The 144,179-nt window shown below is 44.1% G+C and overlaps 6 protein-coding genes and 2 long non-coding RNA genes across 10 annotated transcripts in view; 3 read left to right on the plus strand and 5 right to left on the minus strand.

Moving 5' to 3' along the window:
* The window catches only part of ttn.1 (titin, tandem duplicate 1), a 253,662-nt gene extending 226,134 nt beyond the window's left edge, over positions 1-27,528 (plus strand). The window contains exons 193-219 of the mRNA XM_056612257.1: positions 19-321; positions 413-718; positions 920-2,686; positions 2,783-3,076; positions 3,229-3,513; positions 3,624-3,923; positions 4,105-6,171; positions 9,859-10,161; positions 10,471-10,776; positions 12,435-12,725; positions 12,831-13,130; positions 13,245-13,550; positions 13,651-13,953; positions 14,230-14,511; positions 14,618-15,211; positions 15,435-15,722; positions 15,822-16,121; positions 16,329-16,631; positions 16,747-17,049; positions 17,324-17,908; positions 18,029-18,331; positions 18,495-18,794; positions 18,899-19,474; positions 19,613-19,918; positions 20,387-20,977; positions 21,084-26,029; positions 26,294-27,528. Of these exons, the coding sequence (XP_056468232.1) occupies positions 19-321; positions 413-718; positions 920-2,686; positions 2,783-3,076; positions 3,229-3,513; positions 3,624-3,923; positions 4,105-6,171; positions 9,859-10,161; positions 10,471-10,776; positions 12,435-12,725; positions 12,831-13,130; positions 13,245-13,550; positions 13,651-13,953; positions 14,230-14,511; positions 14,618-15,211; positions 15,435-15,722; positions 15,822-16,121; positions 16,329-16,631; positions 16,747-17,049; positions 17,324-17,908; positions 18,029-18,331; positions 18,495-18,794; positions 18,899-19,474; positions 19,613-19,918; positions 20,387-20,977; positions 21,084-26,011 (16,790 nt within the window). The 3' untranslated portion in view covers positions 26,012-26,029; positions 26,294-27,528. The remainder of the gene's footprint in view (positions 1-18; positions 322-412; positions 719-919; positions 2,687-2,782; positions 3,077-3,228; positions 3,514-3,623; positions 3,924-4,104; positions 6,172-9,858; positions 10,162-10,470; positions 10,777-12,434; positions 12,726-12,830; positions 13,131-13,244; positions 13,551-13,650; positions 13,954-14,229; positions 14,512-14,617; positions 15,212-15,434; positions 15,723-15,821; positions 16,122-16,328; positions 16,632-16,746; positions 17,050-17,323; positions 17,909-18,028; positions 18,332-18,494; positions 18,795-18,898; positions 19,475-19,612; positions 19,919-20,386; positions 20,978-21,083; positions 26,030-26,293) is intronic.
* Positions 27,529-37,532: 10,004 nt separating this feature from the next.
* Positions 37,533-41,466, plus strand: LOC130406582 (uncharacterized). Its single transcript, XM_056612251.1, has 3 exons — positions 37,533-37,884; positions 38,778-38,853; positions 38,996-41,466. Exons 2-3 carry the CDS (start codon positions 38,779-38,781, stop codon positions 40,883-40,885), a joined length of 1,965 nt encoding a protein of 654 aa, XP_056468226.1. The 5' UTR covers positions 37,533-37,884; position 38,778; the 3' UTR covers positions 40,886-41,466.
* Positions 41,139-43,249, minus strand: LOC130406583 (uncharacterized). The gene is made up of 2 exons (XM_056612252.1): positions 42,278-43,249; positions 41,139-42,070 (listed from the first exon to the last, which is right to left on the minus strand). The coding sequence occupies exons 1-2, from the start codon at positions 43,100-43,102 to the stop codon at positions 41,738-41,740; spliced, it is 1,158 nt and encodes a 385-aa protein (XP_056468227.1). The 5' UTR covers positions 43,103-43,249; the 3' UTR covers positions 41,139-41,737.
* A 4,963-nt stretch (positions 43,250-48,212) lies between these two features.
* LOC130406589 (uncharacterized) lies at positions 48,213-51,502 on the minus strand. Its single transcript, XR_008904476.1, has 3 exons — positions 50,761-51,502; positions 50,369-50,480; positions 48,213-49,148 (listed from the first exon to the last, which is right to left on the minus strand). It is a non-coding gene; the product is annotated as an uncharacterized LOC130406589 (long non-coding RNA).
* A 25-nt stretch (positions 51,503-51,527) lies between these two features.
* On the plus strand, positions 51,528-89,009 carry cwc22 (CWC22 spliceosome associated protein homolog). 3 transcript variants are annotated; one of them, XM_056612246.1, is made up of 20 exons: positions 51,528-51,644; positions 52,013-52,067; positions 52,657-53,012; positions 53,096-53,235; positions 58,128-58,385; positions 60,396-60,524; positions 61,267-61,435; positions 66,466-66,519; positions 66,841-66,976; positions 73,225-73,431; positions 74,015-74,077; positions 75,521-75,604; positions 75,687-75,771; positions 75,850-75,910; positions 82,219-82,296; positions 85,265-85,417; positions 85,603-85,730; positions 86,011-86,112; positions 86,208-86,377; positions 87,328-89,009. In XM_056612246.1, exons 2-20 carry the CDS (start codon positions 52,013-52,015, stop codon positions 87,945-87,947), a joined length of 3,048 nt encoding a protein of 1,015 aa, XP_056468221.1. In that variant the 5' UTR covers positions 51,528-51,644; the 3' UTR covers positions 87,948-89,009. The 3 variants fall into 3 exon arrangements, with proteins under 3 accessions (XP_056468221.1, XP_056468223.1, XP_056468222.1); XM_056612248.1 differs by having other exon boundaries at positions 51,528-51,638; XM_056612247.1 differs by having other exon boundaries at positions 51,622-51,745.
* Positions 89,010-98,116: 9,107 nt separating this feature from the next.
* LOC130406218 (uncharacterized) lies at positions 98,117-101,314 on the minus strand. Its single transcript, XR_008904426.1, has 4 exons — positions 100,854-101,314; positions 100,545-100,646; positions 100,272-100,364; positions 98,117-99,780 (listed from the first exon to the last, which is right to left on the minus strand). It is a non-coding gene; the product is annotated as an uncharacterized LOC130406218 (long non-coding RNA).
* A 2,497-nt stretch (positions 101,315-103,811) lies between these two features.
* Positions 103,812-106,734, minus strand: LOC130405689 (sterile alpha motif domain-containing protein 3-like). Its single transcript, XM_056610860.1, has 4 exons — positions 106,019-106,734; positions 105,558-105,735; positions 105,057-105,197; positions 103,812-104,340 (listed from the first exon to the last, which is right to left on the minus strand). The coding sequence occupies exons 1-4, from the start codon at positions 106,732-106,734 to the stop codon at positions 104,164-104,166; spliced, it is 1,212 nt and encodes a 403-aa protein (XP_056466835.1). The 3' UTR covers positions 103,812-104,163.
* Positions 106,530-108,965, minus strand: LOC130405690 (uncharacterized). Its single transcript, XM_056610861.1, has 3 exons — positions 108,952-108,965; positions 107,758-108,716; positions 106,530-107,266 (listed from the first exon to the last, which is right to left on the minus strand). Exons 1-3 carry the CDS (start codon positions 108,963-108,965, stop codon positions 107,202-107,204), a joined length of 1,038 nt encoding a protein of 345 aa, XP_056466836.1. The 3' UTR covers positions 106,530-107,201.
* Positions 108,966-144,179: the final 35,214 nt, after the last annotated feature.

Below are 144,179 nucleotides of genomic sequence, written 5' to 3' on the forward strand. Positions count from 1 at the left end.
CACTGTGTGTTTCTGTAGTGACTCCTGGGCAGCCACGCACCCCTGAGGTGAACACCATCACCAAGACCAATATGTTGGTGGAATGGGGCAAACCAGGCTTGGATGGAGGCATTGCCGTCACTGGCTACTACCTGGAGAGACGTGACAAGAAGAGCTTGCGCTGGATCCGGGTTAACAAAGACCTTATCACTGACACCAAGCAGACCATCTTCCATCTGACAGAGGGCAATGAGTACCAGTACCGCGTATGTGCCATCAACAAGGCGGGATTAGGGCCCCTCTCTGAGGTATCGGACTACTACAGGGCCGCTGATCCAGTTGGTAGGTCCAGAGTAATACTTGAGACCATGATGATGTGTGTTCTGTAGCTCATCTACAAATCTAACTCTTACACCCCCTACTACTACATCAGAATATCCAGATGAGCCCTGTAAGCTGAGGGTGGTGGACTCCACCAAGACATCCATCACCTTGGGCTGGTCCAAGCCTGAATGGGATGGAGGCAGCGAGGTCATCAGCTACATGGTGGAGAAGCTTGTGGAGGGAGAGGAAGAATGGGCCCTTATTACCTCCAAGGGAGAGGTCAAAACAACAGAGTACACTGCCCATGATCTGAAGCCAGACGTCAATTACTTCTTCAGAGTGTCTGCCATCAACTGTGCTGGTCGTGGAGAGCCTCTGGAGATGACTGATGCTGTGCAGGCCAAGGACATCCTGGGTATGAACTCACAATCAGAACAATACTGCTTTATTCAGGATGTCTATACTCTAACTATACTCTGTCCGTATAAGAGTATAGAAAAGTAATACTTCCATCAATTACAACAATACTGGTTTATTAATGATGCCTACACTATATTCTATATTACAGTATTAATTGCTTCTGTGTATGTGAACTCATATGCTATACTTTCTGCAGAGGAGGCCAAGGTGGATCCAGATGTAGCCATGAGAACTCATTACATCGTCAAGGCAGGAAAGGATGTAGAGCTGTCTGTTCCCCTGAAGGGAAGACCTGCACCCACAGCCTCCTGGAGCAAGGGAGACGAGTGCATCAACAACGACCCCAAATATGAGTTCCACCACTCAGACACCACCTCAGTCCTTGTCATGCGTGAGATTACCAGGCTTGATACTGGAAAGTACAATGTCAAGATTGCGAATGGGGTGGGAGAACCCCAGACCGTGACCCTCTCTGTAAAGGTCCAGGACACCCCTGCTCCCTGTAGGAATCTGGTTCTGAAGGACGTGACTCGTGGGAAAGTGACACTCTGCTGGGAGACCCCACTTCTGGATGGTGGAGCTGAAATCAACAACTACATCATTGAGAAGAGAGATTCTTCAAAGAGGGCATATTCTGCTGTCACCAATAAATGCACTGACACAACATACACCATTGAAGACCTCTCTGAGAAAACGTCTTTCTTCTTCCGCGTGTCTGCGGAGAATGAGAATGGCATTGGTGACCCATGTGACACTGCTGAGCCAGTGAAGGCTACCGAGGTACCAGGACCAGTCAAGGAAGTGACCATGAAGGATTCATCCAAGACCTCCGTCACTCTCCAGTGGCTGAAACCGGATTATGATGGTGGCAGCATCATCTCTGATTATATGATTGAGAAGAGGCTGCAGAGTGAGGAGGAATGGTCCCTGGGAGGAACGAGCAAGCAGTGTGAGTGTGAGGTGAAGAAACTAAAAGAACATACAGGTATGTTCTTCAGAGTTGCTGCAAGGAATGATAAGGGTCAAGGTGACTTTGTGGAGGTTGGGCCAATCAAGGTGATCGACTACATTATTACACCTGAGGCCTGTCTTGCAGACTACCCAGGAGGAACCTTTAGTGTTCGTCTGGGACACAATGTCCACATTGAGCTGCCCTACAAGGGCAAGCCGAGACCAAATACCCTGTGGTTCAAGGACAGCATGCCTCTGAAAGAGAGCGACCAGATCCGCTTCAAGAAAACTGAGAGCAAAGCCACAATAATGATCAAGAATGTTACAAAGGAGAATGAGGGAAAATACACGTTAACCCTTGACAACAACGTCAACAGGAAATCCTTCCACATCCATGTGATCACATTGGGACCAACTTCCAAGCCGGTCGGACCGATCCTCTTGGATGAGGTGAGAGCCGAGAGCATCACAATCTCATGGGAGGAACCCAATGACGACGGAGGTGGAGAAATCACGTGCTACACTATAGAAAAGCGGGACGCCACTCAGTCTGACTGGAAGATGGCCTGCTCTAGTGCGCAAGGCACACAGTTCAAGATCCCCAACCTGATCAAGGGTTCGCAGTACCAGTTCAGAGTGTGTGCTGAGAATAGATACGGTCTGAGTGAGCCGCTTCTGTCCCAGATGGTTATTGCTAAGCACCAGTTCAGGCCTCCAGGCCCACCAGGCATTCCCTTTGTGTACAACGTCACCAACGACGGCATGTCCATCCAATGGGAGGAGCCCATCTATGACGGCGGTGCGCCCATCCAAGGTTACCATGTGGAGAAGAGAGAGATGAACAGCATCATGTGGCAGAAGGTGAACAACATGCTGGTGACCAAGAGGGAGTACCGCATCCTGGGCCTGATCGAAGGCCTGCAGTACTCCTTCAGGGTCTACGCCAAGAACGACTCTGGATTTAGCAGGATGAGTGACGTCAGCAAGCCAACCATGGCTGTCTCTCCTGTTGGTGAGGACTTGCATACTCACGAGTGATGTCTGTAGTAAATGTCATGTAACGTATCTTTCTCTGACAGGATAATATAATAATAAACTTTATTTTCAGATCCTCCTGGCCAGCCGGACTACACCGATGTGACTGGTGACTCTGTGAGCTTGAAGTGGGATGCTCCCAAACGAGACGGTGGCAGTAAAATCACTTCCTATAGCATTGAGAAACGGCAGGGCAAGGGTCGCTGGTTCAGGGCTAACCTGACAGAAGTCCATGACTGCGAGCACACAGTTACTGGCCTGGCTGTGAACGAGCGCTATGAGTTCAGAGTCATCGCCAGGAATGCAATTGGCGTTATCAGCCCACCTTCTAACTCCTCTGGCTTCATCGTGGTCAGAAGTGAAAATGGTGAGGGATTACCTCATAAAATGTTTGAACCCACAGAAAAGCTCAGTGATCAAAACTATATTACTTGAATAAATAAAAACACAAAATTTGTCAGGCCAAAAATGTCTTGAATATTGATTACAAACTACCCTCTATTATTTTCCTCTTGTTAGCTGCACCAAACATTGAGTTTGGCCCCGAGTACTTTGAAGGATTAACAGTCAAGGCAGGAGACAACATCCGACTGAAGGTGACCATCACCGGCCGTCCTGTTCCCAAAGTGGTGTGGCACCGAGATGGAGTGGAGATAACCAAGAAGATCATGGACGTTATTAACATGGCTGGATCCAGCACCCTGTTTGTCAGGGATGCTGATCGTACCCATAAGGGTGTCTATTCTGTTGAGGCCACCAATGGCTCTGGAACCAAGAAGGAGACTATTAATGTCCAAGTCCAAGGTGCAGTTTTAGTGTTTTAGCTCCAGCTAAATTGATTCAATGAGAAATCTTATATACATGTAAATGCATACACAATGTGAAGAATTAAATTAGCTTGTTTCTTTGTGTAGACACACCTGGGGAGCCGGTGGGACCCATCACCTTCAGCCGTATCTCCGAGGGCAAGTGCACGCTGTCCTGGAGCCCGCCAGAGAACGATGGCTGCTCCGAGGTTTCTCACTACCTTATCGAGAAGCGTGAGACAGCCAAGATATCTTGGGCAATGGTTACTGATGAGTGCAAGGAATGCACCTTTGATGCCACAAAGCTGATAAAAACTAACGAATACCAGTTCAGGATTTCTGCTGTCAACAAGTTTGGAGTGGGAAGACCTTTGGACTCCACCCCTGTCATCGCTCAGTTGCAATACAGTAAGTTTGATCTTACTAACTAGGGTGGCTGCGCTCGCTGGGATTTAAGCATTTGTTTAAGCTGAACAAACTTGACCTTCACATTGTATGATAATAGTAATAATAATAATAATAATATTAGTATAAAGACTAAAAAGACATAATAATAAGGATAAAGAATAAAAAGTGAATATTTCCCCAGCAACTCCGGATGCCCCAGGCACTCCTGATGTCACCGAGGCGAGCGGAGACAGCATCACACTAGCCTGGACAGCGCCAACCTCTGACGGAGGAGACCCCATTCAGTCCTACATCCTGGAGAAGCGGGAGAAGAAGACCACCCGCTTCTACAAAGTGATCACGAAGAAAGCCATCACTGAGGTTGCTCACAAGGTGCTCCACCTCACTGAGGGAACCGAGTACGAGTTCCGTGTCATGGCCGTGAACAATGCCGGTGTGGGCACTCCAAGCAATGTCTCGATGCCCATCATGGCCGCAGAGCCCAAGGACATCCCCTGTGCCCCGTCGGTGGTCTGTGTGTCTGACTCCAGCAATACCAGCATAAGCCTTGAATGGTCCCGGCCCGCAGATGATGGAGGCACGGAGGTCCTGGGCTACATCATCGAGATGGTTAAGGGAGAAGAAGAGGAATGGACGAGAGTGAACGAGGAATTGGTGGCACAAACCACCTACGAGGTGATTGGCCTGGAGACAGGATCTGAATACCTGTTCCGTGTTGCGGCGGTCAACCATGTGGGCCGGGGTGAGGACCAGAAGACCCCCGAGGCTGCTCTGGCCGTAGACAGACTCACGCCCCCACAGGTTGACATCGATGCAAGCTTTAAGCAGACGCACATCGTCAAGGCTGGAGGCTCGGTATGTCTGGGAATCCACTTCAGAGGGAAGCCCATTCCCACAGCAAGCTGGACAAAGGAAGACGGGGAACTAGGTGTCTTGTCTGAGGTCTCTACTACAGAGGGCTACAGCTCACTAAGCATGGAAAACTGCAGTAGAAATGAATCAGGCAAATACAGCATTACACTGGAGAACCCCAGTGGTAGCAAGACTATTACCTATACTGTGAAAGTGATGGATACCCCTGGAGCTCCACAGGCCCTGGCCGTCCAGGAGGTGGGCAGAGGATCGGTCACTCTGACCTGGGAGCCTCCCATTAACGATGGTGGAGCCCGTATCCATCACTACATCGTAGAAAGACGTGAAGCCAGCCGCCGCACCTGGCAGCAGTCTGGTGGAAAATGCACCAAGCAGATCCTGAAGATTCAGAACCTGCTGGAAGGGGTTCCATACTTCTTCAGAGTCTCCGCTGAGAACCAACATGGCCTGGGAGAAGCCCTGGAGCTGACTGATCCTACCATTGCTACAGCAGAGCCTTCGTCTCCAAAGAGAATGGACATCCTGGACACCACAGACACCTCTGTGGCTCTGGGATGGCTGAAGCCAGAGCACGACGGCGGTAGCCGTATCCAGTGCTACGTTGTTGAGGTGAGAGCTAAGGGTACAGATAAATGGATGGTAGTTGGAAACACAAAGAACCTCACATTCTCTGTTGAGAAGCTGAACAAAGGTGATGAGTATGACTTCCGTGTCAAGGCAAAGAACGAATCTGGCTTAAGCCAGCCGAAGGAGACTTTGGCCTCTGTTCTAGTCAAGGAGCCTCATATCGAACCTGCGGCTGACCTCAGTGAGATCATCAACCAGCTCATCACATGCAGGTCTGGAAAGACCTTCACCATCGATGTTCCTTTCAGTGGAAGACCTGCTCCTAAGGTGAGCTGGAGGCTGGAGGAGATGAGGCTGAAGAACACAGACAGAGTCTCCATCACGGTTGCCAAGGATAGGACCAGCATCACTGTTAAGGAGGCCATGAGAGGAGATGGAGGTAAATACTACCTGACCCTGGAGAACGCGGCAGGAAACAAGACCTTCACTATTAATGTCAACGTTATTGGAAGACCAAGTCCTCCTGCCGGAACCATTGAGGTCTCCTCCATCACTTCGGAGTCCTGTACGATTGAATGGGGAGCACCAGAGGATGATGGTGGAACTGACATCACCAACTACATTGTGGAGAAGCGCGAGTCTGGCTCCACCGCCTGGCAGCTCATCAACTCCAGCGTGAAGCGCACCACCCTCCACGTTAGTCACCTGACCAAGTACATGCAGTACACCTTCAGGGTCTGTGCTGAAAACCAATTCGGAGTCAGCAAGTCCACGGAATCTGAGACCATCGTTGCTGAGCATCCATTCAGTGAGTAATGCTTTTTATCTGGCCAGTGCCATCATAGCTAGTTTGTTGCTCCATTACCCCCTGAATGATTTGTTGATCATATTTCATAATTGTTATTTATTGTGGAAAACAATCTGGATAAACGTTAGATGTCAAACTTTTCTAGCATAAATATATATATATATATATACTAGTGCTGTCGGTGTAACGCGTTATTAACGGCGTTAACGCAATACCAAACAGCTTTAATGTTTTTAGCGCGATTAACGCTCTTTTGGCTTGGCAAACGTTGAGTTTTTTCACCTGCTGTTTAGCAACAACTAGTCACGTTAGAAAAACCACAACACCATACCGGATCTAGCTACACCGGAAACAAAACAACAAGTATGCTGCACAAACTTGTTGGGCCAAGCAAGGATACGGAGCGGGAGACAAACTCTTTAAAAGTGTGTGTGTGTGTGTTTGTGTGTCACTCTGTTCGAGACTGCTGCACGAGAATGCAATGTTGTCTTTAGCTGTTACGTCTTTCTGACCAATTGCTTTTCAAGGCCCACCTGGGCTGTACCACTTTGGGAGGGACCGCTCAGTTACTCCCCTCTAGACAAAATCGACTTGGTTGCGACGTTGACAGTTTGTTGAGTGAGCGAGAGGTTGCGGGCGCTGTCACACCAAAATGTACCGGGGGCGAAAATTGTACCGCCTACGTTCGAAACATAACGTCATCGTTCGACGCGATTGTCCGTTGCCAGGCAGGTTTCAAAAAACATTTGCGCTCATGTTGCCAAAGACGAAATAACATAATACAGATAACACTTGTTTTTACTTTATATTTGTATTGTATTGAATTTAGCTAGTTAACTGGGTGTTTAAAGTGGATCATAGTCTAGCTAGCTTATTTTAATACACTTTAGTTTACTTGCTAAATGCGATTAAACAATTAAATACAATACAAATATAAAGTGTCATCTGATCTGAGGCCGCATGTTTTGGACACTCGGGTTAAGAGAGGGGCGGAACTGTCAACCGACCCCATTCTCTGATCCGTGGTGAGTTGGATCAGAGAATGGGGGAAATTTCCGGATAGACCTGGTAAGCCCAAACGAGTAGTGCGGGTGAATTGGGAACGTCTGGAGGAGGCCCCCGTCCTAGGTATCTTCAACTCACACCTCCGGCAGAGTTTTTCTGGCATTCCTGTGGAGGTTGGGGGCATTGAGCTGGAGTGGGGGGTGTTCAAAGCCTCCATTGCTGAAGCTGCGGCGGCTAGCTGTGGCCTCAGGGTCTTAGGCTCCTCAAGGGGCGGTAACCCTCGGACACCGTGGTGGACACCGGTGGTCAGGGAAGCTGTCCGATTGAAGAAGGAGGCCTTCCGGGATATGATATCCTGGAGGACTCCTGACTCTGTTGCAGGGTACCGACAGGCTCGAAGGGCTGCAGCTGCTGCCGTGTCGGAGGCTAAGCAGTGGGTGTGGGAGAAGTTCGGAGAGGCCATGGAGAAGGACTTTCGGTCGGCACCAAAGTGTTTCTGGAAGACTATCCGGCACCTCAGGAGGGGGAAACAGGGAACCATCCAAGCTGTGTACAGTAAGGATGGGACTCTGTTGACCTCAACTGAGGAGGTCGTCGGACATTGGAAGGAACACTTTGAGGAACTCCTGAATCCGGATAACACGCCCTCTATGTTGGAGGTGTCATGCCAAATTTGTACCGGCTGCCAAATTTGTACCGGGCACGTCAACAGTAAGGGTTGTCCGTTGCCGGGCAGGTTTAAAAAAACATTCGCGCTCATGTTGCCAAAGACAAAACAACATAATACAGATAACGGATCTTTATATTTGTATTGCATTTAATTGTTTAATCAAATTTAGCTAGTAAACTGAGTGTTTAAAGTGGGTTTCAAAAAACATTCGCGCTCATGTTGCCAAAACGTAACACAGAAAACGGATCGCTAGATAACACTTGTTTTTACTTTATATTTGTATTGTATTTAATTGTTTGATCAAATTTAGCAAGTAAACTGAGTGTTTAAAGCGAATGAAGCGAATTGAAGGTTCGCGAATGTTCGTGAACCTTTCACGTCATTCGACGCGATCGTCCGTTGCCAGGCAACGGACGACGCGATCATCTGTTGCCAGGCAGGTTTGGAATGGATTACGTATGGATGACGCGCCCGGTACAAATTTGGCAGCCGGTACAAATTTGGCATGACAGAGGCAGAGGTCGAGGTTGATGGTGTTTCGTCGTAAATTTCCCTGGTGGAGGTCACTGAGGTAGTCAAACATCTCCGCAGTGGCAAAGCCCCAGGGATTGATGAGATCCAGCCAGAAATGCTAAAGGCTCTGGGTGTTGAGGGGCTGTCATGGTTGACACGCCTATTCAACATTGCGTGGGAGTCGGGTACAGTGCCAAAGGAGTGGCAAACCGGGGTGGTGGTTCCCCTGTTCAAAAAGGGGGACCAGAGAGTGTGTGCCAATTACCGGGGTATCACACTTCTCAGCCTCCCTGGTAAAGTCTACTCCAAGGTGCTGGAAAGGAGGGTTCGGCCGATCGTCGAACCTCAGATTGAAGAGGATCAATGCGGTTTTCGTCCCGGACGTGGAACTACGGACCAGCTCCTCTCCCTCGCAAGGATCCTGGAGGGGACCTGGGAGTATGCCCATCCGGTCTACAAGTGTTTTGTGGATCTGGAGAAGGCGTATGACCGGGTCCCCCGGGAGAAACTGTGGGAGGTGCTGCGGGAGTATGGGGTAAAGGGGTCTCTCCTCAGGGCCATCCAATCTCTGTACTCCCAAAGCGAGAGCTGTGTTTGCGTCCTCGGCAGCCAGTCAGTTTCGTTCTCAGTGGGTGTTGGTCTCTGCCAGGGCTGGAGGCCCGCTGCTTGAGCTGCTCCCCCCGCGACCCGACCCCGGATAAGCGGATGAAGATTAGATGAGATGAGGCAAATATAAAGTTAGCAACGCTAATAAATGTCATTTGTGACGCACAATGAATGAGCGTGAATGTTCGCGGATTTTCTTGAGCCTTCCTACGTCATTGTACGACGCGGTCGTCTGTTGCCAGGCAGGTTTGGAATTTTCGAACACAGATTACGTAGACGGTACAATTTTCTCCCCCGGTACAATTTTGGTGTCACAGCGCACAGCTCAGGCTGCCGGACGGCGCTGCAAGGAACTTTTATAAACCCAATATTGTTATCCCGCAGTAATCAGCCCGACAGCTCCGAAACGTTAACGGCCCAACAGGAATTCTCCCGACTCTCCCGATTACCACTCCGCCACCCTATGTGTGTGTGTATGTGTGTCTGTGTGTGTGTGTGTGTGTGTTTGTGTGTGTGTGTGTGTGTGTGTGTGTGTGTGTGTGTGTGTGTGTGTGTGTGTGTGTGTGTGTGTGTGTGTGTGTGTGTGTGTGTGTGTGTGTGTGTGTGAGTGTGTGTAGGCGTTATTCAATAGCCTGGTAATGTGTATAGGCTTATGTATGATAGGAATATTCATACTGGTTTAAATAATAAATGTTATAGTATTTCCCATCTTTGCTGAGCAAGAGTTTTGTTCGAAAGTTCAAGGGATTTTTGGAATAGAAAAAAATTGCGATTAATCACGAGTTAACTATGACATTATGTGATTAATCGCGATTAACTATTTTAATCGCTTGACAGCACTAATATATACGAATAGAACCTTATATAAACATGATTAAAAAATCTTCCTCCAGCACCCCCAGGCCCGCCAACCAGGCCAAGCGTGTCTGGAGTCACAGCCAACAGCATGCACATCAAATGGGAAGAACCCTACAATGATGGAGGCAGCAAGGTGACTGGCTACTGGATCGAGAAGAAGGAGAAGAACATCATCCTCTGGGTTAGAGAAAACAAGGTCCCCTGCTTTGAGTGTAACTACAAGGTGGAAGGACTGGTTGAAGGCCTGGAGTACCAGTTCAGAATCTCTGCCATGAACAGCGCTGGTCTCAGCAAGGCCAGCGAGGCATCCAAGAGGACTGTTGCTCAGAACCCCGTTGGTGAGCACCACCTCCACTGTAGAGCACCACCTCCACTGTAGAGCACCACCTTCACTGTAGAGCACCACCTCCACTGTAGAGCACCACTTCCACTGTAGAGCCGTGGTTATCATCTTTCATCACGTCCAACACGTCCAAGTAATAATGCCATGGTTCATGGTCCATGTCAGCAGCACTTATTAGAATACAAGGATATTAAACTCCATAATATAAAGTACATGATACATAGTGTTGTTTTCTATACCCTTCTAGCAAGCCAGAAGTATCTCTCTAGTGACTGTATGATAAGATTATTGTGTTTGGTTCTAGGCCCACCAAGCAAACCTGAAGTCACAAACGTCACCAGATCCACTGTGTCTCTTAAGTGGTCTTCTCCACTGAACGACGGCGGCTGTCCCATAGTGGGCTATATCATCGAGCGTAAGAACTACACCCTAACCGGGGAAGGTCGCTGGCTCAAGTGTAACTACACAAACGTGACTGATACCTTCTTCACGGTCACCGCCCTGGGAGAGGGAGAGCCTTACGAGTTCAGAGTCGTCGCCAAGAACACCAACCAGGTGTTCAGCATGCCTTCAGACTCTACTGGCTCCGTGCAGTGCAAGACCGACTTCGGTACGTTGTCAGATATTATTATTGTTGTTTATTAGGGGTCCAAGCAGCAAAGCTTCTTGGCCCCTATTGTTTCTGTAACGTTGTTTTTTTCCCTCAAATTCTGTAAAAGTCAAACAGCAGCCTATACCGTATGTCGAAAACTCTTGACATTTTCAGGTATGGTTACCAATAACCCCCTCTACCCATAAACCCACATTTGTGGTACTGAACCCAAAGGTGGCGCTATTATAAAAAATCATGAATTAGGCTTATTTCTCCTCACCAGATTGACCTGGACTCAAAACTCTTTCAGAATATTAATCTCTAGAATCAGACGCATTTATAAAATCCTTTCCCCACAATTTCATATTAAAGCTTAACACGATAAACAGATTCACAGGCTACAAAAATAATCAAAAATTCGCCAAAATCGCCACATAAAATCTTTAGAACAAGCCTCACAAAAATCATCGGACAGAATTTATTTTACTTAGTTCCTTTGGAGAAATATTGGCCAACAAAGTTGGAGCAGTTAGCCCATTTTTCTTATATGACCATTTTGTTATTGTATAAAATAACATACGACTATTATTAGGTGGATACCAATACCCCCCACTACTAATAAACCCAAATTGTGGTCATGCACCAAAAGGTGGTGCTATTTAAAAAAAAATAGGAACAATCGGTAGACTTATTTCTCCTTACAAGATTGACCGGGACTTAAAATTCTGTCATCATATTAATCTCTAAAATCAGATGCATCTTTTTCACCCTGGTCTTCTGCTATATATTTTTTTGCTTTTCCCACAATTTCATAGAAAAGCCAAGCATCCAAAGTCTCAACCTAGTTTGCCTATTTGACCATTGTGTTAGTGTATAGCTACCATACGGCTATCATTAGGTGGATACCATTAACAGTGCATATTTTCAGATCTGTACTATTTTAAAAAAGCCCTTAATTCTCTTTTGAAATGTGTGCTTGAAGTTTTCTTGATGTTGTGTGCTTATCAATCGACATGGTCACGATGTGAATGAGACTTCATGCAGTTCAGGAATGTCAGTGGCTCAACGGGTTAATGCTGTGTACTGGTGATCCATAGGTTGAGAGTTCGAATCCTGTTTAGAGCATTATGAACAAGCTGAACATGACATTCTGTCATTGCCACTCATTTAAGAAACACAACATTGAACAGCACCTGAAATTCATCAGGCAATCAACATTCCGGCTCATTAATTCCAAGAATTGGACTGCCAAGACACTATGGCATTAAGGAGAACTTCTTCGTGAACCGTTTTTCCTTCATAATTAACTCGTCATATTTATATTTCTTCCGTTAGTGTTCTTGACTACAAATGTTTAATTTCCCTGAATTTGAAAGATTTTTCAGGTATATGCTTTGAAGAAAGCCCTTCATTCACTTGAGAAATAGGTGCTTTGACCATGTGAATGAGGCTGCAGTTCAGGTTTATAAGTTGAACATCTTTCCTTAAATATGACAATTATATGTTATATTTATCTATCTTTCATTAGTGTGTTTTTTGACTTTTAATTTTGCTCGGACCCCGTTAATCACGTTGTATTTATTATTATTATTATTATTATTATTATTATTATTGTGTATATATTATTGAGTAGGTAAACTCATTTCTTAACCTACCGTTTCTATTGTGGACTGCAGAACCTCCAAAGGCAAAGCTGGACAGCAAGTTGCTGTTGGACACGGTGACGGTCCGAGCCGGTTCTGACCTGGTCCTGGATGCTGCTGTGGGCGGACGGCCAGACCCCAAGGCCTGCTGGTCAAAGGGAACCAGAGACCTGGAGCTGTGTGAGAAGTACCACCTGCAATACACCCCCACCAAAGCCATGGCCATCATCAAGTTTTGTGACAGGGACGACACCGGCCAGTACATCCTGACCGTCAGGAACGTCAGTGGAACCAGGACGGCTGAGGTCAACGTCAAGGTCCTCGGTGAGTGGAAACACTGGTCTTCAAGAGAATTACTCACAGTTCATGTCCTCTCTCTTGTAGATCCTCCCGGTGTCTGCAGCATGTAACATGTCCTCTCTCTTGTAGATACTCCTGGTGTCTGCAAAGGCAGCATTAGGATCAGCAGGATCACAGAAGAGTCATGCACTTTGAGCTGGAACCCTCCTCTGGAGGATGGTGGCGACGATGTGTCTCACTACATCGTGGAGCGCCGCGACACCAACCGCCTCAACTGGGTGGTGATGGATGATGAGTGCAAGGAGCTGAAGTGCAACATCACCAGACTGTTCAAGAACACAGAGTACTTGTTCAGAGTCCGAGGAGTCAACAAGTATGGCTCTGGAGTCCTCCTGCAGTCTGAACCCATGATAGCTAGGAACACATTCAGTAAGTCACTTTGAAACCTTACCTCATACAATGGGTTTTGGCCACACTTTTAAAAAAAATGTATAGAGCCAGAGCTCCGGCTAACTTCTGCTGACAAACCACCCTCTTCCCTAGCTGTGCCATCTCCTCCGGGAGCCCCAGAAATCCTGGCGTCCGGAAAGGACTTTGCCACCATCGAGTGGCTGAAGCCAGAGAGTGACGGGGGCAGCCCGATCCTCCACTTCCTGGTGGAGAGGCGTGAGAAGAAGAGTGCCCGTTGGGTCAAAGTGAACCGGGATGGGACCCTGGTAGACAGCATGCTGAAGGTGTCGGACCTCACCGAGGGAAACATCTACCAGTTCAGAGTTACTGCAATTAACAAGGCGGGAGAGGGTGAAGCAAGTGAGGTGTCGCTATATGTGATCTGCAGAGTGCCCACATGTAAGTCTCTGCAGAAAAAACACCTCATACACTTTTGGAGATACATATGTTCTACGTGTCGTATGAATAATATTAACTATGAACTCCCATCACCCTTAAGGCACTCCTGCTCCTCCTTCTATTCCACGTATCGTGGACACACATGCCGATAGCATCAGCCTGGCCTGGTCGCGGCCGGTGGACGACGGAGGAGCCGACGTGATTGGCTACATCCTGGAGATGCAGGAGTCAGGAGCCGAGGAATGGACAAAGACCCATGAGAAGACCCTAAGGACCAGCGAGCATGTGGTACCAGCTCTGTCCTCAGGCAAGAAGTACTGCTTCAAAGTAGCCGGTATCAACATCAACGGCACCGGAGACTTCAGTGAAGCCTGCATAGAGACGGAGCCGGTTGAGAGGATAGGTAGGTCGCCTCTCCAACAACACCAGGGTTATAGATAATACCATGATCACTTGTGGATATTATTATAACAGTGATACCAGGATCCATTGTGGATATCATATTATATATATATATCAAGATCACTATAGTATTACATTATTATTAGTTATTGCATAATTTTTTTCATTTATATCAGCTTCACTTTAGTTATTGCATTCACAATAGCTATAGCCTAAAGTTATTGTTGAATAATGCTTTAAGAAGATGAAACTAAGAGGTGTTCTCCCTGTGCTGCAGAAACTCCTGACTTTGAGATGCATGACGACCTGAGGAAGACCATCTGCCTGCGTGCCGGCGGTTCCCTGCGCATGCCTGTCACGGTGACTGGCCGCCCCACTCCCGCCCTCACTTGGAGCAAGGCTGGCGTGGACCTGCATAACCGTGGCTTCATCGATGTCACCAGCACCTCCACCACGCTCATCATCGACAAGGTGCATCGCTACGACGCTGGCAAATACACCCTGGTAGCAGAGAACTCTGCCGGAAAACAGGAGGTCCATATCCTCGTGAAGATCTACGGTAAGATGGTGTCAGACTCATCTGGGAATCTATAAAAAGACAGATTACACTTGACTTTCTCTGAATAGAGTCAAGAGGAATCGTGACGATTGTATTTGTTTTTCAGACACACCTGGGCCAACTGGACCAATCAAGATCAAGGAACTGAAAAAGGAGTCTGCTACCATTTCGTGGGAGGCTTCCACAGTGGACGGCGGCGCACCAGTCAACAACTACATCATCGAGAGACGGGAAGCCTCCATGAGGGCCTACAAGACCGTCACCTCCAAGTGCAGCAAGACTTCTTACAAGATCGACGGTCTGATGGAGGGCATGCTGTACTACTTCAGGGTGCTGCCTGAGAACATCTACGGCATTGGTGAGGCCTGTGAAACACCGGACGTGATATTGGTGTGTGAAGTACCTGAGCCTCCTCAGAAGCTGGAGATGATCGATGTCACCAAGACCTCGGTGACTCTGGGCTGGGAGAAGCCAGAGCATGACGGGGGCAGCAGGCTGACCGCCTACACCATCGAAGCCTGCAAGTTCGGTACTGACAAATGGATGAAGGTGGCTACCATGAAGACCACCGACTTTGAGCACACCATCGAGAAGCTGAACGAGAACGAGCAATACCTGTTCAGAATCCTGGCCATCAACAGCAGAGGAGCCAGCGAGCCCAAGGAGATGATCACCGCTGTCACGGTTCAGGAACAAAGAGGTGAGAACATCCTCACTAGTTCTAATTATATCATATGTAGTAATGAATACATGAGGTAAGATACTAACATGTTCTGAATATATCATATGTAATAAACAGTACACAAGGTAATTACATCATGTGTAATATAGAGGTAAGATCCTCACATGTTTAGAAACAGGCAGTAGTAGAAATATACAACAAACAATTCCTGACTCCATTATTATCTGTGTTCTTTCTCCAGTGGTGCCCATCGTGGATCTGTCCAGCATTCCTCAGAAGGTGGTGAACGTCCTGGCTGGGAAGGCTCTGGACCTGGACCTGCCCATCGTGGGCAGACCTCCCCCAGTCTGCTCCTGGTACTTTGCTGGTACCAAGATGAAGGGGTCGGAGCGCGTCAAGGTGAAGAGCACCGGGAAGTTCTCCAAGCTCACCGTTTCCGACACCAACATCGACGACTCCGGCGACTACACCCTGGAGGTCAAGAACATCACCGGGGTCACGACCGAGGTCATCAAGGTCGTCGTGCTCTGTAAGAACAACTTTGAATCTCCTTCGGTTTGGATTGAATTCCATGGACCTCATCGACGATAGAAACTGAAATGTAACATGTTTCTTTTTGTTTCTCCAGCCAAACCGGACGAGCCCAAAGGCCCAATCAGGTTTGATGAGGTGGACGCCACCTCAGTGACCTGTAGCTGGGATCCCCCAGAGAGGGACGGAGGCTCCCCGGTCAGTGGCTACATGGTGGAGCAGCGGGACGCCCACCGCCCCGGCTGGGTGCCCGTCTGTGACTCTGTCAGTAGACCCACCTTCAAATTTGACAAGCTGATCGAGGGCAATGAGTATGTGTTCCGCGCGGCAGCGGTGAACCGTTATGGCATGGGAGAGTTCCTGCAGTCTGACGTCGTCATGTGCAAGAGCCTGAACAGTAAGGAGGATCCACATAATACCCTAATAACCACAGCACTGACAGTTTGATCTGTTGGTTCAATCACATTTCAGAATAACTTTTAGCATTTAGCATCATTAGCGTTCAGCACCACAAGCTGATCATATCAGCATTGCCAATATCGTTATTATGAATGAAATTAAATAGGGAATATAGATATTGATGAGACTGCTTCCTGATCTCCAGATGTGCCCGGACCTCCTGGTCGTCCGACCGTCTTTGACGTGTCTCGTGATGGCATGACGGTGGCATGGAACCCACCAGAGGAGGACGGAGGTCTGGAGGTCTCTGGCTACATCATTGAGCGCAAAGAGGTCAGGGCAGAACGATGGGTGCGTGCCAACAAGAACCTGGTCACCATGCAGAGGTACAGATCCACCGGGCTGATCGAGGGGCTGGAGTACGAACACAGAATCACCGCCATCAACGCCCGAGGGTTGAGCAAGCCCAGCCTGCTGTCCAAGCCCGCCGTTGCCACAGACCCCATCGGTGAGAGGGCACTAACCCCTGACTCCCCTGTTTGGAGAGCACATCCTATCTTCTTTGTATGAAGTGATATATATATATATATATAACAAATGGTTCCCTCTGTTTTACCCCCAAGACCCTCCTGGGTGCCCTCAGAACCCCAGGATCACAGATACCACCAAGACATCGGTGTCCCTGGCCTGGAGCGCTCCTGACGACGAGGGAGACGCCAGGGTGGACGGATACCTCATTGAGATGCAGAAAGTGGGAACTCAGGCTTGGACCAAGTGCAACACCACACCGTCCCTGATCTGTGAATACACCCTGACTCAGATGCCCCAAGGGGAGGAGTTTAAATTCCGCGTCATGGCGTGCAACGCTGGCGGCTCTGGAGAACCGGCCGAGGTCCCTGGAACCATCATAGTGACGGAGATGCTCGGTAAGATCACGCTCCTTAACTCAACATAATCATTTCCTACATTGTTAAAATAATATTACTAAATTCATTGAATGGAACTTCAAACTCCAAAGTTAACATGTATAAGTATACTTACATAATATGATCAATCTGATCATATTCATTTAAGTAGTCCCATTTACCCCGTGATGCCCAGTTGGGCACAACATTGGGCATTACAACAATTGAGTTGTACAGCTTTAACCTTAAACAACAATATTCTGGATGTTCTGACTAACCCTTTTCGGTCCCACAGAATCTCCGGATTATGACCTTGAACTCAAGTACAAGGACGTGTATGTGGTAAGGCAAGGAGGTGTGGTGAGGCTGTCTCTGCCCGTCAAGGGTAAACCCCATCCCACCTGCAACTGGTCCAAGGTTGGCAGCAGCATCTCAGAGAGTGCCATGATCGCCAGCACCGAGGACGCCAGCGAACTGGTGATCAAGGGAGCGCAGAGGAGCGACTCTGGAGTCTACGACCTCCTGCTAGAAAACAAGGTCGGTAAGAAGAAGGCTACGATCAAAGTCAAGGTCATCGGACGACCAAGCGCACCAGAGGGACCCCTGAGCTTCGATGAGGTCCAGGCCAACTCCGTTAAGGTGTCTTGGAAGGCTCCCAGTGACGACGGTGGTTCAGAGGTCCTGGGCTACATTGTGGAGAGACGAGAGGCCACGAGGAATGCCTGGTACACTGTGGACTCCCGAGTCACCGACACGCATCTGGCTGTGAAGTGCCTGAGAGAAGGAACAGAGTACCACTTCAAGGTCACTGCTGAGAACTCTTTCGGTGTCAGCGCTTCACTCAAATCTTCAGAACCCCTCGTTCCAAAGACCCCTGTGTGTGAGTACTGGCTTATCTTCACTGTACACGTTTCAGCATTGTTGATGACATACTTAAGCAATGACCTGAGTACGGAAGTATCGTTAATGTTATTAATATGAGGTGCATTGCTGTCTCCAGGTGTTCCCGAACCCTCCAGCATTCCACCAGAGATCATGGATGTGACAAAGAGCTCTGTGGCTCTGGCCTGGACCAAGCCCAAGGACGACGGTGGCTCCCCTGTCACCGGCTACTTCCTGGAGTACCAGGTTGTGTCGGCTGAGACATGGTCTCGCCACCAGACGAAGATCACCTCCACCATGTTCACTCTGCCAGGACTAACGCCCGACGCAGAGTACCTGTTCCGCGTCGTTGCCGTTAACGACATTGGTGAGGGCGAGGCTGGAAGTGTTTCTGAAGCCGTCACCTGCAAAGATCCATTCGGTAAGCCAACAAATTATCTACATAAACAGCAGTAAAGCTTCAGTAATCCTCAGGTCGTGGAGTTCCACTGTCAGATTTAATATTAACATTTAATCAGCGATGTTTTTCACAAAGAATAGGAAATAGATTTGGTCTGAAAGCGAATTGGTGATCTGTTTTCCAGACAAGCCGAGCCAGCCTGGGGAGATTGACACGGTGAATGTAGCGAAGAACTTCATCGCTATTCGCTGGAAGGCTCCTGCGTGCGACGGAGGAAAGGTGGTGCTGGGATACTGGGTGGAGCACAGGAAGTCTACCGAAAGCAGCTGGAAGAAGTGCAACAAACTGAGGCTGAAGGACCCAGAATTCACCGTGCCCGGCCTGGCCGAGGCCACAGAGTATGAGTTCAGAGTGTTTGCTGAGAACGAGACGGGCATCAGCAGACCTCGCAGGACGGCCACATGCATCAAAACTAAACTCAGTGGTCAGTCAAGCTTCCATAAGCACATATATGCATATTGTTTACTTGCTATGCTCGCAGAATACCTATGACTTATTAATTAATAATGGTTTGCTGTGTGTTTTCAGTGGAAACCAAACCAAGCCTGAGGAAGGAGATGGATGAGGTGACTGCGAAGCTGGGCCAGCCGGCAGTTATGAAGTGCCAGATCATTGGCCGCCCCGTGCCCGACATCAAATGGTACCACGCCGGCAAAGAGTTGGTGGAGTCTCGCAAGAACGAGATGAGCTCTGATGGTCGCAACCACACACTGTCCATCATGACCGACCAGCAGGAAGACGAGGGAGAGTACACCTGCAAGGCCATCAACGACGCTGGGGACGCAGAGACCACCGGAGCGCTGGTCATAGAGGCGGCTCCCAGCTTCCATCCCGACTACCCCCTGAAGAACACCTACTACGCCGGGCTGGGCACCACCCTGCGCATCCACGTGGTGTACATCGGACGGCCCGAGCCCAAAATCATGTGGCTCCACGGTGCCAAGACCCTGGAGAACACGGACGACATCAGCATCGAGACCACCGAGCACTACACACACCTGGTCATAAAAAACGTCCAGCGCAGGGTCAACGGAGGCAAATACAGAATCCGCCTGCACAACCACTTTGGACGCGCCGACACTGCATTCAATGTGGAAATCTATGGTATGTCAATCTAAATATATCGCAAACAACAAGATATATGTTATATTTATAAATAGAATGTACTGGACGAGGGGCTGGAGGGGCTGGTCGTACTGGTATCGAAGTTGTATTTACTGGCGTTTGTTCCTGTAATTGCAGACAAGCCTGACATCCCAGAGGGACCCATCGTCCTGGAGGCTCTGCTGAAGAACTCTGTGGTCATCAGCTGGAAGGCTCCCCAGGATTCTGGCGGCTCCATTATCACCAACTACATCGTGGAGAAGCGCGAGGACAACGAGGAGTCCACCTGGGAGCTGGTGTCCTCCTCCATCAACGGCCTGTCCTGCCGGGTTCCCAACCTGGTCGACAGTGAAGGATACTTCTTCCGTGTGTTTGCTCAGAATCGCTATGGCAACAGTGAGCCACTGGAGCTGGCTGCACCTATCCTCATCAAAAGTCAACTGGGTGAGCAACACATTATATATGATTATTATATTTTACACATGATGTATTTAATAATAATAATAATAATAATACATTTAATTTAGAGGCGCCTTTCAAGACACCCAAGGTCACCTTACAGAGCATATAGTCATCATACATTTTTTTAAAAAAACAAGACATTGTGGAAAAAATAAATAAATAAATAAACATAAGCAATAAGAAATAAATAAAACAAAAACAAGATAAAAACAAAACAAAAAAAAAACAATCAAAACAGTGATAAGTTAGACGATTTTTATTATATATAACCTCATCAGTCCACTGAGGGTAAATAACTACTGAATAATAACTTCAAATAACACAGTTGTATATTATATTATTTATGATATATTACTAGTATTTTTTATTTTGAGACATCTATCTAAAAGTCTTTGCTTGCTAACCATGAAGATTAAGAAGCTCATGAATATCCCTTAAACCCTTCTACAGCCAAACCATCCCCGCCACTGTCGCCTGTGGTCTCTGGAATCACCAGAGACTCGTGTGTCCTCTCATGGAAGCCTCCTAGCAGCGATGGAGGATCCAAGATCAAGAGCTACTGCCTGGAAAAGAAGGATAAGAAGGGTGACTGGACACTGGTGACCACAGACGAGATCAAACAGACCGTGTTCTCTGTCAAGCACCTCACTGAGGGCACTGAGTACGTCTTCCGTGTGAAGTGTGAGAACTTGGGTGGACAGAGCGACTACAGCGAGGAGACCGCTCCAATGGTTCCCGCCACAGCCGTGGACGTCCGGGCACCCGCCTTCAAGGAGGAGCTGAGGAACCTGAGCGTCAAACACAAGAGTAATGCCACGCTGGTCTGCAAGATCACTGGTCAGCCCAAACCTGTGATTAAATGGTTCAGACGAGGGAAGGAGATCCACTCTGACGGAAAGAAGATCAAGATACAGGAGTTCAAGGGGGGCTACCACCAGCTGGTAATCTCTGAAGCTGATGAGGAAGACTCCACCGTCTACCAGATCAGAGCCACCAACCAGGGAGGGTCCATCTGTGCTACAGTGTCCCTGGATGTAGAGGGTAAGCTACAAGGGACTACTCTCACATTGCATCACATATTAAAACATACACAATTTTATGCTTGTACACTATCCTGTGATTAACTTATTTATCATCTTATTTGTAGTTCCTGCCAAAATCCATTTGCCAAAGAACCTTAAGGATAAAGAAGCCATTCCTGCCCTGCGTGGAGAGATGGTTAACATCAAGATTCCTTTCGGAGGGAAGCCAGACCCTGTTATTACCTGGCAGAAAGGACAGGACCTGATTGACAGCAACGGATACTACCAGGTCATTGTCACAAGGTCATTCACCTCCCTGGTCTTCCCAAATGGAGTGGAGAAGAAGGATGCTGGTTTTTACATTGTCTGTGCCAAGAATCGCTTTGGCATTGATCAGCAGACAGTTGAGCTGGATGTGGCTGATGTCCCTGATCCTCCTCGTGACATCAAAGCCACTGATGTCTCTCGGGACTCTGTGTCCCTCAACTGGGTGGCCCCAGCGAACGATGGCGGCAGCAAGGTCATCAGCTACATCATTGAGAAGTGTCCCACCACGGCTGAGAGGTGGGAACGTGTGGCCCAGGCTCGGGACACCCACTACACCGTCACCGACCTCTTCGGAGGAACAGGCTACCAGTTCAGGACCATCGCCATCAATAAGTTTGGACAAAGCACTCCTTCCGACACCACCGGCTCAGTCATGACCAAGGAGGACAAATCCAGAGTTCTCCTGTATGACAGGGAGGTTGATGAATCAGGCCGCATGCCTAGGGGCAAAGCTCCCCATTCCGGGGCCAGCAATTTGCACAACAAGTTTGCGATAGCTGAGGAGCTCGGCAGAGGTCAGTTTGGTATCGTCCACCGCTGTGTCGAAAAGAGCTCTGAGAGGACCTACATGGCAAAGTTCGTAAAAGTGAGGGGTGCAGATCAGGCCATTGTTAAGAAAGAAATTGCAACTCTGAATTTGGCCAAACACATTAACTTCCTCATTCTCCACGAGTCCTTCGACAGTCCTGAAGAGCTGGTGCTGATCTTCGACTTCATCTCTGGTGTGGACATCTTTGAGCGCCTCAATATGGCAGACTTTGAGCTTAATGAGCGTGAGATTGTCAACTATATCAGACAGGTCTGCTCAGCTCTGGAGTTCCTGCATGATGAATGCTATGGGTGCTTTGACATCAAGCCTGAGAACATTGTGTACACAACAAGAACCAGCTCTAATGTGAAGATCATTGAGTTGGGCCAGTGCAGACACCTGACTCCTGGAGACATTACCAAGATTCAGTATACCACATATGAGTACGCAGCCCCCGAGATTCACCAATGCGACATGGTGAGCTCTGTGACGGACATGTGGTCTGTTGGTGTCCTGGCCTATGTCCTCCTCAGTGGCTTGAATCCATTCACTGCTGAAACCACCCAGCAGATGGTCGACAACATCTCCAATGCAGCCTACAGCTACGATGATGAATCCTTTAAGCAGGTCAGCATTGAGTCTTTAGATTTCACCGACCGCCTGATGACCAAGGACCGCAAGCACCGTATGCGAGCTGTGGAGGCCCTGGAGCATCCCTGGTTGAAGAGACCAGAGGAGGAGCTGAGCACCAGGCTGATGCAGACCAGCAGGCATAAGAGATACTACCAGGCCATGGTGAGGAAAGAGTGGAACACGGTGGTCTCTGCTGCTCGCGTGGCCAGTGGCGGCTCCATCCGATCCCAGAGAGGAGTCTTTGTTGCCAAGGTGAAAATCGCTCCATTCGAGCATGGCCCTGTAGCAGGGCAGATCAGCCATTCTGTTGTCAACGAAGGAGACAACGTCAAGTTCACGTGCAACATTGAAAACTATGACAGCACCACTGAGGTGACCTGGTACTGTGGTGTCAGGCAGCTTGAGGCTGGGGAGAAGTTTGAGATCGACTATGAGGATGGCCTTGCTGTTATCGCCATTAACAAGGTCACAAGGTCTGATGACGGTACTTACAGATGCAAGATAGTTAACGAGTATGGAGAGGACAGTGCCTATGCTGAGCTCTTCATCAATGGTGTCAGATCTTACCGTGACTTCTTCACCACCCGTGTAGTGAAGAGGGTGAAGAGGAGAGTTGACACTGCCAGGATGCTGCAGAAGCCCCCAGAGTTCACCCTGCCTCTGGTCAATCGCACCGCCTACATCGGAGAGGACCTGCGCTTCGGTGTAACCATCACCGTGCACCCTGAGCCTCGCGTTATCTGGCATAAATCTGGACAGAAGCTTAACCCTGGAAGTGATGATAAGAAATACACCTTCATCAATGACAAGGGTCTTTACCAGCTCATCATTCACAAACTGGATATGGATGACGATGCAGAGTACAGTGTTGTGGCTCGTAACACGTATGGGGATGACAGCTGCAAGGCTCGTGTAACTGTTATTCCTCGACCCAAGCAAGCAGACCTCACCCTGCGGCCCATGTTCAAGCGCCTGCTTGCTAATGTAGACTGCAGGGAGGGCCAGAATGCACGCTTTGAGATCCGAGTTTCTGGCCGGCCTGAGCTTATGTGGGAGAAGGACGGCACACCACTAGCTTTTGGCCCGTCTATTGAGGTTGTCCATGAGGGCCTGGATTACTTCATCCTGCACGTAAAAGACACTCTCCCTGAAGACTCTGGTGTGTACAGAGTCACTGCAACCAATTCCGCTGGATCTGCTAGCTGTCAAGCCACCCTAAAGGTGGAACATGTCACTCATGTAAAGAAGGAGTTTGAGATGAGTGAGAAGGACAAGAAGAAGTTGGCTGTGAAGGTGGCCTTGGATAAGAAGGTGAGGCTGTCTCAGATTCTATCTGGCACTGAAGTGATGCCTCTGCCACCTGTGGCCATGCAGGCAGTCAGAGAAGCTGCTATCATGTTCAAACCTGCCGTGACAACAAAGAAGGGTGATAAGACAGAGGCTGAGATACAAAAGGAGAAAGCGGAAAAGAAAAAGAGGGTAAATGAGAAGAGGATGCGCATGCCATACGATGTGCCGGCCCCTCGCGTCATCAACCCAGCTGCCCTGGAAGAGGATGTAGAGATCAAACACTTCAAGCCTTTCTCCGACATGAAGTGGTACAAGAAGCTGCGTGATCAGTACGAGTTCCCTGAGCCCATGGACAAGATCTCGCAGAAGAGGCTGAAGCCGATCCGTCTCTCCAGGTGGGATCAGTTCTACGAAGTGCCGTTGCCAAGGATTAAAGACCAGTACAAGCCTAAGTGGCGCATCCCGTCCGTCAGCCAGGACGACCTGGAGACGGTGAGGCCTGCCAGGCACCGCACTCCATCCCCTGAGATGGAGGCGTACAACAGGATCAGGAGAAGATCTCTGGGAGACTTCTCTGATGAGGAGCTTCTGCTGCCAGTAAATGAGTATCTGTCAATGAAGAGAACTGAGGAGGAAAGGCTTCTTCTCGAGGATGAACTTGACTGCTCTTGCCTTATCCCCAGCTTCCCCCCGATAGAGTTTGAGCTGTCATCCTTGCGCCCCTCCTCTCCTAGAAGAGTCTACACCGATGACGAAGACAAGGAAGAGGTAAAGAGGTATGACTCTTATCGCATCCCATCTAAATATGAAGCAGGCCCAAGCTATGTGGACCTGCGCCAGAGACACGACACAGCAACTTTCAGACCTCCCAGACAAAAGCAACGGGTCCATGAGGAGAAGGAGGACCAGGAACTGCTGCGGCCACACAAAACCAACCAGAGAATCACTTCCTACAAAAGCCAGCTCAAGCACATGGAATTTGAGGATAAGACACGAGTCTCCAGAAAAGAGACAACTGTTACCACCTCCAAAGTTTCTGAAGCAGTGGAATCGGAGTACATCTCCTCAGTAGCCTCTGCATTTATAACTAAACCAATCAAGAAGCTTCCTCCACCTGAGCCTGAGAGGAGATCCCATTCCCCTGATAGGGCTTCCAAATCAGATGTTACCTTTCCTAAAGTCGACTTCCTGTCGCGGTACGAGGAGAGGAAGCAGGCTCTAAGGTCAGAGAGGAGGTCAGTGGAACGTAAGGTAGATGTGGTGAGTCAGACCCCTTTCAGTCTGGACCACTCCCCACGTGTCACCATCAGGATGCGCTCACACCGCATCCCCTACGGCTCTAACACCAAGTTTACCCTCAACATCCAAGCAAAACCTGCGGCTGAAATCATGTGGTTCCATGATGGACACCTGATTCACCAGAGTAAGAAATACCACATGAGCAACAACAGTGGTATGCTGACTCTCCAGATCATTGAGTGTCTTACAGAGGATGCTGGTACCTACCGTGTTGTATGCAAGAATGCCAAAGGAGAGACATCAGACTACGCCACACTGGATGTATCCGGAACAGAATACGATGCCTTCTCTTCATTCCGCAAGGAGGAGGAGCCACCATCCGTTCATCTCCCCAAGATGACCACGACGGAGGTGTACCATGTCTCCTCTTCAAAGACCACCGTTCAGGAAACTGCCCAGGAAACTATACATGAAACTGTCCAGGAAACCATCACAGTTGTTGAGAAGAAAAGGGAGGAGCCTAGACTTCCAGCCAAGATTTTGAAGAAACCAAAATCTGTCATTGTGGAAGAGGGAGACGTTGCCGTCTTTGAGTGTGATGTTGAAGGTGATCCAACACCTTCTATAACCTGGCTTCGTGAAGGGGTTGCTATAGCATCTTCTGCCCAACACCACATTGCCTCTACTCAGCAAAGCTCTACCTTTGAGATTTCTTCTGTTCAAATGTCTGATGAAGGCAGCTACACTCTGCTGGTAGAGAATCCTGCAGGGAAACAGGAAGCCTCTTTCACCTTGACCATCCGCAAGGTTGTATCTAAGGAGAAAGTAATAGCTTCGCCTAGGGTTGTTTCACCAGAGGCCAAATCTCCACTAGCAAAGTCCCCTGAGCCAATCAAGTCACCCCAAAGACTCAAGTCCCCTGAACCGATCAAGTCCCCCACACAAGTCAAGTCCCCGCAAAGCGCCAAATCCCCTACTCCCTCTGAATACATTAAAGTCAGCTGTGAGATGACAGGACAGCCCACACCCCAGTAGCTGCACAACAACAAGACGGTTAGTACGCTCCTTATTACCCTCTTCATATATTATTCGTTGGCTGAATTTACATAACCTGATTGGCAAATTACCATTATTTACATTTGTTCATTTAAGTAATTTTTGTAATTGATGTCATCTTGAAGCCAGGTTAACGGTAAAAATTGTTTGATCACCTGACTGGTATTGTCCTCTAAATTGTGGTTTCAGTTGCAGCTTCTTATTTAGATTACGTCTATTCCCTACCGTAGCATTAAACTGATGTTCAACCTCCATGTGCAGGTGTCTCTGGTCTCAACCAGGAGACTTACATGGAACAGAGAAACACATGTGGAGAGCTGCGACCTGCACACCTCCCTGAAGATCTGTGCTCTGAAGGAGACGGAGGCCGAAGCCCACACCCTCAGGCTCTCCAACGAGTTTGGCTTCGACTCTGCAGCTGTTAACGTCCACATCTGGTCCATGTAACACCTTAACACTGTCTCCCTCCCCTCCTTCACAGCCTTTTTATTTATTGAATAAGCACAAATATTCTTACTTGATAAAGAACTGAATTTCTGTTCTTGTAAATATGAACTATTTTTATACCAAACTTGACATTAATTTATGCCAAACTAGACAAAAGTCTAAAGTTGTTATAAACTGTGCCATATTGGATAATTATGACTTAGGATTTTTTAACCACTTTTCTGGGACGTGTACATAATGTATATAGCCGAATATAACGGTTATGAAAAATGAATGAATTGTTATTTATGACAATATTAACTGAAACAAAAGCAACAAAATCTTTTCAAAGGGGAAAGTTTCAAATGAAACGAATACCCATGGAAACAAAGAAACTAAAACACTGTGCCTCAACAATAAGTTGAAGTCTTAAGATTGCCTCAACAGGTAGTGAGGCTCCCTGTTGACGTTATGAACAAGATTCAGAGACAAAACTCTAAATATGCACATGCCTCTGCGTGTGATATTACAGTATCTATGAACTGTAACATGAGCATAAGACCCTGAGTGCTGTTTGCATATTACCCTCATGTAAGCAGCATGAACTGGTCTTGTGCTCATACTGACCGTGTCATACCACCATTTGAATGACATGCCCAGAGTGTGAGCGGCCTGCACTTTGGACGTTAGATCATTTTATTGTGCGTTTCTGGCAAAGGAGGACTGGGTTTTGGCCGAAAGGAAGATAAAAACAAACCCAGCACTTGTGTGCAGAAGCAGCGCTCTCTCTAGGAGGATTGCTCAGTAACGTGTGTGTGTGTGTGTGTGTGTGTGTGTGTGTGTGTGTGTGTTTCTAGCTTTTAGCCTTTCACCTGTCGCTAGTCAGGGTTTTCTTTAATGCAAATGTACCACAGCGATGACACCTGCTGTGTAAACAAAAGCAAATGTAATAGTGTGGAGCCCTGCACTTCGATTTAATTATCATGTTGATGTAGAATTGTGATTATATAAGTCCTCCTTGAGTTGTATGCATAACTGATTTATTAAAGCATGATTTCAGCACTATCAAACGACTCTGTCTGTTTACCCTTGGTTGTTTAGCAGGACAAAATCACCCCACACCTCACCTGGAATATTTTTTTGGGGGTCTTTCAGTCTTTTTTGGAGGGGGGGGGGGGGGTTTGAAACCCTGAAGGGGCCTAGTATACACATTTGGATTTTCCCACGTGTTCCGTAGCAACTTGCTGCACTCAGGGCTGAAGCACCACATTCTGGGCCCTGTATACAAGAGGTGCTGATGACCCCCCCCCTCTCCGAATTCCCCCTACCAGCCCCCTGCACAGAATTGTTGACGGGGGGGACAATTGTTGACCGGGGGAGGTGGAGAATTGTTGCCTTGGGCCCCCCCACAGCTGTGTACCTTATACCCGCAGTCTGGCTGCCCTGGCTGCACTCACGGAATAGCATTCTTCTTCAATTACCCTTTCTTTGGGTTCTTTGGGGTTAGCAGCTCTTTTAAGCCCAGTTCAGACCAAAGATTTGCCTCTCAACGACTTGCAACTAGCAACTCCTTGTGACTCCTTGCGACGAGACGGGCTGCGACGTTCTAAAAACTGGGCAGTTCACACTGCCGCACCGGGCGCGGACGTCAGGTGGTTTCCCTAGCAACTGTGAACGCTCTGGCACAGCTGAGAGTCGCAACAGCATCAGCATCACGCTAAGAAGTAGCCTAACTTAGGTTTGCGATTAGGTTGCTTGAGCTAGCACCCCAATTTACCCTCCCGGACCCTACACACATTGCCGGTTTATTGGGTTTCATTCTGATGTAAATGCGACGCAGTTCTAACTGGAGAGAAAGTGAAACCACGAGCTGCTGATCATGTAAACCCATTAAACAAAGACGTTGAAAGATGGTGCAATCTACGAGAGAGATGCAGAGGAACCCTCCTTAGGATGCTTTTGTCGGGATTGAAAAAACAAGTGGTCAGCCAAATAAAGAATATGTTGGCGTTTTTGCACTAAATAGTTAATGCGGGTGTCTTCATTCATAAAAAATTAAAAACATTCTGGAATATGCAAATTATTCTAAAGCTGCCTTCTCCAGTGAACCAAGAAAGCCTGCGTCGTGACGAACGGGGGATTTTAGCCCCTCAGTTTTATTTAATTTTTTTCCAAAATTTGGAATCAATCAAATAAATTACAGATAAATAATATTGAAATGGCTACTTTTTGGTTCAACATATGTGAACGAAATATTAATGATCCCCCAATGGTAGGCCTACTAAAAGGTGTCTGAATGGGGGAATTTTGGAATGGCCGCATGTAGGGCTGAACGATTTATCGTTTTCTGATCGAAATCATTTCAGACAACGCGATCTCAGGATCGCCAAAGACAAGTTTTTTTCGGTTTTACTGTGCGTTCATCACGCGTCAACGTAGAGACGCGAATCGGGCGAATTAATATAATATAATTTTATATATAATATCATGGCCAAAAGCTGAGTGAGCCTCCGGATGGCCGTAGGGCTGGGAGCTCTCTTCGAGGGGTTTGTTTACCGGCGTTTGTTTACCGGCGTTGCAATGGTTAACATACGTTCAACAGCGTGGCCACTGAGTCACATGTGTAACGTAACAGCCAATCAGCGTTCAACCGTCAAACTCAGTGCAGTTCAGTCCGGGGTGAACTGCAGCATGGAGGAGAAAGTGAATGTTGCCGTTTGCGACTCCCGGAGCTCTATATAATAGTATCGTGATATAATATTTGTATATATAATATCACGGCCAAAAGCTCTGTGCACCGCCGGACGGCCGTAGCGCGGGGAGCTCTCATAGGGATTGGGCTTCTCGGGGTTTGCTTACCGGAGTTGCTATGTTTCCGGTCTTGTGTGTTCCAACGGTTTATTAGGTAGGCCTATCTAATGAATCTCTGTCTATTCAATACTTCATTCACTGCCTCTTCCGTGGTCATTACAATATTATGCATAGACTGCGTTGGGTTCTCCGACGTCTCTCCCTTTGTTGTTATACTCTAATGCACAAATTAACTAAAAGAGCCATCTTTGACTGTCTTAAAAAGTAGTAGTACTTTTCTAAGTTAAGACAGTCAAAGATGGCTCTTTTAGTTCATTTGTAACAACTGCAATTGGTCAAGGACTTTAGTTTACATTTATGTTTCTTAATAAATACATTTAAAATAAATTCTTAACTTTAGTTTTCATTCTTACATTAGAGTAATGGCATGTAATGTTTTAATGGTATGATGTCATGTTTGTAAATATTACTGTACATAATGAATATTGCACTGAAGCTTGATTTGAAGAAAATCGTGAAGAAAATCGAAATCGCAATATCTGCCAGAAAAATCGCAATGCAATCTTTTCCTGAAATCGTTCAGCCCTAGCTGCATGTAACCATAATAACGGTTATAGATAACGTGTTCTGTGGACAGGACGGGACCGGGACGGAGTAAGTCTGTGACGTACAAGTTGTTCTGTGCTGTGTCCTGTTTGGCTGTAGAGAAATAGCTACGTCGTTGTTTTCTAATGGTGCCTTCAAAACAGTCAGAGTTTCCAGGAATTTCGGAGGTTGGGACCTTAAGATCAGAGGAAATCGCCTTGAACACTGTTAAGTCTGAGATTTCCCTCGGAACTTCGTGCGGAAGTAGAGCAACCCGAGCCTCCGAGTTGACGTCACAACAATGGCTGCCCATTTCATTGATAGACTAAAGTGAACTTGCATCAAGCACTAAGAGGCGAACTTAACACCCAGTCTAACATTTGCATTACGATACATTATACCTTAAAATTAAAAACGTTAACTGATAAATTCTCCCTCATGTTCAACCATCGCAAGCAGTTCTAATAACTTGTTCATCTGATTCAGTAAACTAGCGCAAAGAGGTCCATGCGGGCATCCATACTTGTTATGAAGTCTAGTCTCACGAACAATCTGTTTTTCCAGTTTTATGTCATAGTCTACGAACGTTTCCTGAACACTCTTATTTCAGAAGAAGGGAAGGTTTACGTAAAGACACGTAACAGCTTCCGAACCTCCAAGCTGCTTTGAAGGCGGCATAAAACTGGACCTGGCGATTTGACATGTTCAATCTCTGGCGACTCCTTGCAACGGCATCAGCCACACTGCAATGACCAGTTCACACTGCTGCAACTTTTCCCCTGCGACGTTCCAAAACAGTCTTGTTGCAAGTCGTTGCGAGGCAAATCTTTGGTCGGAAGTGGGCTTAAGGAATGACAAAGTCGTCCTTATCAAAATGAGCACTGCAGACATGGTGATCCTTCTGCATCAGCATCTTGATTGGCGTCTCAATATCCATATTCAAAATGTTACTGGGGTGTCTAGCTGCAACTAACGATGTCGACAACGCCAGCTTGAAAATGTTATATTCAAGGACTATCTAACTGTCTTTTTAGTGTAAAATTAAACCCGGGTTCCAAAAATACGCAGTTTCGTCAATGAGACGGAGATGTGAGTTTCCCGCAAACAATTATATTAATTTACAATTCATAACAAACAGGTGTCATCCAAGGAGATGGCTGGCATCAGTGGCTGGCACCCACGACAACCGTGGTCAGGGGGGGAGCTTGCTCGCTAGGCTACTAACCCTTTGCACGCCCAGGCCTGTAAAACACACACACACATAAACAAATAAACAAATAAAAGGACGGCACATATAGGGAATATTGCACTACGGTCCTCTATGTTGTTGCATATAGCGGAACAGGAAGTTAATGACTCTATTTGGATGTAAACATACCAGCACTTTTCGCTGCTCATAACATGTTTGATTATTGTCATTTCACTGCTATCGTTCATTTAAGCAAGTGAACAAATGGAAAGTTGTTCTTATTTATAATCAAACATCTGGATAAAGCCAAGCAGACATCCCCGACGTCGCGAAAGAATGCAGTCAAACAAGTGTATTTACAAGTGACGTCGCCCGGGAACCATACGAGCGCATCATCGAGAAAAAAAAGAAACAAAAATACAAAACTGTGCGACCAAGGATGAATGTGCCTTGACCTATCGAGGAGTGTGACTATGTGGCTACACATTCAGAAGCAGCAGTGGTGGTGGCCATGCTGAACATACACGTGACCACACACGCTGCAGCCCCCAGGGAACCGCTCGCAAATGCCAAAATGGAGAAACTCAGGCGCCCCGTCCATAGCGTTGGCTGGAACAGCCGAGACCTGGTCATACTTCCTAACCCGCTGGGGTGAGTACAAGAGGGGCACTAAACTAATTGGATCAGATGTTGTCACACAACTGCTAGAGTGCTGTGAGGAGGATCTGAGAAAAGACCTCACCTGTGCTGCAGGCAAAAGCCTAGTGGACAGTGATGAAAAGGACGTTCTCTCTGCCATAAGGACACTCTCTGTCCGTGCAGAAAACACAATGGTAGCTCGAGTGGCCCTATCTAACATGCGACAGGGACACGAAGAGCCCATCCGATCATTTCATGCTCACTTAAAAGGGCAGGCAGGCACGTGTAAATACTAAATTACATGCACTAAGGAGGGGTGTGACCAGGTCAACGACTTCACAGAGGAAATATTGCGCGATGTGATTGCCCGTGGCATAGCAGACCAAGAAATACAGTTCGTCGATGATAAGTCGAAGCCAAAGAGTCAGGAAAGCGCTCAGCGTCACGCCTGCTTGACCCTCAGAGCACGGACACTATGAGCAGCTCATATCGACGGGGGAAGCAGCAGGACGTCCGCGGCAGAGTTGGCGCCAGAGCGGAGGAATCCAAGGTCAAGGTCGAGGGGACGTGCACCTACTGCGGTGAGGCAGGCCATGGCAAAACACCTCAGTGGTGCGCCGAGTGCCCCGCGTATGGCAAGACGTGCCAGAAATGCAACCGTCAGAAACACCTCGACAAGGTCTGCCTGGGTGGCCGATCATCTAGGCCCGCACCGGAGGAGACTGATGGGGTGTGCGACGAGCTGCAGACGACCGCCTTCGGCGAGCTGTGCACACTCACCAGCAGTGGCGGCTGGTGAATTTTATTTTAGGGGGGGCAGAAAGTTTGTAAACCAAACCCCTGTAGGGGGGTCTGGGGGCATCCTCCCCCCAAAGATTCTTTTGTGTTTTTCATATAAAAACGAAGCATTCTGGTTCATTCTGACAAAATAATAAAGACAAAATAGAACATTTCCTTGAGGATGATTTTATTTATTTACCTAAAATTCAGCAAGATTAAAAGTGCAAATACATCAATAATAATTGGGAAGTATACACAAGTTAACATTCTCTCTCTGTCTCTATCTGTATGTGTGTTTGTGAGAGAGTGAGTGAGAGAATGTGATTCTAAAAGGGGTGAGTGTGTTACGGACAATCTATTGTGTTGGTAACTTCACTCATAAATCTATCTACAGTTAGGTATGCATTTAGAAATATACGATAAAATATCAATATAATATGTGCAACCTTTTATGTGAGGTTGTTCAAGACACACTGAAGGCATGATGCCACCATAGGTTTGCAGAGAACTATATACAATACACACACTGAAGGCATGATGCCACCATAGGTTTGCAGAGAACTATATACAATATACACTTGAAAGGGGTGGGATGGTGGTGTGGGGTTGTGAGGGCCGCTGTAACCCAGTGTCCATCGTCAGGGAAGGGGGGGGGGGGGGGTGTGAGGGTGCTGTAACCCAGTGTCCATCGTCAGGGAAGGGGGGGGGGGGTTGTGAGGGCCGCTGTAACGCAGTGTCCATCCTCACGAGAAGGGGGGATTGGGGGACAGAGAGAGAGAGAGACAAGAGAGAGAGAGAGACAAGCAAAGTTTCAGTACAAGTAATGTATTACTTGTACTGAAACTTTGCTTGTCTCTCTTTCAGTGCAGCAAAGCGGTCAATGACTTTCTCATTGAAATCACGCATGTTGAGGACTAGTTCCCTCTCCATGGAGAGCATGGCCAGTGCATTCAGACGTTCCTGGCCCATTGAATTTCGCAGGAATGTCTTGATTATTTTCAAGGTTGAGAAACATCTCTCAGCTTCAGCTGTTGTCATAGGAGTAGTTATGAGAATTTTCAACAAACTCAGTCTCAGAGAATGTATTCTGGAGGTTGTAGCTCATGATGACCTGGGGTCTCATTTATAAAACTGTGCGTGGGATCGTTACTAAAAGTGTACGTACACCAAAAAGCCAAGTTTTGCGTGCGCCAAAAAATATTCAGATTTATAAAACCTTGCGTACTAGGGGTGTGAATCTTTGGCTTCAGACGATTTGATTCGATTAACGATTCAGTAGTTGGCGATTCGATTCAAGGACAAATTTTTTTTTTGGAACGATTCGATTCGATTCTGTAAACCACGATTCGATTCAGTAACTTTGAACCAAAATTCCATATCCGTGAAATAAACATGCAATAATGTGAGTGAGACTCTCTGTATTCTTCTGAAAGGTGAAAAAATTAACAGACAACAGAATTAATTATCAAACATATTTATTCAATAAGAAAAGTAGTCTGGACTGAATACAAAAATGTAATTAAACATGTAATTAAAAATGTTCAATATGCTACATGCTGGCAGGGGAGAGAGTGGGTGGGTGGGTGAATGAGTAAGTGAGTTTTGTGAACATTGAAGAATTCATTTTTTGTGCAAAATAACATTTTCTTAATTCTTTAAGGACTGGATCACATTTTTGTAACCCTTATTTTAGTGCTTTAGCTGTAAAATCCCTTCTCAGGCCTGAATGGGTTAATGGTACAGTAGTATTGCGTTTCTTAATGGAACAGTAGTAGTGCAAACATTTGGCCTCTTAGGCCTAACAAAAGTATAAAAAACCCTAGTGCAAAATTGATCACAAACTGTAAGCACTTAAATTAACTGTAAACGAAAACAGTGCAAAAAATACCACAAATTGGAACAAAAACATGAAATGTAAACTAGCACTTAGTGCAAAAGAAATATAGAAATATCACAAACTGTAAACATAAACTTGCTGTGCCTCCAAAGCCATGACAACACCTGTGTAGCCAGCAAAAGTATGCTACATTCTAGGTATAGGTCACTTTTTGGGGGTTGGTTGTCACACGTTAAGTTACTTTTTTGGGGGTTGGTTGATACATGTTAAGTTAATCATGGTTTATATTAAATGGTTTAAAACAAATATAATGGCCTTGAATATTAGAGATTGTATTTATAGTCAATTTAAAACTTATTTTATGTATCAACTCTCTAGCTTAAAAAACAAGAAAGTTACAAAAGTTTTTTTATCACATTTCCTGCTGAGGGGTTGGTTATAGATTAACTATAGGGACAACCATACACTGTGACAAGCTACCCCGTGATGGGGTTGATTGTCACAGCGTGTCAAAGTGGTTGAGAACCACTGTTATACATGCATGAGCTGTTTGAGGTGTGTAAAAGTTGTAAGTATGTAAGTATGCAATATTTATTTATATTATTAATTATATGATATCTACTTGCATTACACAATATGATTCAGTTGGTCTTATTAAAAAAGAAAATAGCACAGTGTTGATACTTAATTATATTGAACATTTAGCAGCATGAATTGACAACACAAAGTGTGAATAAAGGTATGATTTGGAAAATAGTCTGAAATGTAAAGTATACATTACTTGGATCTGTGCAGAGCTAAAATGTTGCTATCCCATTTATTAAGCCTTAAATGACAAATGTTCAAATCATATAGCCTATACTTCTCCTTGACCTCATTTCAGACCATTTCCATTTTACAAAGCCATACAGTAGTGAGTCTTCTTCTGCTCACGCAGATGCTGACTGTTCTCACACTCGTAGACCTATCCAATCGTCTAGCCTACTACTAGCATACAACAAACATGCTTAGTTATTTGACATACCATGTTAAGCTTTTCGAGTTGCTTGTCGGACAAGGAACTGTGTCAGAGCTCCCTGATTTCTCCTCTGGGTCTCGTTCTTCTTGTGTGCTTCACCAGAAGCATGTTTTTTTACGTCTGTCAGACCACCGTGGCTGACCAAAAATTGACGTTTGCATACTGTACAGTTCGCCTTGAACTCATCTTCTCGAATACTGTCTATCCATTTAAAGTCCCTTTTCCACTCTTTTCTGTGTTTTGCTTTTCTTTTTCCTTTTTATCGTTTTGGCGTGGGGAGCCATTCTTGTTGGTGTTTTTAGTACACTTTTTACCTGAAGCCGGGCGAGACCGCTTCAGGTAAAAAGTGTGCAATGCAATTTAGTCAACTGTGCAATGCAATTTAGTCCAACCAACAATGTTGAGTTTTGGGTCAAGAGTTGGGCTCACTGTAGTCTCTTTGTTAGCAAGACACACAGGTTTAAGTCAGACTCTGTCTGAGGCTGGGCCAACTACGGTGCGCATGCGCATTTCGACACTACCCCCCGGGGAGTCTGGGTATTCCTGATGCCGGTTGGGAAAAAGGGGTTTATTGCCTTTTGTCAATTTGTTTCTGTTAGGTTAAGTTGGGTTAACGGTTTTGGGGTCTTTATTGTTTGTGTGTTGTTTATTGTGCGTAGTGTTGCCGCCACCGTTACCGAGACTTGCATGTCCGTTGGTTTGTTGTGCGGTGCGCTGTGTCTTGCGGATGTGTGTTAAATAATGGCAGCTCTCGGGATCGTGCGGTGTATGAGGCACGAGAGTTGCGTCACCGTTTAACCTGGGCTCCTGTCTCGTGCAGAACAAGTTTGACCATAATGTCAAACTTGTTCTGCCCTTTGGTTTGCTGCATTTAGACAGCGATTCTCTGCTGCTGAACTAGCTACATGTTGCTTGTTCTATTGCTGTCTGGCATTCAGAAATGTAAAATGGAAGTTTCAAATTATTAATTTTAATGAAGTGAACTTAAAACTCGTTTTGCATTCTTTGAAATTTTATTTTTTTAAATAATATTAACCTTCATTTGAAATATTAAGTTAACACCCCTGAATTCTTTTTTTGAGTTTGTAAAATATAAAAATCTTAGTTGGTATAACTCTAACTTTCAAGTTTGTCTAAAGAAGAAAATCACGTTTTTGATGGGCACAAAACTCAAAAATTGATTGCAGTAAGTTGCCTTGCAATTTTGAGTTTGCCCAACTTTTTATTTTTTACAGTGTGACAACCTCTTCCCTGGTCCTATCAGCAGTGGACCTGCTCTCGCTTAAGGGAGGGAATTGTATCTAACGCGAGAATAATATTGAGAATAATACCGTGATTGCTTCAAGCCCCGGGCTTAAGCCCGGTTCTCTCCGCCGTCTACCTATTGATCTCCGGGACTCTCTAAATCGACGCCACTTCGCCCTGGGCGGGACTTTACGTCCTACGTCACTCGGGTGTGCATGTGTGCGCGTAGCTGTTTGTCTCAGGGATCTGTGCACGAACTCCCTTGCACTACAGGATTACGAGCGTCAGTGTCGTACGCGATGGAGGGTGGGTGACATTCCTACAGTCTGTGATGATAGGCTATATTTCTACAAATGACTTACTATTACTAGCGATTAACATGACGAAACAACACAAACTAAGCTAACATTAGACCAGGGGTGCCCAACCTTTTTTGACCCAAGATCTACTTTTCAAGTAGCCAACCTCCCGAGATCTACCAGCAAACCTACCTTCAAGCCGGGGGGGGGGGGGGGGGGGGTAGAGAACAATTGTTGACCGGGGGGGGGGGGGGGGGGGGGGGGGGTTGTATCGTGAACCTACGGACTTCAATGGGGGTTTCATTCCGTCTGCGCACGGCACCTTCTCAACGATAATCAATAATCTTCCTCCCACTCAGGGTGAAAATGGTAGGTCTTAGCTTGTTTCCCCTCAGCCATGCCAACGTTTAGGAGTGTGTAACTACTGTTGACGGCTTTCAACTGCTGTTAACAGCACATGCGCTACCGCGCGTATATGCTACCGCGCAAATTTAATTTCATTAAAAAAATAAAAAAAAAAAATTTTTTTTTTTTTTTTTTTTTTTCTTCACCCCTTCGCGATCGACTAGTATGGAAGCCCATTCCCGCCACAGGAAAAAAAAAAAACACCACAAACTATCTCATAATTATGAGATTAAAAGTCATAATAACGAGATTTAAAGTCATAATTACGAGATTTAAAGTCATAATTACGAGATTTAAAGTCATAATTACGAGATTTAAAGTCATAATTATGAGATTTAAAGTCATAATTATGAGATAAAAAAGTCATAATTATGAGATTTAAAGTCATAATAACGAGATAAAAAAGTCATAATAATGAGATTTAAAGTCATAATTACGAGATTTTCGACGGTTAGCCTGCCCCCTGACCTCACTTCCTTCAAGTTCGAAATCGGCACGACAGAGCGGCACGCGCTACTAGGCTACCAGTCGGCGCCATCATTTCGGACCTGAGGCTGATGAACCTGCAAGTCATCACTTCTCTCGGTCATCCTCCTATTCGCAAGGCGAAACAGCAAGGTAACCGAATTTGTAGAGATGCTCTTTTAAGCCTATATTCAGTAATTCAGCGTCTTTTCATCTGGTTTATGTTTCCTTTGAAAAAGCACTCTGCTGCAGCTATGTTAGCTAGTTCTAGTATTAGCACCGTGTTAATTTTGTCAGCTATTTTAGATTTTGTCACATTTCAGTCATTGTTTTCCTTTGTAGTTTTAGTCTAGTTTTAGTCGACAAAAAGTCCTTAAATTGTAGTCAACTTTTAGTCATTACTTTTAGTCAAAATGTTTTCTCTTTTTAAACTAGTTCAAAGTGTTCGAAATCGTTCCCTATCACGGATATAGTGCACTATATAGGATGCTCGCCATTTTGTAGTGGTGTTCGAATTCTGAGTACATAAAAAGTAAATTGTTAAGCCTAATTTCTCTGATATAAAGGAAGAAGAATTAAATGACGTACAGGACGCGAACTCAGGTCGCCCGTATTGCAGGGCCTAAACCACTCAGCCAACTGCTGGTTCATAAAGTTGATGGAATGGAGTGGTCTTGAGAAAATATCCACGATAACAATATAGGCATATCTCAATTAATTTAATTACTTTATTTGCATCATTCAATCTTAAACCCTTAGTGAAAATATAGGCTGTTTGTACTTCATATATGTACATTTAGCTCATTGGCTCATTGGCGCCACCTAGTGATCATTATGTGCAAATGCACAGCCTCTCATTCAAATGACTTAGGGGTCATTTGACCCCTCTTGTGGCGCTAGTAGTAAGTAAAAATGGCCCGGCGTGGGACGAATTTCGAATTATAAATATGTACAATGCATAATGTTAGCTCATCCATGTGCTCAATGCATCACAATGTAGTTGGCCTCTGTTCCGTTCGTTAAATATTTGTGTTGGCCTCTCACAGGATGGATGAGTTGTGCGAGTTCTTGAGGTCGCGGAATGTACCAGAAGAAAACATAAAGCAACTGGAAAACGATAAGGTAACTAGTCTGTTAATGGGGGAAAGATAGGCTAAATTGTGTGTTTATGCATTTTTTGATTTTTTTTTTAATTACTGCTTCTGTTTATGTTAAATTATATTTGTTTTGTGGCTGTGTGTGTGTGATTTCCTCTTTTTTTAAGATCGATCCCAATGTCCTCCTGCTCATGAATGACGACCAGTTAACCGAGTATCTACCATCATATGGAGACCGACTGGCTGTCCTTGGATATTGCAGATTGAAGGGGAAGAATCCTGTTGCCCGCAAATCAAAACTTTTTGAGCGACTGAAAGCCAAGTTAGCAAAAAGTGACGATCGTGAACACTTGTCTGAGAAGTTACCATGTCAAAATGCTCAGAAGAAAGAGCGTAAATTTGAAATTGGCTGGTTGAATTTCCGTGACGGGAAATTCTTACAAATGAGGGCCAAAAAGGGGGGCGGGACCAGGAAAATCTCTGTGTCCAAGAATTGTTGTAAAGATCAGTTAATTGAACAGGCCAAAAACCTGTTTTTCCCTGGTCAGAAAAATGCAGAAGGAAATGTTCAAGATTTTGCGATTGAACTAACTGATTTTCAGGAGCGCCCGTTAGATCCCCTGACTACAGTTGGGGATCTTTATGAAGTAACAAAGCTGCCCATTTTACGCTTTTACTTAGCAACAACCAAGAGGGATGGTTGCAGTGAGAATCAGCTTGCAGCCTCACCCAACCCCCCTAGGCCTAGTTTACCTCTAGCTGAAGGTCAGGAAACCGCAGATGTGGTATATGCTAGTAGCAGCAATGTCCTGTCTGATACAAACAGTGATCCTGAGCCCTTCGATTGCTCCACTGTTGAAATGACAGATTTGGCTAGTGTGAGCGAAGTTGATGCCGCCAATGCTGTAGATGACTTTGAGAATAGTGGCACAGTTACCTTTTTCCAAGGACACCTACATGATCTGGACTGGGTTAGCCTTGATGATACCTTACAAACGTCTCCTCGGGCATCAAGTTCATCTACTCCGACCCTAGATATTGCTCATGTGCCCATTGATCAGAGTGAAAGAACAAAGAGAATAATTGTTGTTCACCGTGGGCAGATCCTGAGAGAACTAATCACACATTTTTTGGACGCGAGTGTCATGCGAGATGATGTTTTCATCCAAGTAATTCTTCCCAATGGAAATTTGGAAATGGCAGTTGATGAAGGTGGCGTGTTAAGGGATGTGCTAACTGAATTTTGGCTGGACTTTTATGAGCAATGCACTTTAGGAAATGCTTTCAAGGTGCCTTTTCTACGCCATGATTTTGGTAAGCAGCAGTGGGAAAGCATTGGCAGAATAATAGCAATGGGTTGGCAAAAAGAGAAGTACCTGCCTATAAAAATAGCCCCAGTAATTTTGGAGAAAGTTGCCCTGGGAAGTGTGAAGAGTAGTCTTGTTGACTGCTTCCTGAAATATGTCACAGAGTCAGAGAGATTGGTGTTTGAATCCTGCCGTTCAGATTTTGAAAGTGTGGATCAGGAAGAATTGATTGAAGTAATGGATCTCCACAGCTGTCGAAGAATGCCAACCGCTGATAATATTGAACAGCTCTTGGAGGAGCTTGCCCACCAAAAGCTGGTTCAAGAACCCGCCTTTGTCCTAGAGCAGTGGAGCAAGGTGCTTGCACCCTTTAGGTCAGATTTGGAAGGCATTTCAGAAGCGTATGTAAATCTTCATCCAACACTGAGGAAGGTGATTAGGTCTATCTCTTACCCCACTACTATGAACGACCAGCAGAAGAACATAGGAAAGCATCTTAGCACTTACCTTAGAGAATCTGACACACAGCACCTGTCTCTATTCCTTCGGTTTTGCACTGGCTCTGATTTGTTTCTTGGTAAGACCATTACTTTGAGCTTCACGAATTTGCAAGGTATGCAGAGACGGCCCATCGCCCACACATGTGGATGCTACTTGGAGTTGCCAATTGATTATGACAATTACCCGGATTTCAGACACGAAATGAACAAAGTATTGGAGAGTGGTGTGTGGGCAATGGACATAGTTTAGTTGATTCAGCTGCCATCAGCAGCCTCCTCATGTCAAGATGATTTAATGCAATATGTAATATGTAAATATGAAATTATATAATGTACTGATGTATTAATGTAATGAGATTTAATATACATATTTTGATATGTTGGATTATGTAAATATGTTATTATATGTACTGTTGTATTAATGAAATGTCTTGAAGTCATCCCCACCAATACATAGTTTAGCAGATTCAGATGCCATCAACAGCCTCTTCATGTCGAGATTACTTAATTTTATGATTTTGAGATGCTGGATTATATGTAAATAGGAAATTATATAATGTAATGTGATTTAATGTAGAGACTTTGAGATGCTAGATTATATTTAATGTGTAAATATTTAATTATATAATGAACTATTGTATTAATGTAATGTATTAAAGTTATCACCACCAATACATAGTTTAGCCGTTTCAGCTGCCATCAGCAGCTTATATATATCCCCAGCAATACTTATGTTGTTTTCTAAAGCTGTTTTATGGGAAGATAATAAAATAATAAAAGTTCATTAAATTGTGGCTAACTGTTTAGTTATTTCCCAATAATCAATATTGACGCATGATTAATATATTAAGTATAATGTTTATATCAAATATATTTATTTTTGCAGTAGAAATGTCAACTTAATGTTAAAGACACTACAACGATTGGAGAAAAGGGGTTAAGACACACAGTATATTGTTAGGCTTGTATTGTTGCAGAACCAGTTAAAGCCTACTCTAGTTACAAATAGGTGCAAGTTAAGTTTTGCTAAATGAGCTGCAGTAGGCCTAATGCTGAATTAGGCCTACTGCAGCTCATCTAGCACAAACAACTACCCCTGCTTTTAAGGCTGTAGCAATTCATTGTTAATTAGCTGTCTAAGTCTTACATACAGATCTACTGTCTTGTACACGTCGTTAGTTAATTCAAGGCCATGCTCAGACATAAGCCCCACACAAATGTGAAACACATCTTCATCACATGGGAAGTCTTTGTAAACACACTCCCCCAAGCAGGCCTCGATCTTCTCCAGACTTGGGCGATACAGGTAGTCCGTGGCCCCGTAGAGTTGAGGCACTGCATGGATGATGGATGGACGGCCATGAGGACTTCGTGAGTTGTGCACTCGACGCATCCTGTGCTCATTCCAGATGAATGCGACCTCCTCCAGTTCTGCCTGATAAGACAAGGCTCAAAGTGAATACAAATGAAATGCAATGAATTGCATGAAAAAACTTTCCTGCAGACAGAAAGCAATGTGTGGTTCTTGTATTTAACTTTTTTGGTAAAACCAAATCAATAGTATAGTGTAACAATAAAAATAAAATAATACAAATAAGAATAAGCCACAGACAAAAAGAAAGCAGTGAATAGTGAAACTTACCTGAATTGTGGAAAGAAAACAGAACTGGACCAATGACTTGTCCAGGAAGGTGTCAGCGAAGTATCCATCCGATTTCAATTTATCGAAAAAGTCCATCCAAAACTGGGCGCACTGACTGCGTAATGTCAGCCACCATCTTTCAATGCGCTGGTTGCCAGTGCTTGGACCAAATGTGACATGTTCGATTTCAAGTTGACCCTCTGAAAAGTGCATGAATCTTTGCATTTCGGCCAAACGAACATTTTCTGTCCCTAAATCTACCCGTAATCGTTCAGGGCAACCTTGAGCTATTAGTACAGCATCCATGAAATAACCAGCAATCACGTTCGGATCATTATTAGTTTTGTATGCCTCCAGCCAGATGAGTCTCCTAGAAAAACCATCTATGCATCCACTTATACAGATCCCATACGGTTTAAGTTTGTCATAGCCGTCAATGTGCCAGACGTAATTGGGACCCCGGCTGTGATATACTCTCCGCCGTAGTCTATTTCTTGATCTCAGGTCAACTCCCTCACTGTCCAACAGCCGCAAGAGAACACGTACTGTTTCCCTGTCGGTAATAATGCCATTTATCCAACATTTTTGGTACATCCAACGGTAGCCATGACACTGCCCAGACGTTTGGAGTTGCGCTTCAATGAAAGCTGCCACCTCGGCCACATCTGTCTTGCCCTTCCTGCGCCACAATCTTTTCTCTCTCAGAATCCTTTCAAGTGTCCGCTTGCTCAGCACTACCCCATGCACCTCAGCCAATACTGCCAGAATTTCATCATTTGTATATCGTCTTTGGAAATATTGCTCAATGTGGTGATCCAACTCCATGACGTTACGACACTGATCTTAATGTAAACCATCTAGATGCAGCCTACTGTCATGACTTTATATCTCGTAATTATGACTTTAAATCTCATTATTATGACTTTTTTATCTCGTTATTATGACTTTAAATCTCATAATTATGACTTTAAATCTCGTAATTATGACTTTTAATCTCGTAATTATGACTTTAAATCTCGTAATTATGACTTTAAATCTCGTAATTATGACTTTAAATTTCGTAATTATGACTTTAAATCTCGTAATTATGACTTTAAATCTCGTTATTATGACTTTTAATCTCGTAATTATGACTTTAAATCTCGTAATTATGACTTTAAATCTCGTAATTATGACTTTAAATTTCGTAATTATGACTTTAAATCTCGTAATTATGACTTTAAATCTCGTTATTATGACTTTTAATCTCATAATTATGAGATAGTTTGTGGTGTTTTTTTTTTTTCCTGTGGCGGGAATGGGCTTCCATACCAATTACACTCAAAAAACTTTTTTTTTTTTTTTTTTTTTCAATACATTGGTAGTCAAGGCGGGGCCCTAGTCTTGTTAAGGCGGCCGCCTTAACAAGATAGTGCTGGGGGAAACCCGGTCCATGATAGTGTGGACGGGCCTGCCCACGTGGGTCATCCTGCCCATGTGGGTTGGGCGGTGACATCACACGCACAGAGAAAAGCCCCGAGCAGCTCAGTGCAGTCTGGCCCAGACCCCGGACAGTGCTCTGTGTTGCGTGTAGGCTGTTATATGCCTTTTGTCGTTTTTGAAGCGTCAAAGAATACTAAGCTAATTTTAGAAATCGTTTGATTTATTGTATTCTGCAGGACGTTAAGTGTTGGTATTTAGTTTGTGGTTATCGAAACTAACGGTTGGACGCGGACATGAATGACATCAAACTGGCCGTGCTGGGCAGCGACGGAGTGGGGAAATCAGGTGAGGATGCGCCCTTGTGAGAGACAGCGGTCCCGTAGAGAGACCCCAGATAGCAAACAATCATTGAAACTATGTTAAATCAACATTCCGTTGTCAACATTAAATCATTGAATCAACATCTGAACTCTGATGTTGATTCTACATCATTTTGCACCATTTTTTAATATTGAAACAACGTTGAAATCCTATCCATAGATCAACGGAATTTCAATGGTATTTCAATTATCAGGAATATTGAAACAATGTTGAAATTTCAACTGAACTAAGGATCAACGTAATATCAATGGAATTTCAATCGTTATTAATATGATTACTAGGCATACGAAAATGTAATGCCCTAAATTAAATAGCCTATAATGAATATCCTGCTTTATCTACAGCCAAGATGTTAAAAAGTTATGTAAAATTTGAAAGCTTGTATGCCTATAGCCTAGCCTAAAACACGGACCACACCACACTGTTTAAGGTTAAAAAAACTAACATTTTATTACACGATTACATCACGTCACGTGATTACATCACGTCACTGACGTGACGTCTTCAACTCCCTCCTGCCCGGCCTGGCGCATAGCGCAGCCACTTTTGAACAGCCTGGGCAAAAGTGGATTGGGTGACGGCTGTCCCGAGCTGCTGTGTATTAGCATCTAAAACAGAAAATACAAGCACAATGCAAAAAATGAGCCTTCAAGTTAAACAGAACTCCCACAAATATGCACACTTTGAAACAAATTTGGCAGCGTAGGGGATTTTTTTTTTAAATGATATACATATCCAGTGGGGGGGCTTCCATGGTGGCACGGGGGGCACCCGCCCCCCCTGTAATCTGATTGGCCACCCTGTATGCCCCCCCCTCCCCCCCACCCGACCACCACCACCCACTAATGGTCATTGTTCAATAAATCAATGTTTATTCAATGTTTGCTTGCTGTCAGGTTGTTAGGGAACAGGGCGGCGAGGGTTCAGCGTCAGGCAGGCAGACGGACAGGCAAGGACTCGACGACAGGCAGGTGGTCGGGCAGGCAGGGGTTTGGCGACCGGACTCTCTCGCCCGGGGCGGGACTTTACGTCCTACGTCACTCGCTATGGGTGTGCATGTGTGCGCGTAGCCGTTTGTCACAGGGATCTGTGCACAAACTCCCCCTTGCACTACAGGATTACGAGCGTCAGTGTCGTTCGCGATGGAGGGTGGGTGACATTCCTACAGTCTGTGATGATAGGCTATATTTCTACAAATGACTTACTATTACTAGCGATTAACATGACGAAACAACACGATCTAAGCTAACATTAGACTATAGCCATACCAGATAACGCCATACCAGCTAACCCTAACTATTTCTATTAAACTCTGAACCATTTTGCAACGGGCAACTGTGTGTTGATGTGTCTTATTGCTTCCCACGTCTGCCTCTGCATCTTTCCCACTCCTGGCTAATAGTTTCAGCTTTTGTACTGTATATCAGAAATGATCACCCTGTACCACACTGCTGACTTGTTGATGTTTTGTGAGCACTCACGCATAAGTTTCCTACTGGAGTCATCAAAACTTTGGACTTTGTGTTACTGTACGAAATATTGTGTTGCAAAAACACTTTGTGTCTTACCCTTACCGTTACCCTAACCTTAACCCCAGTAACATTTCTTCATCATAAACTACAAGTTACGCAAAATGGCATGCAAACATCCAGTCCAATATGAAAGAAAAAAGCTAGCTTCATTAAGGAATCGAACCCCTTATCCCCGCGTTAATGAGTTGTTCTCTGACCACTAACCCATCAGGTCTTAGTACATGTGATTCAAGAGTTAACCACTTGACAATCTTTAAACTTTGGTTGCCTAGAAATTGTTAAGACAGTGATGTGTGTACATTGTGCGCGTATCCGTCATTCGCGATGTGTGTGCAGTCCAAACTGAAAGAAAAAACCTTGCATCACTAAGGAATCGAACCCCCAATCATCAGTCTTTAAACGTTGGCCGTTGGTAACTGTAAACAAAGAGATCGCATTTTGTTTAACTGCTAACTAAAAACGGGTTTATGCGTTCACTGAACAAAGATTATGGAAATAAAAGACTACTTTTACATCAGAAAAATCATCAGAACCGTTATTACCAACCCATAGACACTAAGGCCCAATCCCGTTTCTTTGCTCACTGTCTCAACCCTACATCTCAACCCTAACCCTAACCCTTACCCTCATAGCTCATGCTCATTGCTACCCCTAACCGATCCCCTACTAAATGGGACAACCCTACCCTGTGACGTCATCATGGCCTCCCCGTGCCCCCTAGCAGATAACCAGACCCCTGGTAATGTTACAAGAGACAGACTGGCTGCCATTGTCTCGGGCAACGAGCAAGACCCATTGTAAAGATGTTTAACCTGAAATTGTATTTATATTTTGTAATTGGCATGTTTAAATAAAGTATTAAAAAAAAAAGTATACCTTTATTTTGAATGTCACTTAGCTACATCAGTGTTTCCCCCACGTTCACACAGAATTCAGCAGCGGCGCGGCGCCGCTGCTGAATTTTCTCCGCCGCTGCAATAAAAATCCTTTTCCTAATTTTTATTTATTTTTTTACGTAGCTCCTTTTAGAAAATGTACAGCGCGTAACGTCAATTGCGCAGCACGCGGCACATCGTCACGTAGCCAACATCAAAGAAAAATACACAGCGAGTGTGGCAGTTGTTGGCAGTAGGCTACCCTACACGGTTGCAAAGTTACATTGATTCTAGCAGTAGCGAGTGAAGCGGAAGATCGAAGAAAGAAGGAAAGAGAGACAGACAGAGAGAGAGAGAGACAGACAGAGAGAGAGAGAGAGAGAGAAAGTAAGTTGCTAAAATGTGTCGCTACATGACCACCAGTGTTAAAAACCATCTGAGCCCAATCATTTTATTGTATCTATAAACCGCAACCTCCGTGCCGTTTTTCCTCTAGTATTGTGTGTGTGTGTGTGTAGCCTGTAGGCCTATGTGTGTGTGTGCGTGTTGTCCCTCTTTTTGGGATCACTCATAGCCTTTACAAGCCGCGTTTACATGGCACATCTGATCCGCATAGATTTCTATGCGGCATAGATCTGTTCCTAAAATGTGTTCCGAATGTACTTTATACATGGCAGTAACAAAAGTGTCCGTTATGTCTCTCGCGCACACCTGACACATCTCTGGACCGGCGGCGACATAATGGATGTCTTATCACTATCGGGGATTTTAAATTTGATTTTAATGAAAGCACAGCAGGAGAGAGCTTTTCTCTGCCTGCTCCTTCAATTAAGAAGGAGCAGCACAGCGCAGCAACGTCAAGGCAATAAATCCACTTTCCTTGACAGCGGTGAAGTTCGGTGTGCTTCAAAGTACCGACGGAGCTCAGTGGACCAATGGCAAACTACTGCGGCTGCTCTAAATTTAACCCCAATCTATTCGGAATAAGTGTATACATGGCGATTAAAACGGACTACACCACCTCTTCTATTCGGCATAGAATCTATGCCGAACAGATAATTGCATTCCGAATGAGGCGTATACATGATCATTTTCTGTTCCGCATAGAAATCTATGCGGCTGGAGCTTATATCCAGTCAGGAATTTATAGCCTAGGTATTTTCGGGAACTTTGAAAAATGAATCCATACTGTTAGATCCGATGTTGTTCTTTATTTCCATATAAAATCCGTTTTCATCGCGTATTTTAGTTAGGGATTTATGCTAATCGCCTGTAAGCATGTGGTCATTAGCATAAATGCAGGGAAAAAACCTAAGGACATTTTTGAACAAAGTATCTTATGTAAAAAAACAGTTATGCTTTGGGCATAGCAACCATGTTTAGTGTTTAAGGATTAGGCACAAATCTGTAAATAAATTGTGCAAATTATATTTGCGTTGTGGCATTTTTTGTTTAAATATTACTATACAAAAATATAAAAATCTGTAAATGAAGACACAAAAGGCAAAGTTACAACACCAATAATCCCATCTACAGTAATACACAGGACTGTTTGAAAAGGATTTAAGTGCATATTCTCCTCTCAAAGTGCACCAGATTCATGCATTCCAATGTAAAGGGTACAAAAAAATTTCGGCCGGGGAGGGCATGCCCCCGGACCCCCCTAGAGGGCTTCGGGGACCACACCACCGCTGCTGAAAAAAATCCTGCGGGAAACACTGTACATGTTAAAGGTGGTATTAGGGTGCACTCACACTAGGCCATCTGGCCGTGGCCGTTGGCCGTTTTCACACCTAACCGTGCTCAAATGGCCCCATTGTTCTCTGGCCTGCACTCACACTAGGCCATCTGGCCGTGGCCGTTGGCCGTCGCAGCTGTGGCCTGGCCACGGAAGGCTCTTGTACATACGTCATCACGTCGTAACACGTCATCACCAAGTGTCCGCTGCATGGACCATATAAAGTCTACCGCCAGTCAGTTTTAACAACAATGGACAGACACAGAACAACACAGAGAACACACCAACAGTTGAACTGCTTGACGCAATGTTTACCGTTTAATGGGAAAGAAGGCTCGTCGCCTTTATTATGTCCGTGGTCGTCGCATTGACTATACGTCATCCAGCTCAGGTTGCGTAGCCGTGCGTGTGCGCGTGTCGGCTCATTAGCATCTGTACCGTAGCGGCCCGTGCCGTAGCAGCACACCTCTCCCAAGTGGCCAAATTGGCCCGGCCTGGCCAGACTGGCCACACTCACACTGGCAGATTTGAGCATGGTTAGGCCACGGCCACGGCCAGATGGCCTAGTGTGAGTGCACCCTTAGAAAATAATCGGTTATGAACAAGAACACTTTAGAAGAAACACTTTATTTAAATAAGAAACACTGAAGCACACATCTAAAAATACACACAGACGCATCTAAAAATACACACACACACACACACACACACACACTCTCTCTCTCTCAGCTTTTGAGAGAATGGTGGAGAATCACATCTTCTCAACCATTCCGCCAACTTTGCCTCGCTCTCCTCATGCCTCGCCTGCTCCCTGGCACTCTCCTCTTGGAAGGGGTGTCTGGGGTGGTGGAAGAGGTGCCTGGGGTGGAGGAGCATAAGGGAGAGGTGGGGGGGGGGCTGGTGGCAGTGGACTCAACGAAGTCCTGAAAGAAAACGAATAAGAAGGAATTAGGAATTATATGCCAGAACTGGTTGATATGGCCATATGTTATGTACAATATATAATAGCTATGTACACAATATAGTACTGCCAAAAAATACATTGATTAACCATGTAATATTACTAATATAATATAATATATTAGTATATATAATATTACTTATAGAATATTACTAATATAATATCATATATTAGTATAAAGCTTATTTTTAACCTGGAGTCACTAGAACATGGAAGATCTGGATATCATACGACATGATATGCAGCCCGGTCTGCAGCCCGGTCTGCAGCCCGGTCTGCAGAGCCCGGCCGAGAACCGGGGTCGGGCGGCCCGCGAAAGTCGGCCTCGCGATCTTCCGCGAAAGTCGGCCGCGGACTTTCGCGATCTTCCGAGAGTCCACGGCCGGGCTTCGAAGCCCGCGGCCGGGCTGCAGAGTATAATTAATAAAATAATTAATAGTTAATTACAGAGAAAACACTTACATTTGTGTTTTTCCAATCCTGTCGCATCTTTTCGCCCTCCATCTTGTCTAGGATATTTCTTGATTTTCCGTTTTCTCGCAAGGTATTGTGGGAGCAAGTCACAACTGAAGCGCTTTGAGGGTGCCCATCGAAAATCTCAATTTTGAGGGGATGTTAGCCCTCCCCCCACCCCTTAGCTACCTTTAAACTGGTATTGGGACATGGCTCCACGGCGCGTGAACGCGCAACAGCAAGGGTTAGGGCTGAGATTTTGAAGCGAGCCAAGTAATGGGATTCAACCTAATAGCCGCGGCTATTAGTCATTCAAAACCGTACGGATTCTGTACGGAAACCGTACGGAATCCGTACGGAATTCTTGCCAAACCGCACGGAATCCGTACGGTTTTGCACTTTTACCGCGCCATTCTAGGGCCGGATTGTGGCCTTCTTGGCTTTCCATAATATTGTGGAGGACGGCGCATGCAACAATTATGTTGCATGCCCGTTCCGGACAAACTCTTAGCCCACGTAGGCATTGAAATCTGGACTTCAATATCCCGGATGTATTTTCAATTTTAACGTGGGTTCTGCTGTGTGCCCGGTTAAATGTCATCTGCGGCCCAGGAGCGGGATTAGGGTACGGGGTGATGAGCGTCGGGAGGCATGGATACCCTCGATCTCCTAGGATCCACCACAAGCACAATTATATGAGGTCTATGATATGTTCAGAATGCAACTCACCCTCTTGAAATTTACGGCTCAAATTGGATTCACGATACATCCTGGCATCGTGGACTGAACCAGGCCATTATGCCTCTACATTGGTGATCATGTGGGAAGCATCACATATCATCTAGTGATAAAAAAAAAAAAAGATCGACAGCGATTAACAAACCATGGAGATATTGGAAATAGCCAATATAGGCAGTTTACACTTACCTGAACATTTATACTGTGATAGCCTTTCCTGTTCACATAATCAGCCTCATTTATAGATGGGGCCAGTATGGGCACTTGTGTGCCATCAATGCACCCAATTACATTTGGAAATCCTGAACTACAACACCCAGATGAAAAGTCAACAAGGATAATTTCGGTGCCATTTGGGAACACGTAAAGTAGATAATGCTGACCTGCAAGTTGGTGAAACTCCATTTACATGCGTCTCGTGGGTTTATGGCCTGGAAAAACGATGAAGTTACGCAACAACCGCTTCAGCGCAAGACAAACTTTACGTAGCCTACTGAGCGGCAGACCGTGGCTTTGCCTATGTGCTCAGGATCTCCTACACTGTATAAAAAGCTACCCGTCGAAAAAAAACTTGTTTGGAGTGAACAGAGGGCAGATCCACGATTGGTAACATTTGCAATGTAGGGTTGGAGAAGGTTATTTAAATATAGCAAAGAATCATGTGAAAAACGATATCTCTCCAGCAAAAAGTCCTCCGGAAAGGACAATATGTCGAGCCGTGGTCTAATTAATCTCTCTCTGTGAATTGCACGAATTATTTGCGCTCCGATATCAACCGGCCTCTCGTCAAAAGGGCATGCCATTGTGGTCACGTAAAAGCTGTGGTGAACGCGGGTTTAAATACCCTGAGCAAAACCGGGTTATCTTTGAACTTAACCTGCGCAAAACCTGCTCCGACCAGGTTTGATTCAGAGCATATGTTTCTATAGCAACTAACATACCGTGTTCCTTTTGGAACGGAAAACCTAGGGTTACCGCAAACCCTGGGTTAATTTACCCGGTTATGTGATAAAACCGGCTTTGTGGACAACCCCTCTGGGCCACTTCAATCGAGGGTCCATAGCCCGCTTAAACAGCTGCAATACCAGGCTTGGCCGCTGAGCACTGGTGGATTGCGGAAGTATGCGCTGTTCCTGGGGGCTTGGATGCTTCGGACCCGCTCGGGTCACAGTGAACCCGGAAGTACTTCAACACTTTCCTTCCAGGAGTTTCCTTCTCAGGAGCCAGCATTGTTTTGGCGCCGTAGCTAAGCATCAATAAAGTAAGGGTAAGAGGCAAGACTAACATATATACATCCCTTGAATAACAGGTCAAACGAGCAGGATGGTGGTGTTGGTTACAGCGACGAGCTGAAATTACTTATTTAAGGTGGGTCAGAATCAGAGAGCTAACTTTAGTTAGCATTGGAGAGCTAACGTAGGAAGGAGCCGCGCGGCGCAGGGGGAACGACCTGATTAAAGTTCACTTTACATTAGTCATAGAATTATAACCACAATAATAAACGTATCTCGTGGTTGCCCTATGATGTAGCATTTATAATAATATACCCATGGTGGTTGTGATATGTGTGTTTAAACAATTCTGTCAATGTTGAATAATATGTATCTATAATATTAATGTCTAAATCTTGCCCAGATGGCGTCATCGGAGAAAGGTCCGCCGTCCGTGTCTGAGGAGAAAGATTCCAACGGTCAGTCCTCATGTTGAAGTGTTGGTCCTCGATGTGTTCATGTTGTTGGTCCTCATTGTGTTCATGTGCTGGTCTCATGTTTTCATTTGCTGGTGCTCATGTGTTCATGTGCTGGTCCTCATGTGTTCATGTTGAAGTCACATGTTCTAGAATTTTTACGTTTTCAGGTTTGGCCTGTTGAGCACTGCTGCAGAGACCTGAACATGTGTTCATGTTAAAGTTTTGGCAATCATGTCATCATTCCTCACACATTGTGTTCATACTCGTATTAATGTTGTAGACATGTGTTAAGCTGAATTATGTCTATACTTGTTTCTGACAAACACTACACTACTCCAATCCAAACCCTAACACTGCTCAACCAATCAGAGTTGACTTGAAACCCCCGCAGAGAAAAGGGACGAGATTGAGAGCTCTGGGGGGATGCCTTCGCTGACGTGTCGGCCATCCACCAGCAAGCAGCAGGATTTCAAACTTCAATAACGTTTAAAGGGATTGTGTTAGGCCTTGTGTCTTCATATTAATTTGCAGCTCTAAACTGTAACCACAATGTTGTGTACTGATAGTGTCAAACCTCTTACCTCTGCAGCCTTGGTGGACGATCAGTGTAGTCCTCAATATCGCCAGGCGTCACCAGCCAACAGCCCCACAGAGGAGGCCCAGATCCCGGTCTCCGGCTCTAGGGGGTCTACTGGGGGATCCAGCCCCAAAGAGATGGCCCCTATGGGGGGATCCAGCCCCAAGGAGGGGAGGTCTACTCCGGGATCCAGCCCCAAGAAGGGGGAGTCTACTGGTGGATCCAGCCCCAAGAAGGGGGGGTCTACTGGTGGTTCCAGCCCCAAGGAGGGGGGACTTATTACAGACAGCTCCTCAGACAGTAGCAGTGATGAAGAAGAAGAACTGGGCATCAAGAGGAAGATTAGGAGCTGTGTTGCTCAGATCAAGGTAGAAACTACAAGGTGATAATAGCTAACCTACAACCTTTTAATGTCTCCTCCAAGCTGACAACTGTACACTTGTTCTTCCAGAGAGCAGAGCATAAGACCTTCCTTCCCGGCAACCGCTCTCGGTCCCAAGAGAGATGCCGCTCTAGGTCCCGAGAGAGAGACCAGTCTAGGTCCAGGTCCAGAGAAAGAGACCGGAGTAGAGACCGAGGACGCCACATAAGGTGCAGACACTGCATACAGTAGGGTCCATATAGTAGGCTGCATACAGTTCAGACGCTGCATACAGTAGGGTCCATACAGTATAGACGCTGCATACAGTAGGGTCCATACAGTACAGACGCTACATACAGTAGGGTCCATACAGTACAGGCCCTGCATGCAGTAGGGTCCATTTACAGTACTCGCGCTACATACAGTAGGTTGCAGACAGTACAGACGTTGCATACAGTAGGGTCCATACAGTATGCTGTATACAGTACAGACGCTGCATACAGTAGGGTCCATATAGGAGGCTGCATACAGTACAGACGCTGCAGACAGTAGGGTCTATACAGTAGTAATGCTGCCACTAACGACTAATTTTCTAACGACTAATCTTTCGACTAATGTCTCGATTAGTCGACTAAACTAATAAAAAAAAAAAAAAAATTACGTGCTAAAAGCAGACAGGCGGCAGCTATGCTGCTCGTGTTTACACTTGCATGCATGGGGTTTAAAACATTGCTGCCAAAGTCATTAAGTCATCTAACGTAGGTGCGCAGCGCACAGATGTGAATTACCGTGAGCCGTTTGAGACGGAAGAACAAAAATAAATAGGCGGTCAATAGTAAAACGACTCATCTAAAGAAATTGCCATTACTTCATGGTCGATTACGTCAAATAAGTCGACTAAACGCGGCAGCACTATACAGTAGACGTTGCATACAGTAGGGTCCATACAGTACAGACGATGCATACAGTAGGGTACGTACAGTAGGCTGTATACAGTACAAACACTATATACAGTAGGTTAAATACAGTACAGGCACTGATGCATAAGGGTCCATACAGTACTGACTCTTCATAAAGTAGGGTCCATACAGTAAAGACGCTAATTACAGTAGGGTCCATACTAGGGATGCACCGATATGAAAATTTTGGTTGATTCCGATATAAATTTTGCTGTTATGGCCGATAACCGATATTTACTGATATCGATATGTGTTTTTTTTAAAAAGTTTCTGAGGTGAAACAATTTTGTACAGACTGAAAATCATGCAAACTGAATTTTTGAATGTCTTCCATTATTTTCAGAACGTATTTAACTTCAAAATAAAAAGGTTACAGGGCTACCATGAAACATAAGTAACCAACCTTTACCAACCAACCTATACTCTAGGGTCTAGCATAAGACCGCGTTGTCTGATTACAGTTTAATTAATTTTTCACAATTTACCAGCTCTCGTTTTGAAGAATAATCACCGCGCCATTCGTTTCAATGGGAATCGCGACGGTCTATACTTTCAACATAAAGTGTCTATATTTATAATTCGAAATTTGTCCCCGCCTTTATACAACAGATACTCTAGGGCAGGGCTATTCAACCTCCTTAACAAGTGGGCCGAAAAGGAAAACCACTGGGGGTTCATGGGCCACACAGAGTAAAACTACGTGAATGAATCGCTACAAATAAATCGTACTTAAAGTAGTGTTAACTTAATATATATATAGTACTACTACATGGAATAAACTTGTCAGACGCATTCCTTACTTCTTCACTTTTAATCGTATCATTACAAAAGATTTTGTTCTCACGTATTTTGGACACGTATTTAGAAATCAACAATGTTGTTTGAATCATCACAAAACAGAACTACTGTACATATGAGACAATTTGAGTCAGTGAGAAAGATTGCACTGCCTTGTTTGGCTCATCCTGAGACACTCATGCAGCTTCTTATAGGTCATGGAGCAACGTGCCCTTGTTCTGATGGCATTCATATGAGAAAAGCTAGACTCACACGTATCGGTTGAGCCAAACATTGTCAGAATAAGTGATGCCAGTTCCTGATTGTGGGGTACTGATACTGGCTAGTATCACCGGCTACACACAGAAACCTGATTTGCATGCAACCATGTTTCTCCGTTATTTTATTTATTTTTTGCATGCAACCTCTTGCGGGCCAGAAAAAAATTAAGAGGGGCCGCCAAATATCTATAGCATATAACCGCGTTGTCTGATTAGTTTAATTACATTTTTCACAATTTACCAGCTCTCGTTTTGAAGAATAATCACCGCGCTAGGGCTGTGCGATATGGGAAAAAATGAATATCACGATACAATTTCTCCATTTCATAATATACGATATATATCTCGATATTTTGAAATCTCCTTTAAAGGACCCCATGAAATCGCACTTTTACCCTTTGCTGTTTCACTACAATCCCTGCAGACTATATACCATTCTTGTTTAACTTCCCAGGTGGTGTCCATCAAAACAATTTATATTTTCATGTTAGTGATTCATCACAATTTAGTTGAAATAAGAAAATGATTCAAACAAAGCACAAACTGCAATAACAATCTTCAAAATTACAAAAGAGGGGCAATGAGAGAGAGATGGAGATTAATAGGCTTATAAACATTAAGGCTGAATCATCTAAAAATATTTTACACAAATAACCAATTTAGGCAGCATTTTCTTTATATGTAGACCATTGCAATGAATTAAACTAAAATATTATAAACTCATTTTGATACAATGTGTTCGATATTTTTGAGCCCATTGAATTAATCTATTTAGGAATTGTAGGTGTGCTGCCCTCTACCCCCAGCGCCTTGCCGGGGTCGAGATAACTCCTCTCCCCAACAAACCACGCAGACACGTCCCAGTTAACTCTTCATGGTTGCTTGAAGTAGGGTAAAACAACGATGTTTTCCGAGGCTAACTTATAGCCAGAGAAGTAGCATAACACGAGTGAGCACCTCGTATTCCGATTGTGTATAACTGTTACGGAGCGTGCAGCTGGTAACCATGACGACATCAGATCAGACAAGACGTTACAAGCATTGGCGTGTTTTGCTCCATGTCCTCTCGATATCCAAAAAACTGCCAGATCACTGATCCCTTATTAGTTATTTTAGGAGCCGGCAGTTCGTCCGCTTCCATATTTCATTTGTTGATTGAACTGTATGCTACACTGAGCCGGCCGGCGCTGCAAACCGCAAGAAACTTGAAAATGCGTTCCCTCCCTTCCGCACATGGGTGTCGCGTGGGATTGGTTGGTGAGTGTGTGACGCGAGTGTTTTTTTTTAGAGGGAGAAAGCCCCCGGAGAATGTTTCAAACACAAAACCAAGGCAAGTCTTAGCTGCCGCTTGAAAAAAACGTAAAATACTCGATAATTACGATATAATGATTTTATGTATCTCGCATATCTCAACGCTCCAGAGTGCGACCAATTTGGTCACACCTGCGCTCCAATTATTTAAGGGTGCGACTAATAAATGGGTGCGACATTTAAATGAAATCAATCCAATCACTGCAGCGTGTCCACCAATGTTTTTGAATGGAATTGTAAGCATACAGGTATTACAAGTAAAACTAGAACTGCAAGCAGTTATGCAGGGGTCCAAGCGATGTGCATTTCGCCGGCACAACGCGACAAGAAATGTGCGTTTCGCCGGCACAACGCGAAGCATGTGTTCAAAACGCTACCCTGAACCTGTGGATACAAAGGATTTGACTGTGGTAGGAGTAGCGAGAAGTCAGTGTAGCGTTTTCGCGGCGAAATTTTGTAGAAGATATACAATTTCCTCGTTTATTGCGCCCCCTAACGGCGAAATTGTCCGAAATTTTTATCGAACGTCATTACGGTTAGCACCAACATGTGTGTAGAATTTGGACTCGATCCGATGTCTAATTTCGGATTTTTTTGGATTTTTAATTTTCCACGTCTAATTTAGCTAATAAACAAATATTCAAAATAATACCGTTTCGTCGTCGAAAGTCGGATCAAAAAACTTGATGATTTCTTTGCGTGTGCGTCTGAAGATGCCGTGTGCAAAGTTTTGTGTCAATTGGTCAAGAAATGTGGGAGGAGTAGCGAAATAACATTTTTGCGGTTTTCGCGATTTAGCGAAAAATATTCATAGACGCAAATGGGCGTGGCCTAGGCCAAAAGATGCAGCAGACTCCAGTGCATCTGTGTGTACAAGTTTTTGGACTCTGGGAGGTTCGGTGTGGGAGTTATAGCCCCAAACGCGTATTCCTTGGTATAGCGCCACCTAGTGACCGGCGTGTCGTCTGAATAGTCTTCACGGACCTGGATCTAGTCATGCAATTGGCATGTCGGCACCATTTACGGTCTGGGCTGTGGTACCACTTTCTTGGTAGGAAGTATAATAATAGGAAAAATCCTTACAAAAACAATAGGGATCCAACCTGTTGGCTTGGACCCCTAACTAGAACTGCAAGCAGTTATGCAGGGGTCCAAGAAGTGTGCATTTCGCCGGCACAACGCGACAACAAATGTGCGTTTCGCCGGCACAACGCGAAGCATGTGTTCAAAACGCTACCCTGAACCTGTGGATACAAAAGATTTGACTGTGGTGGGAGTAGCGAGAAGTCAGTGTAGCATTTTCGCGGCAAAATTTTGTAGAAGTTGTACAATTTCCTCGTTTATTGCGCCCCCTAATGGCGAAATGTCCCGATTTTTTTTATCGAACGACATTAAGGTTAACACCAACATGTGTGTAAAATTTGGACTCAATCCGATGTCTAATTTTGGATTTCTTTGGATTTTTGATATTCCACGTCTAATTTAGCTAATAAACCAATATTCAAAACGCTACCGTTTCGTCGTCGAAGGTCGGATTAAAAAAGTGTTTCATGCATTCTTTGCCTGTGCGTCTGAAGATGTCGTGTGCAAAGTTTAGTGTCGATTGGTCAAGAAATGTGGGAGGAGTAGGGAAAAAACAGTTTTTCGGTTTTCGCGATTTAGCGAAAAATATTCATAGACGCAAATGGGCGTGGCCTAGGCCAAAAGATGCAGCAGACTCCAGTGAATCTGTGCGTATAACGATTTGGACTGTGGGAGGTTCGGTGTGGGAGTTATAGCTGCTGCTCTCTACAGACGTCGATATGAGGACCACTACAATGATGGCGACAGAGGTGGGCGGTCTGATCGGTGGTCCAATAGAAACGCAGAGACAGACCACAGGAGGAGGGGTCGATCCTCTAGCCCAGCCAATCAGGACCCAGCAGCGGGAGAGGAGCCTCCAGTGAAGAAGAAGAAGGAGGAGCTAGATCCCATCCTGAGCCGGACGGGAGGAGCTTACATCCCACCCGCCAAGCTGCGCATGATGCAGGCCCAGATCACAGACAAGACCAGGTAAGACGACTGACTAGACCAGGTTAGACCCAGACAACTGACTAGACCAGGTTAGACCCAGACAACTGACTAGACCAGGTTAGACCCAGACAACTGACTAGACCGGGTAAGACCCAGACCACTCACTAGACCGGGTTAGACCCAGACCACTGACTAGGCAGATTAAACCTGATCACTGAGTGGACCAGGTTAGACATGTTCAGTGACTAGACCAGGTAAGACCAGACCACTAAATAGACCAGGTTAGAACTGACCCCAACCTAGACCAGGTTAGAACTGACCCCAGACTAGACCAGGTTAGACCAAGGTCACTGACTAGACCAGGTTACACCTAGGTCACTGACTAGACCAGGTTAGACCTGATCACTGACTAGACCAGGGTAGAACTGACCACTGAATAGACCAGGTTCAACCTGATCACTGACTAGACCAGGTTACTTAGAGAGACTAGAGCCAGGTGGGTTAGAAACTACTCCAGGTGGTCTAGAGAGACCTTATGGCTAGACCAGTCTGTCGTTTTCTTGGTCTAATTGTCTCACTGTTATTTATGTTGTAACCAGCTTTGGATAGCTTTAACGGTCCCAAGGTGTTAGTGGCCCCTTATACAGTATTTGAAGACTCTTTCCCGAAATTCAGCCTTGGTGCAGAATTACAGCCACTACGAGCCAGTCCCTCAATTAGAGTTTAGATTGTACGCCCCGTACCGCGGGCCGGGTCAGGCCGATATTTCCCACCACTATCCTCGGCCGGGTCGGGCCGGGCCTTTGATCGAGCGTTTGTTTGTTTTTTTTTGTTTGTTTTTTATCATTGCTTTATTGGCCTTATCTGAGGAGAAATGTATGCCACCATGCCACATAAATATTATAGGCCTATATATATTTAGTAGGCCTATGAAAAAAAGTTACACAAAGTAAAAAATAAAACGCCACCCATGTTGCAGCTTGCGTGTCACCTCCACTCGCACGCATCCAATGTATTAACCCATTTAGGCCTAAAAGGCCTGCTAAAAAAGGCCTTTTTATGCCTAAGAACTTTTCTGCAAACCCCCTCTCAAAACCTGAGGGCTTTCAGAACAATATTCAAAATTTGTCAACGCCTACTAAAACCTTAATTTCTAAGGCTCTATAGCGGATGAAAACATGAGGTAAAAGGCATTTGAGAGATTAATTCTTTGGCTGTCAACTTGACTGACTTGCTTGGCCATAAACTTCAACTGCATATTTTTTAAAAATCAATAAACATAAAGAACATTTTGAAAATCAATACAGATCTGCTTTTATTTCATACTTTTGAGGCACCAAAGTGACAAGTGATAGACACTGAAAGACGTATAGAACAAAACCAAAACAAACCAAAGGGTTACTTCTTCTTTACCTAATAATTTCAATTTTAATTAATGTTCATTTTCTTTGTATTATTTTGATGGATTAAAGCGTCTTGAGAAACCATATAATCATAACTTGGTGGTGAGTGTACAGATTAACAGAACAGTACAGTCTCAAGTCTAAACACAACTCATAATTTACTGTCGAGTGCTGCGGTAATGCTTTCCAAAGCATTACCGATATATCATTTAGGATATCATTTAAATCTGGTCCTGTGTCATCCTGCGTAATTTCATTAAAATCTGAATTAATTACTTCGTCAATATCACGTCCTTCACTTGAGTCAGCCATGACGGATCGCTCGCACAGTGTTTACAATTTTGAACCCCCCCCCGGGGGTGGGGGGGTTGTGTGTCTTCAAACTTCGTCTGGGCAATAAGGAAAAGATCAATGATAAAAAAAAAAAAGTTCAACAAAGTTGATTTAATGTAAACTAATTTCATGTACAGGAGCATAAAGCACCAATACATATTGAGATAGCTGGTGGTGAGCTTGGATGGTTATGATATTATGGCTAATAATAATAATAAAACCATTGTTCAGGCCGCCAGGCCTGAACAATGGTAGGGGAAACACTGGACATTTAAGTGTGACTAACTAATTATTTCCCGACCCCTGGCTATAGCCTGGCCTATCAGAGGATGAGCTGGGAGGCTTTGAAGAAGTCCATCAATGGTCTGATCAACAAGGTCAACGTGTCCAACATTGCCATGATCATCCAGGAGCTGCTTCAGGAGAACATCGTCAGGGGACGGTAAGGCTCTGTGCTTACTAGGCCTGATACATTATCATACACACATTATCATATTTTCAAACAGACCGTATCATACATGCATACATGAATCTGAGGCAATAAATCCACTTTCCTTGACTGCGGTCAATTATGCTTAGCAACGGTCAATTATGCAAAGATAATTGACAGCCGAGCGTAGGGAACGTTGAGAAAAGTCACCTCCCAGTGCGTATCTGTCCCTGCCTGGACCAGAAGCCGGCAGAGACCACTGCTGCTTCGGCTCGGATTTTAATGACGCAAAAAGTACAATTACAACTTCATGGAGGGTAGCTTCATGGATCAATTCATATTCCAAGGCTGACTGAGCACGGCCAGAGTTAGGTCTCTTCACATACAAAACTTACATTTTGGATGGTTCTTTAGATTTGACCTCAACAGCTCCACAGCTGCTGAGGGCTCCGCCCCGTACCCAAGGGTTTAATTGGCTAATTGAAGCTCACTGCAAAAATTCATGCTGAAAAATGTCACACTTTTATGCCTCATATAAAAGGCTTTTGTTATGAAAACATGACATTAGCATTTCAAATGGTTCTTATAATACAATATTGTTTGGCCCTAGACTGTACTTTGATAAATCTTGTCTTGTTTCTAGAATTTTTAATTTTTTTTTGACTAGTTTACTAGTGGTCTGTATTAACTGTATTGTGGATAGATTTGTATTTAATCCTGATATAGTAAAGCGTGACGTGTATGTTCTGTTCAGGGGTCTCCTGTCCCGCTCCGTGCTCCAGGCCCAGAGCGCATCCCCAATCTTCACCCACGTGTACTCGGCCGTGGTCGCCATTATCAACTCAAAGTTCCCTCAGATCGGAGAACTAATGCTCAAACGCCTGGTCCTCAGCTTCAGGAAGGGCTACCGGAGAAACGACAAGGTACTTGGCTGGCTGCCTTTAGGACGGGTCAGGCTCTTGGCCTAGTCCTTGTGCAACCCCTCAAACGACCAAATATGGCGGCAGTTCTGTCTGGGGCGTAATAATTACTCAACCTGGTAGGCCTAATGGGCGACAGAAATAATACAGAGGATAGAGGTAGTACCACTGGCTCACATGTCTGTGTTATTCATTCTTCAATTCCTATCAAACCAGAAAAGCAAGACAAACCGAAAAAACTGAAACGTGTCAACTATTGACATTACTACACAAATATGCTGCATTTTCATTAACCCATTTAAGCCTAAAACGCCTGCTAAAAAAGGCCTTTTTATGCCTAAGAACTTTTCTGTAAACCCCCTCTCAAAACCTGAGGGTTTTCAGAACAATATTCAAAATTTGTCAACGCCTACTAAAACCTTAATTTCTCAGGCTCTATAGCAGATAAAAACATGAGGTAAAAGGCAATTGAGAGATTAATTCTTTGGCTGTCAGCTTGAATGACTTGCTTGGCCATAAACTTCAACTGCATATTTTTAAAAAATCAATAAACATCAAAAACATTTTGAAAATCAATACAGATCAGATTTTATTTAATCCTTTTAAGGAACCAAAGTGACAAGTGATAGACACTGAAACACAGAACATGGAACAAAACAAAACAGAGGGTTACTTCTTCTTGAATCTTTACCTAATCATTTCAGAAACCATATAATCAGAACTTCGTGAGTGTACAGATGAACAGAACGGTACAGTCAAGTCTAAACACAACTCATACATTTACTTTCGAGTGCTGCGGTAATGCTTTCCAAAGCACTCAATGTGCAGTGGCACATTGCACTGTCTGCAGCCATACACTGTTGCACCAGGACGGGCCTCAGTGCCACTCTTAGACAGTGAACATTCCCTGCAGATCTTCCTCTTCTCAAAGATCTTTTCACAGTCGTGCTCGGCTGAGGCTGTCACAGGTGCTGCAGCGCACTGAGGAGCACTCTTTGCTGTCACAGGGGTGACAAGTTCCTGTGCAAGGTCCTCCTGCCACTCTTTGTAGCAACCCTTGTAGGCTCCAGCACTCCTTGCAGCAATAAAAGAATTGTAGCAGCTGACTGATAGGAAATAGAAAAAAAGCCTCCGCCACCATTTCTTGGACCGGTGCTGGAACTGATAGTAGCTTACCATCTGATCCAGTAGATCGACCCCCTTCATGTGCTTCTGATAATCAGAGACGCACGCTGGCACTCTGACCTCTCTCTGGATGTCTTCTCCCCGTCTTCTCCTGACAGACCCTTCTGCCATGGGCTCATGGTAGTTTGACAGGACCAAAACAACCTTTGTGTCCTGCCAAGCACAGAAGGTCAGGTCATCCTTCTGATACACTTGGTACCGATGCTTCTCCATGGCAGGCGGTTTTGGGGGGATTCCCTTTCTGTTGGATCGAACAGTGCCACACGCATTCAGACCATGGGCCTTCAACTCTTCAAAAAGCGGCACCCCAGAGTAAAAGTTATCCATAAAAATGGAGAGTTGGGACCCGAAGTATGGTCCAGCCAGATCCATTACTATGCGGTGTGCAAGGCCCTTTTCACTACTCCCTCCCTCACGTCCGGTGTAGACTTGGAAGTTTGAAACATACCCAGTGGAGCTCTCAGCCATCACCCACACCTTGATGCCCCACTTGGTAGGTTTCAGAGGAAGATATTGTCGGAAAGCGAGTCTCCCCTTGAATTTCACCATGCTTTCGTCGACACTCACGAACCCATCCACCTCATACAATTCCTGGAATCGATCTTTCAGGTAGTCGAGGTACCATCTGACTTTCCAAAGCTTGTCGGACTGCTTCACATCATTGCTTTTGTTGTCTTGCAAGTGGAGATACCTGAAAATACACATAGCAAGTCGGACAGTGAATTACACATTATTATCATCATGAGCTTTCATTGTCATGTGTTTGTATAATTACACTTTATCAGTTCAAACATCATAATTATTACTGTCATCCATCATGAGGTATTATTTTCATTTGTATTTATGTATGTTTTATGTATTATTATCTATCATCAGACATAATTATTAATGTCATCCATCATAAGCTAGCATTGTCTATTGCATTATATTACATTTTTATTGTTGCTATCCATAATCATCAATTATCAATCATCACCTTTAGACATTTATTTATTAGCATTAGTATCAGCAACAAATCATTATTACCGTTGCAATCATCGTTGCAATCATATCATGTGACATTCCCATCATCATTACAAAAAGCTAGTTGGCTAGTCATCTCCACAATCAGTATAAAAAAAAATATTCTTGTCATTGATATCAATTTACGAGCCTACCTCCAGATGATGTTGAATCTGTCTCTTGAAATGGCTTGGGGGATGGTCGTTCGAAAAAGCCACTTTTTCTGACGCCAGAAATCTCTACGTGATGGCAGTCTTAGGATGCCCATGGCAAGACACAGTCCTACGAAGGTCTTCATTTCTTTAACTGTGACGGGTACCCACTTGCTGTTTGATGGAGTTGCGCTCCGTGTTTGATCCGCATACAGATTTGTTTCCGTTACAAGTTGCATCCACAACTCTTCCGTGAAAATACGGGAGAATACCTGTATTGGTGTAACAACATCTGGAATTTCTATCTTGGCACCTGGTTTGCGATTATACGGGATCTTCTCACGTGAGTGGAAGTTGTTTGTTTTCCATTCTTCTTGGAAGCCAACGAACTCGCGCATTTCCCCCTCTTCCTCTCGAAACATCGCTTGGATCCACTGCTCTCTAACTACGCGATCGGCTGGTACACCTACATCATCTGGGATATCATTTAATTCATTAAAATCATCCTGCCTAATTTCATTAAGATCCGAATTGATGACTTCGTCAATATCGCTTCCTTCACTTGAGTCAGCCATGACGGATCGCTCGCACAGTGTTTACATTTTCAAACCAAAACATCCTCCACGTGTATGCTAATTTCGACCAATTTCAGAGCATTTTATTAGTCAGTTAAAAATCCCTAATCATCTCTGTCACTCATCCCAAGAGTATTTCAGCCAATCACAGTACATATTATTGGCCACGTGTCTCGGAAAAGACGACACTGCTCCAAATGACACAGACGCGTTTGCCGGCATTAATGGTAAATACTAGGGATGGGCAAAATGATTCTTTTCCGGGAACTAGTTCTTTCAGTTCAGTTCACTATAACGATTCGTTTATTTGATTCGTTCGTTTTGATTCGTTCGTTACGTCAGATTACATCTTAAAAAAAATTTAAAATAAAAAAACTTTTTTTTATAATTTTTAATATGTCGTGGGTCCGGATAGGACCGTCAAATCCGCAGTCCGCCGTTTGGAGATGCCTGCTATATAGTATGTCGAACGTCCCACCAATATTTATACCACTTGCTTACTCTCTATATTTCATTCATGGTTTTACATTTATAATTTTATTTTACTTTACATTTAATTCTTCATTGTTCAGGCATTACAGAACTTGCATGGTCATAAATAAAAAATACGAACTGCAGTTTAATTTCTTTGTTTGTTCTTAAATTGACGTAGAATGGAGCAAAGACTCCTGGGATTGGGAAATGTGTTTATCCAATAAACAGATGGAGGTCAAGTCTATTTTCGAAAAAATGTAGGGGGATATATGAGTCGAATGGTATGACCCAAGATACGTCAGAGAGAGAAAGCGCGCATATTCGACGGTACCGCCTTGTCATTGGTTTACCCAGGTGCCATTCCAACACCATTGTTACCTCTCATTGGCTGAATCTTTGAGGAAGTTGTAGACTCAATCAATATGAGTCGCGGGGAGACGGAGCTCTGTTCGTTTGTATATTTTATTTACGTGACCATATGTTTGGTTGATGTTAAAAAAAAAGAATCAAAGAACCAGTTCTTCTTGTTTTGGGGAACCAGTTCTTGTCGTTCACGTTCGGGATTCGTTCTTTGTAACGAATCAGTCGCGACCGACACATCCCTAGTAAATACGCATTGATGCGTGATCCGGTCTTAAAGGTAAACAAGCACACATGCGTGATCCGGTCTGAATGGGTTAAGAATAGTTCTGGTGAAGAGACACCCCTCAGCCTCATGTAGCCTAAACCAGCCTTGCTCCTTTCTTTCAACAAAGTATACTATGTATTCAGAGAATCCAATTATACTGGAGTTTCACTTTTAATACAAGAGGGTGATGATGGAGGCGTGTCGGCGCCTCCTTCATAAAAAGTCACTTTGGAGGCGTTCCCATGTAAATTAGTTTGGAGACTTTAATTTTGGATGTGGTTTCCCTGTTCGATAATTAAAAGTAGATTATCGTTCTTTCTTAAAAACACTAAACTGTTGCCTTACAAGTGTACAACTTCATGTTTTCGAAAGCAACCGATATTCACGTACCGCAGTGATGGTAAACCTTGCTTTTAGCCCAGGCTGCTATCGAGATGAATGATCAATACATCTAACAGATAGCTATAATTATAGGTCTTTCACGGTAGTTTAACACTATGCATGATCGATACATATAACAGATAGTGATTATTATAGGTCTATTATGGTAGTTTACCACTATGGATGCAGTAAAAACACTGTTTAAAGAGGTTAGGCTGTTACCTCCACCATGTCTTACAACTTGGGAGGTGGCCATTGTCACTATGACAAAGATACCAGACTGTGATTGGTTAAATGGATATTCGCAGGCCAGTGCTGTCAAATATCAAACTTGGTGACTTTAAAATACGTTTGTCTTAAAGCCAAAATATTCTCATGAACAGCATATATGATGTTGCCATGTTCTGTTATTATTTTATTGACATGGTAAATAATTGCGTGGAATAATCTTGCTGTTAAAGTAAAGTACCTTAACGGAAATAACAAAATGTGCAATGTCGAATGTATATGTGGCAGGATAGTCAATGCTAGATGCCCCTCAATCCTACACACCGCACCTTTTAATGTAGTGTTTGATGATGCAGTGCTCCAGAAAGAGTTTGTTCATGTTGGATAAATACTTTGATTATTTTACAGCAACAGTGTCTGACCGCCTCCAAGTTTGTGGCTCACCTCATCAACCAGAATGTGGTAAGAACTCATGACTGACGCGACCGCTCCAGTCACATGACCTGACCATACATGACTGGCTTCATCTCCATCCTCTGGTCTTGTCCTCTCTACTTCCTGCTGCCTATCTGAAAGCTCTTATGTCCTTCATCTGGTCTCCTCTACCTTCTACATCTCGCAAGGTGTACTGTATCTACATCTTGTCTGTTGTCCTCTTTCACCTTTACCTCCTACATCTGATCTGGTATCCTCTACCTCATTGACCATGTCTGCTCTATCCTCTACATCATACCCATGGTCTTCTATCTCCTCTACCTCCTCAATCGTATCTGTTGTCCACAGGCTCACGAGGTCCTGAGCCTGGAGATGTTGACTCTTCTGTTGGAGAGACCGGCAGACGACAGCGTAGAGGTGTCCATCGCCTTCCTGAAGGAGTGCGGTCTCAAGCTCACAGAGGTGTCGCCGCGGGGGATCAACGGTACTGGACCCATTACTTGTGGTCGTAGTTGTCGTTACAGATGTTGGACTTCCAGCCCAAGTGTTCTTGGTCCAATCCCCAATGTCCACTGTCTATCAGTAGGCATCCTTGAGCAGGATGTCTAGCCCCTACCTGCTCCTTAATGATATATTTTAACAGAAACCAATAATCATTGCGAGTCGCTTTGGCAACCTCTTCTTCCAAAGAGTGCCCGTGTTCGGGCTAGACATGAGGTAGCAGTCATGCGACACACCCCTAAAGCTCTTAATGATTAATCTATCATAACCATTGTAGCTAAACAATACTGCTGTTACATGCACAGCAGTAGCGATGTTTTTCATGTTATGTGAAGTACACAAACTATATCAAATCTTAAAAGCTGAGACTCCACTGATTCCAACCGTCCAAAACGTATCTATCTGTCACAAACCTCGCCAAACTAACAATCCTTTATTTTGGTGATGTAAAAGTGCCTTTTAGTATACTCTTATATAGAGATGGACCAATATGGTTTTTTCAGGGCCGATACCGATTATTAGTAGTCAAGGGGGCCGATAACCGATATTTGGAGCCGATATTAATTTACAGAAAAAGGGAAAATATTGGCGTCAAAATTTTGAATAGTACAAACTCCAACACTTAACTTAATTTAAATGCCTTTAAGCGTATGTTTAATAAACACAACAGCTTATCAGAATTGCAACATAACACAATTTAAACAATTAAATGGCTCCCTAAAATTTTCCTGAACTGAAATGTTAATCTTTTACAACTGAAAATTTAAATAAATAAATAGTTCCGTAGTTAAACAGACATTATTGCCAGACAGTTTTCTCTCAGACAGACGGTGCTTTGCTGTCAGTTTCTCATGACACACACACACACACACACACACACACACACACACACACACACACACACACACACACACACACACACACACACACACAGGTTTAAATTATTTTATTTGGATCTACAAGCAAAACAAAGTTTTCTTTTTTTTGATCCAAACATTAATTAGAAGGTTTCAATCTGAAAACTAACCAGACACTGAATGTGCAAAATGCTTAAGCACGCAGAGGAGTAGAGATGAAATGAAGATGGTTTAGCTGAGGTTAAAGCATTGCATATGACAATATGGCATTCAGGGATAGACAACACAACGTCTCTTCCAGATGTGGAGGCTGCCTATGGTCGCTGAGACTGAGCAGAATTTTAGAACTCTTTTTGCATCAGCCTTTTGCAGTCCACCCATCTGCAAACCTCGGAGCACAACTTTGTGTACATGCCCCAGACTTCCGAACACAAGTATGATTAATTGGCAGTTATATCATGAATTTGGATGTGAAGCAAGTGTCCATATACAGATCAAACGCACAGCCTATTTCAAAGATGGTAACTGATTTTCTGGCTTGGTTAATGAAAACAATGTCTGGGGTGTTTGGGATGTTACACAGTATGTTGTTATCAGTACAATTATGATCAAACCAGTTCAATTTCACAGTGCTGTGCTTATACATGTGTGTTGTTCTGTCCTGTACTTGTCTGAGTTCTTGTGAGACCAAGTCCACCAGACGGTCATGTCTGGCGATGTACAGTCCTTTGTAAAAGCTACAGCCGTTTAGGATATGAGCCATTGTCTCTTTATTGTCTGGGGTGGGATGTAGGATGCAGTGTGGGTTGTGTTGTGACGGATACCAGATTGCCAGGTTGTATTTTGTTGGCAATACCTGTAAGCGGGCCTTAATGCAAAAGATAAGGACGTCCTCTCCAATGGTCGTGTTTGAGAGGATTGAGTGGGACACAGAGTGGTTTGCAAAGGGTAGCAGTGCCAGTTTGCCCTGCAGGCTTAAGCTAGTCCAATGCTGTGCACTCTCTTCTACTTTCATTCTTAGCATTGTGGCTCTCGCTGTTTTGATTGACAGCTCGTGTTGCCCATCTTCCTGTTCAAAGGTCGCGCATACATTGATGAGCGGGTCCATGACAACAGAGTTCAGTGCAACAGGTGTACCATCGGGCCCCGCCCACTTCAGATTTATTCTTGAGCGGTGGCACAGGTCATTGAGATCCATCCAGTCTGACCGCACACCGAAGCCTGCAGTTTTGATGTCCAGTTTTCCATTATCTTTTATTTTGAATCCGAGGAATTGCCGCTCATTCTCCTTCGCAGGTGGGATTTTGCTTCGCTGCATATGCAGGAGGAGTTATTCACGGGCCATTTCCCGGACTGTCACGTCGTCGCAGTTGAGCATCTTGAGGAGGTGGTTGGTTCTGGTGGCGGTGTAGACCCACTCAATGTTTGGGACTCCGAGACCTCCATCACCGCGGGCTTGGAAGATGATGTCACGGGTCGAGTGGGTGTTTAAGCCAAGCCATTTCCTCACCAGGCTCACCGTCTTGTTTGTCATCTCTGTGAGGATGTTCTGAGGTATATGGATGTTTGCAAACAGGTGTTGGATTTTTGAAAGAGCGACTTCTCTGATTGCCTGGAATTTCATTAGAATCGGGAGGGGGGATGAATCGATGAGGTCGAGTCTGACAGTGTAGTCATTAGTCAGCTCTTTGACCTGTTCTTCCCAGTCGCCAGCGACATTGAATTTATGGCCTAGATATGGGTATGTTTCATGCCTTGAGTAGACGCGGATTGGGTTCTGCATTATTGTGAAGGATGGGGGTCTGTCGGATTTGGCTTGATACCACCGATTTCCACCGCTCCTCTCATAGAACGCAGCACATTTGGTGTGTTTTACCTCCAATCTAGACCACTGTATGAATTCCTCAGTGCGGTGGAGCATTGTGTGGATTACGCTCTCGTCCCGTGATGAGATCTCTACATCATCAGCATATCCCTGCACTGGATTTGGTGACCTGACTCCTTCAGGTGCGCACTGGCGCATCCACCTGATCCAGTGATTGATTGCTAGGATGAAATTCACCGCACTCCAGGGGCATCCTGTTTTAATACCAACATCCAGCTGAATGGGATCAGTTAGGGTGTCACCACAAATGACTTGGATGTAAGATCCTTCATAGACATCCATCACGACATCAATATACACTTGTGGAAGCTGTATTTCCCTAAGTGCATAAATCATGACGCTGTGTGGCAATGACCCGAAGGCATCACGAAAGTCCAGGAAAACAGTGAATAACTTTGCGGAGTCGTGTTTAAAGTCATCAATAGCCGTTTTCAGGCAGAAGACGTGCTCATTCATGCCTTGGCGGCTAATGTAGGCTTTTTGATCAGGTGAAAGTATTCCGGTTTCAAGCCAAGGCAGGATGCGGGCTAGCACACATTTCATGAAAACTTTATAGATTGTTGGCAAAAGTGAAATGTCTCTCCATGTGGAGGGGTCATCCGGGATATTGCCTTTTTTGGGGATTCTGTGTATTAAGGCACCTTTCCATGAATCCGGCACTTTACCATTTAACAGGCAGGTGTTAAATATGTGCGTCAGGATTTGGCATGAGACTTGCTTGGTGGCTTTTATAGTCTCATAAGTGACTCCATCAGAACCACTGGCTTTATCATTTGGCAGATTGGTGATCACTTTTTCCACCTCACTTTCGGTAAAGATAGTGGTCTCCGGATAGTGCACAGGTGGGTCTAGAATAAGTGACAGGTGCCAAGGTGCTCTGTCTAATGGGGCATGATTTAATTCTTTACATTTGGCAGCATAATAATTCTGCACAAGTTCCACATTATTGACAGCTGGTGGGGGGGCTGGGTATGTGCTGTTATTTAGGATAATCTCTATTGCTTTCGATTTCCTATATTGCCACAAATAAGCAAGTTTATTTCTGCCCACCTGTCTCTCCATTCTTTGGTTTTCTCCCCCGTTGCACGGTCGGAGCGCACGGAGTGCAGGCTGGATGACGTCTCTCACAAAGCGCAGTTGCGCTTGAATCCACTCTCCGAGTGAGCTCGGTGGATTTCGGGGGTTGGACTATGCCGAGGGAACTTTTTCAATGCTTGCACAGTATAGTTCAAAAATGGTAATCCAAATGGCTTTCCATCTTTGTGGTGAGTAGTGAATGTCCCGTTCTTGAAGTATAATCCATTAAGAATGCAGATGAGTTTAATCCACTTCGCTGGCTTTTCTCCGGAAAAGGCGAAGCTCTGTCTGTCCTCGAATCTTTTAGTGTCCAGTGTTTTTCGGTAATTCCTTACCCCGTTTTGGAAGAGGGTCCACTCGTCTGCTGACAGTGGTCGGGTGTAGTTGGAAAAGTTTGTCCAGGAGCGTTTTGTCCCCGCTGGGTGTTCTGGCGTGGGATCAAACACGCACCACCTCCTTTGTGGATATATTCTACCGGTGAATAAAGCGGCTTTGAAAGCCGATTTTATCACTGCAATGAGGCACATTGCAAACAGTAGTCCAGTAGCTATCATATCTTAACACTTCTCTGCATTTACGACGGCAGTTACAACGGGTGCGGTTTAGATTTTAAAACCTGGAGCGCTCAGGTATTCACCTGCTGCTCACGAGCTGCGTCACACACACACACACACACACACACACACACACACACACACACACACACACACACACACACACACACACACACACACACACACACACACACACACACACACACACACACACACACACTGCTCTAGCCATCCCCTCATCGTGCTTCCCTGTAATATAACGAACTGAGTTTTACTCTCACGCACAAACTTCTTACTTTTATCACTGACTATTTCCCTATCAATATTATCAGCAACCTTGTTTCAAGTGATTAAACCGTTTGGAAACACTTAATAGCCTACAGCATCTTCACTTTAATAATCAGTGTTTATCATAGGAACGGACAGCTGCTGCTAACGTATTGGGCCTCACAGTAACGTTAGTAGTCGTGAGTTGTAGAGTTTTGCTACAGTCTGCTGAGCGTCTAGAGCCAGAGAAGGAGAAAGCGGACCGCTTGGCTAACGTTGCGCTAAAAGCTAATCAGCCTTCACCTTAAACCCTAAGGGTTTGAGGGGTCTGTGGTTACGCAGTTGGATAGCTCATTACGCAGTTGTAGAAGTATAACCACCGCTTAACGTGCTTCCCTGCAATAAAACTGGACTGAATTGAGGTTATTAGGTTTTTACTCTCTCCCTCACACACAGACTTCTATCACAGACTATTTCCATATCAATATTATCAGCAACCTTGTTTCGAGTGATTAACGGACTACTAGCGAGCAGAGCTGCCGCTTATGTTTCAATAACGGTAATGGACTCACAGTAATGTTACTAGTAGTTGTGAGTTCTAGAGGACTGGGATGTTTATTACAATTTCGCGAGTCTGCTGCCTTAACTTACCTCGAAACTAAACCAGACAAAAACTTTTCTCCTCTCCGCCGTGTTTGTGAGCACTGTGCATGCACAGCTTTCACTGCTGATTGGCTGTTACCCGTCGTGGCTCTGCGTGTAACCACAGCGTGTAACCAATCAGATGGTGCTGTAGGTGGGACAATGCTGGAGACAGCGTAGTGACGGCAGACAGAGGCGCGGCTGCATCAGAGCCAAAATAACCCCGTTTTAAATTGATCTCTTATCGGCCGTCGGATAAAAAAAAAAGGCAGAAGCCGATATGCGTCAAAATGCAGAATATCGGCGCCGATAATCGGTCAATCCCTACTCTTATAGAGACCAGCGGCCATGTGTGTGTGTGTCAACGTCCGTCTGGACAGCTGTGGACTGCGACGTCCGGGAGGGTTCAGCATTTGAAGACTTGTAGTGTAGTGCCAATTTGAGTGTGGCTGCTGGAGCTAGATCTGAACAGCTCTGATTTGGATGTGCACTCCCGAGAGACGTTCAGGTTTCCCGGACCGTCCAGTTTAACGCTACGGTGTTTGTGGAGGGTGAAGCGCCGTCCGAGCCGAGGTTTGAGATGTCTCCGAGTGAGGGTTCGGTTTCTTGGGACACTTATAGTGCAACACTACGGTGTGTGTGAAGCAATTTATGTACCACTCGCATATTGTAACGATCATACTCAACGACGGTACTGAAAAAGTATTACAAAGTTGCCGTGGGTCGTCGGCATGGGATAACGACCCATGGCAGTGTTTTGGGCTTAGAACTCTTAAACCCAAAACACTTTTTCTAATCTGTTTGAATTTAAGCCGAAACAGCGAGCTCACCTACACTTTAGGAGAAGTTATTTGTGTTTTATTTTTGATATAAATGATCATCACAAAGTTCTCGTGTTCCTTATATTTAACAAACCCTGAAACTTATTTCCTAATATTTCCGCCCACAGCCATCTTTGAGCGTCTGCGGAACATCCTTCACGAGTCTGCCATCGACAAGCGTGTCCAGTACATGATAGAGGTGATGTTTGCCATCCGCAAGGACGGCTTCAAAGATCACCCAGTGATTCCGGACGGCCTGGACCTGGTGGACGAGGAGGACCAGTTCACCCACATGATGCCCCTTGAGGACGAGTACAACACCGAAGACCTCCTCAGTGAGTCCTACTGCTGATGCCTGAGGGCCCAGAGGCCGGTCTGACTCTGTGCCAGGAGAGGCTGCTTCACAAGCCATCCACCACACATACTGACTGAATCGATTGTATTAAAACATACATTACACGTGTCAAAATAAAGTGATCTTATAATGGTTATCGTGCCTACCAAGTTTAGTCAAATTTAGGCCCACGCCCATATCACATACACAACCGCTGCTGTGGTGCTTTTTGTTTGAGGGATTCAAAAAGAACAGGCCATGTATGGCGATGTGGGTCGATGTGCAGACACAAGAAGACACACAATTACTGTATTCAGTTTTATACACTGCCAAACGTCGACCACACAAGCTTTATAATTATATAAACATAAATGTATGATGAAAGGAGTTGAGAACTGTACTCTGAGATGTGGTTCAGACAACACATTATTGGACCTGGTTTTATATATATTTTGTGTTGGTTGAGCCCACCCGTTTCATCAAACATGATGGAGGCTCACATCGCCCATCCTGCCAGGGGCCTCTATCAGAGGATGTAGACTGTATCCCTGACATGTTGATGAACCTCTCCTCTATCCATACAGACGTCTTCAAGTTGGATCCAGATTTCCTGGAAAATGAGGAAAAATACAAAACCATCAAGAAAGGTGTGTTACCATGAATCAGCCCATACACTGAACTATACGAACCCAATGACTGTTATAGCGCTGATTGGGGTAAAGACTCTCACCCTCCAGGTCGCCTTACAGCCAGAATCTCATTATTTCACATTGTTCTAGTGAAGCTAAAGTGTAATAAAATAGATTTGTATAGATGGATATTTATATATAGATAGCTATCTCCAGTTTTGGGAGGATACTTTTAAATTGTATCCAGTTACAGAATACATGCCCAAAAATGTAGTATGTAACGTATTCCGTTACATCACTCAATCTGAGCATTGTATTCTGAATACTTGGATTACTTCCACATTGATTTGTATTTTATAAGTGTAGGAATGCGGCATCAAATCCAGCTTACTAAACAGGCCTATTTTGGTGTTTCTTCTGTTCAACCTGGCTGAATGTTAGGCCCAAGTCTCCCTGAAAGTGCACTATTTTATATTATTTGCTCTAGTGGAACAAATACTATAAGGGTATGTTCATGCGAAAGATATTTGCTATTACATCTAACATTTTTTTCACTGAGCTAAGTGCATAGGTGTTGCCTATAAAATCGCAGAGAGAGAAGGTCTGGGGCGGGGTAAAGATAAAAAAGTTGGGAAAAGCGTCTAAATAATCATGGATATCCAGCGGGCTGCACTCGTGATAGTGATTTGTTTCATACAGTAGTGGACCGGTCGAACTCCTTCTCCCTCATCCTGGTGCTGAATGTGTTAAATGCATCTGCAATACAATTTGCTGCTAGTCTTGGAGTTGCCGCTAATCAAACAATAATTCCCATAATGCTTGCGGCTGAGCTGGTGCCTGTTGCGTCCAAAGTGGCATATGCTTTGTAGAACTGGATCGGACCGATGTGCGTTGACTTTCACATCTCAAGCGAACCGTACCAGGGTTCGTTTGGAAGTGAACCGAGACCAGCTGTTCAGGGAGGTCTAGTTTGGCTGTTTTGGTTCACATCGAAGTGAGGTGATTCTATTCCCGCAAACGTACTGAACCAAGGGACCTAACTCGTTTAGTGCGCACTAAATGCTGTTGGTGTGAAAGCACGAATAAACTGCTGAAACAGAAGTATCGTCATGTAATCCATTGATTTCAACAATGTAACTGTATTCTAAATACCAACTATATAAATTGTAACTAACGGAATACAGTTAGCTATAATTTGTATTCTGAATACGTAACGCCAGTACATTCGCCGGTATTCCATTACTCCCCAACACATGCTATCTCTATTTATAAATATCTATCACTTTCAAATGCGTATCACACATAGTAATAACAATAATGAATAGTTAAAGTATATATTGATTTATCGTGTGTATATCGAGGGGATATACTATAGTGTGGTCTATGTGTCATATTGCAGAGATCAATACATTAGTGAATACTATAGTATGGTCTGTATGAATGCATGCTGTTGTGTTGCAGAGATCCTGGATGAAGGAAGCAGTGACTCCGGGGGGGAGGGAGATGACAGCGATGATGATGATGAGGACGAGGCGGAGGTGGAAGGTAATATGAGAGAAGAAGGAGGAGCAGAACCAGGCAGCTGACCCCAGGGCTCTGAGTAACGTGTGTGTGTGTGTGTGTGTAGGACAGGAGAAGATGACCATCTTTGACGAGACTGAGGTCAACCTGGTCAGTTTCAGAAGGACAATCTACCTGGCCATCCAGTCCAGGTGTGTACACAGACTCAGTCAGTCCGTCTCTCGCTCACTTACTCACTGGCTCACTCACGGCGTTCTGCTTGTTTTCAGTCTGGACTTTGAGGAGTGTGCTCACAAGCTGATCAGGATGGAGTTCCCTGACAGCCAGACGGTGAGCTCTCACACACACTGTTGGGTCTCTTAGTCTGGGGGACACCTATCCTGTTGGTGATGGCCGCTTTGAGGATCCCGTCTTCAGTTCCATGTTCAGAGCGCTGGAATCCAGAGAATAGATATCTGTTGGATATCAAAGTTCTTTCCTACTTAAAATAACTTGCAAACCATGAAGTGCTCTTGAGATGTTTGGTTATTTAAAATGCCAACGCAGTAGTGATGCTGGTTAATTCCCTTTCAGTGTGGATGTTATTCCTGGTAGGCAGTCGTTTATTTAAGCTGGGGCCACTTAATTTATTTTAGTCTCCACACCAACAGGCAACATCCTTAAGGTACGGCCACACCAACCACGTTACTCGCGTTGGATAACGCGAGTAACGCGCCTAACCTGACGCTTGATCATTGTGTGATGGTTCAACGCTTCCAACGCGTCAACGCGCCAACGCAGCTAGATGAGTCCATGTCCATGCAAGTGAACAGAGCGTTCCCTCTTCGTCATAACTATCAAACCAAACATCCTTTTCATTCACCGAGCGAACATTATGAAAGTAAAATGCACATTTCTCGCTAAAAATGTTTCCATAAACGCATTTAATGGCGTAACTATGTTACTATTTCCACCCAGAATAAAGATAGTTGTCGGCCGTGGCTGCGCTGGAGTCCGAGGTAGGAAACCCAAACGCCGCCGTGTTTGGGTGATAGAGTTTAGATCGGGTTCGATTAAATAATAATAATAATAATAATAATCGGGTTAAATAACTTCACATGGTGTGTCTGGTGTGTTTCCAGCATTCGTAGTGTTGATCAGCAGAGAAATAGTCCGCCAAGACGTTGAGGTTGCTTAGCATCCAGATACTCTGTCCATGCAAGTGAACGGAGCGTTCCCTCTTCGTCATAACTATCAAACCAAACATCCTTCACATTCACCGAGCGAACATTATGAAAGTAAAATGCACATTTCTCGCTAAAAATGTTTCCATAAACGCATTTAATAGCGTAACTATGTTACCATTTCCACCCAGAATAAAGAAAGATGTCGGCCGTATGCTTCTGTCCAAGCTCACTACTCACTGCCAGTGACGTCGGGTCAAGCTCCACGCTGATTGGCTATCGCGGCTAAGCGCCACGCGTTGGAGCAATAGTATCTGTCTGCGTCCTGCAAGACGGAGGCGTAACTTGTAGTAGGAGGCGTAACGTGTTTTCTAAATCGCGGTCCACGCGAGATCTTTCTCTTTTCGCGGTAAACAAAAAGCGTTGTAAATCACGGTTCACACGAGATCTTCATTGAAGTCGGGTCTTCCGATATTCATGACGGTAAGTACATTTAAGGCCTAATATTTGAGGTCCGAGTTGCGGTCATTTATGTACCCGCGCACCACTGCTACATACAGATCACTTCCGCGATTTAGAAAAGTACTAGACACGCCTCCGACTACAAGTTACGCCTCTGACTACATGTTACGCCTCCTAGTGCAAGTTACGCCTCCTCCGACTACAAGTTACGCCTCCGACTACATGTTACGCCTCCTAGTGCAAGTTACGCCTCCTCCGACTACAAGTTACGCCTCCTACTACAAGTTACGCCTCCGTCTTGCAGGACGCAGACAGACCCAACTCCGTTGGAGCGTTGAAAGTTCACATTTCTGAACTCCGGGCGTTACTGCGTTTACGTGCGTAATTACGTGCGTCTGCCGCGCCCAAAGGCCGATCCATACCTCCGGATCCGGACGAAATTCGTCCGTCGCCCCAAACGTTGCCCCCGGAGCTACCCTTCAAACCTCCGTCTGGTTTCAGCGTTGTTATGGATGTAACGCAATAAATCCTCTAGAGGGCAGTGACTGTCGTTTCACAAATTAACGTCATCGACAATCGCAAACATGACATCTGTAGAGATGATTTTGCTTTGTGTCATCCGAAAAAAAGTGTGCGGTGGCATGTGACACCCCTCACCAACCCGCAGATTATCTCCTCAAAATGTTGTCAAATGACCAGTTACAACTCATTGCCAAAGCAGGGGAACAATAACAATAAACAATAAAATAAAAATATCAGGTATATAGTATAATATAAGTACAAAACGTCAAATACAATATATATATATTAGAGCTGTCAAGCGATTAAAATATTTAATCGCATTAATGTCATAGTTAACTCGCGATTAATCGCAAATTATTTTTCTATGCTAAATATCCCTTGATTTTTTTTGTCCCATAATTCTTCTCATTTTAATTCTCTTATCAACATGGTGAAGTGCATCGGCTTGCCTTGTGCAAATGATTTTTTATTGATAACAACTTTGGCATATACTGATCAAAACAGGACGATACAAAAAAAGAGCCTATAGTGCAATTAAACGACTGCTTTGAACAAATGTCATTTGAACATAGCAGTCAGGCTACTGCTTCTTTGTTTTGAGAAAAAAAAAAAAAAAATATTATTATTTTTTTAATAAAAATAATTGCGTTAATCGTGCGATAAATTTCTTAACGCCGTTAAAATTGGTTTGCGTTAACGCCGGTAATAACGCGTTTAACTGACAGCTCTAATATATATATATATAGATGGATGAAAGGATGGATGGATGGATGGATAGATAGATAAATCTAGACACCTCCGGGACCGGATGAAACTGTCCGTATCCGGAGGTATGGATCGGCCTTAACGCCCCTAACGCGACGCTTCAACGCATGTAACGCGTCTACACCAATGGTTCCCTATGCAAAAATGCCGAGTTTGGACGCCCCTAACGCGAGTAACGCGGTTGGTGTGGCCATACCTTTAGACCTAAAAAAAAATAATAACTGCTTGGTTCCGGTTTACGACTGACCCTGTCATTTATGTGCCCAAATGACCCCCAAAAAATTATATAATTATATACACAATTTAACATTTTTGAGGCAAACTATAATTATGTTTTTGTACAGCACCTCTTCATCCTGTACAGGCGCATTCTATTTTTTAAATGAAAACGGCTTCATGTGGGATCTGCATGTATGGCGATTTCCAAGAATCGTCATGCAGTAGACTGGATATCGTTAGCGCTTGTTATATGGTCGTGGGAGAAATATGGACATGTGTATAGTCTCCATTGTTTGCCCATGCCACAGCGTGATAAAACAAAATCGCCATTCAGCCAAAAAATATCGGGATATCATATTTTTCCCATATCGTGCAGCCCTATGTTATGATATGAAAAATATCCGTCTCATAAAATATTTTTCATATCATACTATCATTATCATTTTTTTATATTTTGTTCATGTAAAAACGTGTGTGTGTAACATGCTCGGACACACAAGCTGGTAGACTTCATTTACTACATGTACCTGACATGTACATGTAGAGCAGGGCTATTCAATTGGCGGCCCCCGGGCCAGACCCGGCCCGTGAAGGAATATTTACTGGCCCTTTTAGTGGAAACAAATGCCATTTCTCTCATTAGATGGCACATTTCACCATTTCACTGCATGCCAGTTAACACTAACAGTCAGCCTATGTTAAGGATTTTCTTTGAAAAGACTGTTGGACTTAGAGTAATCTATTACTATGTATTTGTATAAGCTGTTGCACTCTTAAGTAAATCTATTACTATGTGTTTTGATAAGCTGTTAATACTACCTGTATTTTGATAAGCTGTTGCACTCTTAGTATACCTAGGCCTATCTGTATTTTGATAAGCTGTTGCACTCTTAGTATACCTAGGCCTACCTGTATTTTGATAAGCTGTTGCACTCTTAGGCCCAATCCCGTCTCTTTCCCGTTTCTTTGCTCACTGTCTCAACCCTACATCTCAACCCTAACCCTAACTCTTACCCTCATAGCTCATGCTCATTGCTACCCCTAACCAATCCCCTGTCAAATGGGACAACCCTACCCTGTGACGTCATCATTTCTCCACAATGTGTGCCTTGAAAATGGCGACATGCTAGAGCCAGATGCGGATGCTGAACTAGAAATGCTTGACCCCCAACCTCCCCGTGGCCCCCTAGCAGATAACCAGACCCCTGGTAATGTTACAAGAGACAGACTGGCTGCCATTGTCTCGGGCAACGAGCAAGACCCAGGGGTTTTTCTAGAAAAAAAAAGTAGCAGGGAGCAGACCCCTGCGCAAAGCCGAGGGAGCAACGCGGCCGAGGCGGGGGATGGTGTGGAAGGGGGGTCTCCCCCTTCCACGGCGCGAAGCCTTTGAAAAAATAATGATTAAATGGTACATTCTGAGGCTATCTTAGAGAGAAATTCTAGCTCTTGTGGTCATCCTGAAAAACTAAAATACTATCAACTTTTGGTAGACTTGTACAACTTTACCCTGTAAATAAACACGACAAATTTCAAAAATATTGGCTAAACTTTTATTAAGTAGGACAAATCACAACAGAATCCGTCTGTTCCTGAGACTGCCCCAACGGCTCACTGCCTTGTCAAAATCAAATTGATCAATTGCAGGCCCCTCAATACTGATCCTGAGGAGGTGGTTCAGGGTAGCGTTAGTCATGGTAGACCTCCTGTGCCATGCCTCTATGGAACAAGTTTTGGGGCTCTAGAGTCAATAATGGCGACGCTATAGAAATGTTACTATTGTTGTCGTTTTCAGTTTTGCACTTTGCAGACGGTCCCTAAACTCGCGGCTGAAAGCCGACTGCTCGTAGAAGCCAATGCAATTCAGTTTTGCACTTTGCAGACGGTCCCTAAGTTCGCGGCTGAAAGCCGACTGCTCGTAGAAGGCAATGCAATTCACCGTTCGCTAAAGACGGCTCGTTTGGATGAAAACTATGTTGTAGCTGGTTCTCTGGGTTACTACACTTTTATTGGGCTAATTCGGCCGTGCAGCTGCCATTTAGTTCCCAGCTACGGGTTCCCTGGTAACAGGGAACCCTGTTCGACTGTTCGACTGTTCGTTTTGCTCTCGCAAAACTCTTGATCAAAACTATTTCTGTCGTTCATTGAAACCGCTTTGTGCCGTTAGCATGTCGACTCGGTCTGGGAAACTCCAATTCGGATCGGAATATTTTTGGAGTAATTATAAGTTATTTGAGGATCAGACACATTGTCAGGTGGTGGTGTTGGGATATTTTCGCGGAGAAAAGATCGTTTTGAGAAATAGTGTATGTTGTACAGCAGCATGTAAGTACAGATCCAAGTCTGACAGGTTCAGTCGGCATTTTGGTAGGATGGCGCACGCCGGGAGTATCGGGGCGCAGCGCCCCTGTTCCCTTGTTTAGAAAAAACCCTGAGACCCATTGTAAAGATGTTTAACCTGAAATGGTATTTATATTTTGTAATTGGCATGTTTAAATAAAGGATTTTTTAAAGGTGGTATTGGATAATAATCGGTTAAGAACAAGAACACTTTAGAAGAAACACTTTATTTAAATAAGAAACACTGAACCACACATCTAAAAATACACACACGCATCTAAAAATACACACACACGCACACCTAAAAATACACACACACACACACACACTCTCTCAGCTTTTGAGAGAATGGTGGAGAATCACATCTTCTCCACCATTCCGCCAACTTTGCCTCGCTCTCCTCATGCCTCGCCTGCTCCCTGGCACTCTCCTCTTGGAAGGGGTGTCTGGGGTGGTGGAAGAGGTGCCTGGGGTGGAGGAGCATGAGGGAGAGGTGGGAGGGCTGGTGGCAATGGACTCAACGATGTCCTGAAAGAAAATGAATAAGAAGGAATTAGGAATTATATGCCAGAACTGGGTGATATGGCCATATGTTATGTACAATATAGTACTGCCAAAAAATACATTGATTAACCATGTAATATTACTAATATAATATAATATATTAGTATATATAATATTACTTATAGAATATTACTAATATAATATAATATATTAGTATAAAGCTTATTTTTTAACCTGGAGTCAGTAGAACATGGAAGATCTGGATATCATACGACATTAGCCCTGCAGCCGCCCGACCCCGGTCGACGGCCGGGCTGCGGAGCCCGTATTGAACTGATAAGATTGTTAAACACTAACAGGCAGCCTATGACGTAAATCAAATAGGGATTGTTTTTTGATAGGCTGTTGAACTCTTTTTGATAAAATAAAGAAAATATATGCACTCTTATGTCATTGTAGTGTTTTACAGTATCTGTAGCTATTGATGTGATGCTCATCAATTTTAGGCATTTTTCTCTGCCCCCTCATTTTGGATAATTTCCACCAACTGGCCCCCATTCAAAACGAATTGAATAGCCCTGATGTAGAGTGTCCGTCGCTGCTGTAAAGGAAAATAAAAACATTACTAGAGTGTAAAAGAGTGTATATATGTTGTGTATCTTGCAGAAGGAGTTGTGTAACATGATCCTGGACTGCTGCGCCCAGCAGAGAACATACGAGAAGTTTTTTGGTCTGCTGGCCGGGGTGAGTGTTCATATGAGTGTGTGTTAAAGCTGACATATTATGAATTTTTTTCAACAAGTAAACAGTATAGGAGTTTCAGAAAACATGTTTTTGGAGCTGTTTGCTGGGAATAGCTTTTAGGAAAAGTTCTCGCCTACCGCTATTCCCCTCTGTTTCAGTCCCTTTCCGAATGTGTTATTTCTGGTGTCTGTAGCTTTAAATGCTAATGAGCTGCTGCCCATTGCATACAAATGTCATGTCAGCTGTCAGAATGAACCGCAGCATGATTGTTGCTGTTTTCGGCGGTGGAGCTCCGGCGGCCGAGCAAGACAAATGGCTATCTGACAATAGCCGCGTTTACATGGACACATCTGATCCGCATATAAAATGATCATATATACGGCTCATTCGGAATACAATTATCTGTTCGGCATAGAATTCTATGCCGAAGAGTCCGTTTTAATCGACATGTATACACTTATTCCGAATAGATTGGGTTTTAACTTGGAGCAGCTGCAGTAGTTCGCAATTGGTCCACTGAGCTCAGTCTGTACTTTTATGCACGCCGAACTTGACCGCTGTCAAGGAAAGTGGATTTATTGCCTGATTCACGTCTTTGTTACCACTACGTAAGTAGTCCGGTAAGCGTATCCGGTTGCTAAGCGACGGGACATGGGTGTTTATTAATGACGTTTTTGCGTATCGTAGTGCCCGCACGCGGCCGAGATAACTGTAAATGAGTAGGCTACTACTAGTACTTTTGCAGGCTGAATGTTAAAATACTTCTTGACTTAGAGAGATGGCAGCTGCAGTAGTGTACAATGCCAAATAGTGATAAGACATCCATTATGTCGCCGTCGGTCCAGAGATGTGTCAGGTGTGCGCGAGAGACATAACGGACACTTTTGTTACTGCCATGTATACAGTACATTCGGATCACATTTTAGGAACAGATCTTTTCCGCATAGAAATCTATGCGGATCAGATGTGCCATGTAAACGCGGCTACTGAGACATCTATTTTTGTACGGAATCTCCCTGCTTCTGAAATGCGCGAACATATCGGCCAAGCACTCGTCCGCTGGTCCAAAAGATTTTCATCTATCACCGGGGCTATATGCACAATTATATTTTTAAATACTCAGACGACTGCAATTCTTGCCCTACTTAATAGATCAGATGACCTGATTAGCTTTCACTCAGAAGTGAAGCAGTTTATTGAGTGGTGTGATGTCAATCATCTGATTTTAAATGTAAAAAAGACTGTAGTTGTTCGCCAGTCATCATACATAACCAGGCAATCACACAAGTACAGTCCTACAAATACCTTGGCAGCACTTTAACATGGAACAATCAGGTCGATTGGATATGCTCCCGACTAGCGTATGTGCTTTTTGCGCAGACTGCGCCTATATGATGTAGAGCAGAGGATTATGCTCATGTTTTACCAGGCTGCCCTAGAGAGAATCCTCAGATACGGCCTGGTTTGGCAATCTCCCTGTTAGGGCCCGACCGATTCATCGGCCTGCTGATTTAATCGGCCGATTATAGCTTTTTTGAAAATAATCATCTGCCAAAAAGACGCCGATTACAACTGATTATTTTATTTTTTTTAGAAATGTTATTGTGCTTAGTATCCTGCAGATTGCGCTCCTACTCGCCTTGCTAACTAACAACTTTAGCTGGAGTAAAAAAGAGGAGATTGAATTTTACCGTACAACATGAAAGCACGCTCACTCAGGCAGCTGCGCGCTCACCTCACCAATGTACACAAGACGCGTAGTTTGAGCATGTTGTGCCTGTTTTTCTTTAGGTCCCAGGGAATGTTAATTTGTTATACTGTAGACTCTAACGGTGAGACCATACTGCTCAGCACGCACGTGTTAGTCACTGCTCACGAGCGCAGCACATTGGGAGTTAGTTATTTATTTTACATTTTACATTACACTAAATCTTGACTGTAAATGTATTCTAAAAAACTCAAAGGTTCTGCATTCAATTCACATATTCGTCAAAAGTGTTTAAAGTTTAAACACTTTTTAGGCTTTTTTTATAGGCTTTTTTTTGTTTTGTTTTTTATCGGCCGATTAAATCGTAATCGTAATTTTTCTCTGAAAATAATCGGCATCGGCACTCAAAAATCAATATCGGTTGGGCCCTACTCCCTGTGGCTCTAAGAACAAAGCTAGCGCACGGTGCGTAGTGCTGGACCTTTCGCTGGCATGGTGGAAGACGTAGGCGACATGCATTTTTTTCTTTATAGATTTAATAGGCCTTCTCGATAAATGGTAAGCAAAGCAAGGAACGTTACCACTAGCATACTTTGTAACATTCAGAAGCGGCCGTCTTCTTCAGATTACAATAGTTTGCGCGCTTGCAGGTGTGGTGGTGAAATGCAAGCGATACAAAGTTGTGGCTTTTCATGATTAGGCCTCCACGTTACTGGGCTGTTTATAGGATATATATATATCCCACTAATTTGAACCATGGTTTTGTCGCATTATTGACATATTGACGGCAACTGCGTAAAATAGGCAACCAGATATTCGAATAGTTCGAATTCGTGATTTTTTTCCAAACGAACATTCGAATGTCATTTTTGAGCAATTTTGACAGCCCTAGTTCTTTTACACCAATAGGACACACCAACAGTGTTTTTCTTCCTCGGGTTTATTCAAAATTTCCAACCCCCTTTTTTACTTTGTGATAACTGGAAATAGGCCTGCTCTATACTATTGAAGCTTTCAGGTTGCAGTGAAGATCTGCCGTAAACCAGTCAAACTCGGACCGATGAGTGGACTCCAAGCATAGTACTCGTATTCCAGTATTTGCTATTGTAGTACTGCCTTTTCTATGTTTAAATATGATTACCAAGTGTTGACAAAAAGGTGATTCTGCAGCCTGGGTCAAGACCCTTTTAGAGGGAGTAGTGAATCCGTTTCTCTTTTAAACGTGTTTACGTAATCTTAAACGTTTGTGTGTGTGTGTAGAGGTTCTGTGTGTTGAAGAAGGACTACATGGAGGCATTTGAGGGGATCTTCAATGAGCAGTACGAGACCATCCACCGTCTGGAAACCAATAAGCTACGCAACGTAGCACGGCTCTTCGCTCACCTGCTCTATACAGACTCTGTTCCCTGGAGCGTATGTACACAAACACACTGAGTCAGTCATATTTGTCTACTATAATATCGTATGTTTCTCTAGTATAATATAGTGTGTCTCTAGTATAATATATTGTCTCTAGTATAATAGGAACATGCTCTCTCTCTCAGGGGTTGGAGTGTATCTGTGTCTGTAGTATAATAGGTACATGCTCTCTTTCCCAGGTGATGGAGTGTATCAAGGTGAGTGAGGACACCACCACCTCGTCCAGTCGTATCTTCGTGAAGATCCTCTTCCAGGAGCTGTGTGCCTACATGGGCCTGCCCCGCCTCAACCAGCGCCTCAAAGACATGTACGACCTCAATACTCCTATGTTATCAATACACAAAACCAGAATCAAACAGATAAACGTATCGGCATCAATGTTATTAGAGTTTGTTTGAAATTTTAATTTATAAGGCTGGAATCATGTATGCGCTGCAAATCAATACAATCAGCCCATACGTATTAACCTGGGGTATGTTATTTACCAGATAGAGGGATTTTTAGGAGTTAGATACCACATCCGCATCTAAAGTACTTCAGATGTGTGCAGGATGTGCATTGTCTAAAGTGTATGTTTGTGTGCATAGTTCTCTGCAGGTGTTCTTTGAGGGTCTGTTTCCTCGTGATAACCCCCGCAACACACGCTTTGCCATCAACTTCTTCACCTCCATAGGCCTGGGAGGCCTAACGTAATACACCCTACTCTACATACACACCTAGCACCTTTAGCAATAGCTCGTTAGCATGGGACACTCATTGTGTGTCTGTATGTGTGTGTGTATAGGGATGAGTTGCGGGACCATCTGAAGAACGCTCCTAAGATTATCATGACTCAGAAGCAGGAAGTAGAATCTTCTGACTCCTCGGACGACTCGTCCAGCCAATCGGATTCCGACTCCAGCCAATCAGACTCCTCCAGCGACTCATCCAGCAGCACCAGCAGCTCTAGCTCAGGTAAATATCTATATAAATGACTGGTTGTAATGGACACTATGGGGATTTGTCTCTGGACCGATAGCTATGGTAACCATGGTGATATTGTCTCTAGACCAGTAACTAGAGACTCCGTCCTTCGGAGGCGACGTAAACCCAAAGTCCTGACTCGCTGTGGTCATAAAAGATCCCAGGACAATCGCAAAGAGAAGGGGTTACCCCGGTGTCCTGGCCCAACCAGGCTTATTCAATCTGGCCCCCCTAATAATCCTCCTGTACAATGGTTGACTCATTAATTCCCTCACTCTCCACCTCAAGCTGGTGTGTGGTGAGCGTTCTGGAGCATGTTGGCTGCCGTGCTTCACCCAAGTGGGTGCTACACACTGGTGGTGGTGAGTTAGGTCCCCCCCTTCACTTTAAGCGTCTTTGAGTCATTGAAAAGCGCTATATAAATATAATGAATTATTATTATTATTATTATTATTAACTACTGTAAGCATGGAAGTCTCTCTAAAATGGTTGCTATGGTGAAGTCCTTTTGCTAGACCATGGTTTCTCAACGGGGGCGGTACCACCCCCTGGGGGGCATTCGCACAACCTAAGGGGGCGCTGGGAACGTGATTCAAATTTTTGGTGGGGATTTAAACTTTCATTGTTTTTTGAAAAAATAGGCTACATTAAATAAATAGCCTATTTTCATTTATTGGTTTCTAACCCCTTTATCGTCTCAGCTACTTTTTACTGTCTATGCTAGACTCTAGACATGTTGCTCTGTTTGTCTATACAGATTTTTTTGGTTACGATGTTGATTTTGTCTCTAGAATGGTTGTTATGGTAACCATGGATATGTCTCTAGACCCGTTTCTATGGTAACTAGGGTGATGCACTGTCTCTAGACAGACTGGTTGCTGTTTCACTGAAGTGACTCTAGACAAGTTGCTGCTGTAACTATGGTGACGTTGTGTTTCTAGACTCGGACTCCAAGAAGAAGAAGAAAGACAAGACAAGCTCCTCCCGCAAAAAAGCCTCCAAAAAAGCGTCCAATAAGGAACCAAAACAGAAGAAAGCGGTCAATAAGAAAGCGAGTGCCGCCAGCAGCAGTGACGAGGAGGAGGAGGAGGCAGCTTGGGGGATGAGCCGTCGCAGGGTCTCACCACCCGCACACATGAAGCAGCGTGCACGTGAGCTGGAGGAGCGGGAGCGTGCACGTGACAGAGGGGAGGCGATGCCAGTGGTTGGGCGAGGCCGACAGGGACCGGGAGAGGGAGAAAGATGGAGGCAGAGAGAGAATGATGGAGAGAGGGCAGCCGAGGGGAGCAAGGGGGGAGAGAGGGGTCTGGAGGGGGAGAGGAGAGGGAGGAAGGAGAGGGAGAGGAGTGTGGAGGGAGCGAGGGAGAGGAGGAAGGAGGGAGAGAGGAGTATGGAGGGAGGCAGTGAGAGGAGGAAGGAGAGAGAGAGGAGCGTGGAGGGGGAGAGGAGAGGGAGGAAGGAGAGAGAGAGAAGTGCGGAGGGGGAGAGGAGAGGGAGAGACGAGCAGGAGAAGAATAAAGAGAACAGAGACAGAAACCGCCACAGAGAGGACAGGAGGTAAATACCCTAACCTTTGACCCCAGACTGCCATCCCTTTGTATTCGTTATGATCACATGTATTATTATTAAAGATAACTCACTGTCTGTACTGCGGCCTTGTTTACACACACGCTACACAACCAGGGGTGTTTTTACTGTGCGTTGACACCAAAAGCGAATTGAGCTAGCAAATCACCGGAAGTCATTCACTTTCTATGGGCAAGAGCGACCAAAGCGACACAAGCGTCCAACGCTACCAGGGGCAAAAGGTGAGCGACCAGAGCGACCAAAAAAAGTTGACGGCTGAACTTTATGCAAATTACTATGACGCGTTTCAGCGGCCACACACTGACCACCAATCGTAATGTAGACGCTCTTCGCTTGCGTGGATCCCAGGGAACACCGAACACCGGCACTTTGGTTCCTACCTACTGTTTTGGTTCCTACTGACCGTACAAAATGTCGACGGAAAAATGAATCGCGGCTGTAAATGGGCACCAGGTGTTGTACGATCCGAGCCTTTTTTATTTCAGAGATCGCAACAAAAAGGCTCTGGCCTGGGCGCCGCGCGTGATTGGTTGGTCTGTATGCGAGTTAATGAAACTTTTGAGATTATTGTAAAATAGGCGCGATACATACCTGCTAACCGAGATCCTATCATACTAATCTTCCTTGCTCTGAATGGGACGATATCTTTTTAAAATATCGAAAATATATACGTTGTGCAAAGGAATAATGCACGCATAATAATGCAAATGAATAATGCACGGAACAAACGTGTCACTTCAATGCAGTTTAAGAGGATAGACAGCTGACAAATGACAATTTTATCCAAAGCGACTTGCAATAAGTACATTTGTCATAAGAAGTTAAACGATATATCGCTGTCAGTGACAGTGATAATGACAGCTGTCTTTTCTGTTTTGTGTTCAATAGTTAGTGCAACTTCCATTGTGATTTTGATAAAAAGTGATGACAAGCGGGAGGATTTATAGAAAATATTTGCCATCTAGATCGTTACTAAAAGTGTACGTACGCCCAAAAGCCAAGTTTTGCGTGCGCCAAAAAATATTCAGACTTATAGAACCCTACAAGTGTGCGCAGCTGAATCAGCTTCACGTTCCGCCCTGTACACGCCGCTTTTTAACCATAAATGGTCAATGCAAATGACCTCATGAATGCGATCTGCATATAAAACATGCGTATTACGGTGTGTGTTATGTCTTGTCAGAAACAATGGCAGAAGGACTGAGAAAAGCAAAAAAGCGAAATTTCACGGAGGTTGAAGTGGAGACACTTGTGGGTGAGGTGGAGGCCCGAAAAGTGGTTTTGTTCGGCGGTCACGGGATTGGGATCGCCAACAGCAATAAGCAGAGTGAGTGGCAACATGTTGCTGCAGCAGTGAACTCTGTCAGTAGCACGGAGCGCACAGTCCCAGAATTAAAAAATAAGGTGTCTGACATAAAGGTAGATATTTTTATGTACCAATAAATCGTTCTGGTCCCTAAAGACCCTCTCCCTCCGAATCCTGCCATTTGCATGGTCCGCCAGAAGTGCCATATGGTGCAGCATTACCACGGCGCTCACCTCTGTATTTATAGGGTTACGGTAATAAGACTGACCGAGAACACCTTGGATAATCAGTTTGTAATCACCCACGTAAAATGTTCTTGAACATAACCCCTTTTTAATGCCCGATTTGTCATGAAAAGCATCAAGAGTAAAGGACAACGATTGTGATGAGTGTGGCTTGGTTTTCCACACTTGGGATTTAATTGACATTTGATTGTGTTTACAGTGTCACATAAAAATATGTTATTGAGACTTGTTGGACAGATGCTTTATTCCATGCAGTCGCGCCGTCAGTGGACAGTATGGAGTGACGGGATTAATTATAGAGAATTTCTTTTCATTTCTATTCTAAGGAGATGTTTCTGGAGTTATAACTGAGAAATAACGCAGTTGACTTAAATTATTCTGATTACATAGATTTGACGCATGATACGGGTTGAAATTAAATTTATGAAGGGCGATGATAAAACATACTTCAGTTCACCACACCATCTGTGTCGCCAATTCTCCTTTTCCTCCAAACCATGCGTACGCATGGGTCAGAGTTTGCTTAGGGCTGCGCACATCCTCCCGTCAAGTTTTTTTTTTTATAGATCACAACCTTGGCGTGGAAAGTCACGTACGCCAATTTCAGCCCCGTTTTGTGCGTACGCAACGGTTATAAATGAGACCCCTGGGGCCTCATGTACTAAGACTTGCGTGGATTTCATACTGAAACTTGGCGTACGCCAAAACCCAGAAACTGTCTTACGCACAAATAAATTCAGATGTATCAAAGTGTGCGAACGCATGGATCCAAGCACGTTTCTTTTGTACATCTCGATCAACGTGGAATTGAGCGCACATGCCGAGGTGCCAAACTCCTCCCTGTCCACGCCCTCATTTAAATATGCAATTTCATTTAAATAGGCCTCTGGACCTGAGATTCACCTCTTAATCCGATCACCTGGCACCATGAACAGAGGCAAAAAACGAAACTTCACGGAGTCTGAGCTCGAGATTTTGCTCCACGAGGTAGAAATGCGCAAGCATATGCTATTGGAACCCTGTCAACAGGGATAAATGCAAAACAAAAGAGAAGTGAGTGGGAGTGTGTTTGCGAGGCCGTCAATGCAGTGGGGTCTCAGCAGCGCACACACTCTGAAATTAAAAAAAAGTGGTCAGACCTCAAGGTGGAGGTGAAGCGGAGGGTTTCTGCCCACCGCCGAAGCGTGACCGCAACAGGTGGGGGGACGGGAGTGGGGGAACTCTCCCCCTTCGATTTGAGAGTGGCCGCTTTGATCGATGACACGGCTCTCACCGGAGTGGTGGGAGGGAAGGGGACGCCGATCATCCCCAAGGTAAATATGCTGAAGTCATAAATGATGTAATTATACTGGTCATACAATTGGCTGCTTGCAATACACAAGTCGTGCGTAAAGATGCCAGGATATTAAAGACTTTGACTCGTGTTTATTAACTTAATTTTTTTATTTTTGAATAGACAAGCAAGGAGAGGGCACGGATTGCTCCGTCGGCCCCGGCGTCTCCTCCGTCGGCCCCGGCGTCTCCAGCGCCCTTCATCCATTGCGCATGCTTTTATAGCCACCCATATAATTGCAAGGTGTGTTAATTGTTCATTAGTGTGTCTCTGATGTGCAAATCACTCTGAGTCATTGTTTTCACCTTTTTTCCCAGTTTCCCAGCGTCACCTCTAAGTGTCGCCAAAGGAACAATAGCTGTAGAAACGTGCGTACGACAGCTCTGGAGCTGGCGTGGGGACCGCACATTTTTACGGTCATTTCACGTTTTGTACATCTGAACGTGAGCGTGGAAAAGGACGTACGCCACGTTTTTGTGCGTACGCAACCTTAGTACATGAGGCCCCAGGTGTCTGGCTACTTATATCTATAATGAAGATGGTTGGGATAAAGAAATTGAGCCTGTCCTCTTGTGTACACCACTGAGATAAGGACATTACTTGCATGCTCAGGATGGAACAGTACACAAGAAGGTGCTGAAAGTAGACATCAGATGAAAAAGACTTCAACATAAATGATTTACCTGTAAATTATGTCTAATTACTCGTCAGTAAGCAAATCTTATTAAATTATTTTTTATGTCCTATGTTAAAATTTCATGAGGAACAACAATGCTCAGATTAAAAAATAAGGATAATGAAATGCTGATAAAATATCAATAAGGTCAATATGTTAAAGTATATTGACTATGTTGGGCATTATGATCATTGAATATTATACCAACAATATTATTAGTACAATTTAGTATTGATCACGAGCAGTGGCGGGCCGTGCATTTCACATCTCAGTGGTGTCCTACATGAACTAATCCACCTCTTAATGCCATCATTATGACTCCACGGCTATAGAAACCATCAATATTAAGGCAACCACACACCGGACCAACTGAGGTGGGTCTGTCTGCGTCCTGCAAGACGGAGGCGTAACTTGTAGTAGGAGGCGTAACATGTAGTCGGAGGCGTAACTTGTAGTCGGAGGCGTGTCTAGTACTTTTCTAAATCGCGGAAGTGATCTGTATGTAGCAGTGGTGCGTGGGTACATAAATGACCGCAACTCGGACCTAAAATATTAGGACTTAAATTTACTTACCGTCATGAATATCGGAAGACCCGACTTCAATGAAGATCTCGTGTGAACCGTGATTTACAACGCTTTTTGTTTACCGCGATTTAGAAAAGAACAAGTTACGCCTCCTAGTACAAGTTACGCCTCCTAATACAAGTTACGCCTCCGTCTTGCAGGACGCAGACAGATACTATTGGACCAACTGCCCGAATTGCGTCGGTAAATGAAGTCGGGCTATTTTAATCTGGCCGACATGAGCTTTACACACCTACAGGATTACAGCCGACGCCATACATTCCGCGCTTGCGCGAGATGTAATGACTCCAAAACAACAGGCGGCGCTAATCTATTGTGGGCCAAAAAACACGAAAACCGGTCCTCTTCTTCGATTACACTGTTTATCTGAGCTGTGTTCGAAGCATGGACATATTATAAAATGGACAACGGAGTCAAAAATGGCGCCTATTCATTCCTATGTAAACTGCTCAATGGCGCAGGGCAACATCAAGGAGAGATATGCTTCCGCATCGTGGGTATATGGACACGCCCTACTTCATGACGTACCGGATGCAGAAATATTCTTGTTTTTTTGCATTGTTAGCATTGTAGCTTCATAAGCGAGAGGTCTGAGCGATAGCAGTCGCATTGTTTACCGACCATGGAAGTAATCCCCTGATGATCCTCTATAGGTTTAACAATTATTATTTTAGATTAGTTTGCCCCTTTTTGAATTTATAAGAAAAGCACCTTGTATATACCTTTTTGAATGTTAAAACTGAAATAATAATTACCACTCGTTTTTTTTATATATTTCTGTTTCTGAAACGAGAATCAATTGCCCAATATATACACAGACCCATCAGCTGGCGTACCCAGGGAACTCACAAGGTGTTAGGAAGCAAAGGAGTCTGAAATGACCCCACATGGTATGGACCTATTATGTGTGGGTGCAATAAATAAGACCAACCCGGCCTCACGAAAATACGTGACACTGTCACGTTATTTAATCTATTGAAACGTGATCAGGGACACGTATTTTCTAAATTTTCATGTCAAAAAGCACAAATTTCAACTCATGTATTTCAATTGGAAGTATTTGTCGTGTCACTAAGCACGACTTCCAAACTAAGGTTCTGTCCGGGAGCGTTCTCCCTAATGTCCCTTAAGGAGCTCCGTACAGAACATTTATTGTTAAAAATTGACAGCTTTTGGCCACCCGTTTCTACTTAAATTTGTCTGTAATAACTAACAATATGACTGCTTTAGGCCACCCGTTTCTACTTTCACCTTTGATTCAGAGAAATTGTGACAATTCACGGATATATTAAATGCAGGTGCGCTGCTCTGTAGGCAAACCACGAAGGGAAAAAGGGTAGCTGCTTCATCTGTTCTTTTTAGAATTGATGTTTGATCTAGCCATAGATCTATTGTCTTGTTTTTGGCTATGTGAATGGAAGTCCGCGTCGATGCCTCGCAAGTCCAGTGTCGCGAGCGGACGTTGCAAGACATCTAGAAATCATACCGTATTTAATGGGTTATCATTAATATTGATGTGTAGGGGTTGATTATAACTCGTGAATAATATTGTTTATACCACAGTCTGGGGGAATACTTGTATTCTGATTGGCTGCAGGGTGTGTATTAACTCCTGATATAGGCCTACAGACACCTGCTAAGTAGTTCCAGTCAGTGTTTAGATTCTCTGCCCAAGCCCGACCCGACCCGACCCACGGGCCGGGTCGGGCCGATATTTCCCACCACTATCCTCGGGCCGGGCCTTTGATCGAGCGTTTTTATTTTTATTTTATCATTGGTTTATTGGCCTAATCTGAGGAGAAATCTATGCCATAAACAGAAATATTATAGGTCTTTATTACACGGGTCTTCTCTATGCCGTGGAACGCTCCGTTCACTTGCATGGGTAGTAGTCCGGTGACTTGTCAACCCCAGCGTCTTCTGTTGCTAAGCGACGTAACCGTCTTTGCGGACAAATTATTTCTCTGCTGATCAACACTACGAATGCTGGTAACGAATAAATTGTAAAAAAGACACAGCATGTGAAGTTATTTTTTCGTTTTGGCAAGTAGCCGTGTAATAAGCGGGCTAATGTATAGCACGTTGCCGGTCATTAACGAAAATAAGACCCTTCAGGTGGGGCTTATTTTCCCGATAATGACCGGCGTTCTATGCATTATCCCTTACATATATATTTAGCAGAGTAGACCTAGTAACAAATGTGTACAAAGTTGCATAATTAAAAAAAAATGTCGGGTTGAAATCGGGCTCATAATTACAGTTAATGTGTCGGGGCGGGCCGGGCTCGGACAGAACGTGCACGGGCTCGGGATTGATTTTCTTAATTAATCGAATGGGAAATGCAATAGGCCTATTTTAGGACCGAATCACCGTTAAACGTGTTTCTAATAACATTTCTAGCGAGAAATATACTTTTTACGTAATCTTTAGTCAGTGATTACGTCTGATCTTTAGTTTTATAGTTATTAGGAAGATTTTATCGGCTCGCTCGCATGTTTCAACTTCGTCTGGTTGCTAGGGACGCTGCTTTCGCTAAACTAGCAGCTCACGTGTTTCCTGCGTTTGTGTTATTAAACCGTTACTTTATGTAACTTTTAATGATATCATCTTGTTAGAAACACGTATATCTGAGAGCCAACCCAGTCGCCAAAAGCATATGTTGACATTGTACGTTTTCGTGAACACTGGATTATGTCGCATTTCAACATAAAATAGCGTGTTATACACACACACACACACACACACACACACACACACACACACACACACACACACACACACACACACACACAATGCATTTCGCGGCTAAAACAACAACAAAAAATATTCCTTCAAATATTATTGCTTTCAAAACATTGGCCAAAGTGGAATATCTTTTTTATTTGGGCTGCTTGCTTCTAGGACATTTTGGGTGGATTTTGAACGGTATGTGGGCAGGACGTTTTTTGCTGGACCTGGCAACCCTGCGCTGTTGCCCGAGGTGCTGAAATGCTCCGGAACAGATCTGGATCCACTATGGCCAAAAGACTTATGCCCCCCCCCCCTCCCCCTTAAATAAATACAATGGCAGAATAAAGAATAAATTCATGCATTATTATTCAACTTGAACATGTGTTTTTACAGTATAGCGTGGTGGAGGGATGACGTATGTTGGCCAACCCGGAAGTGAGCGTCGCCCTGGGTTCCCTTGACAAAAAGCCAATGGGTTTTTCCATTGGATTCTGGATTATTGCAGAAAAATTAGCATCTTTGAAGCACCTCCTCAAAAACTGAAAATAAATGCATAAATAAAAATAACCGTGCTCCAAAGAACGTAATGTAAACCAATGCATTCAGAATGGGAGTGTTTTTCTGATTTTTCCATGCTACACAGAACCAAATGCAAATAAACCCATGCAAATAAAGACTTCATGGTCATAATCATTTAAATAGAATTAATCTCCTGAGTGTGTAGGATGGTATTCTATTTTTTTCAATGGGGCTGCATCCAGTCACTTGACCGTCATGGTTCCTATGGTGGTTCCTATCGACCGCCCCCTCTAATCCTTACATGGCTCTAAAAACCACGCGGCAAAGGAGCTGCCGTCAATTGTGTTGTTTTTGTCGTAAACTAGGGTCCGATGGTTAAAAAAATAGACAGATATTCCAAGGTATCCTTAAAAGGCAGCTTGGATGTTTTTATTTTCTGCAGTTTAGACTACTTCTATAACCTATTTTTGAAAGCAAAACACCAAGCTCATTGATTTAACGAGGCAGGGTTATTTGAAACAATTTATTAAATAAATATTTGTGAGATGTCATTACTTCTCCTGAGTTTGCTTCCTATTTATGTCGAGTGTACACCCCTACTGTCCACAAGCATCCCCCCCCCCTCCCCATATGGATTTGGAGAATTGTTGCCACGGCCCAGTGGTGGGGGTATCATATATATGAAAGAGGGCATTCAATTATACTATAATGATCAATTTGGAGGCCGAAGCCCTAAAGGAAATGATGCAATAGGTGACTGAGTCGACAATATTTAAGTAAGCTGTACCTTGGGGTCTCTTATATATCAAAGGGGGTCTCAAAGGACGCATACGCTTCAACCTGTGGCTCCAGCCCTACAGGAAATGACTCAGCAAGTGCTCCATCTCGTTGCACCTGCACCCAGCGGCTCGCTTGCAAGATTTTGGACTGAAGTTCTTCCCAGACCTACACCCTAGCCATCCAACATGCATATCTGAGAATCAGGCCTCTCTTTAATAATGACAAAAAGTTATGAGAGAAATACACATTAACTTATTGTTATCTCATAAGCGGCGTGGTGCCGGCTCCTTATGACCTTTTGACCCCAGACTTCAAAAACGTGGCCACAGGCCAGCTGTGTCTGCACACCTTAAGCCACAAATGTACACATCCATCCCACAAAAAATGGGGACTAGAAACTAACCTCTGTCTTATGTACATTTACTGTACTGTTGGAGGTCACGCCCCTTTTCCGGCCTTTTCGAGATAGCTAGGGATACTAAAATGTTTACACGCATTTCCCGGGCCCCCGAGAACGACATATCCGAGATTTGGAGTTCTAGCCCTTAGAGAAAAAAAGTTTTCCCAAATGGACTGTCATTTGGACAAAGAAGTGTTGCCTGCAAGACCTAATGGTTCAGAATGTGGTGGAAAAACAGTTTTTGAGATGGGAAGGTCCTACCGCCCTGAAATTTGAATACCTTATTATAGGGCCTATCTGGGAACCTGGAAAATTGGCCCGGTCGGACCCCGGGGGCAGGAAGGGGGGCCCCTTCCTGCCCGAAACTTGGCCCAGTCGGACCCCGAGTGCAGGAAGGGGGGGCCTGGACTTTCATAATCTTCGCTCGGTGAATGTGAAGGATGTTTGGTCGGATAGTTATGATGAAGAATCATAATGTGAATGGGAATATTCTATAGATGTCTTGATATCATCTTTCGTCTCAACACTTCTGCTGCAGCCGCTTAAAGTCTCACTCCGAGAACCTTAAAACATGAATCAATCCATTAGAAGTATGAAAATATCTTACCGGTGGCGTAACGGGGCAAACAAGGTGTCCTTTGACATCTACGTTTCGAGGCGATTGCAACAGTGCCACACATGATCATATTTGAATATGTTTCGGGGTAGTAATTAGCTTTCGATTTTGGAGGCCTTTATCAAAAATGACCAGCTCACTCACAGAAATATTTAACCCTAACTTTTAAGATTTATGTAATTTAATTAATAACAAAGTTCCATTTGATTTTTTAAATATTTTGAACATAAACCTACCTAATAAACTTTACATGATCCATATGCATCAGTGTAATAAAGCCTATTCATTTGAAATGCATATTCCTCAGGTTTATGTATTCAGTATTAATATGATTTATTGAATTTAAATGCATATTATTCAGGTTATACATTTAGAATACATTAAGTATATTTGTTTGAATTACATAGTAATTAGGTTACCTATTCAAGATGAATAAAGTGTATGTGTTTAAGATACATAACCATTAAGCTTAAATTCAATCAAAATGCATTAGATTTATGTATTTTTATGATTAATATCCATTAATATGTTTCTATTAGGTTACCTATTCAAGATGATTAATGTGTATGTTTTTGAAATACATAACAATTAAGCTTAAATTTAATCATAATGCATTATTTTTATGATTCATATTCAATGCATTTTTTCTATTAGGTTACCTATTCAAGATGATTGTGTATTTGTTTGAAATTCAACAATATCTCAATGATGCATACAATCAGACCACCTTGTTGATTCAACTAATTTATTAACGCTTCTCTTCACACAGACACTGTACTCAGCAGGTAGTGTAGCTCTTCAACCAAGTCATCTACTGCTATAGATGGAACATGAAACATGTTTTGTAATTTCAATAGAACAGAGGCAAGTTAGTATCTGCTCCAACAATGGCAGTAAAGGACCTGCTCTTTTTTCTAGATCTAGAACAAACAAACAAACAAACTACAGGCTCAACAACATTCCTTACATCTGTATCTGCTGGAACGATCGCAGTAATGGGATATATTGAAAGGACAGAACAAACTCTACAGGCTCAACAACATTAAACATATAGTAGTAGAACATAGTTAACTGAGCACCTTCCGTTTCTAGCTTTCTGTGTGTTCGATGTGTGAATCTTCAAGGTTGTGAACGTACTGGAACACTATAAAACACATGGTTATCAGCATGTATGGGCGGTCTCTTCCTGTACTTCCTCCTCCCATCACCACCCCACCCCAAAAAAAGAGTCACCTGAGCAATTTGAGTTTCAGTGCTTGTACTTTGGGGGAAGGCTTGGACGATTCCAGGTCCATCAGGATCTTCTGGTAAGCTTCGAATGTATACTTCAAGTTTTTTGGATAGCTTAAATTAAGAGCATAGATCAACCCATAAAGCATTACGCATGCATGGTTGATACTTTTGAGGTTGTTGAGAACTTTGACCCCTTCCAGGACCATACCGACATCTGCAAAGAGTCCACCAGGACCATCATGATCATCACCCTCAGCTTGAACGGTGTAGATTGCCATGGTTGTCCCTGCGACATCTGCCTCGGCCTCACTGCATTCGATGTCCTGAAAGATGGAGGGAACAGAGAACAATGAGCTGTGTCACCCTCACCTTTGACCACCAAATTCTAAGCAGCTTATCATTGAGGCCAAGTGCGTGTTAATTTGAAAAAATTCCCTTAAGGCACTGTAGATATAGCGTTCATGAGAATGGGATGGAGTTCAAGGTTACAATGACCTCAAGATCTTTGACTCCCTAAAAGCCTGGAAAACAAAACAAAAAGTCACGTTATGTATAAATGGAGTTGTACATTCAATGATCAACTATTTAAATATGATTTAAAAAAAAAAGTGGTGTTTGAGCATTGTTGATCACAATGAGGGTTGCGTCAAAGAATCTAGATGCCATTCCTTACCGTGTTTGTGGTAACTCTGTGCCGTAAAGAATGGCATGTCGTGTCTCATTGCTTAAAATTAATACTCTTACGGTAATCCTTTAATTTAGTGAATATTTAATGGTGCACATGAAACATAAGAGACTAACTTACATGTTCATAGGTTCGTCCTACTCTGAGGCTAAGGTTTTGTGCTTCCTTAAGACGCAAGGATTTCCGGGAAGACAGAAGAGACTGCACTTTATCCAACAAAGCCTTTGACCTGCCACAATAAAAATGGAGTCAACAAAACATCCCTTAAAAATGTAAAAAATCTGTGAGGTTTATGAAAATATTCTCATAAGTAACCAATACCTAAAAGAGCCAAAGTAGGGTGAAAGGACAGTAGGAAAGAGGCAAACCTACTGCTCCCTCACTCCTACCCTCCACCATCTCTCCTAATCTCCTCTCATAGGGTAAGGTTTACTCCCTCCTATCCAACCCTCTCTCATGCCGTCCTCCCTCTCTCCTAACCTCCTTCTGTTTCCTGTTAGCAAATAGAAGGAACTAATCTCTTCCTATCCTGACCTTCTCTTCCCTAACCCATCAACCCTTGCAAATGCCCCATTCTACTAAATAGAATCAGCCCCAACAGCCAAAACAAAACAATGTATCCTTACTACTACACTGTTTTATGACTTACCTCTTCACATCCGGCTTTGGCTTTATAGTCTGCCTCAGATCCTCAGCTGCCTTTTGACAGAAAAAAACAATAATTATCCCATTATTTCTCTCCACAGATATCAGCCCTAAATACAATACAAGGTATGGTAAAGGATGAAGACAGGAATTGCATTATCTTTGTAAACCTCATTGTATAAAAAATTGAGAAGTAACAATTTCGCCCTACTTTTACACCTTTTTAAAATCCCATGCTTTATGTATGTGTGAAGTTACACTGTGATAGGAGGTAACACACAATAAAGCTATATGTGTGAAGTGTGTGGGAGACAGAGAGAGAGAGAGACAGACCGAGAGGGAGAAGACCTAGGGGAAGAGAGAAAAGGAAGGACGGAGAGACAGAGAGAAGAGGGAGACAGAGGGAGATAGTCAGACACAGAAAGGGGGAGGGAGACAGAAAAGAGAGAGTAGGGGGAGACAGACAAAGTGTGGTAGGATAAAGAGAGGGGGGGGCGGGGAGAGAGACAAGTCGATCAATCTTGTGTTGGTTAGAGTCCACTTACTTGCAATAACATCAAGGACAACAAGAAGGCTTCCCTCTCCCCGATGTTCTTCAGGCGTTGGAGCTCATAAGCTGAGAGTCCACAACATGCATCCTGTTGACCCCCCCCCACACACACACACACACACACACGAGAATCAAGCTGATCAGAATCAAGAATTAAAACCGAACTATCATAATCTGAAAGGCATTTCTTACTAAATAACATTTCCAAAACGGGTGTCAATTACATAACTGCTGCTTTATGAGAACTATCAAGTTTCTGTGTACTCACCTTCTTGTTTGGGGCAGAATTGTTGCTGGCAGATTGGAGACGCTTAGGTGCCAGGACCCGTCCCTTCACCTCAGGCCCCTCCGGACCATTTGGATTTACTTCCTACAAGTGACAGCACTACCACCATTGCCTTGAGGGAATTTCTTACTCAAAACAAACAACCCATTGGACCCAATGACGAACTACTGGTGGTCAAGGTCAATGTGACCTAATGCCCATCCCATTCTCATGAACACCACATGTTATCAGGCGCACCTAGAGGGAAATTAATTACATCTGCCACAAAGGACAGAAAGATGACATACTTACCACGTATTCTTTGACCAATGTGTCCAGGTCTTCACAGAGGTAGATGCTGAGACATCTCAAAACGCAATCACGCCTCACGTTGATGTCTTGATTCTGAAACAAACATTGCATGATCCCATGCTGGTCAGTGTCAGATACACACTAAAGCCCAGTTCAGACCAAAGATTCACCTTGCAACGGCTTGCAACTCGCAACTCCTTGCAACGCCTTGCAACGCCTTGCAAAGCCTTGCAACGCCTTGCAACGAGACGGGCTGCGATGTTCTAAAACTGGGCAGTTCACACTGGCTGCAACGCGCTGCAACGGGCTGCGACGCTAGGTGGTTTCCATAGCAACTGTGAACGCTCTGGCACATGCTGAGAGCCGCAACATCATCATTTGCGTAGGTTAGGTTAGATTAGTTAGGTTTGCGATTAGTTAGGTTTGCAATTAGTTTTATTTTTATTTTACTTGAGAGTAGGCTAGAGTTAGGCCCTTTCCCAATCCTTTGCTCTAAAGAAAATCTCAGCCCTAGCCCTCGCTGTTGCGCGTGCACGCACCGTGGAGCAATGTCCCAATACCTCTTTAATGTAGCTTTAAGGGGTAGCGGGGAGGGCTAACATCCCCTCAAAATTGAGATTTTCGATGGGCACCCTCAAAGCGCTTCAGTTCTGACTTGCTCCCAAAATACCTTGCGAGAAAACGGAAAATCAAGAAATATCCTAGACAAGATGGAGGACGAAAAGATAAACACAAAACACAAATGTAAGTATTTTCTCTGTAATTAACGAGTAATTATTTTATTAATTATACTCTGCAGCCCGGCCGCAGGCTTCGAAGCCCGGCAGCGGACTCTCGGAAGTCCCCGGCCGACTTTCGCGGAAGATCGCGGAAGTCCCCGGCCGACTTTCTTAGGCCGCCCGACCCCGGTTCTCGGCCGGGATGCATGCCCGTTCACGGGCTCTGCAGCCCGGCCGTCGACCGGGCTGCAGACCGGGATGCATACGACCGGGCTGGATATCATGTCGTATGATATCCAGATCTTCCATGTTCTAGTGACTCCAGGTTAAAAATAAACTTTACTATACTAATATATTATATTAGATTAGATTAGATTAGATTAGATTAGGTTTTATTGATCCTTTTGGGATGACTCCCTCAAGGAAATTGATTGTCCAGTAGCTTACAGAAAGAAACACAACACAATATTAAATTATATACAATATAAGATAAACAATACACTCTAAGATAACAATAAAAAGTAAACAGTAAACAATAATTATAAGATAAGATAAACAATAAACTCTTAACTAACTAACTATAAAAAGTAAACAAAAAACGGTAAACAGTAAACAATAAACTCTTAGCTAATATAGAAAGTAATATTAGTAACATTATCAGTTATTAATTATTAATATTCTATAAGTAATATTATATATACTAATATATATATTATATTAGTAATATTCTATAAGTATTATTATACTAATATATTATATTAGTAATATTACATGGTTAATCAATGTATTTTTTGGCAGTACTATATTGTGTACATAGCTATTACATATTGTACGTAACATATGGCCATATCACCCAGTTCTGGCATATAATTCCTAATTCCTTCTTATTCGTTTTCTCTCAGGACATCGTTGAGTCCACTGCCACCAGCCCCCCCACCTCTCCCTCATGCTCCTCCACCCCAGGCACCTCTTCCACCACCCCAGACACCCCTTCCAAGAGGAGAGTGCCAGGGAGCAGGCGAGGCATGAGGAGAGCGAGGCAAAGTTGGCGGAATGGTGGAGAAGATGTGATTCTCCACCATTCTCTCAAAAGATGAGAGAGGGTGTGTGTGTGTGTATTTTTAGGTGTGCGTTTGTGTGTATTTTTAGATGTGTGGTTCAGTGTTTCTTATTTAAATAAAGTGTTTCTTCTAAAGTGTTCTTGTTCTTAACCGATTATTATCTAAGGGTGCATTCACACTAGGCCTTCTGGCCGTGGCCGTGGCTGTTTTAGCACCTAACCGTGCTCAAATCTGCCAGTGTGAGTGTGGCCAGTCTCGCCAGGCCGTGCCAATTACAAAATATAAATACCATTTCAGGTTAAACATCTTTACAATGGGTCTTGCTCGTTGCCCGAGACAATGGCAGCCAGTCTGTCTCTTGTAACATTACCAGGGGTCTGGTTATCTGCTAGGGGGCACAGGGAGGCCATGATGACGTCACAGGGTAGGGTTGTCCCATTTGGTAGGGGATCGGTTAGGGTAGCAATGAGGGGTAGCAATGAGCATGAGCAATGAGGGTTAGGGTTGAGATGTAGGGTTGAGACAGTGAGCAAAGAAACGGGATTGGGCCTTACTATGTCTTGTCATTCTCCACTACATCTGCATTGGAGTAAATAGCTGGAGCTTACAGTTAGTTTAGATTACCCGTTGTTGGATACATTGCATTTTCCGGTCATTTGTCGTCCTCATATCTGTATGTGCACACAATTATTCATGTCTGCGATCATCACAGAGTCCACAAGCAGCAGGTCGCAATTCCCGATGGGTCACAATTCATGACAGCAGACCGTCGAAATCTGCGACCACACTGTAAATGCGGGGAAAATGAGTCAAACTCCAACCAAATGTTTTCAGGTCATTTGTCGTCCTCATATTTGTATTTGGACACAATTATTCATGTCTGCGATCATCACAGAGTCCACAAGCAGCAGGTCGCAATTCCCGATGGGTCACAATTCATGACAGCAGACCGTCGAAATCTGCGCCCACACTGTAAATGCAGAAAAAATGAGACAAACCCCAACCAAATCTTTTCAGGTAATTTGTCGTCCTCATATTCGTCCTCTGTATTTGGACACAATTATTCGTCGTAGAATTCAGCAAGATTAAAAGTGCAAATACATCAACAAAATACGACAGTACGGTACCGGTACCGGGCCGTGACGCACAAGTTGTTCTGTGCTGTGATTGGCTGAAGAGGAATAGTTAAATCGCCGCGTTCTAAAACTGGACCTTGCGATTTGACATGTTCAATCTCTTGCGACGCCTTGCAACGGCTTGCAACGACCCGTTCACACCGCCCCTGCGACGTTCTAAAACCATCTCGTTGCAAGCCGTTGCAAGGTGAATCTTTGGTCTGAACTGGGCTTAACACGCATGTCAAGCCACTAACATTTCCCTCCTTGACCATCCTGAACTCAACTGGTTTCACTACACTCCATTAAAGCAAAATGTAATTTCAATAAGTTCTCAATAAACAACCAGTCCGGCCCTTGACTTGTACACATTTTTTAATTTTGGCCCATGGCGTATGAGGTTGACACCCCTGGGTTAGACCAAAAAAATACTTACATTCTCCATCTTTGCCATCATGGCTCCGATTTTTTCCCCTGCAGCTCCCCCTTTAGTGTTGAAAACCCTGAACAGGTCGCCGGTCAGGCGGTCCAGTTCCCTCAAAAATGTTGAGGTCAGTGGTACAGTTGTCAGCCGCATAAACTCCAAGTTGATCTGTAAAAGACAACAGAGACAGGACACAGACTTAAACAGGGGCAGCTGTTGCTCAGTTGGTAAAGGGGTCAATCATAGACCGAAGGTCAGTGGTTCAAATCCCTGCTCTGACTGTCCACATGTCAAAGTGTCCTTGAGCAAGGCTAGAGCACTGCACAGCAGCTGGCTGCCGCCATTGAATTGTTAACTGGGTGAATGAGAGAAAGCCATTGTAAAGCACTTAGGTTTGGGTTGGGCTCGACGCTAAGCTTTTTTCCAAGTAGCACTTGTGCTACCATGTTGAAAAATGTAGTAGCACACAACATTTTTTAGCAGCACAATGAAAAGTCAGCAATTTTGGTAAAGATGTCATTTTGAAACAAATAAAGTACTTTAGCCTAATCCTAACCCTGCTAATTTTTAATGTTATAACTGGCTCTTTGCCTTAACAAAAATCAGGAAAGACAAACAATGCAAATGTGTGTGAGAAAATAGAATATTTATGTCACGGAAGGACTGCATGTACTACAGTTTCTGTTGGAGTCGCACTGATGCGACTGAATGTAATTTGCTATTCGCACTGGAAATTATCAACTCGCAAATGCGAGCAAAACAGTTGCACTGTCGAGCCCTGTTTGGGTGCACAAAAGCGCTATTGAAGTGCAGACCAATTACCACATGTGTGACAATGTGTGACATTGAATACACAAGTTACTAAACTTCAGATTCACACTTGCCTCAATGACGTCAAAGAGTGCTGGCCATTTATTGAAAAACTCTGGAATCTTTGGCTCCTGGAGAACCTCCTGTCTCCTGAGGGAGAATGTACGCTGCATCTTTTCCTTGATGAGGGCCTCATCCCTTTTCTTCTTTTTTACCTGAAATGGAATGAAACGTCATTGTCATTATACAGTAAAGATACTTGTATAACTAGATATGATGAGAAACTCTCAGCAATGGTACACAATACAATTGGAAACAGAAATATTAACAATATGATTAGGGAGTAAGAATATTTTCCAAACTGAGCGTAATAGATAAAGAAAAATTAACTGTGCAAAGTAACCACAAAACAGCTTAAGTGTCCAGTGCTGTGCAAAATGAACTGTTGGGCTGCTTGAGCTGAGCTGGACAGGAAGTATAGTGCAAAAAACATGACGGGTGAAAAGCTCTTATACTGGCCATGCCGTGAACATGGTGTAATCATGGATAGGTAAGATATGTATTGCACATTATACCTCCATCAGTAGAGCCACCCTTTCCATCTCCAAACTGTGTTTTGTTTCACCACTAGGGATGTTCGGACAGAAATTTACATCTCCCTTCCTGGGCTTCTTGATGTTGGCTGCTGGAGACTGCTGGCCACTTCGCTTGTTTTTCAGAGAGTTGATGGCAACCTCGGGGTGTCCAGCTCGGCTGAGGAGAAGAACAATGATATTTTTTCAGCACCTTTCACTGACGATCAAAAATTGCTTCACAATTTAAACACAATGGGCTCCATTTTAGTTTTGTCCTTAGTGCCATGTCTTTCATACATTTATGCTGGTGCAAAGTGGCACAAGACCTTAAATGCAAGACTTCTAATCTGTCGGACTGGCATTTACTATCTTGCTCCACCCTCTGCTGGCACAAATATAAAGCATAAGCCTTGGTACTTAGGACAGCAACAAAAAAATAACCCATTAAATAAAACACAAACCTCAGCTTGGTGCGGAAGTTCATCATTTTTATCTTCAGGTAATGCTTCCAGCCACAGTATCCAGTTCGTGTTACTTTTTCCAGTAAACATGGATGTGACTGTATCAGAGCCTTTGCCACTTCCTCTAATTGCTCATCCCTTGGGTAAGCTGTGTACTTTATTATTTCCTCAGCTAGGCCTTCAAGGATATCTGAGCGTACTTTTGGCGTAGGACACAGAACAGTTCCCTGTGCCTTGAACTCATCATTTCCTTTCTGGAGCATAATCTCAGCACAGGATGAGAAGCGGGGCACGACAAAGGGTCTAGGCCAGGGGCAGGACCGGGTCTCAGGCGATGACAAAACGATGGTATCATTGCTGGAGTGGGAGTCTGAATCACTTGGTTCTTGTGATGAAGAGCTGGCTTTGGAAGGAGTACCTGGGATTGTGCAGCAGGCATCCTCCGTGAGTGGAGCGGACCTGGTTGTCTCACAAAGCATGTACACCACTTTCAAAGTCCCTTTATCTTCAAGTTCTGATGTTGTCAAGAGATTCATGAACTGATTATCCATGTCTTTGTCTTTGTACTGAAGTCTGAACTTCTCAGTCACTTCAAAGAAAGTCTTGATTTTAAGAGCCAAGTCCTCCACAGTTCTTGGTATTCCGGATTCAATGGAGAGTTTTCTTGCATCCTCTTCACCTCCAAAGAGGACTCTTAAGGTTACTCGTGCTGCCATCCTGCTTTGCTAATCTAAGGTGGATACAGAAATACAGAGTAGACAGGTATTAGTCTTGTTATTCAAATATTCAATCACTCAGGCAGAATACATGGTCAGGACACAGTCATTGCCTAGATGTGATGAGGCTAGGACAGCGAGGAGGGTAACAAAGGAAGTTAGTAAAGAGGAGACTAGGAGAGACTAGGAGAGTGAGAAGGTCAGTAGAGAGTGGAGACTAGGAGAGTGAGAAGGTCAGTAGAGAGTGGAGACTAGGAGAGTGAGAAGGTCAGTAGAGAGCAGACATGAGTACAGAGAGGTACCCACAAAGTTTATGTGGTGGACTAAAACCAAATTTGTTACTGAAGATTTTTACACGGCACTGTAAATTATCAAAATCAAACCTGTAATGACGATGTCTCTTCAGGGTCACCATACGTCTGGATCCGACTGTGTAGGCCACAAGTGGACAGTAATCCGTCAGCTCCTCAAGCTGAACAAGGGCAACCTCTCTTCCTGGTGACAATGTAAACTGGAACGCCCCAAAATGGTGCTGATACCAAGCAAAGTATAAACGAACTATGAAGCTCAACTCATCTCTCACTATACATATTTGTATGATCTCTGCAAATTCAGGCATTCCAGCCGTTGACCCACATGCCAAAAACATCCCATTTCTGTAGTTGATCCCTTTAGTGGTGACATTCTTTGTGAGATTCACTTGACTGATGTCTGGATACTTCAGTCTGAGAGCCAATACAACCTCCTCATTCAAAACATCAACTGGGACTATGGAGACATTTGTAACTTCCACATTTGATGCACTGAGACTGGATGAATGCAAGTGATAACTGATCAATTGCTGGTGTTTGCTTGCCAGAGTAAGTGCAATATTCCTGAAATTATTTGTGTGTCGAGCTACTTGTTTAAAAAAACTGTGTTTGGCCTCAAACCTTATAGTCCATACACCCACAAGAGGCCCAAAGCACCTGATCAAGTGTGAGTAATGCTCGATATAATGGTGTTTAGGTTTCAGCGTCACACCTGGGATAAGCTCAAGCAACCTGTGTCTGTGCTCAGACACTTTGACATCAAGGTACGCAATGGTCTCGTGCGTGTGAACAGGTGCCACAACCAACTCTACGATTTCCTTCAGGTCTAGTATCACTTGCCAAGCCAGCTCACCCTCTGGTATAAGGTCCCCTATGAGAAATGGAAGGAAACGTATTAGGCACCAATTTTCATGGGAGTTGCCACCTATCGTTTTCCTACTGGAATAGGCAAGTGGTATGATGTGAGGCCGATTTTTTTTGTCACTCCACTTATAAGGAAATTTGAGTATACGCGTGTTAAGAGAATCCAAACTGAAGAACTTCTTCGAGATCAGAATGCTCAAACACAGTGCTAGTTCAAATGGGACAATGCCCTCAAACAAATCGTGTACTATATCTGGGGGGTAGCCTGTGCTGACGTGAAAATGTTGAAGATGTTTAGTTAAAGGGCAAGCTCTCTTCACTCCAAAGCAATTCGTTTGAGTATCCTGTGCAATCTTCAGATGTGCTTCATGTATTTCTTTGGTTCGTAGACAAAAAGCACCTGAATGAACATCCTTTGACTGTATTTCTACTTTCTGAGCAGTACAAAATCGGCAAATATATTGCCCAGAAAAGCTCTCTATGAAACCAGCCAAACCGTGGGCGCCCAAATTATCAGCAATTACACTATGCACTGTTCCTTTGACAAAAGCTCCAATTTTTGGAATGAACACACCATGCTCTTCTAGTGTAACAAGATCATGTAAAAGTGGCTCCAAAATGTTTCCATATCCATATGCCTTTACATCGTCACTCTTACACAAAACTGCCAAATAAATTGAGGTGAGTGCTGAGTGAGAGCCTGGTGCCAAGTTATTCAGAATCCAATATACACTACACAACTTGTGCTTCTTCCGCGACGTGCCCAAAGGATTACACAATTCAAAGTCATCAATGTATAAGGTTAAACTAACCCTTTAAATCATCACTTGAGAGGAACAGGTTTTCCTTGAAGTACACACCATCTCTTATGGAGCGATACTGCTGGTTTTCAGGCTGGTCAGTGTTACTGCTCTGTGTTCTGTGGGTATCAATAACTCTATTCAACACTTCAGTAGAATCAAATATCTATCTGCTGCAACGATCGCAGTAATGGGATATATTGAAAGGACCTGCAATTTTTTTGATCTAGAACAAACTCTACAGGCTCAACAACATTAAACATTTTTTTTAAGTATTCTTTTCTCTTATACGCTGTAGAAAGTGCACCACCTTTCCCCAGTGCATTAACCAAAGGATTAGATTTACATAGTAAATCAGCTAATTCATTAACAACAACACCATCAACCTCAATGTCTTTGTTTTTTAAAAAAATCTGAGAGCCTGCTACTAGTTATCGGCACAGACACTGTACTCAGCAGGTAGTGTAGCTCTTCAACCAAGTCATCTACTGCTATAGATGGAACATGAAAAATGTTCTCTAATTTCAATAGAACAGAGGCAAGTTTTTTTTCTACTACTTCAGGAAGGTCCTCTGGATAATCAATATCACTATCTGCATCTGACTGACTATCATCTATGTTTGCAGAAGATGTGGGCCTATCATCAGGACTAGCAGACTGAACAGTGACCTTAACTACACCTGCCTTAAAATCTGATAGACTGTGGGGATTATGTTTACGATTTTTATGTGACTTAAAAGTACCATATACATGTGTCTGAAATGCACATCCCTCAAACATACAAGTTACATTTTCATACTGTCTAAGATGTTGATAAGTATGACTAAAGTAATCTTTCTCAGTTGAAAGTTCTTCACACCCACACGTCTGACATTTGAATGTAGTTGACTGAGCAACTGCTGTTTCTAGCTTTCTGTGTTCTCGATATACGTGAGTCAAAAGTTTCTTCCAGGTTGTGAATGTGCAAGAACACTCTACATAAATACAGGGATATTTGCATGTGCGGGCATGGTGGAAATGTCTTAGTCTGAAGTGTTTTATTAACTCATACCTTGAAGATAATATACTGTCACACAATCTGCATGGCCACATAACACAGCACCTGTGAATGAATACAAAGAACAATAAGTCAGTTACAGCATGTTATTAACAACCAAAAAACAAGTTCCACATGGCTACAAAAACATCAGTTTTCAAAGTGCATGTATAATCTACAGCACTACTGAAAAACCCACACACCCAACCTTCTACAAGATCAGAAATTTTAGGCCATTTGTATTTTCTGTTATCAATGAATTTATCCTTTTGACTCAAAATTTTTTAGCTTCGATATCTTAAACAATTTTGTGTGAAGGGGGGGAGCGAGGGAGGCGGCAGCGGAGGGGGTTTAGAGGGTCTAGACCAGACCGGATTGCTTCTGGTGTGAACGACATAATCGGTTAATATGTGCCCCGAAAGGAAAATGGCGGCGCTTCGCGGCTATTCGCTTTCACGTCCGGTGTGTCCCTGCCATTTGAGATACCCGAAAAGTTTTGAATGAAATATATTTCAATTCGCCAATCATTGATCATTTTTCCTACTCCACATCGTGGATGAATAATACATCCATGCTCCGCATACAGCACGAAGTTTAGTGAATTGCTAGCTAACGTTAGCTAGCGAGTGCCAGCACATGAGGTAAATTAGTAGGCCTCAAGATAAAACTGCTTACCGTCATCACGAATTCTGCAGATTTGATCATCAGTGAATTGATATTAATGTAATACGATAAAAACTGCACGAATAATACACAGATTGATGTAAGAATACAAAGGATCACTCGGATTACTCACCATTACACCTGAGCTGGGAAGATGGCGTCCAGTGGAAAACGAGGATGTAATTTCCTGTTCCGGTTCACTTACCGGTAGCCTTAATTGTATGCGCACCAATCCCATACATTTTAAGTAAAAGAATCGTGTTTGTTTCACAGCTTTCATTATTTAAACCATGTTAATATGTATTAAGTAATTACATTTAATATATTTTAGAATTGACAGAAGTACACAGATTATAATTAATTTCAATACATACATTTAAAAAATATTTAATTTAAATAAAATCGAATAGATGTATATGCATAAATATAAACTCTACCATGATTCATTTCTGTGAGTGATAGATTTGCTTCCCGATGGAGATTTTTGACAAATTACATGTTATTTAGCATCTACACGTTAAGCTGAGTCCAATGAGATCAAGCTCGCCCTCTTGCCACACCGAGATCATGTCCTAGACCATAGGTGTACCATGTAAAATAATTTCTGATTTAAGTTGAGGTGGCTCATTTCCACCAATCAACCTGGAAAATGTTATAGAACATTGGTTCTCAAAGTGCGGCCCGCGGGCCAATGGCGGCCCGCGGAATCATTCCTGGCGGACCGCAATGACATAGCGGTCCGTAATTATGTACGTTATATAAAATAATAATAAGAAAATATTTTTTTAAAATTATTATATCAATATTAATTTTAACAAAAATAAATGATTATAAAGAGAAAAGTCGACTCTAGCTTTCAATTCAATCCTTTTACATTTGTTAGTTTTAATCCGACTGTACATTACTCTGAAAGGCTGAACCTCAGTTTCGTGATTTAGACCTCACTTGACCTCACTCCCAGAGGTCCACGGTGCAATGTTTTTTTTTACCACTGGGATGCTGGCGGCGTTTCCCGCCAATTTATTTTTCCTTTGGCGGCCCTCAGTCAAATTTTGGGTTCCTAAATTGGCCCTCAGTAAATAAGGCCATACACTACTGCATAGAGCCTTTTTAAAAGAAAATTTTTTCACTATTAAGCTGTATCGCCGCGCCTTCATGGTGGCAAAGCGGTCAATAACTTGGCTTTGACTCACTTTGCATAGTTTCTTCTTTTCAATGGACAAAAGAGAAAGTTGGTGAAGCCTTCCTTGCCCCATGGTTGACCTAAGCCAGGTGTGGAGCCTTCTCGACACACTGGAAGATCGCTCACAACTACAACTGTTTACAGGAATTGTGAGTGCAATCTGAATTATCTGTGTCAGTGTTGGGAACATTGTTGGATCCAGTATGTTAAAAACACCCTGTATATCCATAATTTCCTTTTTTGTGTCAAGGAAGTTTTTGTCCACTAAAACCTCCTCAAGTTTTGACAATTTTTTGTGTGTGCTATAAAACTACAGGCTACAGACGCTCAGTATTGAAAAACTGGTGCTAATTATGTGGGCAACATTCTCGAACAGCAATCAAGTTGTCATTGTTTGTGTCAAACAAGTTGTTTGTCTCTTTTGACAAAATTTGTTGTAACGTTAAAACAGGAGATGACTTACTCTGTGCTGTTTCCAGCTCCCGTGGTTTCCAACGAAACATTCAGAAGAGTCACGTGGACGAATCCGGAATTTTTCATTGGTTGTTGCGTTAAATCTTACCCAGATACAGCAGGGCTATTTTCTGATTGGCTTTTATGTAGCCCCTTTCGTTTTTTGATTGGCAGGCTCGACTGAAGACTCCCGAGGCAGCAGGAGATGCACTTGATGAATTTTATCAATGGAATTTTACTGGGGCACTGGAGACTTTTACTGGGGCACGTGCCCCAGTAAAAAGGGGCTGATGACGCCTCTGGGAAGAACTTCAGGCCAAAATCTTGCAAGCGAGCCGCTGGGTGAGGTGCAACGAAATGGAGCACTTGCTGAGACATTTCCTGTATGGCTGAAGTGTATATGCGTCCTTTGAGACCCCCTTTGATATATAAGAGACCCCAAGGTACAGCTTACTTAAATGTTGTTGACTCAGTCACCTATTGCATCACTTCCTTTAGGGCTTCGGCCTCCTAATTGATCATTGTAGTATAATTGAATGCCCTCTTTCATATATATGATACCTCCACCACTGGGACGTGGTAACAATTCTCCAAATCCATATGGGGAGGGGGGGGGGGGGGTGATGCTTGTGGACAGTAGGGTTGTACACTAGGCATAAATAGGAAGCAAACTCAGGAGAAGGAAAGACCTCTCATAAATAATTATTTAATAAATTGTTTCAAATAACCCTGCCTTGTTAAATCAATGAGCTTGGTGTTTTGCTTTCAAAAATAGGTTATAGAAGTAGTCTAAACTGCAGAAAATAAAAACATCCAAGCTGCCTTTTAAGGATACCTTGGAATATCTGTCTATTTTTAAACCACCGGACCCTAGTTTACGACAAAAACAACACAATTGACCGCACGTCCTTTGACGCGTGGTTTGGAGAGCCATGTAAGGATTAGAGGGGGCGGTCGATAGCAACCACCATAGCAACCATGACGGTCAAGTGACTGGATGCAGCCCCGTTGAAAAAAATAGAATACCACCCTACACACTCAGGAAATTAATGATATTTAAATTATTATGACCATGAAGTCTTTATTTGCATGGGTTTACATTTGGTTCTGTGTAGCATGGAAAAATCGGAGAAACACTCCCATTCAGAATGCATTGGTTTACATTACGTTCTTTGGAGCACGGTTATTTTTATTCATGCATTTATTTTCAGTTTTTGAGGAGGTGCTTCAAAGATGCTAATTTTCTGCAAAAATCCAATGGAAAAACCCGTTGGCTTTTTGTCAAGGGAACCCAGGGCGACGCTCACTTCCGGGTTGGCCAACATACGTCATCCCTCCACCACGCTATACTGTAAAAACACATGTTCAAGTTGAATGATAATGCAAGAATTTATTCTTTATTCTGCCATAGTATTTATTAAAGGGGAGAGGGGGGGGGGCATACAAGTCTTTTGGCCATAGTGGATCCAGATCTGGGGCCGTATTCACAAAGCATTTTATCTTACCGCTAGGAGTGCTCCTAACTCGCGCTAAAACATTTTACGTAGGAGTTTTTTCTTAAAAGTTATTCACAAAGCCGCTGAGACCTACTCTTACTAAGGATAAATCACAAAGAGTGAACTAAGAGTGACGCGCCGTTGCTATGGATTACGTCAATGCTCGTGCACGAGTTTAGAAGCGGTCAGTTCGGTGATTGGTTGTTCAGACGCGCCCACTGAATCACCGAAAAACAAGGAAATAGCCTAGGCTAGAAATGAATTCCTATTAAGTAGTTATAGTGCAGTTAGCAGAATACACAATGACAATTTTGTGCACACACGAAAATGACGTAGCCTGCACGTTCAAAAGAGAGAAAGCAAACAATAAAAATACGTAAAATTTAAAAGAAAATAAATGTTATGCACTACACAAGTATTGACTGATTTGTGCCAAGGTGTTTACCTAAAATGTGTTTTCAAAGTGATCCCTAAATGCCTGTCCACTCGGTACTACACGGCCAAATTCCTTGTCATGTTGATCGCCATCATCATCATCATCATCATCATCATCATCATCATCGTCTGGCTGTGGAATGTTCCTCCGCTTGCAGAGGTTGTGTAGAATGGCACATACAGTGATTACTGTGCTTGCCCTCTCTGGGGTGAGGCGTATTTCGCCGTGGAGGACATGAAACCGACGTTTCATCTGCCCAATTCCTCTCTCCACAACATTAAAGTATAACATGTAAGTGATTACGCAGATTACGCTTAGTCCTATGCGTAAAACACATCGTATTGGCTCTTTGATGCCTTTTATTTGTTGAATCCATATTTATTATTGTTTACTGATTTCTTCCATATATGCTAGAGCACACAAACATACACGACCGGTTGTGGATTGAGGTAGGGTGTCTAGAGCCACGGTGTCTAGAGCCGCGTCTTGCATGGATAGTCAGTCACTGTCACCCAGCAAGTGACACCTGGTACATCTCAAAAAGCTGCCTCAGACCGCACACCATTAAAATGCGCGAATCATGGGTAGCTGAAGCTCCAGGCCACTTTGCATCAACATCCAGTAGGCTATGTTAAAATTTGCATCAAAAACAACCTGCGTGTTGATGGAATGCACTTTCTTCCTATTGACGAACACGTCCTCGTCTTTTGATGGCGCAATTATTTTTATGTGCGTCCCGTCAATAGCACCGACCACACCGGGCATACCTGCAAGTGCCATGAAGTTGGCTTTGATCCTGTGTAATTGTTGAATGTCCAAAGTTTATGGCACGGCTGACTGATGGTTGCGATATTTTTAAATCGTCGGCATTGCAAAGTTGCATTTCCCCTGTTGCTAAATAACGTAGTGTGTCCAAACATTTTATTTCGGGACTAATCGGATTATTCCTGTTAGTCGGGGATGTTAATGCATCGTGCACTACTCCACAACAAGTTTAATTCCCTAACATTTCGTCTCGCAGGCATTTTACGATTCTTTGTGAATAGGTCTTACTGAGGTAGGAGTCCTCTTGAGGACTTTTAAGCTCTCCTAGACTTAGGTGCTACTTTTAGGCCTAAAATACTTTGTGAATTGCTCTTAGTGAAAAAAGTTAGGAGTCCTAAATTTAAGAGTGACACGCCCATTATTTTTAGGAGTTACTCCTAAATACGCCAGTTAGGACCTACTTTTAGCCCTAAGATCCTTTGTGAATACGGCCCCTGTTCCGGAGCATTTCAGCACCTCGGGCAAACAGCGCAGGGTTGCCAGGTCCAGCAAAAAACGTCTTGCCCACATACCGTTCAAAATCCACCCAAAATGTCCTAGAAGCAGCCCAAATGAAAAAAATATTCCACTTTGGCCAATGTTTTGAAAGTAATAATATTTGAGGGAATATTTAATGTTGTTGTTTTAGCAGCGAAATGCATTGTGTGTGTGTGTGTGTGTGTGTGTGTGTGTGTGTGTGTGTGTGTGTGTGTGTGTGTGTGTGTGTGTGTGTGTCTGTAACACGCTATTTTATGTTGAAATGCAACGTAATCCAGTGTTCACGAAAACGTACACTGTCAACGTATGCTTTTGGCGACTGGGTTGGCTCTCAGATATACGTGTTTCTAACAAGATGATATCATTAAAAGTTACATAAAGTAACGGTTTAATAACACAAACGCAGGAAACATGTGAGCTGCTAGTTTAGCGAAAGCAGCGTCCCTAGCAACCTGACGTTGTTGAAACATGCGAGCGAGCCGATAAAATCTTCCTAATAACTATAAAACTAAAGATCAGACGTAATCACTGACTATAGATTATGCAAGTAAAAAGTATATTTCTCGCTAGAAATGTTATTAGAAACACGTTTAAGGTGATTCGGACCTAAAATAGGCCTATTGCATTTCCCATTCGATTAATAAAGAAAATCAAGCCCGAACCCGTGCACATTCTGTCCGAGCCCGGACACAATACATATGTAACTTTGTACACATTTGTTACTAGGTCTACTCTGCTAAATATATATGTAAGGGATAATGCATAGAACGCCGGTCATTATCGGGAAAATAAGCCCCACCAGGGCGAACAGTACACCGACGCGCAGCGAAGGTGTCTTGCTTCGCCCTGAAGAGTCTTATTTTCGTTCCGGCGACGTTCTATTCATTAGCCCGCTTATTACACGGCTACTTGACAAAACAAAAAAATAACTTCACATGCTGTGTCTTTTTTACAATTTATTCGTTACCAGCATTCGTAGTGTTGATCAGCAGAGAAATAATTTGTCCGCAAAGACGGTTACGTCGCTTAGCAATGGAAGACGCAGGGGTTGACAAGTCACCGGACTACTACCCATGTTAGTGAACGGAGCGTTCCAAGGCATTGAGAAGACCCATGTAATAAAGACCTATAATATTTCTGTTTATGGCATAGATTTTTCCTCAGATTAGGCCAATAAACCAATGATAAAATAAAAATAAAAACGCTCGATCAAAGGCCCGGCCCGAGAATAGTGGTGGGAAATATCGGCCCGACCCGGCCCGTGGGTCGGGTCCGGTCGGGCTCGGGCAGAGAATCTAAACACTCACTGGAACTACTTAGCAGGTGTCTCTAGGCCTATATCAGGAGTTAATACAGACCCTGCAGCCTACATCAGAACACTGGACTTGCGAGGCATCGACGCGGACTTCCATTCACATAGCCAAAAACAAGACAATAGATCTATGGCTAGATCAAAAAATCATGACATACAATTCTGAAAAGAACAGATGAAGCAGCTACCCTTTTTCCCTTTGCGGTTTGCATATAGAGCAGCGCACCTGCATTTAATATATCCGTGAATTGTCACAATTTCTCAGAATCAAAGGTGAAAGTAGAAACGGGTGGCCTAAAGCTGTCATATTGTTAGTTATCACAGACAAGTTTAAGTAGAAACGGGTGGCCAAAAGCTGTCATTTTGTTAGTTATCACAGACAATTTTTAACAATAAATGTTCTGTACGGAGCTCCTTAAGGGACATTAGGGAGGACGCTCCCGGACAGAACCTTAGTTTGGAAGTCGTGCTTAGTGACACGACAAATAGTTCCAATTGAAATACATGAGTTTGAAATGTGTGCTTTTTGACACGAAATTTTTGAAAACACGTGTCCCTGATCACGTTTCAATAGATTAAATAACGTGACAGTGTCACGTATTTTCGGGAGACCAGGTTGATAAGACAGATATGATGGTGGCGGTGCCAGCCCCACGTCAGGTTTAAAAAACAAGTAATACTGAAACTGAATCTCAAACTTGATCCTGAAATGTATTTAACATGAAATATTGTACAGGGAGAGGGCTGTGGCCGCAATCGATGGAGGAGGCAGTCAGGTGTGCAGGAAGACAACAACAGGAGTATGATGGACAGGGATAAGACATGGACAGGGAATTTTTTTATTAAAAAATTCAGAGGAAATCAGGCCTACTGTTAGGCCTATGTAAATAAGATTAAAGATGTCTAGGATAGTATAAATGATAACTGTAAATGGCAGGTGTACTTTGCTTTTGATGGAGCCATAATGTTCTATTAATAAAAATATTAATAAAATGCATTTTGTTGATGGGCACCTTTCAGCACACCTTACATGTATAATTAATAATAGATCAAAAACACTTGGGTGGAGCGTGTTTGTCACTTTTGTGAAATAGCTGGAAAGAGCTGGAGTAACGGAATAAGGTGCAGATGCAGCTGCAGGGCGCTGAGAGGTGATGCATGAGGCATGATGGTGGCACGGCTGTGCTGTGTGATCGGATATGCTGTTCAAAAAGAAATGCACTATTAAAGTATACCTTGTGCTCCGTTATGCAAGCTCCAAGTCTAGAATTGAACAATGTCTTTTTGCAGTTTTGAGTGCTTTGTGCCAACTTGTGCTCCGTCATGCAAGCTCCAAGTGTCACACTGCTTAAAACTAACTAACTATTTACGAAAAATGCAATCAATAACTTATGTACAAATAAATGGTTACATTTCAACCAGAAATGAAGGCCTATACACATAAAAAACTGTAATACACCAACATTGTTAACTCACATAGGTAGCTAAACAAGCTAATGAAAAATCAAATACCAACGCTGAAATGTTAGACTATTAACAATAATATAAAATGATACCGTAATCTTGTCTTTGGATCTTTTGTATAAATGGATAAATATATGGTGAATCACAATGATCGCAAGCAGAGGACCGTGAGTTATTGAGCAGCAGCTGAACCAGTCTAAAAACCGGACACGTTAACGGAGCACTGAACTAGGCCCTCTCGGATGCCATTTGTTTCACTACGACTCCTTTCAGCTGCACACCTCCTTCTCCAGCAAAACATAATTGGGGAGAATGGCTCTCTAATTATTTTTTTAGGACATGGCATGAAGATAATTATGAGCCTTTGATTGATATCCAGACATTTTTTGCGGAGACACATTCCTGTACCCCACTTGTATTGGAGTGAACGGAGATATCTATTTCTAGGTCCCTTGAATCGAGGGACCCGTCCACAGCACGCTTAAACAACTACAATACCAGGCTTGGCCGCTGAGCACTGGTGGATTGCGGATGTATACACTGTTCCTGGGGGCTTGTTCCCTATCACGGATGGGACTCTCTCAATTGACGCCTCTTCGCCCAGGGAGGGACTTTACGTCCTACGTCACTCGCTATGGGTGTGCATGTGTGCGCGTAGCCGTTTGTCTCAGAGATCTGTGCATGAACTCCCTTGCACTCAGGGCTGTAGTGGAGGGTAAACACACGTAAACGCTGTTTACACACCTCAAAGTTCCCTGTGCCTTGTATTCTGCCGGTGAAATAATCGGAAATAAATGTGGTATCATTTTAAAACACCTAAGACAAAGTTTTATTGTTGAACAAATAAACGCTGTAATCTGAATCATTTTCATCTGCGCTGTTTTATGATGTGTTCAATAATAGTCCTTTGTATCTTTCAGGATATATATTTAACATTCACAGGGTTCATCAACTAACAGGCATCTCTTGGGTGGCCACGAACTATATTCTAAAAAATAAAAAAACTGCCCATAGGCCTTGCAGTGCTTATTGCAGGTACTTGCAGTTAGGCTTGCATACGCGCCCCGCCCGTTTGACGTATAGATCTCCGGCATGCTGCTGGAGGGGTGGCGCCGGCCCTTGCACCATCTCCCCATCGCTGATGACGTCTCGGGCTCTGACCGGAGATGTAGGAGCCCCATCCTGTGACGGCTCACCGGTCAGCGGAGTGACCGCAGCCTGGTCGCCGTTGTCCACCCGATGTGCTGGCGGCGGCGGTGTCTCCAGGACAGGCAGGAGGTGCCTCCGGTTCCTCCTGTAGTCGTGTCCGCCTGATTCCACGATGTAGGACCTCGGTTCCTTGCAGATCCGCTTCACTGTCGCCAGACGGTCATGTGATGGTAGACGCTGGGGAGGACGCTGGCGCTGACACCCATAGCGAGTGACGTAGGACGCTGGCGCTCTCTGTTTCGCCGCTTCTCCAGTCAAGCCAAAACAACATTGTTTTGTCTTGTTTTTAAATTGTTTTTTTTTAATCTTTTTTACCTTTTTAAACTATTTCACTATCCGCGTCCGACCAGTAGACCTTTTCAAATCTAGCGGTTGCCTACCTGTTGCTGCTAGCACACAACCTGCAGTGTACTTTTTCCCCCCGTTGCCGCCGGCACCACTATGTTGAGTTACTCCGTCAACCAGCTGATGAATCTCAAAAATGTCTTCACTCCACCGGACATTACAGTGATTAAACAACTTGGACTTCTCCGCCGTCGGCGCTATATCCACAGAGGCTCCCGAAGAAAGTTCCTCAACCCACCGAAAAGTCCTGCCATCCCGGCTTACTGGTCAGTCACGCGTTTTGTCACACCTCACATACGTCATCAGAGCGTTGTCTCCTACTGGATAAGTAGTTTGGGCATCTCCATGGCAACACCTCTCGGGGAATTGGATGGAAAACGTGGAGTGGACTCTAGTCTGCTACGTCCACTGCCAAGATGTGTTGCTTCATCCAGCAGCAAAATTGAACTTTTTAATGCCCAATCAATCAGCAACAAATCCTGCCTAATACATGATCATATACTGGATAAATGTCTGGATTTTATGTGCATCACAGAGACCTGGCACCAACCAGATACTTTCTCCTCCTTAAATGAGAGCTGTCCCCCAGGATATAGCTACCTCCAGAAAGCCCGCAGTACAGGTCGTGGTGGCGGCCTGTCGGTCATCCATCGCAGTGATCTGGAGTTATCTCTGCAGCCCCTGCCTGAACTCTCTTCATTTGAATGCCTTGCTTTTAAATGTCAGCCCCCTTCCTCTGTGCTGTTCCTCCTTATTTACCAACCACCAAAACCGAACACATCTTTCATCCCTGAGATGTCAAATCTTCTCACAACTTTCTGCACATCCTCTGCCGACGTTATCATTTTAGGTGATATGAACATCCATGTCGATACCCCCTCCTGCCGCTTTGCTGCTGAATTTCTTCAGCTATTGGACTGCTTTAATTTAAAGCAACTTGTTGATGTCCCCACACACACCAGGGGGCACACTTTGGACCTGGTCATCACAAACTCTGCCCCTCTCACAAACCTGCAGGTGTATGACCTTGGTGTCTCTGACCACAAGATCATTTCTATGGAGTTGCCATCCTCATCCAGCCTCTCCAAGCCTAGACGAAATATCAGTTTTAGAAATCTCAAAAACATTAACCAAGAACACCTGTCAGCAGACTTTCAGCATCTCTCCACACTTTTCTCATCAGCCGACGAAGCAGTGGACTACTACAACAGCCATCTGAGTAGCCTCCTGGATCACCATGCACCTGTTAAAACCAGAGCAGTCACCTTTACCCGCCCAGCTCCCTGGTTTTCAGATGGGCTGCGGAAGATGAAGGCAGCAGGGCGAGTCCTTGAGCGGCGATACAAAACATCTGGCCTCACTGTTCACAATCAAATCTACCGGGAGCACCAACTACAGTATTCAAAGTCCCTTAAAGAGGCAAGGTCCCTTTTTTACTCTGACGCCATGAGAAACAATCCAGGAAACTCCAAACGGCTCTTCTCTACGGTCAACCATCTTCTCAAACCACAATCCCCCCACTTACTGGTACCACAGAAGAACGGTGCAATCACTTCATGGATTTTTTCAAATCAAAGATTGCACATATTCGTTCTGCTCTTTCTGGTCCTCCCACCCAAACCGTTCCCCCATATACTTATGCCATTTCACAACCCCTAAACTGCTTTCCTGTGGTTTCATCAGAAGAGGTGCAGAACATCATCAGGAAGATGAAACCCTCCACCTGTGCCCTGGACCCTCTCCCAACCTCCCTGGTAAAAACCCATGTCACAGTCTTAAGTCCCCTGATCGCCTCTGTTATAAATCACTCTCTCCAAACTGGTCACGTTCCCCCCGTCTTAATGAAAGCCATAATCAGACCACTGCTCAAAAAACACACCCTTGACCCAGAAGTCCTATCACACTACAGGCCCATCTCCAATCTCCCCTTCATATCCAAAGTACTTGAGAAAGCAGTTGCCACCCACCTTCAAAACCACCTGAAACTAAACAACCTCTATGAAAAATTCCAGTCCGGTTTCCGCTCCGCCCACAGCACAGAAACAGCACTCGTAAGAGTTACAAACGACCTCCTGAGGTCATCCGACGCTGGCTCCCCCTCCCTCCTCATCCTTCTGGATCTCTCTGCTGCTTTTGACACAGTCGACCATGACATTCTTCTAAACCGCCTCCACCTCACCACTGGACTCACTGGCACTCCCCTCAGTTGGTTTCAGTCATACCTCAAAAACCGGATAGAATGCATCTCCCTGGGTCCCTCCAAATCGAACCCACACACAGTCACTTGCGGTGTCCCCCAGGGTTCAGTCCTTGGCCCCATCCTCTTTATCCTCTACCTCATCCCCCTTGGTCAGGTCATCAGCCGCCATGGTTTCTCATTCCACTGCTATGCCGACGACACACAGCTCTATGTCAATGCCACAGCTGCCACCCCACCTTTAACATCACCGTCATCCCCATCAAAACTCACCACGTGCCTGGAGGAGATAAAGGCATGGATGGAGCACAATTTCCTCCAACTCAACAGCGCCAAAACCGAAGCCATCCTGATCGGCACCTCTCACCAGACCAAATCACCATCCATAACCAGCATCAGCTTTTCTGGCTCAAATATCCCTCTCTCATCAACAGTAACAAATCTTGGTGTAAAAATGGACCCCCAGCTCACTTTTGAATCCCATATCAACCACCTCTGCAAGACCTCCTTCTATCACCTCCGCAACATTTCCAAACTCCGCCCCATTCTCTCACTCTCAGACTCCGAAAAACTAGTCCATGCCTTTATCTCCTCCAGACTGGACTACTGTAACGCACTACTCATCGGGATCCCTAGCAAGAGCCTGCAGAGGCTTCAATACGTACAAAACTCTGCAGCTAGGATCCTGATGAGAGTGCGTAAGCATGAGCACATTACCCCCATTCTCCACTCACTCCACTGGCTTCCGGTTTCCACCCGGATTGAGTATAAGGTTTCCGTCCTCACTCACCAATCTATCCATGGACATGCCCCCCCATACCTCAAAGAACTTCTCAACCCACATAGCTCAACACGCTCCCTCCGCTCCACTCACTCTAACCTCCTCCACATACCCAGAACCAAACTGAGGACCATGGGAGATAGGGCCTTCAGTGTTGCCGCCCCACGCCTGTGGAACGCCCTCTCTGACACCTTGAGGGCACCACAATCCACTGATTGTTTTAAAAAAGGTCTTAAAACATTTCTTTTTAAAAAAACCTTTGGCTCGCACTCTTAGATGTTTTTAAAACCCCCTTTTTATTTTTATTTTTGTTTTTAACCTGTAGCCCTTTGAGATCTTCGGATGAAAAGGGCACTATAAATTAAATTTATTATTATTATTATTATGTCCACGCTGAGTCTGCATCCGTATGACTTGACCTTCTGATAGTGGGCGTAGAGGCCTGCTTGTCTTGTCGTACCACACCTTCTGATGCTGCCGCTTTTTGTTGAGTTGTGCTTTGACAGCATCACCGCTTTTGACAGCGGGAGCGAGGAGTGTCCTGCTGAGTGGAAGCGTGGTGCGCGTTTGCCGGCTGGCGAGCCAAGTGTCGCGTCACGCGGAATGTTCCGAATTTTGAGCAGGTTTAGAAAAGCGTCCGTTCCATCACGTCTGGACTTTTCTAGTAGCTTCTTTGCGCTGCTGATGTGGTGGGATTTCTAATAACAACTTATCTAATTCACTTCAACTAGCTATAAGCAAAGAGGAATCGGAGAGTCCAGGTCAAGTATAGATGGAGAGTTTATTGCCACCCGCAAACGAGAGACAACAAAGCCGAATGGTATTCGCGAATACACACTGCTGAATGAATCCCGGACAGCTCCTTATATCCCCAATCCTTTACACAATACAAAGTTGGACTTTCATCAAATATTGATGTGCATAGAATGTTTTTCTGGGTCATACTGTGTGGATGTCAGCATATTCTCATGTCTTCTGGATCCCAATGTGACCTTAGAACATATTTTATCCTTATACAAACAGAGATGATGCACACGTGTGAATGTAAGCATTGTCTTCAGAGAGTACATCAAAATGGGAGTAGACTGGACTCTCTTACTGGTGTGACACATCAGATGGGAATGGACTGGACTCACTCACTGGTGCCACATGGCAAATAACATCTAGGCTAAAGGTGATCAGCTGTTTTCCACTATTAAAGTATCTATATGATATGTAGGCCTAATAATAATCATAGTTTAACATAAAATGTAAGGTTCATTTCTACCACACTGACAGCCATCTCTGCCAGGCCATTAGACTGCAGGAATTCTGGGCTACTGGTGCGGTGGACAAAGTCCCATGTGGAAGCAAAGTCCTTAAACCGCTGGCTCGTGTACTGAGCGCCGTTGTCCGAAAGAAGCAGGTGGGGGCATCCGTGAACTGAGAAATGCCGCTTTAACTTTGTTATGACAGTGGTGGAAGTCATGTCACGTAGCAGGTCTATCTCAAACCAATGCCATGGATCAGGTGTGCCGTAGAGCACTGACGCTGGGGAGGACGCTGGCGCTCTCTGTTTCGCCGCTTCTCCAGTCGAGCCAAAACAACATTGTTTTGTCTTGTTTTTAAATTGTTTTTTTTTTAAATATTTTTAATCTTTTTAACCTTTTTAAACTATTTCACTATCCGCGTCCGACCAGTAGACCTTTTCAAATCTAGCGGTTGCCTACCTGTTGCTGCTAGCACACTACCTGCAGTGTACTTTTCCCCCCGTTGCCGCCGGCACCACTATGTTGAGTTACTCCGTCAACCAGCTGATGAATCTCAAAAATGTCTTCACTCCACCGGACATTACAGTGATTAAACAACTTGGACTTCTCCGCCGTCGGCGCTATATCCACAGAGGCTCCCGAAGAAAGTTCCTCAACCCACCGAAAAGTCCTGCCATCCCGGCTCACGCGTTTTGTCGCACCTCACATACGTCATCAGAGCGTTGTCTCCTACTGGATAAGTAGTTTGGGCATCTCCATGGCAACACCTCTCGGGGAATTGGATGGAAAACGTGGAGTGGACTCTAGTCTGCTACGTCCACTGCCAAGATGTGTTGCTTCATCCAGCAGCAAAATTGAACTTTTTAATGCCCAATCAATCAGCAACAAATCCTGCCTAATACATGATCATATACTGGATAAATGTCTGGATTTTATGTGCATCACAGAGACCTGGCACCAACCAGATACTTTCTCCTCCTTAAATGAGAGCTGTCCCCGAGGATAGAGCTACCTCCAGAAAGCCCGCAGCACAGGTCGTGGTGGCGGCCTGTCGGTCATCCATCGCAGTGATCTGGAGTTATCTCTGCAGCCCCTGCCTGAACTCTCTTCATTTGAATGCCTTGCTTTTAAATGTAAGCCCCCTTCCTCTGTGCTGTTCCTCCTTATTTACCGACCACCAAAACCGAACACATCTGTCATCCCTGAGATGTCAAATCTTCTCACAACTTTCTGCACATCCTCTGCCGACGTTATCATTTTAGGTGATATGAACATCCACGTCGATACCCCCTCCTGCCGCTTTGCTACTGAATTTCTTCAGCTATCGGACTGCTTTAATTTAAAGCAACTTGTTGATGTCCCCACACACACCAGGGGGCACACTTTGGACCTGGTCATCACAAACTCTGCCCCTCTCACAAACCTGCAGGTGTATGACCTTGGTGTCTCTGACCACAAGATCATTTCTATGGAGTTGCCATCCTCATCCAGCCTCTCCAAGCCTAGACGAAATATCAGTTTTAGAAATCTCAAAAACATTAACCAAGAACACCTGTCAGCAGACTTTCAGCATCTCTCCACACTTTTCTCATCAGCCGACGAAGCAGTGGACTACTACAACAGCCATCTGAGTAGCCTCCTGGATCACCATGCACCTGTTAAAACCAGAGCAGTCACCTTCACCCGCCCAGCTCCCTGGTTTTCAGATGGGCTGCGGAAGATGAAGGCAGCAGTGCGAGTCCTTGAGCGGCGATACAAAACATCTGGCCTCACTGTTCACAATCAAATCTACCGGGAGCACCAACTACAGTATTCAAAGTCCCTTAAAGAGGCAAGGTCACTTTTTTACTCTGACGCCATCAGAAACAATCCAGGAAACTCCAAACGGCTCTTCTCTACGGTCAACCATCTTCTCAAACCACAATCCCCCCCACTTACTGGCACCACAGAAGAACAGTGCAATCACTTCATGGATTTTTTCAAATCAAAGATTGCACATATTCGTTCTGCTCTTTCTGGTCCTCCCACCCAAACCGTTCCCCCATATACTTATGCCATTTCACAACCCCTAAACTGCTTTCCTGTGGTTTCATCAGAAGAGGTGCAGAACATCATCAGGAAGATGAAACCCTCCACCTGTGCCCTGGACCCTCTCCCAACCTCCCTGGTAAAAACCCATGTCACAGTCTTAAGTCCCCTGATCGCCTCTGTTATAAATCACTCTCTCCAAACTGGTCACGTTCCCCCCGTCTTAATGAAAGCCATAATCAGACCACTGCTCAAAAAACACACCCTTGACCCAGAAGTCCTATCACACTACAGGCCCATCTCCAATCTCCCCTTCATATCCAAAGTACTTGAGAAAGCAGTTGCCACCCACCTTCAAAACCACCTGAAACTAAACAACCTCTATGAAAAATTCCAGTCCGGTTTCCGCTCCGCCCACAGCACAGAAACAGCACTCGTAAGAGTTACAAACGACCTCCTGAGGTCATCCGACGCTGGCTCCCCCTCCCTCCTCATCCTTCTGGATCTCTCTGCTGCTTTTGACACAGTCGACCATGACATTCTTCTAAACCGCCTCCACCTCACCACTGGACTCACTGGCACTCCCCTCAGTTGGTTTCAGTCATACCTCAAAAACCGGATAGAATGCATCTCCCTGGGTCCCTCCAAATCGAACCCACACACAGTCACTTGCGGTGTCCCCCAGGGTTCAGTCCTTGGCCCCATCCTCTTTATCCTCTACCTCTGTGGTTTTCAAACTGTGGGGCACAAATCTACACACTTGTATCTTCAATAATATCTAAACAGAATTTCGATATCATTTAAAATTTCTTCAGAATCACAGTTTTAGTTTCATACCGCTTCGTTTTCAGCTGTTTTCATTGAAGACGTCAGCCCATTCTGATACACCTACTTCTAGACATCGTAACTCATTCATTTTTCAACCGTTTACCATCGTTCAAACCATTGAACAAATCTACACACTTGTATCTTCAATACTAATCAAACGGAATTTTGATAGCATTTATACTTTTTTCAGAATCACAGCTTTAGTTTCAAACCGGCATCGTTTTCAGTTGCTTATAATAATTTAGGTCACCATAGCAACGCCGGTAAACAAACCCCGCCGAATAGTCGAATCTCTGGACTGAAAAAGCAGATCTGATTCGACTCTGAAAATTCAGAGTCGGGGACCCTGAATGAATCTGTGTAAACTGGCAGTTTACACAGATTAAGATGTTCAAAAGTATTTAAAAAAGGTTAAGCTAAAACATGCTTAGATAAAGTTGTTAAATTGTGTTAAGAAATGTGTTTAAAAACGCACAAAGATGTTTTAATGTTTCAGAAATATGTTTAAAATGTTTAAAAAATATGTCTCAAATGTTTAAAAATTATGTTTCAAATGTTTTAAAATTATGATCAGAGATGTTTAAAATGTGTAAAATAATTAAGATAGCTTTCAAAACACAGGTCTTTAGAAAAAAAAATATTTGGGGGGGGGGGGGGGGGGCTCAGCTGATTTTTTTTCTCTGAGGGGGGGGTTCACTCTCTCACACTTGGAAAACCCCTGCTCTACCTCATCCCCCTTGGTCAGGTCATCAGCTGCCACGGTAGTAGTTGATCATACGTACTGTTTGGTGCCATTCCTATCTGAACTCACTTCCGGTTTGGGAGGGGGTGGGGGTGAAGGGGGATCCCTGTTTATGTTTTATGATGGGTCATAAACATAGTTTAAAAAGGGGGCGACGGCTGCTGTAGGGTCCCCGCATTCATCAAGTTGTCTGCAGTGTTCTTTTCATTCGACATGGACTGCTCATCAGAAGAAACCCATAGATCAGATAGTCCTTTTTGGTTGTATAGGGGCCCTCGTACCCCGTCGCCATTGTCTTCTCCCGCCATGGACGACTCTGTGTCGAGCAATGAGGACATTGAAAACCAGATGCCTGATGGTATGTCCAACGATAGTACGCCTGTGTCTAACTATGTCAATAGTTGTGGAGATGCGGTACTGCTTAATGCTCCACTCAAAAGAACGAGGCCTGTTTTAGGCTTGAGAGACCGGAGTGCCGGGGATTCATTCACCCACGTTGGCGAATACGGCTTGGAGTATGTAATATCATGGGTCGATGGCTGTGTTATTTTGAATGTTAAAGATTGTGCTACAGAGTGGCGGTTGAACGTTCACGAGTGGAATTTTTTCTTGGAGAATTTATGCCCCATGCTAGACGGTGACGAGGGTACATGGCATGGGGGAGCCCATGTATTCCATTGGACCTTTCAGTATGAAACGAGGATTCATCGCATGGAATGGACCTTTCAGTATGAATCGAGGATTCATCGCATGGATGCAAACTATCATACGAAGAGACCACAGGATTTCATTTTTTTCAGACGCTGTGTTGATACAGGCGAGCTACCACAGTGCTATGATATGCATTGCATCGGTAGCTCTCCTCTACGCACCAGTGTTTTAGAAGCTGCTGATTATTTTGATAATGTCTTTTTCATGCAGTGGGCTGATCTGTCTGCACTACGTGGAATTTTTGCAGAGATTGATTCTATGGCTAAGACGAATGAAGAACCATGGAGCACAACTGATGATGAATGCCGAATGTGCCTGTTTGAGTCGTCTGGGTTTGATGAGGGGGTACATGGTATGTTTGAGTATGTTTAGGGTTATGCTAGCATTAGAAAATGTCAGCAATGTATAAGAAGGTGGAGGGTACATACTAGTAGTATTAAGGGTGTTTTATTTTCCTTTTTTTTTTTAAATGTGTTTTTGATAGGCTATACCTTATATTAATAGGTGTGTATATTTTTTTATTTTCATATTCTAATGGTATATTTTTGATACGCTATGCAGCACAGGTCAATGATGAACATGTGCAAGGTGGGGGTGTGGCTATGGAGACTGCTGATTTAAAGGCTGTACAACCCGGACCCCACTGGCTTCACGAGTATGCCGTCTATCTGACCGGATTGAATCTGACCTTCCTACACATCGGAGAGGACAGTGAGCTGGAGGTGGACACTGCTATGAGAGATGACGGATGGCCTGTATCAATACAGATCCGTTTAAACCCTGCATCGCTGGCTGTTCTGCGATTTACCACGGGGCTCTGTGTGGTAGCCATCATCAGCCATCAGAAGCAAGCGGTCTGCTGGGGATGCCAGTGTGATTGCCCAAGTCAACGACGCCATTCATGCCTGCAGGGAGCGTCACATCATCACTACGAATCCCACTACCAGGACATTTGTGTTATCCTGGACAGACACCCCTTCCTGTTACTTTTAGAAACTGTTTTAAAGAAGACTACAGGGTTGACTGTGTCCCCCAGAAAAATCTATGGTGTGGTCGAATCTTATCTATGTGATTTAATAGGCAATACCTATGATACCGAAAAACTGGATTCAATGACCACCGAAGGAGTGTCCGATGAACATCTACTTCTGATACATGAAGCCATACAAATGTGGCGTCCTACATTGTCATTTGGCAAACCAAAGCCTGGTGGTGGTGGGTGGCGTTTATAATGGGGGTGTTGTTTTCTTATGCCTATGATGCGGATAGCAAGATTGTATCAGATAGACTATCCGTTTTGATGTATGCTGCCATAGAAAATAGAAAAGATACGTATGTCCAACATAATGCTTATATCAAATGTACGTATAAGGGTTGGAATGATCTGGTCATGAAATTCTTGTATGATAAACCTACTGATCAAATGTTAGCTGAAGTATTTCCCCATTTCCCCGATGGTGACTGTTTTACCGTCGGACATGTCATGTGTATATGTGCTTTTGTATCGGATGTCTTGAAGTTGAATAATGCCTCAAACGCCGAGGGTATTAGAACTGCTAGAATGATGGCTTGTAAAATGGTGCAGAAAAATAAAACTGCATGTAAACTTTATCTGAGAATTGTTTTGAGCGGACAGACATTTTAAATAAAAGGATGGATAACTCTGAGCAGTGTTTCAGTATTCGTTTTTGTCGCAGACATACGACATGGATAAACGGCTGCATAAGACTTATTATGATCCCTCCGGACCAGGGGGTTACGGCGGCATCAATAAACTAAGAACGGCTCTCGAGCATAGTGAGGGTGCAGTACCTCTGTCACGTTAAAATTGTACCGGGGCGAAAATTGTACCGGCCTACGTCATCGTTTGTTTACATCCTGACAACCTGCCCTGAAACAGACGACGCGATGCAGAAAACATGTTTCCAAACGACGAAATAACATAATACAGATAGCGGATCGCTATCTGTATTATGATAGATAGCGATAACACTTGTTTTTACTTTATATTTGTATTGTATTTAATTGTTTAATCGAAACAATAAAAAAATTTGCCCGCAAAACGGGCGATCGCGTCAAATGACGCGTCAAATCACGTAGGAAGGTTCTTGAACATTCTAGACTATGAAACCTGCTTAAAACACTCAGTTTACTAGCTAAATTCGATTAAACAATTCAATACAATACAAATATAAAGTAAAAACAAGTGTTATCTAGCGATCCGTTATCTGTATTATGTTTCAAGAACCCTCCTACGTCATTTGACGCGATCGCCCGTTTCGCGGGCAAAACATTTGTCATTTGACGCGATCGCCCGTTTCGCGGGCAAATTTTTTTATTGTTTCGATTAAACAATTAAATACAATACAAATATAAATTAAAAACAAGTGTTATCGCTATCTATAATAATACAGATAGCGATCCGCTATCTGTATTATGTTATTTCGTCGTTTGGAAACATGTTTTCTGCATCGCGTCGTCTGTTGCAGGGCAGGTTGTCAGGATGTAAACAAACGATGACGTAGGCCGGTACAATTTTCGCCCCCGGTACAATTTTAACGTGACACCTCCACTAAAATATATCAAGAAATGGCTGCTGAAGCAGGATCCCTACACCCTGCATGTACCGGCACCGATACATTTCCGCAGAAATAGAGTATTGGTTAGTGGAATAGATAGACAGTTCCAGGCTGATTTAGTGGATATGGCAGAGTATGCATCCGAAAATGATGGGGTGCATTTTCTGTTGACGTGCATCGATGTATTCTCAAAACATGCATGGGTTCGTCCGTTACCATCCAAGAGGGCTATCGACGTCGCTAAAGCTTTTGATGATATTCTCGGTGAAGGGCGTACCCCCGATAAACTGCAGACTGACGCCGGCAAAGAATTTTATAACAAGATCTTTCAGCGTTTGATGGAGCGGTACAACGTCAAACATTTCTCTACATCTAACGAGACCAAGGCCAGTATAGTGGAACGCTTCAACAGGACTCTGAAAACCCGCATGTGGAGATATTTAACAGCTGCCAACTCCAAACGATATGTGGATAAGCTACAGGATATGGTCCATGCTTATAACCATTCATATCATAGATCGATAAAAATGACCCCGGTCAACGTTGATAAAGATAATGAGAAAACAGTGTTTAATACGCTATACAAAACCACTCAAGAGCCGATGGTGGTGTTTAGATACGATGTTGGTGACACGGTTAGAATTTCAAAAGTCAGAGCTACATTTCGAAAGGGGTATGAGCAGACATTTACGGATGAATATTTTGTAATATCGCAGCGCATAGCAAGGTGTCCTCCAGTCTATAAGCTGCAAGACTATGCAGGTGCCCCTGTCCATGGAACATTTTATGAGAAAGAGCTACAAAAAGTTATAGTGTCTAAAAACAAGGTGTATAAAATAGAAAAGATTATAGATAGAAAAAGGGAGGGGTCTAAGAATCTGCTATATGTCAAATGGCTGGGCTGGCCGGAGGTATTCAATTCATGGATAGCTGAAAAGACACTAGTCGATGCATAAAGAGACATACAAGAGACATACATTCCATTATAACCAGAGTGTACGATGGATAAGGAGGTGTCTGGAGGGTTCTATGTGACTCTAGCGAGTAATGCATCGGCAGGGATCTACCCACAAAATAAGATATGGAATTTTAGAACTAAATTAGCAAAATCTATACACACCAAGCAGCCCTATGAAGTAGGCCTAATTGAAGCTCAGTACCCATGCAGCTGGCATAGTTTTCCTACCGAGGACGCTACAATGACCATTCACGATGGTAAAACGGGTCATAGGACATCATGTCTATTAGTTGGTGGGCTTTATGAGAGTATCGGATCGTTATTACTACAAATCAACAAGACTTGGGCCAAATATGATCCTAGCGGTAGAGTTATACTACATCATGAAGGTATTAGAAACCGCGTTTATGTAGAAGGAGACGCTCACCTATCTATCGTCTTTAGAGGAAAACTGGCCGCTATGCTGGGTTTCGACGCAGGGGTCAAGCTATCAGCCCATAAATCGTATGCAGCATACGCCCCCCATCCCACCGATATTCACGGCGGGTGTTACAACATGTTCATATAGCGACATCGTTGACCATCAGCTGGTCGGAGATAGTTATGTCCCCCTGCTAAGGAGTATTAATATAACCGACACCAGCAGGAGACACTGCATTCACATGTTCGACAAGCCGCATTACGTACACGTAGCCCGAGACCCTCTTGGAGATATTGAAATCGATCTAAAGTCTGACCAAAATACAAATATAAAATTCACATACGGCAAAGTGATACTCAAGCTGCATTTTAGACCTGTAAAACAGTAGAATCCGTAGTACCGTCTATAGGGATGAGGGGGTATAGACCGCCTTACGACGAGAACAAATATGTTCAGTATTATTTAAACCAAGCAGGGAGTGGGCTACCTGGCTATGAGGGTAGCAGCACACAATATGGAGCTGGCATCGGAGGGATGTTCCGTAGCCTCTTTAGAATGGCTATTCCGTTATTTAGGCGAGGGGTTAGCATAGCAAAGCCTCATCTGAAGACTGCTGCTAAACATATTATAGGCGACGTTATGACCAACATAGCCCATGCTGCATCTACGCCCAAACAGCAGGGGGCAGGCATGAGGGTATATTCCCGAAGAGCAACAAAGTATCCTCCTATAGGATGTGGGCGTACCCGTGCACCGGCACGACGTCGTAAACAGAATAAAAGATTGGCATCTATCAAAAAGAGATCCAAACCTAAAAGGAGCAGGAAGGTGGCATCCCGTCGTTTTAGAGGGGCAGCTAACGATATATTCATCTAGTATAGCAGGAGGGTTGAATAACAATGGCGTTGCTACATAACATGTCAGACGAATGCATTAAGAGCGAGCTGGATCTCTTCTCCCTGCCGATGACGCAGACATCGATAGAAAAAAGTACATATATTGAAATACCCCCGCTATCGGCGCTAACAGATGGTGGACCCATAGAGTTCTTTGTATCGGCCAGTAGCGAAGACTATATAGATCTAAACAACACGTATTTACATCTGAGGATCAAGATTACTAATCCTGATGGAACAGACTTGGCTCCGGCGGCACCCGTGGGACTGATTAACTATCCAGGATGCACGTTATTCTCCCAAGTAGATATTACTCTGGGTGATAGGCTTATCACCCAGTCGTCAAACACCTATCCGTACAGAGGCATAATAGAATGCCTGCTAAACTATGGAAACGGAACATTAGACACCCAATTTGGCTGTGGTCTATTCCAGAAAGACACACATGGACATATGGACGAGATTCTTCCTGGAGGTCTCAATCTAGGCTTAACGACTAGGAGTGAATATACAGGGCGAAGTCGTATAGTGGAGCTGATATCCCCTATACACGTCGATATGTTTTTTCAGGAGAAACTGTTGATTAACGGAGTTGATCTCCGCATGAGATTCATTAGAGCAAAAAATGATTTCTGTCTCATGTCCGATGGGGCTGTGGAATACCGGGTCTCTATAGCGTCTGCAAATGTTTTCATTAAAAAGGTATCGGTAGCACCAGGCGTCAAGCTGGCACATGCCCGTGCGCTAAACCAAGCTAACGTTAAATACCCTGTTGATAGGGTATGTCTAAAGAATGTATCCATCGCTGCGGGCAGCCGTATATGCACACAGGATAATCTATTTCTAGGCCAAATACCCAAGATGGTTATTATAGGCTTTGTGAATAACGAAGCATTCACAGGGAGCTATGCCAGGAATCCTTTCAGATTCCAGCATTTCGGCATTGAGTTCTTATCCCTATATTGCGACGGTCAGGCATATCCCTCTAAACCCTTTCAGCCTGACTTTAGAAATGGTCTCTATACACGAGAATATTTCCAGCTCATTCAGGCTACAGGTCGACAGCTCAAAGATAGAGAAATAGCCATTAATCATAAGGAATTCGGGGGCGGGTATGCATTATTTTGTTTCAACCTTGAGGCAGATGAGGGCTGTGGACAACATGTATCGCTAGTCAGAACAGGGAATGTGAGGCTAGAGGCACGGTTCAGAGCAGCATTGGCTACAACGGTCAATTTGATATGTTATGCAGTTTATGATTCTGTTATAGAAATATCAAATAGACGACAGGTGCTGTTGGACTATTACTGAAAAAGGCGGTGCGATATGAATACTATAGAGCTAACAGCCGTGTGTCAGAAAATGGCACACAAGGCATATTTTCTCGGCGCGTTACCGTGTAATCACCTACCCCGGGAAATTCATCAGAGGCCTGCTATGATGGTGGTCAACACCGAACCTTCACATATGGCCGGTGCGCATTGGCTAGCCATCTATATTACTGATGAGAGACAGGGTTACTTTTTCGACTCCTACGGCAACCCGCCCTCATACTCTGAGTTTCCTGAGACCATACAGCGTTTTCTCGATCAGCACTGTATAGATGTTGATCATTCTACACAACAGGTCCAGGATCCGTCAAGTACAGCATGTGGGCATCATTGTGTTTTTTTCTTGTTTAATATGCAAAAAGGGGTATCCTATCAAAAGTTTTTGAAAATGTATGGGGATAATTTACCCCGTAATGATGAAAAGGTTTATGACTTTGTTAACCGTGTACAACCTAATGTCTGTAATGAGCATGATATGATGTGTGTGCAGTCATGTGTATGCGGATGTAACATGTAGCATGTGTTGTTGTTGTTATGATTGTTTTCTGTATTGATAATAAAAGTACAATAATTTGATTACATTTTAGTAGTACTGTTTTCTTTTATTTTTACGGATAAAACATACATTTAGATACATCATTTAAAATGGCAACCACTCGGCCACATGCATTCCAGGGGAAGTAATAGATGACAAGGGCTGCTTGCGTTTCCTCCTTTTATCGGATGAGCCAGGGGCGGAGGCCATCGCATTGGCGTCCGTAGTGCCGGGGCTATGCTTATACATGTCTACAGTGTGCCTGAGTTGTTTATTAGGGATAGCCGATAGGGGTATATTATTACTGGCTAAAGATTTCAGAAATACATTCCAGCCCTGTGGTCTGACAGATTCGACAACATGGTAAGGGGCGGTAACATTCTTTAACAAATCAAACATATGGGACCCCTTAATAGTTTCGCCATGTAATATGATCTCCCCCTTGTCCGACCATGAAACATTTTTAGATTTCTTTAAAGAGTCCAGGATATGTCGGGTATTGCTCTTGCTTCTGACGGGTATATGTTTCATTATATCCTTATAGATATGATCGCCGGTGCCGTCATCGTCATCAGCACTATGTTGTGCCGTCATAGGCGTATGAACAGGGTCCCCCTCAGCAAGCGACAGAGTTAATTCTCCATGCTCGCGCTGCCCTTGCTTTACCATGGATAGATAACGCTGCAGGACAGCGCCGTACCTGGCCGCTTTTTCATATAGGTCTGTATCGGGAGTGTTCAACACCATCGCAATGGCTTTATCCAGCTCATTTTCAGCAGTCTGTCTAACAGAATCCCTGGGCGGGGTATGTTTTAAGGCATCGAGTTGATGTTGAGGAACTAGATACATCTTGTGCGTATGATCCATTATAATCACCCTCCTCTTGAGAACAGGCTTGTAAACAACGGTATGGCCACAGACAGCAGGGGTAGTAGAAATCCACCAGTCTGATTGATTAGTCTTTTCTTTCTAGATATTAGTACATTTTTATTGGCGAGTATTCTGAGGTCCTTCTTTCGTCTACGCCAGGGGTTTTCAAATTGTGAGAGAGTGAGCCCCCCCTCAGAGAAAAAAATTCAGCTGAGCCCCCCCCCCCCCAAATATTTTTTTTCTAAAGACCTGTGTTTTGAAAGCTATCTTAATTATTTTACACATTTTAAACATCTCTGATCATAATTTTAAAACATTTGAAACATATTTTTTAAACATTTGAAACATATTTTTTAAACATATTTTTTTAAACATTTTAAACATATTTCTGAAACATTACAACATCTTTGTGCGTTTTTAAACACATTTCTTAACACAATTTAACAACTTTATCTAAGCATGTTTTAGCTTAACCTTTTTTAAATAGATTTGAACATCTTAATCTGTGTAAACTGCCAGTTTACACAGATTCATTCAGGGTCCCCGACTCTGAATTTTCAGAGTCGAATCAGATCTGCTTTTTCAGTCCAGAGATTCGACTATTCGGCGGGGTTTGTTTACCGGCGTTGCTATGGTGACCTAAATTATTATAAGCAACTGAAAACGATGCCGGTTTGAAACTAAAACTGTGATTCTGAAAAAAGTATAAATGCTATCAAAATTCCGTTTGGATAGTATTGAAGATACAAGTGTGTAGATTTGTTCAATGGTTTGAACGATGGTAAACGGTTGAAAAATGAATGAGTTACGATGTCTAGAACTAGGTGTATCAGAATGGGCAGACGTCTTCAATGAAAACAGCTGAAAACGAAGCGGTATGAAACTAAAACGGTGGTTCTGAAGAAATGTTAAATGAAATCGAAATTCTGTTTCGACATTATTGAAGATACAAGTGTGTAGATTTGTTAAATGGTTTGCACGAAGATAAACGGTTGAAAATTGATTTAGTTAGGTTACTTCTACAGTTGAAGTACGATTGATGATTTGAATCATCGACTTACAGGTTTTTCTTCGGGTTTATTTTTTTCTCACGTCGCGCCCCCCCTGAAGAACTCTGGCGCCCCCGCGCGCCCCACAGTTTGAAAACCACTGGTCTACGCAATTTCGTATGCTGGCGTGGAGTCAGAGGTATTTTGCCTTGTAAAATGTTCAAGGCTATTTCACACAGCGAGTTGATAAAGTCGGTGTTGGCTGTCCTGAGGATAACTTTACGTTGGGCCGGAGGTGCGCTATATAGTTGCTTAAGACGCTCACGATTTCTACTTATACGTGAGGACATGGTCTTTTGGGCTAATCACTTTGGCTCTCTGAGTGTATACAACATGCCGGTCTGACAATATATCTGTTCTAAGTCTCATGTTGTCTGGGGTCATGGCTTTAAAGTCTACAAGTAGATAGCCGTAAGGCATGTCGGTAGCATCGTTAAAGGCTTCTAGAAAATATTTTGTCTTGCATGGAAACATCTGTTTGGCTATCAACATAATCTGATATTTGTCACGAGGGTTCTTAAACAAAACCATGTAATTGGTATTTAGACTAATTGTACGGCTGGTTTTACCCTGCATAAATAAATTCTGGACCAGATACATACAACTGAGATTACGATGGTGTACATATTTGGTAAAAACGTACTGAACCTCTATATTATTGCATGCATCGTTCATCAAGTCGTCAATAATGAGCAGATTTCTAGTATGGACTGGTAAGATTGCATCATCACATAGAGATTTGGGGATCCCTTCTACAAAGTGAATGTTCCTTATTTTAAGTAAATCATTATATATGGGCTGCCAGCATGAATAAACATATACTATATTCTCAATCTTTTCTGAGAATAACCGATCCATATTTTCAATGACTGTTTTGACAAAGTAGGTTTTGCCGCTGTTTGAAGGTCCCGATACTACCATGCTGAACGGGTGTTGAAGTCTAGGGTCGAACGTTGTGTGTACAGCAGCCATCTCTGCGGTCTGTGTGCATCCCCTCTGATGGACGGATGTATTGTGACCATAGAACCGTGAAACATTTGACAGTTAACATTCTTTATTAACACCGACATGATTATTAGCACAGTCATTCATCATTAATACATGATGCATAAAAAAAAAATGATTAAAATAAAAAAAAGATGAAAGAAGAGAACATGGATAATTTGAAAACAATAAAAAACAAAATAGCTAATAGCATGATTATAACATAGTATGATTTGATTTTCTTAACACAATATGCATACCCCCCTCAAAAATATAAAATGAATAAAAACATGGATAATTTGAAAACGATATGTAAAAAGAAGAAGAAAAAACATGGATCATGTGAAAAAGAGAAAAACAATAAACAAAATGGTTAATAACCGTAAGGAAGCGTGGTGTAGTCGGGGAAGACCCTGCGTTTGTTGTAAACCACCCTAAGCCGTTTAACTACAGTAGCGTTTTTAAGCAGAAACCTAGTCTTATCTCGCTGGATGGTATCTACAGTGGTGGTGATGTCGAGGGTTTGAGGCCGATGGTTGACAAAATCATCCAATAGACATTTCAGGGTCTGCTGGGTGACCACTTTAGCATTTGCTGCATTTAAAGTCACCCCTTTGCTTTTGACGACAGACTTGTGGTCACGGGTGTGGTATGCATAGCTTTTAGGACCTGTTGAGACATATTCGCTAATGTAATCCTCCTGTTCGGTACCATACAGATCACCATCATTTATCTCGTCGGTCAAGTCGCCCAGATAAGGGCCTAAAGGGGGTACCCAATCACCCTCCTTAGAAACAAAAATGATGCTGTCTGTGTCACAATAGAGGACACGTTCCTGTAGTTTGTCTAGAAGATCGTAGAGCATGAGCCTGGCATGGGCGGTAGTCACAGCCCCCACAATCACGTTGACATCCCGCGCCCTCGCGAGACGTGCATCTACATGTTTCCATTGTACAAGGGCTACTTCATCAGAGATAAAGCAAAAGTGACTAATGTGATAGCTATCGCTAAACATGAGCTGAGTGAACCTTTCAGGGTCAGAAATTAGCTCACAAGTGGGTAGGTCTGGGCGTAGTGAAAAGCGACCCCACAGACTGTTTAGAATCAACTTATTGCAATTACGCATGGCCTTGTTCACACACATGTTGTCGGGATCCAACTGTATACCCTCCTTTGCCAGATAGTTTTGCACATACGCTCGCTGTTTCTCCGCAGTGTCCACTGTGCTGGGGTATCCTGAAGCCTCCTGTTTACGCTTGAGAAACGTTTTGACATACCCTTTAAACAGAGTCTCTGACCGTTTGGGGTAGTGCCACACCTCATGCATTTGGATTAACTCGTAACCCATTTCGACTGCTTTTTGTAGCTCAAAAGTCACCCAGGTGCCTGTCAGAGCCCGTTCATCGTTGCAGTGATGACACGCGTCTGTCTGATTGAGCTCAGTGGCACATGTACCACAGAGGGGGAACATCAGCTTCCCATGACACCTGTAGGGGAGCACAGGATGGTAAAGACCTCTGGGGGGCAACACGGTGCATTTGATGATGCCGAAATACCCATCCAAAGGACCAAAATTCCTGAAAATGATCTGGGGGTGCTCTACAGGATAAGGACAGCGAGCCTGTACTGTGGGGTAGAGAGAGGTAAAGTCATAGTAGCGTATTTTCTCACCGGGCTCGGCCTTGTGATACATTTTGATGGCATTGGTGCGACCCCCATAGAGAGAGTCGCGAGGATCAATCCTAGGTTGTATCTTCAGAGTAGCCAAGAATGCCTGCACTGCAGCATTGGTCTTTTTCAGACGGTGCCACTCACACTCCCACATGACCACAACTCTTAAACCATGATCTCTTTCGAGAGCCTTGACTTTGAGGTGAAACTGCACCCACAATTCGCCATAGGTCTTCTTGAGGACAGGGTTCTGGTGGCCAGCGTTGTAGCACTGTTCACACCCATGATAAAAGCATCCTGCAAATTCATAGGCTGTGTTTATAGATGGTGCATGTCCGTCTAGGAAGAATGGTCCATATTTAGCCTCTCCATGGTTGAGAGCATGCCGAATCTCCATGTTATTGGAGTGGGATAGATATTCAAGCCACTGGATGGATGCGCATGAGAACGACTTTTGCTTTTTCTGATAGACCCCCTCGTAGGTCAGTGCCAGGACGTTTTTCTTCAAGAACGACTTTTTGAAGGTGGCCATGCACGCCGAAGCCAGAGTGGCATAGGACAAGGGGTCTATAGTGGCACACTCTATGAAATTTTCCCTGTAGATCCCACACGCCGTGTATAGGATCCTCACGTCGTTGACACAGTAGAGACGCAGCTGTTTCTGAAAGTCAAATTTTTTGTGTCGTACAGATCTGTACCAAATAGCGAAATCTGTCTTTTGATCGCTAGTCATGGAATCATATCCATAATAGGAGATCTCAGGGTAGGCACCGACATAAGACTCGTTGGCCCGTGTGTTGAATTTATGCGGAAAATTACCTTTTGCCATATCGTCAAAATCCAACGCCGCCGGTGCATTAGCCAATCGCATGGGCAAGAAGCTAAATGAGTCGACCCATCTCTGATGGTAGGCGTCATCACGCATCAAAATGACTCTGCTACCCTTCATGACTAAAGTGGGTTTAATACCCTGCTTGGTCATGTAATCCAGGACGATATAGTTATCAAAGCCCGACGCGTTGTGTGCAACAAATGTATACAACGAATACTCCCCTCTTCTGTAGCGTTTCACAAACTCGCTTACACAACCTAGACCTGTAGCATACCATTCTATGCCTTCAGACGTTGTAGCAGCCACACAGTTTGCTTCGTGACGACCATCATGCATGCGCGTTTCGAAATCATAGTATATGTATTTATTAGGCGGAGCGTCGTCATCAGAGTCATCCGATGGACCCCTGCGACCACCCCTGCGTTTCTTTTTCTTTTTCTTTTTGTATGGCTGGATATAGCAATCATGTATTCCATCATCGGGCCTCGGCTCCCCACAGTTACGACACTTTGCCTCGCTGCATACGTGACCATTATCGACACCTTCCTCCTCCTCCTCCTCCTCCTCATCCTCCTCCCCCACCCCCTTCTTCTTCTTCTTCGGTATGATATACTGTCTACAACAACGATCGCAGTATTTGAGCTTTTCACAAGGTATCATGTCATGTTTGGCAGAATGCTTCTTGTGTGTGTTGTAGCAGACCTGCGAGCGGCATATACGACTACAGTCCTTGCACTTTATCGTGCGACCTGATAGTCTATCGCACACTGTCAGACACACATTGCAATGGATCGGGCATTTGTGGAATAGAATTCCCTCATGGGCCTTGTAACAATATTCACACACATATCCCGTACCAAAGAATGCCGTTCTGTTCTCTATGCAATGATAATGGTTATCATGGAGGTATAGCCATACTGTTTTTGGATGTTGGCCCGTATGTGTCTGGAACATCTCCAGCTTCCTGAATGCATCATTATGATGAAATATCAGGATTTTAACATCTAGATGTCTCTCAAATTTGGAAACATCCGAGAAACCCACAGAGTGATCTGGGGCAAACCCCAGTAATTTGCGAGCCGCCTCCAAATTAGTCTCTTCGGCCGCTGTGTCACCCCCGGTTACCCCCTCATGCAGAAAATGTGTCATGCATAGTGAGAAACACAAATTGTCGTGAGTATTACTCGGTGTGTAGAGACTTAGCTTCTTCTTGTGTATGATTTCATCATAGGGAATGTTTTTTAACTTCAAACGTGCCCCACCCCGTTTGTTGTGGACCCCTGTGACCACCAACTCTAGCACATCATCCGTCAGACCTGTGTCGTTGCTCTGTATGACTTGGCTAATATGCTCCATAAACAAATCCGCATTGTAATCGTCACCCGTTACGAGCACAGCCTGTACATCAGAGGCCAATGAAGGGCCTCTCAGCACCACGTTTAAGACACTACCATCGGCTGCACTTTGCGAGCAGCTTGTTATGACACCCGACAGCCTCTCCCTGATCAAATCAGGGACCTCCTGTAAATTTGCAAGGGATATACTTCTCAGATCAATGGACTGTCTAACCTCAAAGCCGTTAAACCGGGGAAATAATCTGGTATGCAACTCGTCATTATCTTCCCCCGTTACAGCAGGCACCTGTGTACCATCATAAGCAGCACCATCACCAGCACCTCCATCCCCCACACCGCTACCGTCACCACTGCCATCATCGTCAACAACAGCATCGCCATCACCGCCACCACCACCACCCCCCACGCCACCACCACCACCACCACCACCGACCTGTATATTCGACTCTATAGGGACCCCTGCCACAGCCGGGGGGTCCTGAAAACCCTCGCCAATCCCTTCATCACGTTGCGACCCATGCAATACATCGATCTGTGTGGATATGTATAGACTCTCTTGTGCACTATCCAACCACCCCCCGACAGCGTTAAGTACATCTCGCGTGTTTGCCCCCGCATACAACACACCCCTCGACTCTATAGGGACCCCTGCCGCAGCCGGGGGGTCCTGAAAACCCTCGCCAATCCCTTCATCACGTTGCGACCCATGCAATACATCGATCTGTGTGGATATGTATAGACTCTCTTGTGCACTATCCAACCACCCCCCGACCGCGTTAAGTACATCTCGCGTGTTTGCCCCCGCATACAACACACCCCTTGTGTCTAAATCTCCTGGTACCTCTAGCCCCACCACGTCATCTAGACATGGTTCGTTCGAAACATTTATCTGTGCTGCCTGATATAGAGCATTAGCCATGCTATAGCCCCATGCATCAGCTGCAATTAACACCCGTCTAGTTCTATCTATGCCAACACATATTTCCCGCCTGTCTAAACAGCCTTCTGCATACATGCCCCCACCCACCACATGGCCTACGGCCGACAAATGAGACGTATCGCCGGTTGCGTCATACCTCATTGCCATCTCTTCAAGTTCTAAATCCATAATGCTACCCCCACTATCAGATCTACGCCGTCTCTTGGGATTACCGTCTATAGATTTGAATTTCCTTTTTCTAGGGTTAATGGCGTTATGCATAGTGTACGGCTATAGTTTTTTTTTTTTAATGCCGATAGATAGAAAAAATAAATAAATAAATAAAATAAAATATATATATATATATATATATATATATATATATATATAAAAATTATATTTAAAAATAAAAAACGTTAATTAGTCAGGTATTAAAAGAAAAAAAGTTTTATTACATGCAGTTTAAAACAAAAAAAAAAATACCCTCTCCACGAGATAAAAGAAAAAACAAAAAAACATTAAAAACAAAAACACAAATCAAATAATAGCATTCACCGTAAGCTTTGCTAGTGTGTCATTCATCACAGACATCTCGGTACACATTGCACGATAGGCATTGACGTTAGCTTCACTAGCAGATTCCATTAACCAGAATTTTCGAGCGGTTTTAGAAGCTCTTAACCCCTCTTGCGCATTAATTCTCTCTATGCCCTGCGTGTTGACACGCACAGCTGCCTCGGCATCCAAATGCTTACGCTGAAGGGCCACGATAGCACGTCCATTACTGGTCTCAGTGTTTGGGGATTCAGCAGTCATACGATCACGCGCATTTTCGGCCCTGATAGCGATGAAGGACTGCTTCGTCTGCTCTTCGAGAGCCTGATATCTACTGTCACCACGTTTACCAGCCGCCACTCCCAGTTTACTCTGACGAGCAATGGCTAAGGAGTTTACATTCACCGTTGCAGTTAACACGGCTAATTTATCAGCAAATTCTTTACGCCATTTAGCATCTCGCACCGCTGCATGGTATTCACCAACAGCAATTGCGGGACCGGCTGGTAGCCGCGGCACCGCTACCTCATGAGCGATGGGACTCACGATACACGGAGGGTCACGGATAGGGTCTTGAATGGTGTGTAGGGATCCAGATGCAGGACCTGCAGGCTGGTGGTGTTGTACAGGCTCTGCACTGGTGGTAGCCTCTACGGTTGTAGCTGGAGAGTCGACCCACAGAGCTGGAGTGAAGTCGATATGATCCAACAGCGATGAATTCCAGGACGAGTCCAGGACGTCGCCAAGACCAGCCCAATCACTGGCGGTCAGCCCTGCTAGTGGCGCACACTGGGGATCTCCATGGACTATTTGTAATAGAAAAAAGAAAAGAAATCAGTATCAATCCCATCATGATCATTACACTCTATAGAATATACACATACTTTTTTTTTTCATTTAATTTCCTACCGTGTTGTATAGTTCCATCCGGTTGCACTGTGACGGTCTCTGCAGGCGACGCCGACACATGCACATCCACTTCCCCGATCACTTGGTGTTTGGAATCAGACCATACAGCTCCATGTTGCACGATTTGCGGGTTTATAACGGCCTGAATAACCTGATTATAATTCTCTGGA

Source organism: Gadus chalcogrammus, chromosome 16, assembly GCF_026213295.1.
Source record: "Gadus chalcogrammus isolate NIFS_2021 chromosome 16, NIFS_Gcha_1.0, whole genome shotgun sequence".
In the NCBI taxonomy this organism is placed as follows: domain Eukaryota; kingdom Metazoa; phylum Chordata; class Actinopteri; order Gadiformes; family Gadidae; genus Gadus; species Gadus chalcogrammus.

Bases quoted from the DNA above. Each gene is read 5' to 3' on its own strand.
- LOC130406582 (XM_056612251.1), top strand. From the start codon at position 38,779: ATGGATGAGTTGTGCGAGTTCTTGAGGTCGCGGAATGTACCAGAAGAA. The intron at 38,854-38,995 runs GTAACTAGTCTG...TCTTTTTTTAAG, and splicing joins AGCAACTGGAAAACGATAAG to ATCGATCCCAATGTCCTCCT.
- LOC130406583 (XM_056612252.1), bottom strand. From the start codon at position 43,102: ATGGAGTTGGATCACCACATTGAGCAATATTTCCAAAGACGATATACA. The intron at 42,071-42,277 runs GTAAGTTTCACT...TTGTCTTATCAG, and splicing joins GTTTTCTTTCCACAATTCAG to GCAGAACTGGAGGAGGTCGC.
- cwc22 (XM_056612246.1), top strand. From the start codon at position 52,013: ATGGCGTCATCGGAGAAAGGTCCGCCGTCCGTGTCTGAGGAGAAAGAT. The intron at 73,432-74,014 runs GTGAGTCCTACT...CTATCCATACAG, and splicing joins CAACACCGAAGACCTCCTCA to ACGTCTTCAAGTTGGATCCA. The intron at 86,378-87,327 runs GTAAATATCTAT...TTGTGTTTCTAG, and splicing joins CACCAGCAGCTCTAGCTCAG to ACTCGGACTCCAAGAAGAAG.
- LOC130405689 (XM_056610860.1), bottom strand. From the start codon at position 106,734: ATGGCAGCACGAGTAACCTTAAGAGTCCTCTTTGGAGGTGAAGAGGAT. The intron at 105,198-105,557 runs GTATAATGTGCA...ATTCCATTTCAG, and splicing joins GGGTGGCTCTACTGATGGAG to GTAAAAAAGAAGAAAAGGGA. The intron at 104,341-105,056 runs GCAAGTGTGAAT...TGTCTTTTACAG, and splicing joins CACTCTTTGACGTCATTGAG to ATCAACTTGGAGTTTATGCG.
- LOC130405690 (XM_056610861.1), bottom strand. The intron at 107,267-107,757 runs GTGTGACGCTGA...GCTTGGTATCAG, and splicing joins GTTGCTTGAGCTTATCCCAG to CACCATTTTGGGGCGTTCCA.